The sequence below is a fragment of the Pelecanus crispus genome, chromosome 20 (assembly GCF_030463565.1).
Source record: "Pelecanus crispus isolate bPelCri1 chromosome 20, bPelCri1.pri, whole genome shotgun sequence".
Classification (NCBI taxonomy): domain Eukaryota; kingdom Metazoa; phylum Chordata; class Aves; order Pelecaniformes; family Pelecanidae; genus Pelecanus; species Pelecanus crispus.
In genome coordinates this window covers 3,337,264-3,458,819 of record NC_134662.1, presented here as the reverse complement: position 1 = coordinate 3,458,819, position 121,556 = coordinate 3,337,264, and the positions used below count along the sequence as shown (strand labels likewise).

General features: G+C 48.0%; 5 protein-coding genes across 21 annotated transcripts; 3 read left to right on the top strand and 2 right to left on the bottom strand.

Annotated features, from left to right (window-relative positions):
- The first annotated feature begins 4,141 nt into the window (after positions 1 to 4,141).
- Positions 4,142 to 44,970, top strand: CELF5 (CUGBP Elav-like family member 5). 10 transcript variants are annotated; one of them, XM_075723712.1, is made up of 14 exons: positions 4,280 to 4,424; positions 12,442 to 12,524; positions 27,280 to 27,334; positions 27,926 to 27,931; positions 34,202 to 34,219; positions 34,894 to 35,022; positions 35,636 to 35,715; positions 36,699 to 36,845; positions 42,090 to 42,234; positions 42,912 to 43,058; positions 43,279 to 43,356; positions 43,429 to 43,503; positions 44,586 to 44,669; positions 44,843 to 44,970. In XM_075723712.1, the coding sequence occupies exons 1-14, from the start codon at positions 4,280 to 4,282 to the stop codon at positions 44,968 to 44,970; spliced, it is 1,320 nt and encodes a 439-aa protein (XP_075579827.1). The 10 variants fall into 10 exon arrangements, with proteins under 10 accessions (XP_075579821.1, XP_075579827.1, XP_075579831.1 ...); XM_075723716.1 differs by lacking the exon at positions 44,586 to 44,669; XM_075723706.1 differs by lacking the exons at positions 27,926 to 27,931; positions 34,202 to 34,219 and having other exon boundaries at positions 4,142 to 4,424; positions 27,280 to 27,331; positions 43,279 to 43,341; positions 44,586 to 44,729.
- A 5,524-nt stretch (positions 44,971 to 50,494) lies between these two features.
- Positions 50,495 to 62,560, bottom strand: HSD11B1L (hydroxysteroid 11-beta dehydrogenase 1 like). The gene is made up of 7 exons (XM_009486328.1): positions 62,476 to 62,560; positions 56,743 to 56,873; positions 55,187 to 55,298; positions 53,832 to 53,923; positions 52,656 to 52,749; positions 51,617 to 51,782; positions 50,495 to 50,681 (listed from the first exon to the last, which is right to left on the bottom strand). Exons 1-7 carry the CDS (start codon positions 62,558 to 62,560, stop codon positions 50,495 to 50,497), a joined length of 867 nt encoding a protein of 288 aa, XP_009484603.1.
- A 3,413-nt stretch (positions 62,561 to 65,973) lies between these two features.
- Positions 65,974 to 69,464, top strand: MICOS13 (mitochondrial contact site and cristae organizing system subunit 13). The gene is made up of 4 exons (XM_075723733.1): positions 65,974 to 66,016; positions 67,215 to 67,371; positions 68,152 to 68,203; positions 69,246 to 69,464. Exons 1-4 carry the CDS (start codon positions 65,988 to 65,990, stop codon positions 69,341 to 69,343), a joined length of 336 nt encoding a protein of 111 aa, XP_075579848.1. The 5' UTR covers positions 65,974 to 65,987; the 3' UTR covers positions 69,344 to 69,464.
- A 9,020-nt stretch (positions 69,465 to 78,484) lies between these two features.
- Positions 78,485 to 98,599, bottom strand: LOC104025133 (scaffold attachment factor B1). Its single transcript, XM_075723665.1, has 21 exons — positions 98,375 to 98,599; positions 96,783 to 96,870; positions 95,531 to 95,595; positions 95,239 to 95,445; positions 93,836 to 93,898; positions 93,196 to 93,223; positions 91,803 to 92,301; positions 91,321 to 91,370; positions 88,155 to 88,255; positions 86,243 to 86,392; positions 86,071 to 86,147; positions 85,004 to 85,143; positions 84,554 to 84,645; positions 84,044 to 84,150; positions 82,597 to 82,890; positions 82,169 to 82,306; positions 81,626 to 81,668; positions 80,125 to 80,246; positions 79,281 to 79,393; positions 79,104 to 79,155; positions 78,485 to 78,833 (listed from the first exon to the last, which is right to left on the bottom strand). The coding sequence occupies exons 1-21, from the start codon at positions 98,561 to 98,563 to the stop codon at positions 78,704 to 78,706; spliced, it is 2,748 nt and encodes a 915-aa protein (XP_075579780.1). The 5' UTR covers positions 98,564 to 98,599; the 3' UTR covers positions 78,485 to 78,703.
- A 339-nt stretch (positions 98,600 to 98,938) lies between these two features.
- On the top strand, positions 98,939 to 116,164 carry LOC104038754 (scaffold attachment factor B2-like). 8 transcript variants are annotated; one of them, XM_075723664.1, is made up of 21 exons: positions 98,939 to 99,274; positions 100,173 to 100,260; positions 101,996 to 102,060; positions 102,149 to 102,427; positions 103,630 to 103,689; positions 104,500 to 104,527; positions 105,503 to 106,001; positions 106,431 to 106,480; positions 107,227 to 107,327; positions 107,936 to 108,085; positions 108,187 to 108,287; positions 109,253 to 109,398; positions 110,169 to 110,257; positions 110,654 to 110,790; positions 111,426 to 111,719; positions 112,257 to 112,394; positions 113,133 to 113,172; positions 114,018 to 114,130; positions 114,907 to 115,019; positions 115,250 to 115,316; positions 115,539 to 116,164. In XM_075723664.1, exons 1-21 carry the CDS (start codon positions 99,083 to 99,085, stop codon positions 115,663 to 115,665), a joined length of 2,877 nt encoding a protein of 958 aa, XP_075579779.1. In that variant the 5' UTR covers positions 98,939 to 99,082; the 3' UTR covers positions 115,666 to 116,164. The 8 variants fall into 8 exon arrangements, 7 of the variants coding, with proteins under 7 accessions (XP_075579779.1, XP_075579774.1, XP_075579773.1 ...); XM_075723659.1 differs by having other exon boundaries at positions 99,051 to 99,274; positions 102,149 to 102,355; positions 111,432 to 111,719; XM_075723658.1 differs by having other exon boundaries at positions 99,051 to 99,274; positions 102,149 to 102,355.
- Positions 116,165 to 121,556: the final 5,392 nt, after the last annotated feature.

Genomic DNA, 121,556 nt, shown 5'->3' with positions numbered 1-121,556 from the left:
TTCTAGCTCTCCCTTGCAGCCTCTCCAGTGACAGATGCAACATGGTTCTTCTTCACCTGCAAAGGTGACCTGTCACTTCCCTTTTTCACTCTCTCTTGGTGCTATGACTATCTTTTATCTACCACTTAATCCTGTTACTGTGATATATAATTCTGTGTCTGGCTCTGCAAACTCTTTCCAGGTGCTGATTGACAGCTGTTCTATTTTTCCATTTACCAGCAGTATTTTCATGTCTGTTTTTCTCTACTGCAGTTGGGGTGATATGTCTATTCATGGACTCCAAAAGATACTGGATATATCTTTCCTTCTAAACAGACATTTTCTACCTGAGGCACTGGGTCCCTCGAGCTGTAACATAAGCCTAGAGCAGCTTGTGCTGCAGCAGCTGACAAGAAAAAGCAGGCTAGGCAAGGAAAGGCGAATGAAAACATTACTTGCTTAGCCATGATTCATCCAAGGTGAGGTTTGCTGCTGTTGTCATAAAGGTCTCTTGTTTTTAAGATTGCCTTATCTGTTTGCAGCTGTTAAAAATGAGAACAGCTTGACTTGTTACAGGCTTCCCAGCTGATGCATCTGTAGCTTCCAAATAGATGGCAGAACCCTGGCAGTCTCTGCAAGAGATGGAAATGGAAAGTTTGACCGGTGTGGGGAGTTCTGGTTTTTTAGGGTGAATTTTAGGAGTGGTACCACCCTCAAACACAAGGCAGCTCTACAGCAAGAGTCTTGAGACACCTTGCAATGGCCCCTGGGTTCAGGCCAGGTTGCAAAAAGCTGAGGGCTTTTGTGAGTTGGTTTCAGTGAAGAGCCCAGATGCAAATTCCAGGCTCTTGCACCTGCTGGCCCTGGAAAAGTGGTCTGGCAGCTCCACACACAGGTGGGGACAATAGGCAGGGCTGGAGAATGAAGGGTACAGAACTGTAGCTTGGAGAAGGGTTGAGATTCTCTGCTGAGCACAGGAGAGAGGAGGAATGAATCCACAGTGCTTTCTTACTGAGGGCCAGCATGTGCCTCTGGTTCTGCAGGGGCATCGGTCATTCTTGCCATGACTTTAGTCTGGGAGCCGGGCGGGTGCTCATACATGAACAGTGAACAGTACTCCCAGTTCCTCCCTCTGCTCCCTAGGATTGGGGCCCATTTTCTTCCCCTAATAATCCACCCCCCTTTTCCTAACCTTTCCTGCACAGATATCAGCATTGAAAGCTGCTGCAAGTATCTCCTGTTGTAGGGGCCTGGAGTCGGCGCTCTCCATCTCTGGGTAAAAATCGAGCATAACTGATGTGGGTAGCGTTTGAGCCAGCATGCTGGGAGGTGAGCTGTGTGAGCTGGGATGTGGGGAGAGGGCAGGGTGGCGGATGGGACTTGGGGAGCAGGCAAGACAGCAGTCTGCTGAACTGGGCTGCCGTGTGGGAGCACGGAGCTGTTGTTGCACTGGGTATGCGCGCTGGATAGCGGGGTCCCCTCCTCCGCTTGCTGCCTCCATCAATCTGCAGGATCCAGGACAAGAGTTGTGGGAGATGGCAGAAAGCTCCTAGCAGAGAGACTAAGCAAGGGGAAGAGAGGCCGGGTTGTGCCTGCACCGCAGTCCTTTGTAAAGCCTCAGGCCTGGCATGCTCAGCAGAGCTGAGCACCTGGCTCTGCCAAAGCGATCTCTGCAAACCATCCAGCAAACACACCCCCTCCCTCCTCCCAGCACGAGGGCGCAGAAGTCCATTCATCTTCACGGACGGTGGGGCAAGATGACAGGCTAAAATGTATGGTATGACGACAAGAGCTGTGCATGCTGCAGAGAAAACGCCGCGTGGGATACGCAGGCGGTGTGTGGCCGTGGGCGGCAGAGCTGGGTTGGGCTGCGTCCCTGCAGCTGCGCTGCTGAGGGCAGCCGCTCCTTGCCGAGCGCAAGCTTTGGGCGTGCTGTGCCTCAGCATCGCCCCGGCGCTAACAGAGGTGGAGCGGAGAGATGAGACAGCCCAGGCCACCTGGACTGTGCTGCTCAGAGCACCAACATCCCCTGCTGCCTCATGTCGCCTGTCGGGACTGGAGAAGCTGGTGGGAGAGCAATCCCCGATCCTCGCGCGAGGAGTCGGATCTGACCCCGGGTAGCGATAACAGCTGCTTCAACGCGGATGCACGGCCAGCTTCTGACCAGCTGGCGCAGTCTGAATGGGACCTTGCTGGAAACGCCTCTGCTGAGCCACAGTTAGGAGGGAGCTGAGCTCCCCCAAAGAAAGGGGCTTTGCCCGCAAGGGCCTGGGGCAGAGGCACGTGGCCGGGGCTGCAGGCGAGGGGCCGTGCATCGCTTCCCATTGCAGCTAAGGCCCCTCCAGGACCGGGGCTTATGGCTGTGCTCGCTGCCCTGTTGCAGTTTCTTCACTTTCAGGGAAGGCTGTGTTAGAAAATTTTCTGCTTTAAATAATTTCTTTTCCTCCAGACCCTGGTGCTGAGACAAAGGGGCCGAACACTGATTTCTGATAGTGATATGGAAGGGCACTCTGCCTTGTCTTTTGTTAGCAGTACAAGAGCAAGCTTTTATTTTGGAAGAAGCTCTAATGCCTAATTTCCTGACAGCTGATGACAATTTGTCCTTCTGAGATAAGTACCAGGCCCTACAACTAACACCTCCCACCCCTGCTGACCACGCAGGGCCTGTTCATGGGTGCTTGGAGCTCTCCCTTGCTCCTAGGGCCTCAGCGTTTCCAGAACTTGGGCCCTGAAAAGATGCCTCTCCTCTTGCCCGAGGGACAGCCCTTGCGTCTCCTCCTCAGCCCTCAGGATGTGGGCAAAGCTGCCCTGCCTCCTCGCCCATGGTGCCAAGCGCTTTCGTGGCTCTCCTTGCCAAGGCGGCCCTCTCTTGGGCGCCCCCCCCCCCCCCCCCCCCCAGTCCCTGTGCCCCTCTCATGGGGGGCTGCCCCCCAGTCCCTGTGCCCTCTCTTGGGGACCCCCATCCCTGTGCCCCTGTCTTGGGGCACCTACCATGTTCCTCTGGGGCCCCCCCCATCCCTGCACCCCTCTCTTGGGGGGGCCCCCCCCGGTCCCTGTGCCCTCTCTTGGGGACCCCCATCCCTGTGCCCCTGTCTTGGGGCACCCACCATGTTCCTCTGGGGCCCCCCCCATCCCTGCACCCCTCTCTTGGGGGGGCCCCCCCCGGTCCCTGTGCCCTCTCTTGGGGACCCCCATCCCTGTGCCCCTGTCTTGGGGCACCCACCGTGCTCCTCTTGGCCCCCCCCCCCCCCGTCCCTGCACCCCTCTTGGGGGGCACCCCCCTGGTCCCTGTGCCCTCTCTTGGGGCCCATCCCTGCATCCCTCTCTTAGCGTGCCCCCCCCCATCCCTGTGCCCCTTTCTTGGGGCACCCACCGTGCCCCTCTCTGGGCCCCTCCCTGCCCCTGCACCCCTCTCTTGGGGCTCCCCTGTTCTGCCACTCCTCTCTTGGGGGCACCCCCCTGGTCCCTGTGCCCCTCTCTTATGGCCCTCCCTGTGCCTCTCTTTTGCCCCCCCCCGCACCCTTCTCTTGCCCCCCGTCCCTGTGCCCTTCTTTTGGGCCCATCCCCGCACCCCTCTCTTGCCTCCCCCCCCAGTTCCTCCCCCCCGTCCCTGTGCCCCTCTTTTGACCCCCTCCTTGTCCTCACACCCCCCCTCTTGTGTCCCCCCCATCCCTGCACCCCTCTCTTGTGTCCCCCCCATCCCTGCACCCCTCTCTTGTGTCCCCCTCAGTCCCCGCACCCCTCTCTTGCCCCCCCCCACCCCAGGTCCCCCCCTCCCTCCCCACACCCCTCTCTTGGCCTCCTGTCCCTGTGCCCCTCTTTTGGGCCCGTCCCCGCACCCCCCTCTTGTGTCCCCCCCCCGTCCCCGCACCCCCCTCTTGCCCCCCCCCCAGTTCCTCCTCCCGTCCCCGCACCCCTCTCCCGGCCCCCCCCCCCGTCCCCGCACCCCTCTCCCGGCCCCCCCCGTCCCCGCACCCCCCTCTTGTGCCCCCCCCGCCCCGCCCTGGGCCCCGCGCCCCGCCTTGCCCCGCGCCGGCAGCGGCGGGCCGGCAGGGGGCGCTGCGCAGCGGCTCTTTGTGGCGCCGCGGCGGCGGCGCTGGCGGCGGGGCCGTTCCAGCCGCGCTGCCGCCCCCGCCCGCCCGCACCGCGCCGGGCGCGGGGCATGGCCAGACTCACCGAGGGCGAGGCGAGGAGGCAGCCGCCGCCGCTCCCGCCAGCGCCGCAGCCGCCGCGCCCGCCGCGCCGAGCCTCCCCCATGAGCAGCAGCGGCGGCGCGGAGCCCCCCGCGCAGCCCGACAGCATGAAGGACCTGGATGCCATCAAGCTCTTCGTGGGGCAGATCCCGCGCAACCTGGAGGAGAAGGACCTCAAGCCGCTCTTCGAGCAGTTCGGCAAGATCTACGAGCTCACCGTGCTCAAGGACCGCTACACCGGCATGCACAAGGGTGAGCCGGCCCCGCGCGGCCCGGGGCGCGCACAAAGGGCGGCGGGTCCCGCCGCCCCCCGCCCGCTCCGTGCGCGGCTCCGGCGCGCCGTGCCGGGGGTCGCGCTGCCCCTCCGGCCGCCCCCGCTCCGCTGCCCGGGGCAGGGGCTGCAATCCCGGCGCCGCGGGCGGGGGGTCGGCGTCCCCGCAGCCCCCCCCCCCCCCCGCCCCGCTCCGGCGCCCCGCGGCTGGCCCGGGCCTGGCCCCGGTGCGCGGGGCTGTGACAAAGGCGCCGGTGCGCAGCGGGGCGGCCGGTGGCTGCGGCGGCGGGGGGCGAGACCGGAGCCCGCGGCGAGCGAGCGGGCAGCCGGCCTCCGGGCGCTCTCCCACCTCCTCCCCGGCAGGAATGCAGCGCTACGGTTTTAAAACCCGCGGAACAAAGAATATCGGCCGCGGATCTGGCGCTGCCAGCGGCGTTTGGGATGGGCGAGGGGCCTTCCCCATGTAGGCTGGGCTAGGTGAGGGGGCTTTCTTCGCTGAGAGACCTTCGGCGGGTGCTAAAAAGTTTGAGGAGGCTTCTTCGGCTGCGCTTACGGGCGCCTTTGAAAGCTGGATGTGGAAAAGCCGTGGCGTCCAGGACGGCAGCTGCCTTCTGTGCCGCGGCTCCAGCCCACCCCGGGCAGGTGAGCGGGATCTTGCGAGCATCACGGCTCCCGCCGTCAGCGGGAGGTCACGGAGCCCGCTTGCCGTGGGATCCGAGAGCGATCGCGGCACCGCTCCCTGGCGCACGTAGAGCGAGCCCGTAGGGAGCCCGCAGCGAGTACCGTGCGGGCTGGCCGTGCTTGGCCTGGGCCTCTGCGCCCTAAAACGATTCGCGACGGGGTCGCGCGTTGGTGCGCGCCGGAGGGAGCGTGGGCTGCCTTCGGTCCTGATGCCTCCGGTTTCAGATTTAGGAGGAAAGGTAAGAAAAACTGCGAGTGCCACGGCGGCTCGAGCCGTTCTAGACGGAACAGAGAGGGAAAGGAACAGCAGAAAAATAAGTTTATTTTCAAACAAAAGGCCCAATCTCACCCCAGCGCAAAACGAAAATACTTCCTCGTTGAAGCCTGTGGGAGCTGGGCTGGCTCGAATTTGGCTTTAGTGTGTCTGGTGGGGACTCCAGGCCCAAAACGCCATGTGCTTGTGTGTCTGCGTGTGCAAGGGGCTGAGCCCAAACCCGCTGCCATCTGACAAGCGAGCTGCCAGGTTTCAAACCCGGTGAGGAGGAGAATGGGCCCGAGGCAAGAGGCAACCTCACGTTTCATTTCAGTTGACTTATTAAATATAGACCGTGTGGTCTGAGGTCAGGTTCCCGGCAGGAGACAGATTCTAGGGATCTGCCACTTAGGTATGGAAATTAGAGGGGGCAGCACTGGTATTAGCCGGATCTGCGTGACATTAACTTGCTGCTAAATGCAGGATTCCTGCAGCAGAATAAATACAGCCCTTTGGTTTTGACATTTTGAGCGGATGCAGGTGTCGGTCAGGGGTTGTTGGCGCTCTGTTCTGTCCAGAAAAGGGCGCCGAGATGTGTAGGTTCTTCTGGTGGCTGTTGTACAGTCATTTCCACGCACCTCCAGTTTCCTCTGCCCCCCCGCCCTGCTCTGTACAAAGCGAAAGGTTGGGGTTCCTTTCCTGGGGGCGTGGGCTTACGTGTAGACCCTCAGCCTGGTTTGGGAATAGGCAACGTACCTCTCCAAAGGAGTCATTCCTCCGCAAGGATGCGTGGGGCGCGGGTTTAGCACGCAGCGAAGGAACGAGGCCCGCAGTCCAGCCGACCCTGACCCCAGCCTTCCCCTCCCATCTTACCAGGCCTGGCCGCGTTGGCTTACGCTCCGCGCGAGAAGGCCGAGCTGGCAAGGAGCCGCCGCTCCCGAGAGCGTCGGCAGGCCCGGAGGGTGCCAGGCCTGACCCGGGAGCCGCAGCGGCCTGAAGCGCGGTCACGGGAACCGGCCAGGGCCTCACAGCCCCGGAGCAGGGGAAGGCTTTGGCAAATCGGGATAGCTGTGCGCTCGCTCCTGCGCCGTACAGAAGCCATCATCTGTCTGGGGCAGTTGTAACAGCAGATTCAGTTTTGTCTCCCCGTGCTCCCTGATCTGCAGCGAGATCCAATTGACCGCTCGCATGCGGCTTCCATCTGCTTTTTCCCTTTCTTCCCCTAAACGGGGAGAAGCGGTTGTGTGAGAAGCCAGTGCTGCTGGTAAAGCCCAGCAGCTCCTCTTGCAATCCCTTGCAGCCTGACATGGAGCTGAGCAGCTGCCTCTGCTCCCAGGGAGCGAGGAAGGTAGAAAAGGCCTGCCAGGGGCAGGAGGGTGTGAATTGGGCTGCAGAGCCCAGGAGCTGGCTCGGACTGTCCCGCGCAGGTGCTGAGAACCGATGAATTCGCGGGAGGCACAGGAGGATCTTACAGGCCTGCTAGGAACACGAGCACCGTTACAAAATGGTTTTGTTAGTGCCTGACTATTCATGTCTCAGCAACCTGACTGCTGGTAGTTGATACTGTTCCAGCCTCCTAATATTATTCATGAGGCAGTTTTTCTATTTATGTTAATCACGGATACATTTGCATGTTAATGGCAGTGTTTGTCTTAAAGCTAATATTTTCATGGGAAGAGCAGGGAGGCATTTGAACAGGCTTTTGGAATGGGTCAGAGGAGACCGAGCAGGTAGAATCAAGTGGAAATTTTTGGCCTTGTGTTCCAGGATTGGGCACAGGGCAGTTCCTCCACGAGTGTCAGCCATGCTCTCCTGGATGGGTTTCCTAGCAGCGCCCGTGGTAGGGAAAGCGGAGGGATTCTGGGGAGTGAGATGCCAAACTGAACGGCGGGGGAATGGCGGGGACAGGAGCAGCCCTCTCGCAGGGTGCGTGGAGAAGCGTGCAGTGTGTCGACAGATGGGTGGCTTTTCTAAAGGGCAAGGAGGCAATAACAACCTCAGCCTAACTCGCCTCACTGGCAGCCGAGTTTTGACTCTGCTTCTGCAGGCTTGTAGATAAGCTGCCCGCTGACTCCATGCTTCCCCTGCTGAAGTATTTGATGTGATTCCTAATGCTAAGCTGAATCTAGAGACCCCTCTCTTCTGCAAACTGACAGCCTTTTCTTGCTCAAGGCTTTAGACTGCTGGTGTCTGGAGTAATGTTTAGGATCTGAAGGGACTGTAAATCCTAGAGTCAATGTGTGGTTTGTAGGGAGGATCAGGCACAGAATTTTTTTTTTTTTTTTTTTTTTTGACTGAGTCTCTTGCAAGTGGAACTAGGCTGGGTTCTGCTTACAGGGAGCTGGAAACCCTCCTGGAGACAGTGGGAGGAGGGTGGTGGCACCCAACGCTGAGGGGACATGCAGGTTCTTTTAGGGATCCTTGGCAGAATGATGACGGCACCAAGTCATAGTTACACTTAAAGCTTTATTTTCTTAACAGAATTTTATGATTAATATAGCACAGAATTGATGATTAGAATGGCACAGGATTTCTACCAGCAGAATCACTATAGTGCAATCCATAAGTAGCGTAATACAGAATTTATAATACAACTTATGATTTCTAATCACCTGGACCCCCTGCAGATGGGTCAGGTTTTAATACACGGTTTGCTGTATCAATATAACAGCCTGAATTTAGACTGGAAAATCACGTGAAAGGAGACGAGTCGCTCGGTCCTTGGGGGAAGCGGACGACGGCGGAGGCGTCCCTGGCCACCCGGGGTCACGGCTCTCGCTGTCCAGTAGCAGCTCCCGTCCACGTTCCCCCTTTTAGGACTTGTCACAGCTTGATTTTATAGACAGTGCTCTGGGTGCTGTTACGCTTCCCTGTTCTGTGGCTGGGTCATCAACACCACCTGGCTGGCCGGGTGCCTGGGACCTTCAAGGCCGGCACTTTTTAACACCCTGAGCACTTCTTAAGAACATGTCTCATGTCTGACTGACATAACTGACTTGGTGTTAGACATGCCCAAAGGGGCATAAGCCTGTTGACCTCAGTTTGCTGTTAACTAAAGCAGGAAATGTGGAAGTGAGAAAACGTAGCGAGAGTGACGGGCCCCTTTGCACCTTTGCGGACATCTCCTCGCTGTTGAGTGGATCCCTGGGTGACTCTGTCAGGCTCAAAGTTCTAGGAGCCTCTAGAACCCATGAAGGACATGGTAAGCAGGGTCCTGTAACAGCACAGAAAGCCTTCTTAGCTGGGAAAACATGGCTTTCCTTGAGCCTCTGGTAAAGCTTCAGGCACCTGGGGGAAGCAGGGGACAGGGGAGGCTGAGGAAAATGCCTGGTGCTTCATTTAGCTCCTGCATCCTAAGGAGTAGCTGAAGAGTTAGCTTGCAAGAGTTAATGTCTCTTCAGAAAGGAAGATTCTTTTTCCCAAATATTTGTTTATACAGTTAGGCTTAGAGTGTAATGTTTCTGCAAAACCTCTTTCTGTATTTCTGACCAGGACTTTGCAAAGAGAGTAGAATTGACTCCTGCATCCTACCTCCAAAACATCTGGCTGTGGAGGACAGTAATCCTGTTTTCCAAAGGACGTAGATGAACTCTTTAGCTCCCTCCTTTCCACAGCCAGTACAGCCACCCAGATTCCTGCCAGTTGGGAAGCAGGAATGAGATGAAATGAATGAGCTGAATGTCCCGAAAGCTTAGAGACATGGAGAGTTCGGGGACGGAGCAGTGGACAGGGCTGTCCTGTGCCCATAGGCTTGCTTGTCCCGGTCCAGCCCAGGCACAGCCTGTTGTTGGGGGCTGCCCAAGTGCAGTTTCATGCTTGAGTGAAGGGAGGGAGTACAACTGGCTCCTGTTGAGCAAATATCCACATCCTTGGAAAGCAGAGCAGCAGCAAGGATTGTCCTGGGAGTGAAGCAGGAGGCTTGAGTGAGGCATCTTCAGGCTCCATAGCTGCAGGATGCTTCTGTCTCCAGAGGCTGCTACCTCTTGGTACAGATATCCGAGCACCTAAAAGATGAACGGTATTTTGGGCTGCCTTTGCTGTAGGGAAGAGAAGGACTGGAGGGCTCTAGGGAGGGAATTCATGGCACTTTTTTGGATTGGTGCTGGTGGATGTAGGTGTTGCTGGGCTTTACAAATCCCTGATCTGGCATGATGACAGTACCTTGCAAAATAACACTCTGTCCCTGTGTGAGGAGTGTCTCTCCTTTATCCCCACTAAATGGTGCACCCTTGTCCAATCCTCATTTTATCCTTGTCCTCCCATGGGCTGAGGTTTTTGAGCCTGTGTCGTAGCTTAACCCCAGCCAGCACCTAAGCGCCACACAGCTGCTCACTCACTCCCTCCCGATGGGATGGTGGAGAGGATCGGAAGAGTAAATGTGAGAAAACTCGTGGGTTGAGATAAAGGCAGTTTAATAAGTAAAGCAAAAACTGCGCACGCAAGCAAAGCAAAACAAGGAATTCATTCACTACTTCCCATGGGCAGGCGGGTGTTCAGCCATCTCCAGGAAAGCAGGGCTCCATCACACGTAACGGTGACTTGGGAAGACAAACTCCATCACTCCGAACGTCCCCCCTTCCTCCTCCTTCCCCCAGCTCTATGTGCTGAGCATGAGGCCATATGGTGTGGGACATCCCTGGGGTCAGTGGGGTCAGCTGTCCCGGCCGTGTCCCCTCCCAGCTCCTTGTGCCCCCAGCCTGCTCGCTGCTGGGGTGGGTGAGAGGCAGAAAGGGCCTTGACTCGGTGTCAGCACTGCTCAGCAGTGACAAAAACATCCCTGTGTTATCAACACTTTTCAGCACAAATCCAAAACACAGCCCCATCCTAGCTACTGTGAAGACAATTAACTCTATCCCAGCGAAAACCAGCACAGCCTGCCAGTGTGCATTACCTCAGTTTTGATGTTCCTGAGCACTGGAATTGGGACTCGGGGACTGGGTCTGAGTGCTTAACTCAGCAGGTAGCTTTGTATAGACTTGTTCTCTCCTATCCTTATTGTTCTTAGGTTTGATGGCTAATTCTCCTGAGGCAAGGATGGCATCTTCATTGCATGTGGACGTGGTACCAATGCATTGAAGCTCTCAGTGGAATAAATTGCTTACTCCCAACTCGTGACTTGAGAGTTTTGTCTGCTAAACCTGACCCTGATTATCTTAGAATGGGTCTCGTGTGACTTGCAGAGTAGCAGACTGGAGCAGCAGGTGGAGTCAGGCAAGCATCTGCGTTTGGGATCACTTTGGTGACCAGGCCTCCAAATCTGTTAGAAACAGGTTTTGGGCTCTCTCGTTATACAGGTGCTTTCGAGGCTCTTCCTGATGCTTGACATCACAGCAGTCTGTGAGGGGAGAGCAAAAAGCAAAGGGGTGCTTCCCCCCCATGACAGAGCCAGCTGCCTTTGCCATGAGAAGTGAAGGTTGCCTGCGTGCTTCCTGGCCTCGCTGCATTTGTTAAATTATCCGGTGATCCCACGTCTGGCCTTGGTGCAGCATTCTCCGTTCAAAACCTGGGCAATAAGGAGCTTTAATTACCTGTTAGAGATATCTAATAAGTGTGTGGTGTTTGTGGAGTTGGTTTTTTTTTCCCCTAGCAAGAGCTGGGAGGATAGATGTGATTTTCTTAGCTGCAGCAACTTATTGGAGTTGGGATGGAAGAATAACATAATCTTGTTGCCATGGGTTGGGATTGTCCGGAGCAGCTGGCTTCCGCATGGCCTAAAAGTGTTGTGTACCACGGAGTCGCTCTGGGGCGGAGGGGAGAGATCCAGATGGTCCCTGTCCCGCCTCCACCTTTGGATCCATGGAGAGCTGAAGCAGCTTTGGAGTACCCCAAGCCAGGCACGAGAAGGCGGGGGCAGAAGAAAGGGCCTCTCTATTTGGGCCATCACAAGGCATCTGCAGCCCCAGCACAACAATACAGATAGGGACATTTAGCAACAAGCTGAAGGGACATGTCCTGCCTTTGCTTAGCATGTGACGTGCCACTGCGAATAGGCGGGGGGTGAGTGAGGGGGTCAGATGCATTCTAGCGTTTGAGTCTATTCTCCAGTGCTTTGCCCAGCCTCATCTGAAACAACTCAAGTGATGGAGCTCCACAGTCTAATAAATCTCTCTCTGCTAGGAAATGTTTCTTGATAACCAGCCAGATTTTTCCTTTGCTTAGTTTCATTTGATTATTCTTAGCATCAGTGCACCCAAAGATGATCCCTCTTCTTCCTGGAGGGGCTACAATTCCTCCCCTCCTCCCTTGGCTCCAGTGTGAGGCTAAGATGTTGAGTCAAATCTTGACTGAGAATGTCAGGATCTGGCCATCTCTGTGTGCTTTTCGTCTTGCTTCTTCAGTTGGCCCTTGCAGTACGCATTATGCTTTGCTGTTCTCTCCGTTTCCCTTGTCACGCATATGTATATTTGTGTGTGTTTATGCTCTCGTCATATGGGTGTATGTATGGCACAGAAAGCCAGGCCTCTCCTTCTGTAGCTTTCCATGATTCTGTGACTCTGGATCATGGAGCTTTCACCTGAGCCTAAAATCCCAGGTGCTTTTCCTCTTTCCTTGCCTTTTTTTTTTTTTTTTTTTTAATCAATACTCATACTGGTCCTTGCATCTCCTCTGATCCTTGTTTTTTTGGGCTGTTTCTCCCACAGGCAATATTAGCTTGCATTTTGCTCTCCTGTTGTTTCCCACCTTCTTCAACACCTGTTTCAAACCTAGCTGATTCACTGGGACCCCTTTTCCATGACTTAACAGACCTTGGATGGGGCCTGCAAGTCCTTTAATGTTGTTTCTTTGTCTTTTTCCCTAGAGTCTTCAACACATCCAAAGTACGTAACATTTGCACCTTTAATTACCAAGGTAATTACCTCCGGGTAAAAAAGGCAGGGCTCGCACAAGGGCTGTTCTGGGCGCTTCCTCTGTACCTGAGCAGAAGCGTTGGGACAGATCTGGTGGAACAGGGACACGTCTGTAGTTCTTGTACTTCCATCACCTGCTGTTACCAAAGAGGAATGTTGTGTCGATGTGCATCTGCAATTGCAAGTCTAACTTGACACTTGCTGTATCCGCTGCAGGTTGTGCGTTCCTCACATACTGTGCCAGAGACTCTGCCATCAAAGCCCAGACAGCGCTGCATGAGCAGAAGACTTTGCCAGGGGTAAGTCCCAGTGAATTGTGCCTGGAGCTCGTGCCGTGGGCAGGCGAATGGGGGATTGTCGGGAGGGAGTGAGGGTGAGAAGTGGCTTAGATTAATTTTCCTGCTTGTGAAAGAGAAGTGTGGTTTGGGAGTTAGAACAGGGATGTGGGAGCCAAAGCACAGCACTGCTCTTCACAGAGCTGCTGCTCTTTTCTCCACCTTGCCAAGGCTGCCCCATGTAACTCCAGCCAAGCCTGTTTCTGTGCTGCTCTTTGGTCTCTGTGGTGTGATGCGACATCTTCAGCTGCCTGTCCCCGTCACTAGGGAGCTGTGGGCTTTGGGGTGAACTGCACAGTGGGCATGCTGGAAAGCTGACAGGAGACAAGAGAAGGTACCAGACCCTTTTCCTCCAGGTGTGCAGAACTTCCTGGTGCATCTGCTCCTCGTCTGCCATTGCCCTGCAGGGAGCCTGGACAGTTTGTTGGGTGGCTCTGTGCAGGACCCAAAATGACTTCTAGTGCAGTGGCTGAGTTGGATCAGCTTCTTGGAAGAAAAAAAATACACTTGCCACATCCCATTGCTTGGAAGAGAAATGGATTATATAGGTGAGACCAAGACTGCTGAACTGGCTGCGGTCTGTTCCTGGGTCCTGCTCGCTCCACAGCTGGTGTTGGGAGCAAAGTGTGGTAGGGATCACAGGAGACCAAGCACTGTGGAACAGGTCCCTTGCAGGGGAAGTCCTCTGCCTCTCTGGGACCTGCTGGTGAGCTGAAAGGAGTTCTGAATTGTTGCCATTCCCATTTTGGTATGATTTGAAAGCTTTGACTGGGCAGTTCCCTTGCTGCGCTGAGGGGGTTGATCAAGCACGTTGGAAGGATTCATTTGGAGGTGAGTAGGCGGAGGAGTTGGGTACTTACAGACAGAAGCTCATAGGAGGCCCTGAGTGCTCAAGGCAACAGAATAATTAATGTAAACGAGGGGTCTCTGGAGAGGGGTTAGGAATTCTTAACTGCAACATTTCCTCTTTAACCCATACAGGTCCAAATAGCTTTCCTCAGCTCCCCTCAAGACCTCCACATGCACACATCCTTTTCTGTATTTACCTGTGCTCCCTTTTTGCATGGGCCTGTGTTGGCATTCGAGAGCTGGAAAATGCACGTAACTTAATTACCGCTTAATGGGATCTTTGCTGTTTCAGGTTATCTCAGGGCAGCAAGGGGGAAGAGTGCAGATAACCAGGTGCTCAAATACTGTTTGTGTTAATTTTCTGTGAGGGGAAGAGGTCGGCCTTGCAGGCTAAAGCAATGGAATCTTCTGCGTGTGTTGGTCCAGGGCAGAACTGACAGCGTAAGAACAAGTCAAAGGATGGAGGAGCAGTCGTGATGAGTCATGGTACAGTGCTGTAACACAGTGGTGAAGACAGACATGTCTCTACCTAGTACCTGTAGAGGGACTCTGAAGGGTTATTCGTGTGACGCTCGGTGGATTCAAGGCAATCTCAGTTTTGCTGCAGTTCTACATCAGGAATTTGTTGCATGTTTCGCTATGTTCTCTACCGTTCGTGCTCTCAACGGTTATAGAGTGCTGCACGGAGTAGTATTTAAAGCAGCAAAATTTATCTGTGATGTGGTGATCTAAAGGCTTTTTATGTTAAGGGAGGTGTAAGAAACTGCTTGGGAACAGTAAGAAGTCTGTGCTAGCTGAGTACTTTCAAACATGTTTGTCTGGAGACGGTTAATGAGCAATGTGGTGTAATTAAGCTTCAGGATTAAGATGAAGATGAGCTGTGCTGCATTTGGAGCTGTCTATTTTCAGGCTGGCAATACACCACTTCATCACATTTAGTTTCTCTTTTGGAAAGTCCCTCAGTGACTAAGAAGGCAGGATTCTCTCTCTTTGGTCATTTTAGTGGTCATTTAGAGATGGTTACTTCCAGAATGTAACAGACCTCCATCCTGATGTGCATAGAGTTGGTCTTGGCATGGACATGGGCTGGGTGACCTGAGGAAGCTTTCAGCCCTGTGTCATGGCTTAACCCCAGCCAGCAATTAAGCACCACAGAGCCGCTCGCTCACTCCCCCCCGATGGGATGGGGGAGAGGATCGGAAGGGTAAATGTGAGAAAACTCGTGGGTTGACATAAAGACAGTTTAATAAGTAAAGCAAAAGCCATGCACGCAACCAAAGCAAAACAAGGAATTCATTCACCGCTTCCCATGGGCAGGTGGGTGTTCAGCCATCTCCAGGAAAGCAGGGCTCCATCACACGTAACGGTGACTTGGGAAGACAAACTCCATCACTCCGAACGTCCCCCCTTCCTCCTCCTTCCCCCAGCTCTATGTGCTGAGCATGGCGCCGTATGGTGTGGGATCCCAGCAGAAAAGGCCTTGACTCTGTGTAAGCACTGTTCAGCAATAACAGAAACATCTCTGTGTTACCAACACCGTTTTCAGCACAAATCCAAAACACAGCCCCATCCTAGCTACTATGAAGAAAATTAACTCTATCCCAGCTAAAACCAGCACACGCTGTTTTCTTAGCCTGGTTTGCTTGTGTCTGTATAGTATGACCCATCCCTGTGACCCAGCTGATCCCAGAGAATAGTCTGGAAATGAGTCACAGTCAGAAGTGCTAGGAACCGATTGTCTCCCTGTTTTGGGAACAAGGCCATGAAATTTCATCTCTGTATATTCACGTCTAGATCATCTTCTGATGAACTCTGTGGCAAAGCCTCTCACCAGAAATATAGTGAGGACCCTAGCATAGGACAGAGAACAGAATGTACTGGACCACACTACTGGGATTTCAGTAAATGGGCCGTAGTCTGGTAAACAAGTGATTTCTTGTTCATTTTACCCATTTACCATCTCTTTATTGCACATAGCAGTAGCAGGAAGAAAGTTCAGAGTGTAGGGTGACACAGACTGTCATCTGAATGCGTGCCTAAGCATCAGCATGTTTAGAGACACCAAGGGATTAACTGGTGTAGAAAGGATCTTGTTGGTAATCCTACACTTGCCATTGTATTGCAAAGCAACCCTAGATGCCACAAGCACCCAAGTACTTTCTTTTGTTGGTCTCAATGCGGAGACCAGGGGTTGATCTCAATGGTTCGTGAAGGTGAATAGAGACAAATGGCTTTCTTAGTCTAGACTGGGAATTTGGTAAGGACAGGCTTAGGGAGATGCTTTGATGTGGTTTCTGATAGGTCCTTAGGCTGCGATGGGGCAGCTGGAGCAGGACTTTTGGGTTCTCTTCCACGTCTGTCACTGGGTAGGCCTCTGCCCACAGAGGTGTTGCTTAGGCCCTCCAGGTCTGATGCAAGCGATGTCAGCCCATCCAGGAATGCCGCCACATTGTTCCTGCAGGGCCATACCTGCAGTGCAGCTTTTCTGAAGTTTTATGTTTATATTGTGGGTTTTCCACATAAGTCAATAGGAATCACCATGGTCTCTATTTGCTTTTGTGGCATTTCTGGCAAGTTCTCCTTTTGGGAGATGAAAATTCTTGTTTATTTTTAAGTTGAGGGCTGTTGGATATATGGTAGCTAAATATAATTTAAACTCAAAAAAGCTTATTTTTTGACAGTAAGGCTTAGCATCTTTTTCCGAAGGTAGACAGATTTTTGGCTTTCACCCCCTTTTGTAAGGGCTAGTGTGCTCAGGGTGTAAAGCAAGAAGACACTCAGCTGTGTGTTGTATTATCTAAAACACCCATTTTGCCTTCAGAGCTGGTGAATTGCTGTCAGTGCAGTCTGGAAGTAACAAATGCATGAATCTTCCTTTGGAGAAGGAAGGATGGAGCTTCCTAGAACAGAGAGGTAAAACGCATCCTCGGTGACTTAGCGGAAGTGTCTGATCACCCGGGCTTGCTAAGGATGCCGAGTATCTATGCCCTTGCTGGGGTAAGCAGGAGGGACGCCCTGCCCTGTGGCTGTGTAGGCAGGGAGCCTGTTTCCACACGCTGTGGTGTGGGCCCTCAGACGTGGACAGCAACCTGTGAACCTCGGCACAGCCAAAGGGCTGGCACGCAGCAAGACGGGTTTGCCCATCAACCTGGTCGGCGCACGTGACAAGCGGGAAGCACATCGCACCGTGCTGACGACGACTGGTGCTGTGCAGCAGATGGACGGCGGCAGCATCGTGGCCGGTCCTCTGCCCAGCACCACCTCCTAGGCAGCCCTTCCCAGGACTTTCTGCGTCCTGCATGTGCAGAGATCCTGTTTCATGTTCCCCGGTTTTGTTCCCTTAGGACAGGCTGGGGGACTGCACAATTAAGTCTGATTCAGTCCCAATAAAGCAGTTTGATGGGCTCCAAAGGCTCAACAGAGATGGAGACAGATCTGCCTGAGGAACAAAATAGAAACCAGCTCCCTCTGTGGCCTGAGTCCACAGGGCTTGGGGAAATACACACAACCCATGGAGGCTGAACAGAGGCAAAATCTTTGGATCTGAAAAGGAGAGAGGGAATCAAGCCCTTACACTTCTTCCTAAATCTAGTGTCCTCTTCAGCTGCCAGCTAGCCTAGCAGCGCAGTGTTTCACCTTCTCCCCACTCCCTGGCACGCTCCTCCCTGGCTCGGTGAAACGATATTATATCTCAATAACCCATGCCTTTGATTCGTGATTGTGCCTTCACTTTGCTGAGTTCTGAAAGGAATTGGAGAGGTTATTAATGACATGCAGTGATCACACAACAAGTTAAAGCCTCTTGCTAAGTGAAATTTGAGGGAAAAGCAGCCAGCTTTTCAATATTTCGCAGAAACGCTTTGTGTCTCTTTTCATTTGCAGCCAGACAGTTGCAAATTACATAAAATTGCTCCTGAAGAAGAAGGGGAAGAAGAATAGAGGGAGGAAGCGGGGGGGGGGGGAGGTTTAAAAAAGTAATTCTTCTGGCAAGGTACAGTTACAGTTTTATTTCTATGCAGAACAAAGAAGGGCTTGCTGAAAGGTAGGCAAGTAAGTGGCAGAAATTGGTATTGATCCAAGCTGGGAATATGGGCCGTTTAAGAGCAGTGATGGGGGTACTGAAATGTGGCTACATCACGGGGAGAACTCATGGATGCAGTGGTGGCTTGGGAACGCAGGGACACAGGAATGGAAAATTACAGAGAGCAGCAGCATTAGAGCAGCGAGAGGATCTGGGAATGCACCAGGGGTTGAGATGCTGCAGCACTAACTCAGATGGCTGGGCACAAGGATTAATGCAGAGACCCAGCGGAGCTTGAGCAGAGGGCATCCCTGTGGGCAGGCCGTCTCCCGTGCTGCCAGGAGCAAGGGCTCACCGTGGGCCATCTGTCAGGATCCACAGCCCACAGTGATAATAAGGGAACACGAGTGACTGGAGAGGTTTTGGTAGAGAGGTCAAAGCGCCTCATTCTCCCCTCCCCTCTCTTTTGTACGAGTGCTGGGGTGAAGCCAGTCTGGCCTAGTATTTCTGAAAGTTTCTTCATGTGAACGCTACAGGATATTGCAGCTGGCAAAGCTGGGAGACATGCTGAGGAGTGGAGTGGGCGGCCTGAATGGTGGGTTGGGGGCTGAAGCCGGTCTCCAGTTGTTAATCTTTGAGGTGGCTTCTGCAGTTTGAACCTTTGGGCAGGGCAGGGTGGAGAAGTTTTTCCCGTGTCCATCCTGCAGGTTTGATAGACAGTATCAGCAAATTCATGAGAGCCATGCAACATTATCAGTAGAAGGTAGCGATATAGAGAGCATGTCAAGGCTGTCTCATTGAAATGGCAGCACCGGGATATGAAGGTACTGGGCTAAAGCAGCCCGTGGGCAAGGAGCAACAGAAGTGCCTGTTCACTGCAGAGAGAATTGCAAATGCTTGTGCTGGTGCGGGTTTGGCTTAAGGGGCTGAGAACTAGCAATGAGGCAAGGCAGCAGCCCTGTGAAGTACATACCCTGAAGAGGCAGGGGGAGAGCAAGATGCCAAGGCAAACATTGGCTCCTGCTGCCTACAGAACTGGAAGGATAATGAAATTAAAGATCAGCACCCCTTCCCACGTGCTGACCAAATGCATACATGCAGGCTCTGTCCTGTGCACAAGGGGCCTCCCTTTCTCCCTAGAAACTGCTGCCCTTTGCACAACCGGGCACTCGCATCTCCTTGTAGCACAGAGCTTACACTTTTGTCTCCCAGAGCTGGCGTGTTCCCTGGGGAGCTCACCGGTGCTCGTGAACGCACACGCGTGCACCTGCGCGCCGACCCGCGCAGCCCTTCGTCTTTGCAAAGGCACCCACGCTCCTGGGCACGACTCCGCATTCCCATCTCCCCAGGGTCGTTTGGTATGTGTGCATGCACACAAGCGTTTGTGAATATGGATATAGAATCGCAGAATAATTTATGTCGGAAGAGACCTCTGGGGTCTCTGGTCAAACCCCACTCAAAGCAGAGCTAACTACATCAGATCACTGGGGATCTTCTCCAACTGAGTTTTGAATATCTCCAAGGATCCCGCAATTGCTCTGGGCGTCTCCCTCAGTCTGTGAGCACCCCCAAAGTGAAATAGTTTATCTAGTATCAGCCATAACTTTTTTTGTTCAGCCCAGAGAAGGGGCTGATGGCTCGCGGGGGGTTCTTACAGTGGCACTGGGACTCGGGCCCATTTTTGGTGGATTTTCCCATGGGCGAGTCGTTATTGCAGGAGGTTGTGCACCGCTGGGACCCGTTAACGGTTGCCATGGGAACTGGTGCACTCAGCCTGCATGCAGCAGCCGGGGCGGAGGGTCCCTGCTGCCGTCGGCTTGGCCCCGTCCGCAGCCGCCAGAGCGTGTTAAATGAGCAGATACCTCTTTCCCCAGCTGCTGGAATGAACCTGCCGTGGGGGGAGAAGAGGTGGGGGCATGGCTGCGCCGAGGAGCTGCCAGTGCCCCCGGCTGTCCGGCCCACGCGGACCGCAGCACGCTGACCTTCCCGCGCATCCGCGAGAGGCCTGTGCGAGCTCTCCGCAGACCTGGCTGTGTCTGTCAGCTCAGGCGTCCAGTGCCCCTCGCTCTGCCCTTTGCCAGCTTGCCGAGGACCTTAGAGGCTCCCGTTCGTACATGGAGAGGCACCTGAGCATCCTCACTGGACCAGGTGTCCAGTGAAGCAGGGTCCGTGGTGCACCAGGGAGCACAGGGAAAGATGGGTGTTGGATGTCTTCTCCAAGCAGCCTGACAGAAAGATCAAAGCCAGGGCAGTGTGGCAGTGCTCCCAGCTTTCTCCTCTCCAGCTTTCTTGCACTTGCTCAGAGTAACTTGGTGATCCATCTCATAGCATCTTATTCCTGCTTTTTGTAGGCCTGCTAAGCACGTTCCACCTTTCTTTGAGCTGGGAGTGGCTCCTGTGATTAGGGCCTCCTTGGGCAAGCTGAGGACGGCAAGATGCTGTCTCTGCTGAAGCAAGATCCTGCAGCTGATGTAGGACTGTGGGTCTGAGCACCAAGTTCATAGAATCATAGAATGCTTTGGGCTGGAAGGGACCTTTAGAGCCCACCCAGCCCAGCCCCTGCAGTGGCAGGGACAGCTTTAACCAGCGCAGGGTGCTCAGAGCCCCGTCCAACCTGGCCTGGGATGTTCCCAGGGATGGGGCCTCCACCGCCTCTCTGGGCAACCTGTGCCAGTGCCTCACCACCCTCAGTGTAAAAAATTTCTTCCTTATATCCAGTCTGAATCTGTTCTTCTTTAGTTTAAATCCATTACTCCTTGTCCTGTCACAACAGGCCTTGCTAAAAAGCTTGCCCCCATCCTTCCTGTAGCCCCTTTCAGCGCTGCCAGGCCGCACTCAGGCCTCCCCGCAGCCCCCTCCTCTCCAGGCTGAACACCCCCAGCTCCCCCAGCCTGGCCCCGCAGCAGAGCGGCTCCAGCCCTTGGGTCATTTTTGTGGCCTCCTCTGGACCCACTCCAACAGGTCCATGTCCTTCTTGTGCCGAGGGCCCCAGAGCTGGACGCAGGGCTCTAGGTGAGGTCTCACCAGAGCAGAATCACCTCCCTCGCCCCGCTGCCCACGCTGCTTTTGATGCAGCCCAGGACACGCTTGGCTTTCTAGGCTGCAGGCGCACGTTGTTGGCTCCTGTGTGCTGGGTCCTCAGGTCCGTGGCTTTCTGGTGGCCAGAATGATCTCTTGTGGTCTTGGTGAACTTGCTAGGGGAGTTTTTGGTGTTTTCAGTTCCTTTGGCCCTGTCTTGAAAGAGTGGGGAGGAGCAGGAGGAAGTTTGGGGCCAAATACTACTACTCTTTGCACTGCTGAAAAGCCCCCTTGAAACCAGGAAGGTAGTCACCTGAATCTGGCCAGGGTTTTTCTTCCTGTTGACTCTGGGGGAACCTTGTTGACCTAGCACCTGTAGAAAAGGATTTGAGAAAGTTGGCACTTTCCCCTTCTCACCTAAAAGCTCCTTTGACCTTCAGTGGCACTAATCACAAGTGACAAGAAGAGATCAGGGCAACAGAGAAGATCATCTAATGTCCTCCTTGATGCAGTGCCCTGCGGTGCACTGAAACATCAAGGAAGGAGCCCCGTGAGGACAGAGTGACCATGGAGTCCTGAGAGACCACACTTAAATGCGTCTGCCAAACAGTCACGTACATGATAGGGGCTGTAATTGCTATGCTGGGCTGGCCTCCCTGCGGTTTGTCTGATGTTAATGCACAGTAATGGTCTGTCGCTTCCATAGCGATACCAGGGAGATCCAAAGGCTTTCTGAGTCATGGCGATAAGTTGCTTGCCTTCTTCCCAGAGCAGCACTAGCTACAGCGGGAACAAGGATGTCTGACTGTGTTAAGGGAGAAGGAACACAGCGCAGCAGAGAATCCAAGAGGCAAAGCAGCCGGTCCGTGTGTATTGTGGCCCGCACGCTGCTTGGATGTCTGCTTGCTGACTCCTGCCTGCACTCAGCTTCCATGGGGAACGGGGGATAACTCCCCTGCTCTGCCTGATTTGCCCTTTGTGCTGGGGGTAGGGAAAATGCCTCCCAAAGAAACTTGTGAGAGGAGTTGGATTTTATGGGTCCTCTTCTTGGTGACAGAAAGCAGTTGGGTGAAGTCCTCCAGCAATCTTCCTTGCTCATGCAAAAGAGACAGCCTTAGCCATGCAGGCAGGAGCTCTGTGGTTTGGACTCTGCACTTCACATCCTGCTTCTGCCACAGACTTCATGCATGACCTTCATCATCACGTGCCTTGATTCCTCCACCTGGAGCACAGTACTCATAATTATCCTTGTCTCTTTCATAATGGGATTGGACGGGGTGAATTCGTAAGCAGCCTTTAGAGCTGTACTGGAATGGTGCTTGGTGCTAATGTTGCTCATGTTTCTGTGTGAGACAACTCCCCTTTCTCAGGGAAGGGTGGTTCTTCTGGGTAGGATGGAGGTACACTGAGATGTCAGTGGAAAGATGCAAGCAGGAGACTTGAGCACTGAGACTGGCACCAATCCATCACTGCTTGCGTTCTCAACCAGAAACAGAATCCAAATGAGCAAATTGGCATTTAGATTTATGTGCTCTGCGCAGCTAGGAGTGGTTGTGATCATTCAGGCAGGGCATTTTTAACTGGCCAGAAGAGGACCAGCCCACAATTTGCAAAGCCTAAGAGCCTGGGACCTAATTCTGCCAATGGCCTTGGATGCCTTTTGGTTCCTGATCTCCCAGAGGAGCCAGCCTGCATTGTGTGTTTCATGCTCTCTGCCTCTGACCCATTTAACGCTATGAGGTTCCCCTGCATTGCACCTGAGGGGCTATTTTACATCACTTACTCCTAATTAATAGAGAGGCTTGCCCTGCCATCCCAGGGGGCTTTCTCCCTCTACCCAGCTTTTGCAGTTTGAAAGCTGAGAAAGCAAGAGCTGGGGGTCACTGCTCCTTCTTGGAGAACGTGGCTACCAGACTGCTGAGATGACAGCTCATGCTGGGTTTCGGTGTAAATGTGGGGAGCTAGTTCATCTCCAGAAGGGTTTTTTTGGGGTGTGGTGAGAGAAATGGTGCATTTTGGCCTAGGGAAACCAATAGCAAAGCTTCCTCTGGCTTTAGCAGGGCCAGGAATTTTCCTTAGAACCTTGTTCCCCAGAGTCCTACAAGGGTGGGGGAACATTTCCTTCAAAGCAGGGAGGAAGCCCAAAGAGAGCATGGTTCCCCATTTCTCTGTGCTGACCAGATGCTGGGGATGGGGTGGGATGCAATTCACACACTCGCCAGCAAGGCCTGTCACCCCTGCCTCTTTCCTAGAAACCTCTGGGCTCCCATTTTGGGTTTGCAGTGACTCTCACCTCCGGCTCTCTCCTCACTGCTCCCTGAAGGCTGCACAGGAAAAGCGGCTGCTGCGCTTTGTAGCGTGTACGCTCCAGCGGTCAGCGTAGCTTCGTGCCCCCATCAGACTGGCCAGTTGCTTCCCACCAGTAAGACCAAAGAAAGCAAGCTAAGAAAGGCTGCGTGCTCGTGAGGAGGAGAGCGATGGAGGCAGAAGCGTTGTCTGTGAGAGCTGGGGCGGGTGAGCATGGCTGTGTTTGGAAAGGGAAGGGGTGCATCCAGCCGGGAGGGCAAACGCGAGGGAGAAGCTGAAGGGGGGCAGTGGGAGCTTTGCCCCCTCCCATGTGCTGCCCATCTGGTGCCCGCGGCTGCACGTGGCTCCAGGTTTCTTGAGTCCAGTGGATCATGCAGCTGGCAGCTCTCAGTCTGTCACTGGCAGCAGGTAGGAGGTGTGGGGGTGAGGGACATTTGGGCCATGGTGGCCTGACAGCATGTGCTAAATGTTAATGTGGTATTCTTCAGAAATGAAGAATAAGAACGCTCAGCTGAATAATAAGGAAAATAAACCTCAGCTAGTGAGGTGGGCACAGGCTCATAAATCGTTTGCTCAAGTTCTCCATGCCACATGTGTGCTTACATTTGTTTGCGTTCTTGTGTGGTAAAGGCATGCATGTCTGTGCATGTGTATCTGCTTGGCACTTGGAATTTAAGGTAGGCACATTCTGACTCTGTTGGATTCTGGGCCCAGGTGGGCATCTACAAATATGGCTTTCTTGGAGTCGGGTGTGTTCTCTGATTACCGTGCAGCTTGAGATGATGACTGGAGGCCAGAAGAATTCTTACTTCCAGAGCTTGCTGTGCAAGCCAGAAGCACGTCCTCCGTGCTGCCCTGTTACTTGCTTTCTCCCTCAGATGGAAGGGGTAAAGCTTGACCATCCTTTCTGTGCATTGAGTTCCTGTAGGGGACAGAGCTCTTTGTCCAAGACCTGTATAGAAAGTTTAGGACCCCACAGGGACGCTTCTCGAGGCCTTGTGACCTGTGTTGTTGAGTTAAAGCAACTGTGGGCTCTCTTTGCATTTGTAGGCTCACACCTCTGCTTGAGAGGCCTTTGATATTGTGCTCATCTTTAATGGCAACATGGGACTTAGGAGGAGTAAAGCGGTGGTGTCCTGTTTGTGGAAGGCTCTGGGTGTCCTGTTTGTGGAAGGCTCATAGTGTCCTGTTTGTGGAAGGCTCTGGGTGTCCAGTTCTCTGCAAGGAGGACCATGCCTGCCTCGGCTGGGAGATCTCCCATTTCAGGAAGCAGCATGCGGAGAATCCTGCTGCTCTTCTCCAAGCCTCAGCATCCGGACAAATTTCTTGTTTCCTGTTTTCTCCTCTTTGCTCACGTCTTTCAGAGCAGATGAAGACCAGCCCAGAGACCAGACCTCAGTTCGGTGGGTGTCTCTCAGAGTCACTGGAGCTGGCAAGGTCTCTGGAAATGGGCAGCCCTTGGCAGAGGGGCTCGGTCTGACACGGGCAGAGGGGGAGTCTTCCTGTGCCCCGCCACGGTGCTGCGTCAAGGAGGCAAGAGAGAAGCTGTGGCCACAGCTGTGGGATGCAGAGCAGCCCACATGCTTGTTCTCAGCCTGGGCAGCCCCGCTTCTCTCGTCACCGCAGCCAGACGCTGCTTGCACCAGCGCTAACCCACGTCACTGTGCTGGCATCGCCGCTGGCACCGCTGCCGCTGGTGCCGGTGCCGTCTGGCAGGCATGGTGCCCTGGCCCCGCCGTGGGCACGTTGCCCCGCCGTGGGTGTGCGGCCCTGCGGAGCGCGCTCCGCCGTGGCGGGCAGGCTCGGGCAGGTCGGGTGGGCCCGTGGCTCGCTGTCCCAGGGGCGGGCCCCGCGGTGCGCCCTCGGCTGCGGGATGGAGGGGGGGAAGGAAAGGGGTGGACAGATGGGTGGAAGGAGCCCCCTCCCCGGAGATCATATCAAAATGTCTCTTTTGTGCAAAGCAGAGGGAATGCCCCCAAGAGCTGGTTTCCATGGCAACCACAAATGTCAGGTTCCATGTGGTGAATAACCGTTTCCATGGCAACACCTCCTTTACCCTAGGTGCTGGGAGCCGGAGTGACAGCCCTGTTGGGGGAGGGGACAGGGAGATGTCCTCAGGTGCTTAACCCCCTCCCTCGCTCCCCCATCCTCCCCGGCTCCTCGCCCCGCGCCCTCGGCCCCAGCACCCCTGCGTGGGTCCGTGCTCACGCGGGGCTGTGACGCTCTTGGCTTCCACGGCATCCCTTCCTCCCTCCCTTCCCCCAAATGGATTTGCTCCTCATAGAAGCTGAGATCCGAGTCTGTCCCTCCATCTCCCTCCCCATCTGTTTAGCTTAATCCTGGTTTTGCATCCTGGGTGGAAATAAAGCTATTTCTCAGTGCTGTGGGAGCAGTGGGGAGCGAGGTGGCCAGCTGCCCCTCTTGGCTCCGCGGAGCCCCCTCTTCTGAGCGCACATCTGGGCTGCCTGCCCTCTCCCACCCAGCCTGCTGCCGAAACACCCCCGGCCTCCGCTCGCACAGGCGTATTGCCGGAGGCTGCGAGCAGCGATAGGAGCCGCTGCCTCTCGGCGAGGAAATCCGAGGCTTTCTGGAGCAATGTCTGACCGCATCCTTCTGAACCCCTGCCCCACGTCGTGCCCAGCTCATGGGCTGAAAGAGATTCCGGGTCCTTGGCAGCTCCTGGGGGGAGCAGCAGCCCAGAGGCTGGCGAGTGCCAGCCCTGCACGTGCTGGGGCCACGTGGCAGCACAGCGGGATGTTAGGAGCTCTGCAAATCCATGCAGCTGATTGAGAGTGGGAAAGGGACCCTCGGCCTTTCCTTCTTCCCCAAATGACACAGCCAGTCCCGGGAGCTGGAGCTGGCACTGCTGCCTACCGAGGTGCAGCATGGCAGCAGCTTGGCCTTCCTTTGAGGAGCTGCCAGCCGGTCTCTGGCTCTGCCAAGCAGTCCCGTATCAATGCTTGAGGCAGGGATGGTATCGCCTGGGGCTGCTCCCAACTTCTGCTCATCCTGCCTGAGATCCACCAGTCAGCGCGAGCCAGCTCACAGCTGCCGCAAGCGCTCTCCCGTGCCCAGTGGTCAGGCTTCAGCAGCGGCGTGCCATGCCACAGCAGCCCAGCACCTTCTGGTTGGCATCTCCGTCCCGTGAGCTGCAAAGTTCCTTCATGGGTTTCCTCCAGCTGTTGGGAACGCGAGCTCTACCTCTGGTTTCTGGCCAGTCTGGCTCAGCCACCACTTGCAGACTGACAGCAGTCCGCATTTTGCATGCTGGCTTCTAAACACATTTCAGTTGGTGACTTTTATGGCTTGATTTCATTTTTTCTGTTTTGTTGTTGTCGCTGTTTTTCCTGAGGGCGTTTCCTGCGAGGGGGCAGACTGTGCCTGGACCTGCAACTTGTGTGCAGGTCTTACCTGCGATACTCTGATTGGTTTTTATTATGAATGTCACCGATTCAAGTCACTGTCAGCCTCTGTGAATGATGCTGAGAGCCATGGAGCGAGACGTGCTGTGAATGTGGAAATCTGCCTTGTACACCATTCCTCGGAGGAGATTCCGGCTCGGTTGAACCCTGCTAGGCTGGGAAGGAGGCTACAGCCTGTCAGTTGTCTGTCTGGGCAGCACAGGACACGCATACCTTCCAGCGGACAAGAGTTTTGCCCTGCTTTGCAAATCAGGCAGTTAAAGCTGTGGGTCACTTAATGCAGCTGCTCCTGGGTAGAAGCGTTCTTCTCTCTTACCTGGAGAGTCCCCGTATCGCGTGAGCTGAGCTACCCCTCCGGCTTGTTGCTTGTGGTTGGATTATTGCTGATGACACTAATGGGTGCGAGAGAGGTAAACAGCTCTGCTCCACAATCGAGCGAGGGTTTTGTCACGTTCAGCCTGAGCATTCCCCACGTGGACAGGAGATGTTGCTGGAGAGCAGCACCGCCCTTCGCCTTTCTTCAGAGCCGCTTGGGTGCACAGAGCTCTGCCTGCCTGAGGGCTGGGGAAGGGCGAACGCAACATGCCTGCTTGCTGTACTGCTCCTAGCCCAATCCAGAGGCAGTCTTTCTTCCCTCCAGCAAAGAAAGTAAGCGGCTCAATTAGGTGAGGTGACCATGCCTGTGCTGAGTCAGGGTGGGCATAGGGAGAGCTTCCAGGCATGGTCTCACCTTAGGCCACCCTGACCACTGTTCAGGCTCCAGTCTCACGGTGATGAGCTGCTTCCTCGGAGTCCTTTCTTTGCCACTTGCTGTGTTGGAGGAGGTGGAGGTTTATGCATGGTGGGCATTTCCAGGAGAGCTGTTCCCTGCAGGCAAGCAGCTGAGCGGGGAGAAGCGCCAGGTTTCCTTTTGAGAAGTCTGAGATCCACGTGGTCCCTTCTCCAAGGGTTCTGGTTGCCATCGCGATGTCTTGGTTCCCTTCTGCCGCTCTCCTACTCTGCACAGCAGGCGGAAAGGGGCACCCTGGTGCCACTGCCATCAGCACCGTGTGCCAGGCAGATGGGCCCAGCTCTAACCCTCTGCATTTCTCTTTCATTGCAGATGGCGCGCCCGATTCAAGTGAAACCCGCAGACAGCGAGAGCCGTGGAGGTAGTTGTCATCTCTCCTTGTTTCTCCTTTGGCGGCTTTGTGCTTGTGAGGGGGAGACCAAGCAAAGAGACAGGGTCCTGACCTGGCCTTGCTCTCCCCGCAGTCTGTATGCAGGGGCGCTTGTGTGTGGCAGGCACTTGGGGGGGCAGGAGGAGAGTCTAGGGATAGGCTTTGATGGGGAGCCTTCAGCTTGGCACAGCAGGCAGCTGAGAGCACCCCGAGTCCTGAGGGGAATAATGTGGCTGCCCACGCCGTTTCCCAGCCCTTCGAGGGGCCTGTTAGCCAGACAGTGTCTGCCCCGGGAGGTTGCTGAAGCAGGCATGCACTTTGGTGAATGGCACCGGGGGTCCTGGAGGGTGTGAGTGGCTGGGAAGAGGTTTTTTCATTCTTACACCTGATCAGCCCAATACAAGCCAGATCCCTGCAGCAGCACTGGCTTTTTGACCTGTTAGCTCACTGCTCCGCAGCCGATTCTCCTGTCTGCGGCTCACTCCTCTGCCTCCCCCATCGCTGCTGGGCTGTCTCAGCCTCTCCGCTCTCAGTCCTGCGGCAGCTCCCATCACACTGGCAGGGCCCAAGTGCCGTTGCAGAAAATAGCGTGTGGTGGGGAGATAGTGTCTGAAGGGAAAGGATCCTGAGTTTAGGCCAGAGGTGGAGGTGCTGGCAGCCTGCAGGGGCCCACCTTGGTTAGAGCAGCATACTTAGTCCAGAGCTGGAAAACTGGGAACAGGAGAATCTCTGTTAATTTAACGGGGAGCTCAAAGCAGCTCAGATGCCTCCTCCAGGTGGAGAAGGTTTGCAACTCCATCCCTTTCCAAATTTATGAACTCGTTTTGCTACTTTTTCTTGTCTTACCGATGCATTTCTCTTCCTCTTCATTCCTGCATCTGTCTCTCCATGCCTGGTGCTGTTGGTGCTGCCTCTGAAAGCACTTTGGTAGTGGGGAGGGGAGAATTTGTGTGAGACTGTTTGTCCTGCAGGGCAGCAGAGCCTGCATGCTGTGTTTAGATTTGGAAGGCTTTTGTTTTAAATTTGAAGGGGTCACTTCCAAGCAGTTTGTAGTGACTTTCAATTATTGCACTGGCAGGAACATGAGATATATTTTATAATATTTTATGTGAATGTGTGTATTTATGGTTGTGTGATCCTCCTTTAAAAAAAAAAGTGTATCTGTTGAAGTCAGATCATTTTCCCAAATAGAAGCTGTGACTTTTCATTATTTACTTGAAGTCTAAGACACCTGACTTTTACTGAAGTCTGGGCATTTTTATTCCCCTGGACTATGCTGAGAATCCCAGACGTGCCACCTATAGCCATGCTCCTTTTGAAAAGAACCGTGGCTTAAGCCTCCAAAGAAACTAGTATGCCTAAAGCACATAGGACTGGATTCATCTCACCTTACTTCAGCCCCTGGGTTCAGGGTTGAGTTTAAGGTCCTTGGCCATGCTATAGACAGTAAAAAGAGACCAGTGCCTTCGGGTGATTCACTCCCTCCCTCCCGACACCGGTACTAGGAGTGGATGAGCTATTCTTTAGAGTTGCCTGCAGTGCGGATAGAGGAAGCTGACTGCTCACTGCCACCTCATATTGCCTCTAGATACAACCATTAGGTGGTCAATCCTTCCCCCACCACACTGATTTTAAAAAAAATTGCACCCCAGATTTCTAAATAATTCAGAAATTGTGTCATTGTATCTGAGGTTATTCCTAATGAGTCTTTAAAAAAAAAAAAAAGCATAGGAGACTAGGAAAGCCTTTGCCAGTCGTAGCAATACCTCAACATCCCAAAGCCATTACCTGTACACACTGGCAGATCCCGAGCACTCTCAGGCAGGAGCCGTGGCTGCACAGCAACCCGCACGGCAGCGCAGAGGCACGGGCAGATGTGCCTACAGACGGGTGCCCAGCTGACGCCCCTGCATTAAGCTCTCACACAACAGCAGTAAGAAGAGACCGAACAGACAATTCAGGCTGCGAACGCTGCAACTTTGTTTTCTGAACAGTTTGTGTCTTTTTGATGAGTGTGACTCGGGAATCTCTGGTGTCTGATACTAGGCTGAGGTCATTTCTGCAGTCTTTCTTTTGCTGTTGGGGCACTACCAGGGACTCTTTTCCATACGCAGCCGCCTAGTATCACGAAATGTGTTGGGACTTAACACCTCTGATTCAGCTCCTCTGTCAGATTGAGCTGAAATAGGCCAACAGGTTCAAAACCAGGATGTTGATTTGGAGGCAAGCTTTTGGTCAAGGCACTGGACTCTGAAATCTCTACGCTTACGAAAAGTACCACAATCTCTAATGACTGCAAATGTCAGGGCATCAGCTCTGCTTCCCGTGGAGCAGGTCATAGAGGAAAGCAGCCTTTGGATTCTGAACGCCTCCCTCCAGCCCGTATGCCTAGCTTCCTTCCAGCTTCATTGCAGAGCTCGGGATCGAGGGGCTCCCGCAGGATCCATGACAAACTGGAATTTCTCCTGAGGCAGAAGCAGCGTCAAGACAGCACCCTATATTTGGCTGAATCAGGTTGCTCTTTCCAAAAGTTTCTGTCGTGATGCTCCACTTGTCAGAGAAGTGGATGAGCAAGTTTGCAGATATGGGAAGAGCCATTCCCTACAGCAATAGCCCCACACAGGCAGGAGGTAAAAGAAAGCTTTGGGGCAGGGCAGAACTGCTTGACGTAGGAATTTATCAAGGGAACAGCTGCATGCATCAGTGAGGCTCTGCTCTGCATTATCCTTGAAGGGAATCTCTTTTATCCTCTCCGGGGACTGACGTGTCTCAAATTAAGCACCCTGAATTAAGTACAGGAAGTTAGAGCACCAGAATTTGTCTCCTGGTCTAAGAGATGCTAATTATTGTGCCAAAGGGACAGTTTTGGCCAAGCCCTGCGTGGGCTGTGTGGGGATATCTGGATGCTCAGTGTCGCTGCAGCCCGCAGAAGGAATTCACTGGTAAAAAGATGCTGCCTGCATTAGTTCAGAGGGGGACCTATGATTCTGGCGCAGGCTCTGTCAGCTCTTTCCTCCTTTTTCCCCTCGTGCCTTTTGATGTGAGCCTGGGAGTGCCAGGAGGAGATGGAGCGAGGGGGCAGAGGAGCTTGGCTGTGCTTCTTGCACGACCTGGAGCGCTCGGCTGCACTGATGTGGTACGACAGCTAGCCCAAGCCCATTAGCACTGCCTTAGAGGCAAGGGAGCTCTCTGCATGCCCAAGGAGATTTGCTGCGTCCCGTCCACAGCCAACTGCTTCAGCGGGCTTCCTCCCTCTCCCTGATCCTTGCTGCTGACAGCTGCTGGCCAGATGACCTAAATCCACCGGGTTTAAAGAGGAGCGGCGTCCAGTGCTTGTGTGCTCTCCTCTCTCTCCCTCATGGCCGAAGCATTCAGCCTTAACCCCTCGCTTGTTCCTGTGGTATCTTCATCAGCAACCTGCTCTGCGCTGGCCCTCCTCCTGCTGCCTGGGTGACTGCCTGTGCCCAGAGCATGTTTCCATGGGAACTCAACAGTCAGAGATCAGAGGCAATTTTCCTGGTTGCTGGACAGCATGGGAAATTGCCAATCAGAGGGTGAAAAACAAGAGCTGGAGAGAAAGTGAAGGAAAAATGGCCAGAGGAGGGTGTGCTGTTACGGGTCGGGGAGAGAAGATCTTCCAGCGCTGCAGGAGTCCCTGCTGGGGAGCCGAAGGAGCCAGCGACCCGCAGCAGTGGCTTGAGGATGCAGCTGATTTGGGATCAACCGCTTTAAGAGGAGTGACAGCAGACACTGGGTTGAAAGGGCTTGCCCCTGCAACGGGTTTGGCCCCGTTGTGGAGAGATGAGGCAGCTTGGTTACTGGTAGGGGAATGGCCCTGTTTGGAAGCCGCCCAAAGTGAGAGGGGTCATGGGTTGGGCTCCAGCACATGGAGAGGGAGAGAGGTCCGCAGCAGCGGAGCCCTTTCACAGGTCCCCAGTTGCTGCAAAGAGGCGTCCTAGGGGAACAAGCCTGCATCCTTTTCCTACGTGCAATCTTGGAAACTGGGCTGTAGGAAATGAAAATAACCGTGAAAAAAATCTTTCTCTTATGTTGTCGGTGACTTCACCCCCTTCTAATATTGCCATGCTGAGCATTCAGGAAAGATTCGAAACCAATAGGTGTGTTTCTTTATATTTGCCTTTACAGCTTGAGTCACTAAGGTATCACAGTTTTAACCTGTTCTGCATAGCCAGGAAGGCTGGCATTTTTTTTCTTCCAAATTAAAAAAAGAAAAGCTGAAATTCCCACATAAACACAGGACTTCCAAAGTGTTCTGCTAGTGAGCCCTGTCAGACAACAGATGACCTGCAGTAAAACTGCCATGGAGACTGGCATCCGCTGTTTCAATGGACCCTTCCCAAAGTGCAGGGTAAAGAAAAATGCTTTTGATCCAACGGAACAAGGATGAAACCACAAGAATTATCCAGGAAATTTCAAGGCCTTCTGAAGGAGAAAGCAGCTAGTTTAATGTTGATTTGATTGCAAGTTGACAAGGTTCCTTTTCGTTCAGTGCCTCTGTTGCAAAGTTACGGCCTCTTGCATCCGTTAGCCTGTTGCTTGGCAGAGCCTTAAGCTTTGGGTGGCTGTGGTAGCCATCAGGTCTTTGCACTGAGTTAGTCATCAGCCAAAACTGGAACCACTTACCTGACTCTCCACAGGTTACCCACTATTCTTCCACAAAAACCTCCCTTTACACAAAATGGGATTCAGAAGCGAAAGGCCAGTATTACAAAAGTCACATTACGTCCGTGTAGCTGTATGCTCCCTCCACCTAGAGTTCCAGCTTTTTTTAATTTCTAATAGAAGTGACTTTCCCAGTTGTCTTGACACCCCCCTGCCACCCTGACCCGAACGGCCAGCCAGCCTGCTGAGGTCCCTGAAGAGCAAGGCAAGGCCATCGACTGCATTTCTGGCTGTTAAGTCTTAGTCCGCAATTATTTGCTTGTTAGTTCAAAGAACAGAGAATTATTTTACAGCATCTACAGTCAGTACAAATGTTTCCCAGTGTGTTTCTCCCCTTTGTTGATGTGGTTTTTTGAGGAATTCCTGCCGTGTTTGCAATCCGAAGGCCGCGGCATGGTGCACATATCTGAAATAAGGCCTGGCTGCAGCTGCAATAGATTCAGGGTAGAGGAGGGGGGAACCTGCAGAGCTCGTGTCCCCTCCCACAGCCAAACTGGGGTCACGTATGGCACTAGGTGATGTTCATGGGAGCACAGAGCTGCTGCTCCTTTAGTTTCCATTCTCCTCTCCACCTCCCAGTAAATTTGTTCCTGACCAGTCTCATTTTTTTCCACTCGCCTTCCAGTCAGATTTTTCACCCTCTCTATGTGCTATTTTTCGGCTGGTTTGCCCACCAGCATTTCTGAGCTGGCCCTTGGGTGGGGGCAGATGCTGTCTTGCTGCTAAGAAGGCAGCTGTATGGCACCTGGTTTGTTAGCTCTTGTGCCTTGGCTGGGGATTAGTGGGCATTGCCAGAGCACTAAATTTTGGATGGACTCGATCCGCTGAAATAGTGTCTCCAAAAATGCAAGCATTGTCATGCAGGTGCAGGGAGGAATGTAGAAAGAATTGCAAGAAAAATGGAAGGGGATGAAATTTCCACAGGTTTAGTTATCCAGGGAATCATGAAAACGGTGAAGCTGGGAAATTTGGCCTTTAAAAAATACACAAGGCCATATATTTCAGCCACTTCTAGTGCTATAAATCAGGAATATCTCTTTGGGCCTGGGTAAGAGCCTTCGATGCGGCGCTTTTAACCCTTTATCTGTGGTGGACCAAAGTGGCAGCTGCGTTGCACATACGTGCAGTGCCCGGTGGAGAGCTGTGCCTGCATGAGCTTGTGCTTGGGCTCCGTGGGTGCTGCGGCCGTACAAGGCGGGTCCCTGTGGTGTCTGCTTGGTGGAAGAGTGCTTCTGTCTGCACGTCCCTCTCGCTCCCTGAGGACGTTTGGTTCTGAAGGCACGTGCTGGGGCCGGGTCGATGTGCAAGCATGTTCCTCTGCATGCGTGAGCCTACGTGCTTGCCCGTTAACGTTGTGCGTGTGCATCTGCTTTTCTGCAAGGGACCGATGGCATGCGTAGATACTTCCTGCACGTGTTCCCAAGTGCATTTGTATGTGGCAGAGCAGTGGCGGGGAGGCACCTTGCTTGCTTACCTGGGTGGGAACCATCCTCGGAGCCAAGGGGAGCGAGGCAGGGGCGGGAGGGAGCTTTGCCGGCGGTGCGAACGTGCAACGTGTCCTCCACTCCTGCCATACGTACACACCACCACCCCTGCTGCCTGCTCTGCTGCTGTAGCTCCAAGACCTGTTGTTTTTTCAGGTCACTGCACTCGCAAACAGATAGCAGCTTTCTCGCTGTTTTCCCTGACGTGTGTCACATTACATTGGTTTTGTTTGAAGCCGGCCCCTGCGATCCTGTCGCTAACAATAAGGACTCCTCTCTCACTGCTCCTCCCAAGCCGTGTCCTGACACATTGGCTCCTATGGGTCATGTCTCCCCATGCATGTTTGGGGCACTGGGGGAGGGTTAACTGTAGTCGGCACAACTATCTCCTTGCAAAGATGGAGATCGGGCTGGCATTTAGGCTGGGATTTTAATGTTGTGCTATTTTCGTAGCTGTTCACAGCAATCTGTGGAGGATGTTGCCCCAACCACTGCTGTGTCTGTGTTTGACTGGATGGCATCAGGCTGTGTGCTGGGCCCCGTGTGTGCTGATGGGGGCAGAGAGGAGGAGAAAGCGCTGTGCTCCTTTCTTCCCACCTCCGCACCTGGCCATCCCAACAAAACCCATAATCCTCACTTCTCCGTTCTGATGGAGGAACCCAGGAGGACCCTGAGCTCAAAGTCCTGTGTTAGCCAGCCTTCCAGCCCCCGGCCAGTGTGACACGGGTACAAAATGACTTTGGAGAGGGGGAGTGGGCACCACGGAGCTCTTTGTTGTCCCTCACCCAACTGTCTTGCATTTGGCTGATTCTATGGCGAGGCAAATTGGGACCCAGGATGCCAGGGTTTATTCCAGGCCTTAGAGGACAGCTCGGTAGGCATACTGGTTAGACTGGGGAGGGAAGGGCACATTGAAGCTAAGATGCTTGGTTACATAGCAGCTGTGGAAACAGTGATCTTGGAGAGAAAGAAAAGGAAACAGAAGCCAAGGGTCTGGAATTTATTCACCCTGGGTTGGTCTGCTGTGTTCCCTAAGGTACCTCTTGGACTTCACATGTTGTTCAATAAGGGTATAATTGCCCAGGCAGTTTTTCTTTTTACCATTTGTGTTGGATCATTCAAAGGAAAGGGCTAATGAATAGAAGGAAATTATTAATCTTTTGTTTTCCTTTGAGGAAGGTAGGACAGGGGAAGCCACAGAGACCTTTGCAGGTGTGGGGGGCTTGGGAGGGCCTGCATACTCACCCCAGCAGTATTTCAGCCAACAGCAAATCATTTCCATGCCAGGCATGTTTTCAACACTAGGCTGTTTTGCGCTTAAGTGTCCCTATCCTCCTGCTTTGGACTGTAAGCCTCATAGAAGGTTGATGTTTCTGTGTTTGCCCCTAGGGGACAGGAAGCTCTTTGTGGGCATGTTAAATAAGCAGCAGTCTGAGGATGACGTGCTCCGGCTCTTTGAACCATTTGGGGTCATTGATGAATGTACGGTGCTCCGTGGACCTGATGGTAACAGCAAAGGTGAACCCCTCTGTGTGTCGGGCCCTTTCTCCCTGCTCGTCAGGTAGTGCTCACCTGCCTCACCGCCTGTGCCTCCAGCCCACTGGGGCACTTCTTCCCCCACCCATCTTTATGGGAACCCGTATCCCAGCCAGGCATAGGGAGCAGGGCAGGAAGAGTCGTCTGCTGTAAGGAAAGATTGGGGAAGATGGGCAGAGACTGAGGTGAAAGGAGGGGAAGCAGAGCACGATGAGGAGCTGAGTTATCAGGGACACTGGTGAGCCTCTTGGCTCGGTCTGGGTCTACAATGATTCTATGACTCTATGATTTGAAATGTTTGTACCCACAATTAGGAGTGCAGAGAGAATTTGGGGAAGAGGTAACCAGGGGCAAGGGTGGACATGGTGACATCATCTATAGAGTATATCACTGAAGTAACAATTTGAGACCCTTCCTGTTTTTTCCAGGATAGAGGACTTGGGATGAGCCATCCTTTTCGTTCCCTGCTTTCTTGGGGTGGCTTTCCTTCGCCCTGCCTGAGATGCAGATACTGTCTCTTGCGTGGTGATGCAAGGGGAACTTTCGCAGCAGTCCTGTCACTGCAATCTCCTGTGCTCTTTCTGTCCCTTTCCAGGCTGTGCTTTTGTAAAGTTCTCATCTCACACAGAGGCTCAGGCAGCAATCCACGCACTCCATGGCAGCCAGACAATGCCCGTGAGTATAAGGCCAGGGTACCTACCCTCTTCCCAATCCTCTTCCCATCACCCTGTTGCAGGGACCTCCCCTCACTGTCCAAAACCGTGACAGGTTCAACTGCAGTTTCCAGCTCATGTGGTTGGGGGGGGTGCGGGGGGTGCGTGGGCACATCCGTGCTCTTGTCTTTGGGAACCAGCCTGTCTCCTGGGCTGTTGTGTGTATGTGTGTCTGTCCAGACCGGTAGTGACAGCACTTACAGCTATAAAGGCTAAACAAAAGAGAGCCAAGAACCATGAATTTGGCTTGGAGGCAGCTACCTGGAATAGTTCAAAACGGAGCAGGGTGCAAGCTAACGATGCAGCGACGTGAGCAGTCAGGACTCCAGTGTCCGAGCCCGCTGCCCACCTTCTCTTATTTAGGCAGCAGAGGAGGCCGCTGGGGCAGGCCGGGTGCGGATGGGAACTCTTTGGGCATTGCGTGGGTTTGCGTAGCTGCAGCTGTGCCTTCGTGTGCAAGTGGAGCTGCAGCTGTGAATCTCGTCTCTCACAATCTCTAACCTGGATTGGGGCGCACTGTGGGCAGGATGGCGCAGTGCTGCAGCGGGGCTATTTCCAGCTGCCAGGAACGGCTTCTACCTATCCAGCCAAGCTAATGGCGGTGGAAAGATGGTGCTTGTGGCTGACGATGTCCTGGGTGTTCCTGGCTGCACCATCACCTGGTGAACGCAGCCAGGGATGAGTGCACCCACTTGTGCAGCTGTGCAAGGCCCAGGGTGCGGGCGGGAGAGGGAAGGGTTGGATGGACGGATGGATGGGAAAGGGCACAGCCCAGGTTCCAGGCAGCTCCCGAGCACTTTCACGCCAATATTTGCTCTTCTGCTCCTCTTCCCACTCCTCTCTGCTGCCTGTTCTGCCCCATCCCACCTTGCCTGACTGCTGACTCTCTGGCTGTCCCGGCTTTTCCCCCTGCCTCCTCTCTCTGTCTCCTCTCTCTGTGCCTAGGGCGCCTCCTCCAGTCTAGTGGTGAAGTTTGCTGACACAGATAAGGAGAGGACCCTCCGCCGTATGCAGCAAATGGTGGGGCAGCTGGGGATATTCACTCCATCTCTCACCTTGCCGTTCAGCCCATACAGCGCCTATGCGCAGGCTGTGAGTATCGCGCGTGTGTGTGTGGGGAAAGGCTGCCCGCCTGGCTACGGGGCATCACCATCCCTGGGCTGGGAGACCACCAAGGCTCTCGCTAACAAATGCGTGAAAGCTTCCCGGCACTCTGGGAGTTGTTCCTGGCTTCAGTTTCTCCAGTCATCAGCCTAGTCTGTGCACGTTTCTCTCCTGGAAGGGGTGACAGGAGGGAGCTGGGACCCTCTCAAAGCAAGGCTGGATTTCTCTGATGTGGTGTAGACTGGCGGAGGTGTCTGGGAACAGGTCAAGCATGACCCGGTGTCTTTCTGTCTTGTTTTGAGGACAGCTCAGAGCCACGATTCCTGGGTGATGTCTGCCAGACATGGCAGTCTGCCAACCTGTGAACTCTTCCTCTGGGTCTATGGCGTAAATGTGTGTCTCTGTTTCTGGAGCACCGTGAGAGCCCTGGGCCCAGCCTCATGTGTTTATTTCTCTGCTCAAATTCTCAGGAGGGCCCTAATCCCCCCCCATGCTGTCCTTAGCTCCCAGGGTTTTCTCTCTTGGCCAGTGTGACTGTGGGGTTTGCAGGATGCTGGAGAGGGAGCAGCGGGTAGCAGAGGGTCAGAGGTGTTTCGGCAGTCTGGCCTCCTCTGGCAAGACTGGCTGTGCTTTGGGTCTTAGTGAGAGAACCTCATTGCCTTGGAGCAATGGTGGTGATTGCCATTGATGTTTGAGGTAGGTCCCAAACTCAGGAAGTTCCTGATCAGCTGTGGTGGAGCATCTTTTGGGTCTTCTTGGTGACTGTCACTTTCAGATCTCTGCTACTAAGTATAAAGCCCATGGAAGAAGGCTCAGAAATTGCTCAAGGCATGAGAGATGCTTGTGTCAAAGAAAGAACTCAAAACTAGATACTGTTACTGAAAGAAATTTTCCTGGGGGGAGCACAAATAAACCTGTTCTTCTCATGTATGTGGACACCTCTTTCACCTCTGGCTTCTGTGGCTACTTGGTGTGTCTCCCTCCCATCTACATGACAGAGAAGGAACTGTTTCTCAGTTGTTGGCTGTTTCCTCTCAACGAATCCCCAGAAACTGCCAAATGTCATTTAAATCTGGGGCAAAAGCATGGAGTAGCAAAAGAAAAGAGGCAATACATATGATGCTCTATACTGTTGGGGAATTTTGGGAACCAAACATAGAATTTGTCCCAACACAGATGATTTGATTCTTCTTGTGTAATGAGGCTGAGAACAGCTGTACCATTCCAAGCACCAAGGCTTCCGGGGTTTAGAGGAGAGAGCCCTTTCTGACCAGACACCAGTATCTCTTGCCCGGACCAATCTTTTCTGTCCAGCCCTGTAATCCACAAGCCAGCTATACCTGAGGTCTGAGGCTGTAGCTTAGCTCAACCAAGGGTCAGCTGTCAGATGATCATTCTGGTGTATCTTCTGCTGTCATGGAGATGGTGCTAACTTGGGCACGGTATGATGGTGAAGGAGGCGGGCATGGACCACGCAGTGAGGTTATGATGGCAGAAAGTACTTTATTAGCTTATGGGCCAGGATGCGTAAGGAAGGAGAGCAGTGAGACCTTCTAGACTCTGTCTTTAAGTGCCCTCCAATCTTTAGAAACTCCTGCTGATGACAAGAAGCCAGTCAGGCCTAGGCTGTGCTCCTTGCTCATCTGCATCTTCTTTCTCCTCAGTTGCGTCTGTAAATTTGTTGCTTTGTCTCTGATTCTTCACTGGCCTTCCTGCCATTTCCCCTTGACTCAAGACTCAGCCTGTCTCCCACTCTTTCAGGTTTTTTCCTCCTTTTCCTTTCCAGTGGTTTTGGTTCTCTCTCCTCCTCCTTTCTGAGGCACTGACCTCACACCTGATGGTTTCTTCTCTTGTGTCATCCCAGTCTTTGGTCTCCCTTCTCCTGGAGGAGAGATCCTAGCCAGTTCTCATATGCATACAGTGTCCCCATCAGAGGGAGAGGGTATCAACCCTTTGAAATGCCATTTAATATCTCTGGAAGTGGAGACAGAGGGGAGGGATTTCCTTGCTGAAGCTCCTTACAGCAGCGCCAAATGCCCTGCCATGGGCAGCTCTTGGGAGCTGGGACCTCTGGTAAGCCAGGGCTCAAGAGAACTCCAGCGTAGCTCATGCTTGCATGGTGCAGGGCTTGGAGTAGTAGGTGCTGCACCCAAGGTTACTCACAGGCCCGGGAGGTGCACCTAACAATTACGTATGTGGTTGAATCGGCTGAGAGGAGCGAGCGCTGCTGGGGCGAACCAGTGCATCGTAGGCATCGGTTCTTACATTCGCAGTTTAATACGCCAGCAGCTTTCCCTCCCTGTCCCCACAGGGTTTGCTGCTTCGCCAAGCCAAAGCAGTCCCCAGAGTCCCCAGCCTAGGAAGAAGAAGTTTGGAGCCTGGGTTATTTGGGGTTTGGTTTTTTTTTTCCTCAGTTGGATGTTTTAAATTTATATTAATTGCATTTTCCTTTAAAAACTATCTCTAATTAAACATTAAATAATCACAAACTATGATAGGTCTAAAGTTATTCTGATATATTAAAATATACAAAATAAGGTATTAAAAATAGTCAAACTGCACACATTAGCTGATACAGTTTGTAAGAAAAATTCTCATACTTCTCTGGGAAATACGACTGGCTAAGCATCTGGAAGCAGTTTATTTCAGTGCTTAAACCAGGTTTTGGTCCCAGGTGCCTCTTCTGCAAATGAAAAGTGAGTATTTCCTTCATTTCAGTTTATTCAACAAGTTGAATTCAGTGATTAGTTCAGATGGAACCAGGGAACTGATTGGGAGCTGAAAAAATAATAGTTTATCAATACAGAAGAGGCTCAAAGTCTTCAAAAAAGCAGCCAGTGCAATTTGCTAACTGCTTATAACGCTTGAATATTTCTTGTATTTCATAAATCAGTTAGTTCTAAACACAAAACATAGTTTGTTCACACACACCCCTTTTCTTTCTGCTCTTACGGTTCATTATGGTAATTTTATTTAAGTAACGAAAACAATTTCAGAATGCTAGTTTGGTGCATGTGCAGTCGGACGCAGGTCTTGTTCCAGCCAGAGCCTGGCACAGAACAGGCATTAATGAGAAAAAAGAAAAATCAATATTCGTCTAGTAAGAAAGAAATGCGTTGGTTCCTGCATCCTTAAATGGGGACGGTGTGAAGACAGGCCTAGGAATACGTGCAGGCTGCTTGCCACAGGGACGCGTTCCTTAGCAGAGTTTTGTGCTCTCCGGGAGGCCGCGTGTTGCTGTAATCCTGGCTCAGCGATTCCCGGGGATGCGCGTGACTCCCGCTTCAGGGAATCACTCCAGAGACCGCACGGCGGCGAAGAGATGAGATGATTTCAGGGCGCTTGCTTTCTGGGGGCGAGCGGTAGCGAACCCCTGCGCCGTCGGCCGGCCCTGCCCGCTGCAGAGCCCCCGCTCTGGGGTGTGCCTGGCGGGGTCCCACCTCTGCCCCAAAAGGGCCCTCCCCACCCCGGCGCTGCCCCGCGGAGCCGCTTCCGCCCCAGCTGCTCTGCTTCTGCCAGCTTACAGAGACAGCAGCGCCACGAAATTAGGCGATTCCTCTTCTTCTGACGCCACAGCGGTAATCGGCTTCTGTGTGGAGGGAACCCAGAGAAGGTTTAGCTAGCCCTCAACTTTCCAGCGTTCCCAGATTCTCCAGCTGAGACCTGGGCCAAACTGCCTGACTGATTCAGCCATCTGTGGAGGTACTCGAGTGGTGCGTACGTATGCTGCCAAGCAGATAGTGGGATACGGGTGTAGTTAATGTAAAGAGGATTTGTGTTTTTCTTGGGTTTTGCCACGTGCCACCTGCCAGCTCCTCCTGTGGAACTGCAGTCTCCAGAGAGCCATGCCTGTGCCTCCCCTGCTCTTCTTGCTTATAAAGGGCCGAGATAATTTTGCATCCAGAACTAAGTCTTCGCTGCCACTGCACTCGGAGCGCAGTCTGATTTAATCTTCTGCTCCAGAGCACCAACTGATGGCCAGATAGGACCAGAAGGATTTTTTTTTTCTTCCTCCCAACCCTCCTCCCAACCTCTTGTCCCACCCCTACTTTTTGCACTCTGTATCTCTGCCCGGTCAGGTGTGTTACGGGCCCACGAGGAGCTGCCATCTCCCAACCCCAGGGTGCAGGCCACTGCCCAAGGAATGGCTGAGCTCCATGGATCATGGGGCAGACCTCACGGCACAGCACGCTGCAAGAGCCGGGCCCGGACGGACGCCCGGTCGTACAGCAGGGTGCATGTACCAGAAGGAGCTCTGCGTGTCTCCCTGCAGCATGGTCTCCTTGTTGAAGCTGGGCAAAAGGGAGAGGGATCGGGACCCCGTTCCTCAAGGGAAAGCTGTGTTATTTAATACCTGGCACCGTCCCAGGAGGAGCGGCAGCGCTCAGAGAAGGCGCTGTGGCTGGGAGGAGATGTTGCTGTGGCTGGGAGATGTTGCTGTGGCTGACAGCGCGGTAGGGCCCGTGGTGAGAGGCTGCTGCTGGGTGCCAGGAGCATGGCCCTTTCCCTGCCCCCTTCCTCGCTGCAGGAGCTCTCCGAGCAGGTCGGGCCCATCCCGACGTTCCCGGCGCGTAGCAGAGTGAGCGAAGACCCCTCAAGGCTGCTGGCATGCAGAGAGGGCGAGGGTGGATGGAGGGCTGCCCTGCTATGGCCCTGGCTTTGCAGAGGATGCCCGCCCAGCTGTGTCCCCTGGCTGCAGGGCGGGCAGCTGTGCCCAGCTCTCGGGGGCTTCCATGCGTGGCCCGGCCCAGGCCGCCGATGTGGCGACCCGGCAGGGGCAGCCCCTGCGCAAGTACGTGGCCGCAGGGAGCTCCAGGCCCACCCCGGGGTCCCCAGGCATGGGGACCATCAGCCGTGCGGGGCTTCAGAGGACGGTGCTGCCGCCACCGCCCACCCCGTCAGGCCCTGCTAGATCACGGGAAGCTTCGGGGCAGGCGGCGGATGCTCGACGACCGCCAGTAGCGGCTGGGGGAGATGGCGAGGCCGCAGCTCTGCCCCGTCCCCGGCCACTGGTAGCGGCACGGGAAGGCAGAAGCCAAGCTGGCCCGGGCAGCCGCCCCGAGCTCCGCTGGCGGCTGCGGTGGGGCCCCGATGGCGGGAGGCCCCCAGCAGCGCGAGCCGCCGAGCTGGACGTGGCCCTGAGTGGAGCAAGGACCCCGGGCAGCGCGAGGCCCCAAGCGGCGCAAAGCCCTGGGCAGCGTGGGACCCTGACTGCATGGTCCTGCCTTGCAGCTGATGCAGCAGCAGACGACGGTTCTCTCCACCTCCCACGGCAGCTACCTGAGCCCAGGCGTCGCCTTTTCCCCTTGCCACATCCAACAGATCGGTGCCGTCAGTCTCAACGGGCTGCCAGCCGCTCCTATTGCACCAACATCAGGTGAGGACCTGGTGTGGGCCAGGACGCAGCAAGTCCTTCACTACCAGTGAACCTCCTGCCCCAGCACGGCGTTCGTACAGGTAAAACAGTTCCCACATCCCTCCGGGCTCAGCGTCTGGATTAGGCCGCTCTTTTCTAACAATGCAGCCTCTGAGGACAGCAGTCCCTAGTTCTGCGCAAATTTCTCCAACCTCCCCGACACCCTCACATGTTCAGCGCCCATTCTCTTGCCCTGCTGCAGTTTCTCTCTGCTGCAGTTTTTCCCTTTGATATAGTAAAGAAGGTCCAGGTTCCCAGGATGGCACCCGACTGAGTACAGCAGTGCTATTGCTCATTATCATCATCCCCCAGTAATAATACCAGTGATAACGCATACTGGCTTTGGACACCTGTCAAGAACAGGGCTGTGTCATGCTAGATGCTGTACAAACCTGGATTAACAACTTTCCATCCCAAAGCTCTGACAGCAGCCGGGCCTAGCAATGCTGCGCGCGCTCTTCTCGCTAGCGCTGCCTCTAATTTTGTGACGGCTCCGGCACTAGTCCATCACCTCCACGTGCCAACTAGAAGAGACAACAGCTTTGTACACGGCAGTCTTGCCAGGCAGATGGAGGGAGGGAGTGTAGGCTTTGCGGGACCTCGACTCTCATGGGGTATCCTCTCTTCTTGCTCTACAGGGCTACATTCACCGCCTCTCCTGGGAACAGCAGCCATGCCGGGACTGGTAGCACCCATTTCAAATGGGTTCACTGGAGTGGTACCGTTCCCAAATGGGCATCCAACCTTGGAAACAGTTTATACCAATGGCCTTGTGCCATACTCAGGTACGGAGAGCAGGAAAAAAAAAAAACAAACCACCCATCCAGAAACCTCAGGAACTGCAGTTAGCTCCTCTCTTCTGGATTCCCCACACAGAACACTTCTGGCTCCCTACGGGCCAGGCACTGAGGCTCACTTGGCAGGAGGGTTGGGGGTGGAGAGGAGAGAGACAGAATGCATGCGTGATTCCCTTTGCTGTGCTTCTGATTATGGTCTTCTCTGCAGCTCAGAGCCCTTCAGTAGCAGAGACTTTGCACCCAGCCTTCACAGGAGTTCAGCAGTATGCAGGTACCAGCTTCCCTTGTCTCCCTCAGGCCCTTGCGTGGCTGACCAGATCCTCAGGTAAACAGTTTGTTCTGTCTCCTTGGAATACAGCTGTGTATCCAACCACCACCATTGCTCCGAGCATCCCTCAGCCACCGCCCATCCTGCAGCAGCAGCAGCGAGAAGGTGAGGATCAGGGTGGGAATGTGTCCAGCGCGGCGGGAGGGTGGGTGGGATTTGTGTAGCTCATCTTCTGCGCCACAGAACCGGCGGAGAGGAGACAGCACTAATCTTTGTCCACTCTAATCTTTAATATTGGAGCTGGGTTACGGAACCAACCATGTCTCTGCAGTGAGTGGACTGAAAGGGCTCAGAGGATGCTTGTCATGCAAGCTTTCCGAGCTCAGCCCTGGCCAGGTGCTGCCGAGTACAATGGGGACAGCAAGCACGAGAACACCGAGCTTTGACACCAAAGAGTCAGCGCCTTCCCTGTGTAGGCAGGGGAAAAGAGCACTTCCTCCCTATCTTTACTGATGCCAGAACCACCCTGGGACCAGTCAAACCAGGCTCTCCAACGTACTGTCCTCTCTTTTCAGCCTTCCTAGCCTCATGAGTTTGTTTTTCAGCTTATTTCAAAACTGGCTGGACAGAATTTAGAGGCAAAGGCATTCTCTGTCTGCTCCTGCTTTGTACAGCATGTATCAGTGAGGGACTGGCTCCTTGTGCTCATCAGGCTCCCAGGGAGCAAGCAAAGGAGTGGGCAGGACCAGGTCAGCCCACAAATTGGATGTGTGGCAATCCAGGAGATGTCCAGTTGGGGCTGTGGCTTATGGGCTGAAGGCAACTGCTGCGTAGCTGTGGGCAGGGAACACTAGAGCAGCAGCTTTCACGTAGCAGTGTCTGCTGCTCTCCTAGGACTGGGAGAGCTCTGAACAAGGAGCTGTCACCTTGGCTAATTGCCCTCCAGCAAGACAGCGCTCAGACACTCACAGAGTTGTGTCCAGCACCCCATGTGGGAACTGGGCAAGCTGTGAAAGTGAATCTGCTCTCCAGAAACTCTAGCTCTGCATATTGCCTCTCAGCTGCTCTTAGAGAGCCCTCAGAATCCTTCGAGGACCAGTGACTGAGAGAGACGAGCAAGGTGAGGTCGAGAGAAGGAGGCAGTGCTGGGGTTCTCCAGTGCTGTGCTCTGAGTTGAGCCCGTTTCTCTTTCCCTTCCCTTTGGGGGCCCTCTGTTTTGTCCCTCCCCATTGCCCCCATGCCTGCAGGTCCTGAAGGCTGCAATCTCTTCATCTACCATCTCCCTCAAGAGTTTGGAGACAACGAGTTGATGCAGATGTTCCTGCCCTTTGGCAATATCATTTCCTCCAAGGTATTCATGGATCGTGCCACCAACCAGAGCAAGTGTTTTGGTGAGTGCTGAACTCAGCGGGCAAGGGAAGCGTGATGGGTAACGAGGACCCTCATGCATTGGGCATGGCAGCAACAGTGCCGTTACTATCCGTGCCTGTGTCCTGTCCTTCAGGTTTCGTAAGCTTTGACAACCCATCCAGCGCACAGACTGCTATCCAGGCCATGAATGGCTTCCAGATTGGCATGAAACGTTTGAAGGTCCAGTTAAAACGACCCAAGGACGCTAACCATCCCTACTGACAGCAGTGAGCAAGCAGGAGTCACTTCTGCAGCACAGGTAAAGCTGGCACCATCACGGCACGGTTCCTGCACAGCGCTGGCCAGCGTCAGGGGGCAGCAAGGTCTGGCTGATCCCTCCGGGGTGGGAAGCCCGGAGCCGAGCGCAGTAACACAGCGAGCAGGGCAGCGGCCTCACCTGCCAGGGCCCAGCCCTAGCACCTGGGCGAGGCAACCAGGGCAGGCCTGGAGATGATGGCTAGGTTCAACCAAGAGTCTAGATCAGCAGGCAAGTTTGTGGCAGTGAGGCAGGTCCAAGGCTGAGCCAGAGGGTCAATCTGCGGGTCAAGATCAGGATCAGGTCTGGTGAGGGTAAATGGGGTCAGACGTAGGCCAGCGATTGCCAGGCACGTCTATAATGAGAATAATAAACAGATCCGACATGAAGGTGGGAAGACAGTCCAAGGGTTGGAGTCCAGATAGTAAGGTCCATGGACAGGACAGGTCCACGGACAGGCAGAGACTGGCAGTTCCGCGACGTGGCTCGGACAAGGACTGAAGGCACAGGCCTGAGCTGTAGTGAGACTCCGGGGCCCATGGGCAGAGTGCGGACAGAAGCCGCAGGTGAGGCTGGTCAAGGCCATTAAGGCCCGTTAGTGCACTCCGGGCCCTGACAGGCAGATGTGGTCTAAGCAAGGTTTCAGTCTGTTTTCTGACCACTCCCAAAAAGCATTTGTCTTCCTAAAAAAGGTTTTAAAGCCCAATAGTTTTGTTTTCAGTTGTTATGTGTGCCTTGAAATTAGTCTGCAGAGAAATTAGTCTGCTTTCCAGGGTAAGAAGGGACAATCCCATGATTCACGAGGATCGCAGAAAAGCAGAGAAAAGGTGAGACCCTGAAGGGCCCCAGAAGAGCTGCCCGACATGAGAGCTGGCGGTCAGAGCTAGCTCCTACCAGCCAACAGAGTGGGAGCAAGGGAGGGCGGATCTTGGTCCCTTCTAATTGGGGTCATCTTCCTCCCCGTTTAAGCAACAGCAACTCAAAGCCTGAGTATTGCATAGATGTCCTCCTAATCTCCCACTTCCCTCCCTCCTCCTTTCTATTCAGGTGAAGGGAAAGTCCAGAGGAAGAATTTCTGCTTCAGGTTGATTTACAGAGAGGCCAGTAAATTTATCAACTCTTTTGGCACCACCCCTTTCCTTCCTCTGCTCCCTACCTACCTTCCCCATCCTCCTCCCCAAAACACGCAATTGAAGAGAAGGCTCAATATTGGCCCAGCAGGAAGATTCTTGCCACGACGGACATTATTTGCTGCTAATGTGTTGCATAGCAAAGGGACCAGAAAACCAGCAGCCCCTGGGGACCCGAAGCTCTTCCTCTCGGGGTATGCCTGGAGTACACGGACCAAGAAAACCCACTGGTGTGTCTCCAGGTTACTGCAGTGATGTATGGAAACTTAGCTCCGTCCCTCCCTCCCTCCTGCCCCGTCTCCTGGCCCTTTCATAGTTAAATATAAATATATATATACACAGTCTCTATTTTTTTTTAAAGTGACTCACAGGACCAAACTTTTCCATTCAGAGACTGACTCCTTGCAAGAGGGATTGGAAGTTAAGGGTTTACCTTTGCAACAGTGTCTTCTCAGCAAGCACTGCAGATAGGCCTGAACGTTTTGAGAGGATGCTTGGATGGACAGAGAGCAAGAGAGAGAGAGAGAGCGCGCGCGCATCTCTCTGCTCAACGTTAACAAGAAGCAAGGAGAAAGAGAACTACATACCTCCAGGATTAGGGTACAGCCAACTGCTCAGCTCGAGTCGCTCATCCACCGACTTTAGCACCAGCCTGGTTAAGAATCTCAAGAGCTCTCAGTCTTATCTTTCCAAGGGCTGCTGCAGACAGAGCTGCTGGAATTTGGTGCCAAAGCCTATCCTGAGCACTCCTCGATTAGGCTGAAAGCACAGGAAACCAGTCCCTTCACCTACAGGAACTGTACTGCCTCCCCACACACGGCACAGATTTGTGTTTCATAGCTTCCCATGGTAACAGAGCACTTCCTTGAGCAAGGCAAGAGAAGATGAGAGAGTGTGAGCAGATGCAGTCTCTGAAACGGTGACAGAAGCCTCCCGGGGGCTATGCACTGCCTCCCCATGTCAGGAGTAACCTAACGCTGGTTAGCGGGCAGTTCCGATTCCCGGACGAACTGGGACATTTTCTCCATCTGAATTCAGCAAGAGGACTCACCTCTTACACCCTCTGCAAAGCTTTCCCAAGCAGCCACAAGGATAGTATGATGAAAGAGGGTTGCCATTCTGGTTTCTCCCCGCCTCCCCTGCTCCACCCCCTCCAAGGGACATATTATACATTATGCAGCATCTATAGATACAGCTGTATACACATACACTTAAGCACAGACCAGTCCAGAACTTGGTTTAACGAAGATCCCCTGGGGTTGGGGTGTCATACTGACGAGGCATATCCCTTTAACAACTTGAAACAGTCTATGTTTCAACCAAAATAAGGAAAGAAGAACAAAACAAACCAACCCCACAAACCTTCTGAATTAGTTTCAGTATTCCGGAGTTTGATAAGATACCAAGAACGTGTGTGTGTGCGTGTGTGTGTGTGCGTGCGTTCCAACACGAACAGAGGGTTGGTGGAGAAAGGTTGATGCGATTGATACTGAAGCGAGATACGGGGACTTCAGAGAACCGCAGCCAATTCTCATCCTCCTCCAGTTTCCCTTTGTTCAGCTGTTTGTGGCACAGTTCTTTTAAGTACCTTCACATCTCCTCAACCACCCCTCTGTATCTGATGCTGAGAGTTTATGAGAGATGGATGAAGCTGTGCGAGTCTGTGTGTTTCTATAGTCCATGTTTACTTATTGTAAATACCATTTTTATACTTAACATCTATTATGTACGTGATTTGTATAATGTACTTTATTTCTGCTACAAGTAATTTCATGAAGTTTAAACTTAATCTAATTTTGAACAAAACAAAAAAAAAAAAAAAGACCAACAAATGCAAAAATGAGAAAAAAAAACCCCCAAAAAAAGGACTTTGGAAATTCTAGATCAAGCTGGTTTAAAACAAGCATTTACAGTTTCTTCCATCACAGTTACTGATGTGACTGTACGATGTTACAGGTGCGATACAAGCTTTGTCAATGTCAAATTCCGCGCTCTGGTCAAAAAAAATCTTAAAATTTATTTAATAAAAGTTTTACTTGCTAAGTAACTGGGGTTTTACTTCATGTGTTAGTTGCACCTGCGTTTAGATAATGCTTACGCTTGAAGCCCATCACCAAAGGCCTGGGGCGAGGAAAGGCTGTTTCCGTTCAGCAAAGCATGGACACAGTCAGTTAAAAAGCTTTTCAGAGGGCGATGGATGACAGAGTCCTGCAGCGTACACCCCTGCCTTACTCTGAACACCACCCAGTGTCCCTGTGGCTCTAAGAAGGCTGGCTGTGGATTTTTTATTCCACGCTTCAGCATCTGAGCCCCAAAATGCAAGTTTGTTATATTAGCCCAGTTGCAACAAATGAGTTCAGCGAGCAAGCTCCAGCAGAGCTAAACACAAACCAGTCACAGCTCCCTGTGCAGGTACCAGACTTCTTTAATTCCCAGTTAAGGAATTTTAAGTACCAGAACTCCTGTGTGCTCTGCTCACACCTCAGAGAACAAAACCGGTTCTCTCAACAGTACCTTGATGGAAATCATTCAGTCGAGAGCCAGAGCCCAGCCCATCTGGTGCCACGCACAGAACCAGGAAAAGGGAAAGCAAATGCGCCCACTCCTCATCTCTGCCCTGAAGGTGAGGAACACGCCTGGGGTTGATCAAGAACATTTGACATGCCCATGGTTCAGCGCCCCCCTTCTCTAAAAGCACCGGTTTCCCTGGGACCTTCTTCTGTTCTGAAAACCCTACTGAATGGTGCTGCTGGAGAAAAGCAGAGTAAGAGCAGAGAATGACATCTAGGACTACCTCAAATTTTGATGCGTCCTTGCCCCTGCACCAACACAACCCTGCGGTGACTGAGCCAAGGTGTATACTGCAAACTCGTGAGAAGCAAGCAGGTGTGTGTTTTAGAAGGGGCGAGTTCAAACTCCAGAGTTTGTGAATTGCGGTGAATTCTTATTTCCACACAGCTCTGTGGAAAGCTTTGTCATGTCAAAATCCCATCAATGGCAAGGAGAGAGGAAGGAAAACACTCAGCTGGCGCCTGTTCCTATGATGTGAACAAAATGTACTCGCGACTAAAAGTGCCACACGCCATTCCCGGTAACAAGAATAAGAAGTCAAGCTGCAGTGACATCTCTTGCAGGCACACAAGTTTTTATATTTAGCTCGGAACAAGCGTGCACTTAGTCTAGCACCTAGCTGTCAACAGAGCAAAGGGGGGGGGACACACGCAGTGACCCTTCCCGGGAAGCCACCTCTCGCCAGCTAGAATGTACCCCTCAACCTGCAGTTTTTTCTCTCCTTGGAGAAGACTAGCTTTGATTGAAGAAAGATTGCCATTGGCAAGGCTCTGCACGCTCCATTTTAGTTCTATATCCCCTAGACAAGCCCGGTTTTAAAGCAATGCCTGGCTGTTCCCATAAATGCCAAACCTGTTAACCAGTTCTACAAAATGTTCAGCTTTCAAAGGTACTTAAAATTCCTTCAGGATTCATGCATTGCGGATGGGAACAACACACAAAAGAACCATCCTCTCAGCCACCACGGGGCCCACATGGGATCTTTTATCCCTCCAGCCCAGGAGGATTCAAGCAGAGGCTGCTAGAACCTACAAGCCATGACGCATAGCCATAGGAATAGCGTGGTAGGGAAGAATTCCCTCTACATTCTTTCTCCTGTTCAGTGCAGGAATCATCAACCCAACTCAGCATTTACGGCAAGGAGGAGCTGATTTAACAGGTCCTGTGCAGTCAGCAAACAGCTACCAGCAGGCCAGGTCACCAGCCTTCCTTCACAGAGGAAGAAGCATCAACATGTAACACCAACACATTAAAAAAAAATAGTTTAATTAAATTAGAGATTAAAATTCTATTTATAGGAAGCATCAACATGTAACACCAACACATTAAAAAAATAGTTTAAATAAAGTAGAGATTAAATTCTATTTATAGGAAGCAAGAAGGTTCACAAAATCCACAAACCAATGAAGCAGTGGAGCAGGATGTCCCAGGCATGCACAGACATTCCAGGACATCCTGTACAGACAGAGGCTAAAGCTGGAGCTGAGAGAAGACTGGAGGCAGTAAAAGCAGACAGGTGAGGCTGAAGGAGGGGAGATGGGTGGAGGGCTAAGGCAGAGTGAACAGCGGGAAAGATCTCTGACTGATGGGTAGAAATAGCAGAACTGTGGCTGAAGCAGGACGAGAGGGAGACCAAGAAAAGGCTTATGCAAAGAGTTGAGGTTATTTTGCCACTAGTGCTGCCCTGCTCCTGCTTGACACCAATGGTTGACTGGGATGCTTAGTGGGACATGGGGAATGCGCTTAGAAGGGGTGTAGGATGGGAAAGGAGACCGAGACTGGGGATCCCTTAAGGACTGCTGTAGTTATAGTAACTCTGTAAAACCTGGTCCCGGTCATTGCGGAACAAAACCCAGAGGCAGCACATGTGCTGCACCCACCACGGGTAGAAAACCTCCTGCACCCGTGTGGCACCCCCCCGGATGATGGCGAGTGCAGCTTCAGGAGCAGGAGAAGCAGTGAGGTGCACTTTGCCCCTGGAAGGAAACAGGCAGAGGATCACTCGGAGCCCATCAATCCTTGGTGTGGTTTTAACTGTGCAGACTGACTACCGCAGGGTTCTGCATGCCCATGTTCCATCCTGAGGCGGACATCACAACCCCCATGATGTACCCAAGCATAGAATCACAGAATCGTTTAGGTTGGAAAAGACCTTTTTAAGATCATCCAGTCCAACCATTAACCTAACACTACCAAGTCCACCACTAAAACAATTAAGGGGAGAGTAATAATTAATTTCATATTTCCTGGCTTGGTGGCTGGATTATTTTTTCATGAAAGTAAAACTAGGAATCATTAAAGTTGGAAAGGATCTCTAAGATCATCAGTCCAACCATCAACCCAACACCCCCATGCCCACTAAAACGTGTCCCAAAGTGCCACCTCTGCCTGTTTTTTGAACGCTTCCAGGGACGGGGACTCCACCAGCTCTCTGGGCAGCCTGGTCTAATGCTTGACCACTCTTTCCGTGAAGAAATTTTTCCTAATATCCAATCTAAACCTCCCCTGGTGCAGCTTGAGCCCATTTCCTCTCGTCCTATCACTTGTTACTTGGGAGGAGAGACCAACACCCACCTCCCTACACCCTCCTTTCAGGCAGTTGTAGAGAGCGATCAGGTCTCCCCTCAGCCTCCTCTTCTCCAGGCTAAACAACCCCAGTTCCCTCAGCCGCTCCCCACCAGCCCTGTGCTCCAGACCCTTCACCAGCTTCATTGCCCTTCTCTGGACACGCTCCAGCACCTCAGTGTCTTGAGCAGATGCACTCTTCCCATTAGTTTTCTTGCACATCCAAACAGATGCGCACACCATCTTAAACACAGTTGTTGTGCATTTTTTGCATGCTTTCAAGAAGAGACATGTTCCTGCAGACACATTCCCACCCAGACTCCTACATCCTCCTCCAAATACACACCTGGTATTCTCTAATGCCGTATCAGTATCAATCAGGCCCAGGATGCACAGCGTGATAGAGACGTTTCTCTTCTGCATGATGAGTTCATGGCGCAGCGAGCTGAAGAATCCATCTAGTGCAAACTTGGTGGCAGAGTAAGAAGTGGTGAAGGGAGTGGGTATTTTCCCTGGCAAGGAAAAGGGAAGAACGGAAAACACCAGGGAAGTGGCTGTAAGGAGGATGGTGCCATGGAGAGGGAATCTGGGCAAAGACACACGCTTTGCCATCCTGCATCAACCCATGTTCTGTTCAGGTGAGTTTCCCTCTAATTTCTAGTCACACGCAGGGACTTAGAAAATTATACCACTTTGTATGAGCACATCCCAGCACAAGAGCCACCACGTATGTGGATAAGGGGAGGAAATTTCTTTTAACTTACACAGTAACCAGGTCACATGCTGGGCTAAAAAGCCGAGCGTGATGGTCTATCTGTAGCCTTCCTCTCCCCCACCCATCACATGCAAACACATGGGCTGGGTCACACGCTGGTGTGTCTGGCCATGAAATTTCCCTGACACCAAGGCACGTTATGTCACAAGGCAGGGATGAGCCGTAGTCTGAACTTGTGTATGGTGATACAGCTCCCTTGAACACACACTGAAGACTTTCTCCTGCCTTTTCATCCTGTACAGTAGATGCAGCTACTCAGCAGCCTGCTACTCAGGCTGGCCAAAGCCAGAAGGCCTTAGAGTGGCAGGACTGTCTTAATGCTGTGTCAGAAATGCAGGAGAGATGGGTCTGGTTGTGAGGGACAGGAGCCAGACAAACAGATCTGGGCACATGGTGAGTGAAGAGCAAAGTTCCAAGGGAATGCAAAATAGTGCAACACAGAGAAGGTCTTCCAGAAAACAAGGCAGCCAGCCAGCCAGCATCCTGCTTGCTACTATAAAACGGACAGCTTGAAAATGTGTTGAGAGGTTGAAGGACAGAGAGAAACATGATGTGCTGGGAACCATTGTTTCCACAAGGCCAGCACTTATGCCAGTTAAAAGACACTAACCTGTGAGGGAAGAAACAACCACCAGAGAGCCTTTATTCTTCTCCAGGGTGGGAAAAGCTGCTGTTGCAAGTGCCACATAACTGAAGAAATTCACCTGGAATGATAGAAGTAGACATGGAAGAAACAAGAGGGTTCAGAGGGAAGGTCAGCATGAGACAGAAAGCCAATACAGTGGTCAGAAATGGAAAGGAGCATGGCGTGGATTTGCTTTTTCAAACATCAAGTGAAAAGAATCATCTCTGTGAAGATGGGGACAAACATTGCATCCATGAGTTTTTCAGATTCCAGAAAAAGCAATGAAGAGTCAGAGCAAAGGTTATTCCTGGGCTTTAACACACAGATTTCTTGACAAGGGACAACTAGCTGTCCCTGATTTCTCTATATGCCATTCTTTACTCTGCAACCCCTATCCAGCAACAAGGACACCAGCAGTGTCTCAATTTGCTCCCCTTTTAAGTTTCTCTTGACTGAGCTCAGACTACAACAAAGCATAACATTCAGCATCTCTTCTGAGCTTGACTGCTCTCTAACTTGTAAGAGCTTTCGTACCTCTGATCCCAAGTTCCCTACTCTCCAGCAAACAGGCTCCTTCCAACAAGAACCTAAATGATTCTATGAAATAGAACTAACATGACCCACCTGACCTAAGAAGACTGAATCAAGGAAACAGCTCATCATCTCCATGGTCCCAAAACCTGGTACCAAGGTAATTCTATAGGAAAACTCTGAATCTGTGAGCAGAGACTCAAATGGCAAACACCATTTCAAACAACCTTATTGTGTTCTGCAATGACATGTGCACTTGCTATCGATTAGTAGGAATTGCTTGCTCCTCGCCTATTGGCCTTCCTGAACTAGACATACATTGCACAACTGCCCATAGATACCCATCAACCCCTAACAGTCCTGGGCTAATGGGAGATAAGAAGGACAGAAGGAAGGAGAGAAGTGAAGTTCTTCCCAGACATTCCTCTGCACACATATACAACAACTGAGCAAAACATCTGTCTAGTAATAAAGCCTCCAAACCATTTAACTTGAAACACAGATGAAATAAAAAGTTTGTTCTCAACCATTGCCACAGACTTGAATTTGCCTTCGAGCTTCCCAAAGCTATCCCAGGAGAAGCCAGACTCAACCAATTCCAGGTGAGCTTTTCCTGCTGGGAAACCTCACCTGCATGAGCCAGCGGGTGTATTCCACATCTCCAGCCCACATCTGGAAACGGGTCACGCCAATGTGGTTCAACACCAGGTAATCCAGTCCCCCTGTGGATGGGAGAAAAAGCAGTCAAACAAAGGGGCCATCCCCTAACCAGCAACCAAGGAACTCCGAAATGCCAGCCGGAGAGTTGAACCAACCAGCTGCTCCCTCAGAAGGCTAGAAAGTGCTTTACCATGAAGATACATGAAATACATCAATCTGTGAGCAGCTTTGCCTGCTCCTCAAGGGTAGAATTGGAAGGAAAGCTGTTCTTTCTTGACAGCAGCTCTCCGAAATGATGTTTCAGGGTAATGCAGACTCGGAACTTAGTTCCGGTGGTGCACCCTATTTTCAAAGTTATACGTATACAAATTTGTAAAAGAAAAATTATGATTGGTGTTGAAATGTATCGGCAGAAACAGCAGAAGGTTTAAAAGAAAGGTATGAATTGATGGCTGCTGGACTGGCAGGTCATCCAGATCACAGCACACTTACAGTTTCTTAAGACACCCACATCAGGAAAACCAAGACCATAATGAAGTAATTAAGACACTCAAGCAACGGACAAAAGGATAGTGAGTATAATAGAAAATGCTGCCTAATGACAGCCTGACCCAAATGAGACAAGATGGAGAGGCGAAAGATCATAATCACTCAACTCCCACAGGGCACAAAAGACAATCAAAAAGCAGCACATGGTCACCAACCAAAAACCCAGAAGGCACAACGAGGACTCAACAGTGGGCATCCCTTGTCCTTTGTATCACCACAAGTAAGCTTGGCCAAGGTACTTGTGCTTGTGAGTACTGAAGAACGAGTGAATGCGAATGCATGAGAGTGGGAGTAGTGTGAATCAGTTCTGGTTCAAGTAAGACCACCTTCCCCTTCTATACAGTCTTGGACTGAGCTTTGCTACAGGGGCAGGTCACTGCTTTCAGATGTCCCAGTTTCTGTCTCTCTCAACACAAGGCACTTTGTTCAGGGTTGGGTGTGTGCAGCTGGCACCTGCTCACATATGGCAAATGCATGTACGTGTGGTACCCTGTGACAGGTGAGGTACCGCAGCTCTTGCTGTGGGGTGTGGTTTTAGTGAAGTACCACGAGCAAGTCCTTTCTGCATACTTTTCTCCTCTAGCAAAAGACATGCCCTCCCCATGAAAGGCAGCTAAAAAGGTGGCCACATCCAGATTGGTATTTACAAACCCCACACCCTCCCGTCCTAAACATCCCCCTCAGTGAGGAACATGGGGAAACTGAAGCAGGAAGCTGCTGCTGGAATGAGAACTGTCTATATACCCGAAAGCCAAAGAGATGCCCAAGATGCTTACCCAGCTTTTGAACAGCAAACTGAACCACCTTTTCAGGCTCTGAAGGGGAAGACATATCTGCAGGGATATAAAATATTTTCTTTGCTCCAAGTGTCAGGCATTTCTCCACCACCTTGAAAAAGAACACACACACACAAAGATTAAACAATATGGAGTGCAGGGAAAAGAATAAAAAAAAGGGCACTCTGAGGCACTGTTTTTTCCCCATACTACAGTCACTGAGAGTCAATTCTGGAGAGAGACACACTTTAATTTTAAATCTACTGCTGTTCAGCCCACAGAGAGCTCATTTTGCATCCAGACTTTGTTTAACCAGACAGTTAAATAGAGGTAACTCTTAACAGGCTGCAGATTCAATCTACCTTGGAAAAGGAGCAAGATTCACCTGAAAAAGACAGTTGTCTTCAGGAGAACTCTTCTGGAATAAGGGTTATGCTTTACAATAAGTTCTTCTTTTTGTTCCAAAATACCTGGTAAGGCTCTAGCAGTATTCATTTTTCATAGTTCCTTTGCTATGCTGACTATGTGAAGGTGCCCAGCAATGCTACGCAGTTTAGCTATTTGCTGAAATAATGCCTTCCAGGCATTAGGAACTATTCTTATGCTCACTGTCCCCAACTCTCCATTTGCGCCATTTCATAGTGAAAAACTTTCCTTGCAAGTCACCTATCCCCACAGTTTAAGAGGCACCTTCTCTAAATATTGTCCCATTTTATAAACTACAGATAAAGGAGTCTCATCTATTTGAGCTGACCAAAAACTATTTAACCTACAAAAAGGTTTGAGTCTTTAATAAAACAGCTACAAAGAGAACTGTTTGAACTCTGAAAAGCTGTACAATGTCGCACAGGAATTGTAGTTGATAGAATCACAGAATATCTCAAGTTGGAAGGGACCCATAAGGATCATCGAGTCCAACTCCCTGCTCCTTGCAGGACTACCTAAAACTAAACGATATGACTAAGAGCGTCGTCCAGATGCTCCTTGAACTCTGACAGGCTTGGTGCTGTGACCGCTTCTCCCTGGGCAGCCTGTTCCAGTGACTGACCACCCTCTCAGTGAAGAACACTTTCCCAACGTCCAATCTGAACTTCCCCTGATGCAGCTTCACACCATTTCCTCGTGTAAATGTTCGGGCTGTAAAAAGTTCAGGCAGTGTATATAGAATCATAGAATCATAGATATGCATCTTCCTGTAAAGGTCAAGCTCCCTTCTGGGTTACACCTCCCCAATATGTAGTGTTACTGCCTTCTGGTAAGAAAAAAACGGGCATATTGCAGCAGGCACTGGTGTATGGCAACACAAAGTGGCCCATCCAGGACATCAGCTACAGAGAAGAATGGCACAGAGCACTGCCAGCAAATCAGGCTCAGAACACGTCACTGGCATGTTCCATCTTTCTATAGATGTGCAAAGAATTCTGAAAGCAACTTAGCTGGTTTTGCTCAACAGCAGTTCTGAAGGAAAATTTATCATGCTGACAACTAATTTGTTGTTGGTTTTTTGGTAAAAGTCCAAATCTCTTATGTCTTCCCTCATACAAGGATGTTCTTACCTTCTGCAGCACAGCTTCCCTCCTAGCAGTCAAAACAATTTCAGCACCAAATCTGGCATAATGATATGCCATCTGCTCTCCAATCCCAGCACTGGCTCCGGTCAGGAGAACGCGGGCACAAGACAAGCTCTCTTATTTATGGGAAAAAGAATAAAAGACATAGAATTAAGTGAAGGAAGCAGCAGAGGAGCTGCCCTTAACTATTGGCAGAGCTCTAAAGTAGAAAGGTGCGTGTAAGGGCTTAAAAGTCTTGATGCATCTCCAAAACTAGAAGAGGCAGGACTGACCTGTCATGGTTTAACCCCAGCCAGCAACTAAGCACCACGCTCGGTCACCCTCCCCCACCAGTAGGATGGGGGAGAGAATCGGAAGGCTAAAAGTAAGGAAACTCATGGGTTGAGATAAGAACAGTTTAACAGTTTCCAAAGAAGGGCAACAAAGCTGGTGAAGGGTCTGGAGCACAGGTCTTGTGAGGAGCAGCTGAGGGAACTGGGGTTGTTTAGCCTAGAGAAGAGGAGGCTGAGGGGAGACCTTATTGCTCTCTACAGCTACCTGACAGGAGGGTGTAGGGAGGTGGGTGTTGGTCTCTTCTCCCACGTAGTTAGTGATAGGACAAGAGGAAATGGCCTCAAGTTGCATCAGAGGAGATTTAGATTGGATATTAGGAGAAATTTCTTCACAGAAAGAGTGGTCAAGCACTGGAACAGACTGCCCAGAGAGGTGGGGGAGTCCCCATCCCTGGAGGGGTTCAAAAAACGGGCAGAGGTGGCACTTTGGGACATGGTTTAGTGGGCATGGGGGTGTTGGGTTGATGGTTGGGCTGATGATCTTAGAGATCCTTTCCAACCTTAATGATTCCTAGTTTTTACTTTCATTAAAAAATAATCCAGCCACCAAGCCAGGAAACATGAAATTAATTATTACTCTACCCTTAATTGGTTTAGTGGTGGATTTGGTAGGTTAATGGTTGGACTGGATGATCTTAAAGGTCATTTCCAACTTAAACAATTCTATGATTCTATGATAATTGAAATATTATAATAATAATAATAATAAATGGTCTCCAGTCAACAAATCAGGGAGTCTCGGTGCGATATTGCCGCCGGTGCACTGTTGTGGTGGCAATCGGCACCTGTTGTTCTTCAACCCTCAGCAACCCCACAACAGAAGGGTTCTCCAAGAGACCGGGCAAGGTAGACAACTGTTTAATTTCCTCTGTCTCCAAGGCACCTATACCAAAAGCCCACTGGTACCCTTTTGGGTCCTTGAAATACTCTCTCCTGAGGCAGTCTGTACCAAGGATGCACGGAGCCTCTGGGCCAGTCACGATGGGGTGCTTCTGCCACTCATTCCCAGTTCGGCTCACTTCGGCCTCCAGTACAGTGAGCTGTTGGGATCCCCCCGTCACTCCAGAAATACAGATGGGTTCTGCCCCTGTACAGCTTGATGGCATTAGGGTACACTGTGCACCGGTGTCCACTAGAGCCTTGTACTCCTGCGGGTCCGATGTGCCAGGCCATCGAACCCACACAGTCCAGTAAAGCCGACTGTCCCTTTCCTCCACCTGGCTGGAGGCAGGGCCCCTCTAGTCCTGGTCATAGTATTCGTTACTCACTTCTTGTAAATATGAATCAGAAGTTTCTTCATTAAGATCAGGAGTAAGATCAGCCCTTCTACTCTGTCTGGGGAACTGCCCACTGGAGACCGGAGCAGCAATGTTCCTGGAAGAACCCCCTTTTGTGATTGTTCTTCCTTGCAACTCACGCACTCATGCCTCTAGGGTCAAGGTAGGTTTTCCATCCCACTTCCTCATGTCCTCTCCGTGGTCACGCAGCTAAAACCACAGGGTACCCTATGGTGTGTACCTCTATATCCTCTCTCTTGAGCAGAGGAACGCCTAGTCCTAATAGATGAGATACTGGTCCGTACAGGTGGGGAGTAGTATCTATCCTTGTTGAGTTGCTGGACCTTTCGGGACAGCTTCTCCACAGCCGAGACGAGGGAGGAAGAGAGACTTTCTTCATATTGCTGGAGTTGGCCAGCCAATTCATCCACCGTTTGTCCCTCTCCGTCATTCCAGGTCATTACCGCCAATGAGTTGGCATACGATGATGGTGCTCTCTGTAGAAACTTCTGCCACATGTGTCGTGTGCACCTGACATCTGGATCTTTGGATAACTGCTCATTGTTCAGATCACTAGAAATCACCTCGAGCACAGCTAAATCCCTCAGGTGCTGGATACCTCTCCATGGTCGTCCACTTGCCTGAGTGATATATAACATCTTCCTTGAAGGGGCACCTTTCCTTCACGCCTGACAGGAGTCACCTCCAGAGGCTGAGGACTTGTGCCCCTTTTCCAATCGCTTTGTCAATGCCCCCTTCCCTGGAAAGGGATCCCAGCTGCTTGGCTTCCCTACCCTCTAGTTCCACACTACTGGCCCCACTACTCCAGCATCAGAGCAGACAGGTGATAACGTGTTTGCCTGGACGATGGCTGAAATCCTTTTGCATATCTCGCAGCTCACTCAGGGATAGAGATCGGGTGGTTACTGTCTGATTTATGAGTTCTTTGTCTTCCCCCTCCTGTTCTCGTGGTGGCCCTGCTCCAGAGTAATCTGCCTCCTCGCCATCAAGACAGCATGCTGCTTCCTCCTGCTCCCTCTTAGGAGCAGCTTCCTCTTTCCTTTCTAGACGAGCTGATTTCCACTTCCAAGCTTTCTTCTTGTGTATGGGGGTGACCGATACTGGCACGGGTTGGTTCCCCGGTTTAGCCGCACGCAGTGCCTGTCGCCAGGGTTGGAGTAGCCACAGTGCCTGTTGCCGGGGCTGGAGTAGCTGCAGTGCCTGTGGGTTTGTTTTCCCTCTGTTCTCCCGGAACATAATACCGAGCAGTGTTTGGTACATATTAGCCAGTGCCCAGCGCAGTGCGATGAGTTGTGCCTCTTTGGAATAACCACAAGATTTTCTTTTCAAGCATCCTATCACTCCATCAGGATCCTGTAGTTGTTCAGGAGTGAAGTTCCAGATCATTGGAAGGGAGAAGTTTTCTAAGTACCTGCCCATATTCTCCCACATGCCAAGCCACCCATGACTGTCCAGCCTCAGGGCAGATCTCTAGGTAATTTTTTTAAATAGTTGTTTAAACCTAAATACAACCTGAAACACATTTAGGAGACATAACACTAGGAGCGTGCTGGTTTGAACATCCCAAGGATATTCAAAATTCTCGACAGCTGGTGTAACTAGCCTGAAGGAGAAAGGGAAGGTGAAGGAATGGGGGAAAGCATCCCCCCATCTTCCCCACGGATTGGTTCTTGGAGAAAAAGTGAAGAGTGTCATTGTTAATCATTTTCGAGAGATGGCGCCCGAGGTACAGAGAGGACAGCAATACCAAATACAAATACCATACGAGTTTTTTTGACGAGTGATATTATCGTATCATAAATCGATGTTCACAGTATAGTAGGATGATAATCCCAATCCATCTCCCAGAGGTGATAAACAGCACCGTGGGGAATGCATACTGTAAGTGAAGAATTACGTAATACAACCATGCGAACAAATAAACCAGCATTGTGACCAGCGAATATTAAACTAATATAACGAACGCTTATAAAAAATTGACTTTAACACGCTCTGGACAGATCTGTCGTTATCTCAACCCTTCAAGCCCCATGTTGGGTGCCAAAAAGGAATGTCATGGTTTAACCCCAGCCAGCAGCTAAGCCCCACGCAGCCGCTTGCTCACCCTCCCGCCCCCGGTGGGATGGGGGAGAGAATTGGAAGGGTAAAAGGAAGAAAACTCGTGGGTTAAGATAAGAACAGTTTAATAATTGGACTATAATAATAATAACAACAACAACAAAATTATAAAAGGTGAAAAGGAAAACAACAAGAGGAGGAACAAAACCCAGGGGAAAAAATAACCAAGTGATGCAACTGCTCACCACCCTCTGACCAATGCCCAGCCTGTCCCCGAGCAGCAATCGCTGCCCCCCAGCCAACCCCCCCTCCCAGTTTCTATACTGCCCATGACGCCGTATGGTATGGAATAGCCCTTGGGCCAGTTTGGGTCAACTCTCCTGGCTGTGCCCCCTCCCAGCTTCTTGTGCACCTGGCACAGCACAGGAAGCTGAAAAAGTTCTTGATTGGTGTCAGCACTACTTAGCAACAACTGAAACATCAGCACGTTATCGATATTATTCTCCAAAACACAGGACTATATCAGCTACTAGGAAAAAAATTAACTCTATCCCAGCCGAAGCCAGGACAGACCTGAAGAAGCCATGAGATTAACGATACCTTCCAATTCTTGCTAGACTGAAAATAATAAAAAAATCACCTTATCTTTGAAGAATGAGCTATTTTCCCCTTCTGACAGGTGCCTACCACAAAAAGGTTAGTCACCAGCCACCTCATGTCAAGTAGCCAGCCATATTGATCTGTTTTGGCCTGGGTCACAGGAAAGCCTGGCTAGCTCAACAAGCTCCAGCACGCGGCAGTCAGCTCGGCCTAGCTCCACTAACGTGCGACAGCCAATTCCCAGTTGCCATGAACAACCCCCAGGCCCAACTGCCCAAGAGGTGCATTGTTTTATTGCTGCATGTTTGTTGTGGACGTTATGCCTAGGCTATCACTGCCAGGGAATAATCACAGAATCATCGAATCGTTTAGGTTGGAAAAGACCTTTAAGATCATCCAGTCCAACCATTAGCCTAACACGACAAAGTCCACCACTAAAACAATTAAGGGGAGAGTAATAATTTCAAGTTTCCTGGCTTGCTGGCTGGATTATTTTTTAATGAAAGTAAAAACTAGGAATTATTAAGGTTGGAAAGGATCTCTAAGATCATCAGCCCAACCGTCAACCCAACACCCCCATTGCCCACTAAGCCATGTCCCAAAGTGCCACCTCTGCCTGTTTTTTGAACACTTCCAGGGACAGTGACTCCACCAGCTCTCTGGGCAGTCTGTTCCAATGCTTGACCACTCTTTCCGTGAAGAAATTTTTCCTAATATCCAATCTAAACCTCCCCTGATGCAGCTTGAGCCCATTTCCTCTTGTCCTATCACTAACTACGTGGGAGAAGAGACCAACACCCACCTCCCTACACCCTCCTTTCAGGTAGCTGTAGAGAGCGATAAGGTCTCCCCTCAGCCTCCTCTTCTCCAGGCTAAACAACCCCAGTTCCCTCAGCTGCTCCTTGTAAGACTTAATGATATGATTATGCAAGTTAGCTGTGTCACATGCCCTTTGCCCTGGCTCCTAGGCCAATATCTTTCAAGGATGAAGCTGGTTTTCACATTATAAAAAGCTGTGCAACATAAACCAGGCTCTGGGCCTCCTGCCTTTTGCATATCATTTATTCTTTGCCACCAGTTTGGCAACATGTCAGCCGTCTTGTGCTGGGCACTGCACATCTATAGAGATGGTTCTTGACCCCAAGGAGTTTGCAATCAAAACAAAAAAAAAAGAGACAGGCAATGGCAAAGTACATGTCATTTTTTCCCCACACAGACAGCAAGATCCCTTGTACATGCTGTTAGACCATTTTGTCTTCCTCTTTGTTTCAAGATTCTCTTTATTTCTGGGAATGAATCATTGCTTTGGGACCACCAACTCTGGTATGACTATGGGCAGGAGTGAGACCACCAGTCAGAGTTTGGAAATGCAACCTCTTTTCTTATGTGACTTATACTCCAGTTTGGAATGACCCCCCTGGTGAGCCTACCTGGGTCAAAAGGGTCTTTCCAGAAGAAAGCTAGGAGTCCAGCTATGATCCCTGTAGCACAAAGCACTTTTCCAACCGGCTTCATATCCCTCCAAGTTGTGAAGAACAAAGTGAAGTCTTGAAGCTGAGCACTCCAGCCAAAATACTGTAATCTCTTTCCTCTGATGCTGGAAGCCAACCTGCAAGAGGCATGTAAAGTCCTTTTCTGTCCTGCGTATGAGAGATGCACCGTGTAGAACTGAGACTCCACCTGAGAAGTCCCTGCACTGGGAGCCAAAGAAGTCACCTTTGTTTAGAATGAAAGATAGGGAGGACAATTGACACTTTGATAAGAAGCTGCAAAGAAGTTGCTGTTTCCCTGTTGAAGAGAGGGAACACCACAGTTCTGCAAATGGTTTGCATTTGCCCAAGAAAGTTTAGGGCTTGGCTGTGCCAAGTAGTGCAACTCCCTGTTCAGAGGAAGCAACCTTGGCAGGATGAAAAATGTAAAGCTGCAGGCCTGAAGACAACGAAACCTGCTCTCGTATGAGAGGAAGGGATCCAAAAAAGGTGGAAAACAGGTCTGGAGAAGGCTCAAGAAATCATCTCATCTATCTTCCTGCCTTGCTCAACTCCTCTTTTCTCAGCCTTTCATCCGCTCCAGGATACCTGGTCTGGCATTCAGCCTGTCTTAAATGAACTAGACTGGGGGAATTATTTTTAAAATGTCTGTCCCTAATGGAACACTCCACAGAAACTTGTGGAGTCAGCACCAATTCCTCATTTAAACCTGTGGCAGGTGCACCCACCCTGATACAGACCAAGGTTTCCTGACCACTGAAACGTAATGGCCGCTGATTCTTTTCGCGCCCTTACTTTTTGCACCTACTGTTGTCACATACACAGTTGCCGGTAGGTAGAGCCCTCGGCCAAGAAGAGCTGATATGGCCATCTATGACCGCAGGTCAGCTTCGACTCGGGTATAAATGGGGTCCCGCCGGGGGGCAAATGGAGTCAGTCCTCCTCAGAGCAGCAGGACTGTAGCTGGGGGCTCTCCCCTAGGGTCGAGACGACGCCCAAGGTAACCCCTCGAGGCTGAGAGCCCTTGCCTTATGAGGCGAGCGACTGCACATCTTGAGTCATCGTTCTAAAGCTTAGGAATTCTTAAGTCGGCTGTGTAGAATTAAGTCCTTTTGGCATCCTTAACCTGTGGTTCACTAATGTTTGTCGGAGTACCAAAACACATTTGATTAGAATAAATCTTATTTTGGGTTACATCACCTGCCTGATTTGACTTTGTGCACCTCCGTGACAAAACCATGACTTGAAAGTCTAATTTTACACTAAAAGCCTTCTGCCTTTTGCTTCGGCTGCATTCTATTTCAAATGCTCACAGATATACTTGATGTTAAAATACATCAAATCTGAAAAGCAAAACTAATTAAATTATTATCTCTTTTCCAAAATAATATATTATCTGCAGCTGTTGACAAAAATTTAAAACAGGTATGAAATTGCATTGACAAATTATGTTTACATGTGCTTTTCCATACTTTGGGAATTATACATGCCTGCCATATACAAAATGTTGTACAAGGCAGGGAAAAAGGTGAGGGATTTATTTCTGTACTTCTCCTTCATTAGAACTTGTCCTGCAAAAGGAAAATCAAAACTTAAGTCAGTATCAAAACTTACTGATACTAATAGCATTCACTTACCAAGCTCAGCATCATTAGCCAGTACTTTTTGTCTGCATTTTCTGAGTTTTTGTGTCTTCACAAATTCTTTAGTAGCCAGAAGCAAGCAGATACAGTGAATATACAGGGAATTAAAAAAGAAATTTTGCAGTAGTTCCAGAAGTTGTCTTCTGCAAAACTCACTTCATCAACTTCCACAGTTCTGCAAACATGTTTAAAGCTAGCTTTTGGCGGGGGGGGTGGACAGCATAGCAGGATATGGCCAGTACTTACTGAGATAATGAAATTAACAGTCTTACCCAGGGTACAGAGACGATCATGGACAGAAGTCTTTCAGGATTGGGGTCTGGAGAACATAAAAAGGAAAAATGGGACCAAGTGTGAACTTCAGTAGCTGGAAGGTTCTGAGATAATATAGTAGATACTCTTGAAGTGGAGAAGTCAGCAGGTAGACTTGGAACTCAAGGGGTTTAAGTTAAAAGCATAATGTGATTTAACAACAGAACAAATATTTTCCTATTTCTATTCATTGTATCTATTTCTACTCCACTATTATGAACAGGGGATCTAGGTCAGCTGAGTATCAGCAGTTCAGACCATCTAATATTTGCTTAAAGGTGGACAAAACAACAAATACATTCTGTTTTGAACCTGTCTGGATTTTCTGAGGATTAAGAAAAAAGTGAGAAACAGCTGCCCGCGCTGAGAATTGCGATGGCTTCCGAACACGACAGGCACCCACAGCAAGAGCTGGCCTTGTTTTGGCCAAATTTTATGTAAGCGTGTACAAAGGCTAAAAGGTTAGGAGCTGTATTAATTAAAAAAAAAAAAAAAAAAGAGAGAGAGAAATAAAAGAGACAAAGAGAATACATCTGATTCTAAGAAAAAGACCTTTCACTGGCAATTCCCACAGCTCTCTGAACTTGTTAGAATCCTCGTCTCACAAAATAACTCCCGAAACACAGGAAGCCTGTTTGGAGAGGAGACGTTGCTTTATTCCGCGCAGGGTGAACGGTGGGATGGTGCCACAAACCGAGCACCCAGCGGCGCCTCAGACGGGCAGGCGCAGTACTTACACAATTTGATTATACATACTCATCTTCGAAACTCTTCTTGGTAAGCAGCTTCTCGTCAGTCTATATGCAGTGTTCAACGAGCGAGTGTTCTCCTGCCATCCAACCTCAGGCTCCGCTGGTGCAGCGCGAGGCCCCTTCCTCGGCCCATCGCTTGCCGCCGGCGACAGGACGGGAACGGGACAAAAGGCAGCAAGCAGCAGAGCGAGACAAGACTCGGGCCATGTCATTAAAATGAGCTGGCGCCATAAGGCCCGAGAGAATTTTTTAAATTATTTTTGAGAGGAAACAAGGGAAACTTTTAAGCGTGCTAGGGGAACGCACTAGCAGATGGCGGTATTTGTTACGGACACGCTCACTTCTCCCTGGTCTACAGGAGGAAAAAAAACTCACGCCTGATCCTACGGAACTTTTAATTCATTAAAGAATTACTGAGCTCGCAGCTGGCACAGTAACCACCGACGGCCGTACCTCAGGATGGGCGGCACCTGCCCTGCACAGCGCGGGCCCCGGCGGCTGACAGGAGCTTCCCAGGGGATGCGAAGAGCAGCGAGGCGCGAGGCACCGGGCACCGGCCACCGGCTCGGCGCGGCCGGCGGGCTCTGGAGCCGCTCTGCCCGCGGAAGGATCACGGCGCAGGGATCCCCGCGGAGGGATCCGGCCCCGCCCCGCTGCCATGGCAACGCTGGAGGCGGCGGCGCCAAGCGCGCGGCGGGAGGGGAGGGGGCGGTGCCCGGCCACGTGACCGGCTCCCGCCGCAGCCATGGCCGCCAGGCTCCTCCCCGCCATCAAGTGAGTCCCCGCCGCCGCGCTGCCCTCCCGGGGAGCCCGCCCGAGCCCCGCCCGCCACCGCGCCCCCGCCGCGCTCCCCCCCGCGCCCCCGGGACCCCCCCCGGGCCTGTCCGCAGGGCCCCGGCCCGCCCCGCCGGCCTGCGGCCTCCAGCGCCGCGCCCTTGACCTCGGCCGCCTCCGCCAGGCCCAGGCCCGGCCCCGGCCCCGGCCCCCTCCCCTGTCGCCGTACGCCCGCGGCTTCTCCCGGCGAGCGTGAACGCGTAAAACAACCGCGGGGAGCGGCGGCCAGGGGTGCTCGTGCGGAGCGGGCGCTTTCCCGAGGGAGAAGGCGCGGAAGGCGCTGCTGGGAGCGAGAGAACCCCCCTCCCCCAAATACCTGTGAATGCGAGCGTTTAAATATTGGTTCTCTCCCGCCTCCCTCGGCGGCCGGCTCTATCCTATGTCCCACCGCAGCACTGCTGCCTGGCGACTTGTTGGTTGCTTGGGTTTTTCCTTTTTCCCCCCCTAGGTGTTGCAATAGCTTCGTGGTTTTTTTAAAGAGGAAACAACTCTGAATCTGAAAAAGTCAGTGTCCCCAGATCTCTTGCCTATAATGAAAAAGTAAATAAAGGCCAAATATTCTCTTCCTGCCTTCCCTTTTGCAGGTTGCCGCTACAGCTGTAAACCTAGCGTTGGCACACACAGGGGAACTTTCAGAGCCCAGGCAGTGCAGGAACAGGCATGGCCGGGTGTTACCTGGACTGTAATGAGCTTAACGAGATACTGGTGTCTGTCAAATTAATCAGATTACTTATTAACAAGACAGCAAGAGCCACATTAACATGGACATCTTACCCACTGCAAAATCCTTTAGTTCCTTTTATCAAAGGTATATGCCCGTGCTTCTAGGACTCTAACAAGTGGCACATACTCGGAGATGTTTGACACTTTCTCATTTTTTCTTGAAAGCTGTCACTGATAAAGCGTGAATGGGTATGGTATCAAGGGGCTGACAGGGAATAGCTGGCCTAGGAAGAAAAGGAACGTAGCTAGATTATTTTTCTGCTGCTTTTTGTCTGCAAGACAACATTACAGTAAAGCATTTGCGACCCTCAGATTTCTTTATCAATACCTTCTCTTTGACGGTCACAACCTACCGGGAGAGATGCACTGATAGTCATAACATGAACTGCTCTGTTGCTGCTTTTGATTCTTTCAGGTTTGTCATCAAAGGAAGCCTGGCTGGAGCTGCTGTATACGTGGCATATGATCAGGGGCTGCTGGGCAGTGGCACACAAGGTGCCGAAGCTCTCAAAAAAGCTCAAGCAGCACTGCCTCCAGCTATCCAAGAGTGGACAAGTTACATAGGCTGGGAGGTAAGGACTGTGCAGATGAACACAGCAAAACAAACACATCCTCTGAGTGAGGAGGAGAAAACATTGGGGTGATATTCTGGTTCCGGTGATGCTGGCAGGAGTTTTGCTGTTAAAACTGGATTTCACATTGAGAATATTTTGAAAAGGATTGAAATGGAAGGAGGATAAAATGTTAAATTTAGGGGAGAGACATTGCTCACAGATGTTCTTTCAAAGGAGAAGGGGTAGCTAGCCTATGCAGGGTCAAAGAGGGGATAGCAAGCATGCTCTGGGAGATATCTCACTACGTAGTGGTATTCCTAAGCTCTTTTTGAAGGATCCTACATGCTTTTAAAAAATGAACGAAAAGATTGTCCTCCCAATTTCTCAAGCTGCTAACAGTTCATCAAGGTGAATTTAAATTGCCTGAAGAGGCCCGTCTCTTTGAGTAATTGCTAGTTTTTAAAATCCTCAGGAGAAGCCTTTGCTGAAAGTTTGAAAAGCATTTTTCATTTTAGAGACTGTTCTAAACTAATAGATAACTGAAAGGAGACAGCCATGGAGATGATTTTTCAGAAGCACCCAAATGATAAGTACTGCCTTCTGCCCCTACGTTATACTGGGGGAAAGAACAAAGTCCAGACTTTAAGCCTCATGTCTGATCCCTTTTGAGACTTACAGAGAGTAGGCACCCAAGTATTTTTGAGATCTGAGGTCAAGAGGCTTCTCCAAGGTGATGTGAGTCCTGTTATAAGTGAAACCCCTCAAGTGCTGATATTTTGCCTCTCTTTCTCTTTCTAGCTCCCATCCACTCCAAAATTTGACTTTTCCCCCTCTGATTCCTGGAATAAAGGTAAGAATAACTTCTCACCAAACTGTGAAAGGAGCAAGGGGCCAAGAGTGATGTAGCTCATACCAGTCTCATTTCAGTACTGTCCTCCTAAAGGGAATGATGGAGAAGGAGGTGACCGATGTAACAGGCTGGTGGAAGGAGCATTAGGACTGGGACTGAGGAAGCGTGTTCTGCCCCAGGTTTTACCACTAGCACACCAAGTGACTTTAGACTTAATTTCTCTTTCCAACTGTGAAATAAGGAGGAGGATGTGTGCCCATAAACCTGCCTGCCTTTTCTAACCAGAGGAGCTGAGGTTTCTTTTACCTACAAAGCTTGCTGCCCACCTGTGCCCCAAGACAGGCATGCCTACACTATCCTAGAATCTAAGATTGAATGTTTCAGTGAAGTGTTTGGGGAGGCATGTGGCCCTCACAATAAATAGATGGGGTTCATGCACCAGTGAGTTCCATCAGCACTGGTAGTGGTCAGGGAAACTAGAGCATAAAAATAAATGATGACTTATTTGTAAGAAAAGGTGAGCCTTTGGTTAGAGATGGAAGAGTTTATAAACTCTTCAGATGCTCGTATGTCTGAACTCAGCCTCTCGCTTTTTTTTTAGAATTTTAGAGACCTTGTTTGAAGGCCAAAGCTTGTTATAAATACTTAGTTAATTTATAGTTTTTATGGTGCAGCAAAAAGTCTTCATGTAATTGTTGGGAAACATGGTCCACAAATACTGTGACATGTCCAACTTAACCATGGAGCCTGTGGCAAGGCCAGAAATAAAATGGAACTTAGCCGAGTTCTTTGTTTCAGTCTTGTAATTGTCTATGCTTTATACTGGTCCTGAAGTTGGAATTTTTCTGTGTCACAAATGCTACTGAGACAATAAAGCTGTACTTGAAACAAGGATCATTCAGGTCTCAATGTGTTTGAAAGCTTCTGAGATAGAGCCAGATTTTTCTCTCTGTCTTTGAAGAGATCTACAACACTAGAATAACATTAGGAAATTTGGCTTGAATGATGCTCTTGGGATAATTCTTCTCTACTTTCCTTGCAGGAGTGCGGACAGTCGTGTCTGCCTTGTCTGTAGCTCCCACCAGGGCCTGTGAATACACTGTGGAAGGCTGGAAGTATGTGAAGGATCTTGTCAAATGAACACGTTCTCCAGGGCTCGTGATTCTCTCCATCCTACGTTGTCTTTGGAATGATGCATAGTCCGTCCCTCTAAAGGGCAGCTCGGCCATGCAAGGACTACAATAAAAGACTTTGGAACTTCTGTTTGTATTTGGGTTGGTTTTGGCATACAGACTGCAATAATTACTTTTTGTCTTACCAGTGAACAGAGGCTTCAGCAGAGATCATGGATCAGTTGTAATGAAGTGATGGCCATATGCTGAGGTATAGCCTCTGTTCTAAAGCTGCCAAGCTTGCTAACTAGACAGATTATACTGAAGCTGAATTAATCTTGAGGGTAAATGCCATCTAATTCAAAACAAGCCAACAAGAGTTAAAAAAAAAATACTAAAAAAAAAAATCCCAGGTAACAGTAAAAGATGTTGTTCAAAGACAAAGCGCTTGTCTTCAAGCTAGCTGGGGAAGGAGTGCCTCTGCCAGACAAAGAGCACATTATTGATGTGGAAGCTGCGACTTGTCACACAACTGGGATGAGCCAGTACTAGTTGCAACAGTTGTTGTTGATGACAGTGTGCAATAGAAGGGAATTTGTGATGCAAAACTCTAGCGAGTCATAGGAAACTTCTAACACCCCCCCAGTCTGTTTGGCCTCTGGACAATGCCAGTGTTCCTAGTACCTCAGCTCGACCAGCCAAATCACAGTACCGTTTAACCATAACTTTTCCAGCAACTGATCCAAGTTTGCCCTTGGATGCATGGTCAATGACCAGTAGCACTGTCAAATTTACACCTGTATCTGAATTCTGAGCTCCACAGCATAGGTTGTTTGGAGGCAAGGGTTTCGATTTTTAAATTTTACCAGCTGTTGGCTAAAACTAAGTGGATTCAGTTTGTCTCTTGACTTGAAAAAGTATTCTGTCTGCTGGCTTCTTTACATGCCTGTAAAATAGGGCTGGAAGTACCTTTAAGATACTGGCACCTCTGTGTGTAAAGCTTTTTGGCAACTGAACACAAGAGAAAATGGGAACGGGAAGGATCTCCAATCATAGCCAAATCCCCATGGAAGGGAGAATGAGGGTGAGGGATTTCCTACTTCATCTAAACCTAGTGCCCCCGTGAAGAATTAGGCAGAAGTGCCTCAGGAGCAGAGCCCGTTGACTGCAACTATGTCTGTGTATTGTAAGTTCTTTGCAAAGGAGCAATGCTATTCTGCAGCTGAGCTATGAAAAAATACATGAATGTGAGCTAAACTCAGACCTGGCCACTAAATCATTCTGCAATCTGCGCGGACATTTTTTCATTTCCATATTTTTTGAATGCCTACAGACTTGAAGCTGTGTTGTCCTACCACACTTTGTACCAGCTTTCTCCTAGTTTTTGCATGAATAAAAACAGAAATGTGATTTTTTTTTTTTTTTTAAACACAAAAACCTTGTTTGCTGATAAGAAGCAATACAAAATGGGAGATGGGAAGGGAGGTTCCTGGAAAGCAAGAATATTTTCTTGCTATCCATCTCATCTTCCAAAGGAGGTGGATAGCTCCTCTGAAGAGGAGGAGGAGCAAAGATTACAGTGCACTTCTCAGTTCCCTGCCAAAATATAAGTAGGTCCAGAAGATGCTGAAAGTAACAACTAGCTGTCAAATCAACACAAGAAATAGGGTAAATTTCACTTAAGCAGGAACCATCATGACCATGTAACTGTGTATTGGGGACATATGGAAAAGAACCAGAGTTAGCAGCAAGAAAATTGTTTGCTGGTGGTAGATGTCTGTAGAAGAGGCAGTCAACACTTTTTTGGTAGAACAGAAGTATGCAACGTACAGTTAAATTAAGGCCTGGGCAGAAACTAGATTCCTGACAACTCATTCCTGCCATCGTTTTTCTGACGATGTGGTTTTTTTCACGTGAGCAAAATGAATGTCCATATCACGATGGGTTAGGTACTAACATTTTGTTCTCATGGTGGAAAAACTAGCGGGCATATGCAGGCAGGGATGAGGGTTGCTGTAAAAGCTAAAGCAACGTTTTACCACAGTGGTGTTTCTAGGGATGAAGAACAAGGATGTAGCATGGCAGGTTGAGAAGTCAAAGTAGCTCATTAGCAGGACATCCACAGTAACTCATTCCAAAATACTTCTGATGTATGTGTTCAGTCCTGCCACATGTCCCCCTCGCCCTCAAAGCATTAACGAAGTAGCTAGGAAGCAATTTCCGCAGCTCCTACGACACTGCGGCGGTCCCTGCATTGTGAGCTGTTTGGTTTGGTTTCCCTGGAACAGGCCATAATCCACATCTACTGTCAGCGCACGTTACTGGTTAACCTCTCCAGCTATGTCCAGGCCACGAAGAGGCAGGAAACAGAAGCAGCTAATCGGTCATCTGCAGTTGTCTCACTTTTGCTGCTATGAAGGGTTCTTGCGAAAAGGAAGACAGTACCAGTTGCTGCCAAAGCGAGGATTGTCAGAAACGCAATGCACCAGCATGTCCAGAGGACAAAAAAAAAAAGGCCAATTCTCTGCCGTCTGGACTCCAGAGGGAGTCTGGGAGTTGCATAGCTTGGACCTATCAGGCCTTGAAGGAACGTGTCTGCAAGGGATTTGTCATAGACCTTTGCAGCTGCCCTTCCGTACATGGCCACTGATGATGGAACACATCTGGGTGATAGATATCTAAGAAGTTTTTTCCTGAATCTAGGTTAAAGTTTAAGCAAGAGGAATTACACCAAGAGACGGGTGGTTTGCCAGGCTCGTACAGTTGAGTGGCAGCACTGTGTACGAGTTGTGAATCTCAGCACCTTCGCCGCGCTTTAGTCCCTCCTTCCTACTGGCACTTTTGAAGCTGGTCCGAGCTGGAGAAGCAAAATCCTTCACTGATGCTCACCTGCAAAGTGGCAGCGTCTCCCAACTCAATACGATCTAAAATGGAGTTGCTCACTCTTGCTCTGCGTCCGTCTTCATCCACATGCTGGCAGGTGTGGAACTTTTCGCAGCAGGCCACCTTAGCTCTGCAGGGGGAAGCTGGCGTCCACAGGAACCGCGGGGCGTTGTAGTACCACGCCAGCGGAGAAATGGATGGCTTAGGACAATTATACAAGCACGGGGGGGAGTAATTGAGCAAAGCGTATCTGCGTGAAACATTTTGCTAGCTTGCAGCATGCTCCAGTTTGTGGACTGTGCATGTTTTAATTTTAATGTTGATGAAAACTTACCCAAGGTCAGTTTTCAGTCACAGCCAAGGCATATACGAGGAGCACCGATGGCCTAGAGGGCATCAGTATTGGGAGACGGAGTGACAGATTTATTCTGTATTTTTAACACTTTGCGATGGGATTGTGGCATGAGGTTGCAGAAGTCATTATGACGCGGCATAGCATCAGTATGAATCTGTTCCCTCTTCACAGGAAGCATCTTTGCATGCATCGCATGGGTGGTTGTAAATACACAGCGTGTAACCTCTCTGTCCTCAGGTCTCGTTTTGTCTCTGTTGTGCCGCTCATGCTTCCAAAACTAGGGACAGAGATTGTCCTGGCTGCTGGCAGCAGAGGTGGCATTTCTCCCGCACTGATGTGCTATCACAGTCACATTGTCCTGCTCCGTGCTAGTGACAGAACGAGCCGAGACACGGCTACGGGACAGGAACTAGGGCAGGGGAGGCAGGGGGAGCAGGATGAGTGCTTACTCGGATTAGGAAGCCGATTTAAAACACAAGAAGGAAGAAGGATTTGCGGGGGTTTTGTTTCCTTTTTTAAACAAATAGTTATATGATGAAACTTGCTGCCAAGAGATTTCAGAGGATTTGGCTAAGGTATAAATAGCTTTAAAAAGCATTTAAGTTAATTCCTGGAAGATGGGTCCATCAGATGGAAGCTACAGCTCAGTAAACCTTGGAGTGCCAGACACTGGGAGTTTATCACCTGCTGAAGGGTTGCTCTACGTGCACCCCGTTCCAGCACCTGCCTCTAAAAGAGAAAGAGTACTGAGTGGGAAAGACTTTTTCATCTGACCCAGTACATCTAGTCTCCTCTTACTACATCTTGATGACAATGTGTATGGTCAATAAGGGACTGATCCTTTCATACGATTGCTGGATTTAAGTCGAATTTTTTGCAAGTCTAGTTTGTGACCTATAGAAATAATTGTAGGCGTGACAGGGTGCTAATCAGATTCCTTTGCTGAGCAGACAGAAAGTGGCGGTGTAGAAATTGCCTTGTTAAAATAGTAGCCGTGCTGCAACTCACAGAATCGTTGAGCTTGGAAGGGACCTCTCAATAAAATCTAGTTCAGCCTCCACAGAGTAAGGGTCAGTCTGCATGGGAAGCTCAGTCTACCATTGACTACGCCTTCACTGCTTTTTGGTAAAACAGAGGACTTAATTTTCCAGAGCAGTGTTTAATTTTTACCTTGCAAATCACCAGAAGTAATAAAAGAGATCTCCTGTCTCCAGAAGTAATAAAAGAGTCATCTCCTGTCTCCAGAAGTAATAAAAGAGTCATCTCCTGTCTCTAGGATGGCCTCCATGCTTATCTTCAAGTCTTTTCTGTAAACACCCTCAGCTCGAGCGTCCCAGAAGATAAGGGGAGAGGCAGAGCGAGGTTCAGGGTTCCGGTGAATGGTTCTGTGTCTACTCTCCCATCCCACCAGGCCAAACCTCCCACTAAGAAAATTCTGACACTGTCATTGGGAGAGTCTTCATCTCTCTAGCTTTTGCTACAAACAAAGTATAATCACTTCGAACAAAGCAGGGTCTTGGTTTATGTACGCACACTGTGTACAAATAGGTAGAATACTGTGCCTCCGGTGTGCTTGGAACTTCAGTCCTCAATGCTTTTCATGGTCTTCTGTACCACTTTTTTTGCCCTTTGATGGTTGCTTTCTAAAGCTTCTTCATTGTAGTATGCTTTCTCAGTGGTATTTTATGAATGATCTTAAGTAATTCAAGTTATTTACTAAAAAGAAGATGAAGGTGTGTACAGGCGAATACAGATCTCTTGTATGTCAGCACTTAGTAAGCATCCTAGCTTGGCTTGCACAAATGCTTCAGTTGCCTTCTCAAGGCAGGAGAGTTGGCACCAGGGAGACTTTCTCATCCTCACACTTCCTGCAGCGTTGTCATTCCAGCACAGTTCCCAGGACGCACGGATAACACCCTGCACCACCAGCATGTTTAGTATGTTTACGAAGTAAACATGAATTATGGAGGATTTATGCCATTTAACTATGGCATCAGATTACTTACACAGACTTCCAAAGTTGGTGAAAGCCTCCAAAACAGTTAGGAACTGTTTCCCTCCGCTGATGATAAAGAGAGGCTAGGCTTCTAGTGTGGACACGCTAGGCTGGCCTTTTAAGAGCTGGATGCTGTGAAGGTTCCTCTGTGCTAACAGCACGGACCACTCATTCCGAGTTACACACAACCAGGTCAAACTTGAACCTCACACAACTTTTGGAGATGTTTTTCCCTGTTTGGACAGAGCTGTTAGGTGCTTGTCCTGGCTTCGGCTGGGATAGAGTTAATTTTCTTCCTAGTAGCTGGCATAGCGCTGTGTTTTGGAGAATAATGCTGATAACACACTGATGGTTTAGTTGTTGCTAGGTACTGCTCATGCCAGTCAAGGACTTTTCAGCTTCCCATGCTCTGCCAGGGGCACAAGAAGCTGGGAGGGGGCACAGCCAGGACAGTTGATCCAAACTGGCCATAGGGCTGTTCCATACCATACAGCCTTGTGCCCAGTACAGAAACTGGGGGGGGGGTTGGCTGGGAGGCAGCGACTGCTGCTCAGCGACGGGCTGGGCATGGGTCAGCGGGTGGTGAGCAGTTGCATCACTTGTTTTTTCCTGGGTTTTGTTGCTCTCTCTCATTGTTCTCCTTTTCATTACCATTTTTATTACTATTATGATGATTTTATTTCAATTATTAAACTGTTCTTATCTCAACCCACAAGTTTTCTGACTTTTGCCCTTCCGATTCTCTCCCCGGTCCCACCGGGCGAGCGAGCGGCCGCGTGGCGCTTGGTTGCTGACGGGGGCGAACCCACGACAGCGATGCAGTGAGCCAGCCCCGGTGGAGCCCATCTTCTTTTGCAAAGCAAGCAGCAGCTGACACACTAAGAGCTACACTTCACGTTGCTATAGCTTTCAGAGATCAAACATAAGCAAAAACTTTCTTACCTGAACTACCAACTTGAGAGGGCATGACAGCAACACTGAACCAAAATCCTGAAGGACAAACATGGCAGGACAAACAGCCCGCTCTGCTGCACTGTGGTAACTAGATCTTTCCTTGGAGGGCACCATTAAATTGGAAACAGGCACACGCTCAGGATCTTGCTTGCATGCTCGTTAGCATCAAACATTCTCCATCTGCAGGCCAGGTATAGGTTTCATGTGTGAGCCTGACATTGTTGGGAGATTACCATTAGCCGTAGTGCCTTGAATGCTAGAACACACCTGGCTTTTTCTTCTCAGTTAGCAGGATTATTCCACCTCCTTTGAATGCAATTACTTCGCTTTTCTCATCACAGAGCCTGCATGCTTCTCCTGGTTTCATTTTAAGGACCAGAAAGGTTGGGGATGGTCTGGAAGTTGTCCTTCCATTGCTGAGACTCCCAACAGGTTTGCAGTCAGTAAGGTTAATGAGTAAGGCATAAGCAGTATTAAAATCACTTGGTTGGTTGGTTTTGCTTCATTTAACAAGACTTTTTTTTTTAAAAAACCCACCTGAGTGTAACATTAATTCATTCATTCGAACTACCTTAAGGACTCTAGCCTGCAAGATTTCAATGAATGAGGAGTTCTTAAAATCAGGGAACTCACATTTGCTGTTTGAAAAAAAAATGCCCTATGCAAACCCAATTTCTGTCCTGTGCAAACCTGAGGTAATCACTTTGTTTTCCTGCGTGCTTGACATGTTACAGCAGTTGATTACAGCAGTCATTAACCACAGAGATGCAACCTGCTTACACCAGTCGTGGACATTCCGAGGTTCTGCTAAAGTTGGGTCACATTGCCTCTATCCTGAGTTTATTTGGAATTGGGGAACAGAGAGCAGCTGTTTAGCTTTGTCTCCACCTCTGCTGTGTGCATTTTTTTTTTTTTTTGATAGCCCATAGAAATCTTTGCAGCAGGCAAAACCCAACCAACCCACAACCCCAAAACCAGAATCGGTCCCAATGATTTCCATGCATGGGATTTCATAAAGACTGGACAGGGATCACAGCCACTGGCTTGGGTGTTAAGGTTTGAGGGATCGGCTGCTAGCGGGTCAGAAACACGCGTGTGGGCAGCATGGCCACCTAGCAGAATTAGAGGGAAATGCAGCTCAGTTAAAAGCCTGGTGGGGAAAAAGCCTTCGTCCCAAGCCAAATATGATTTTCAGTGCAGTAAACATCATGAGATAAGAAGAGGCTCCAGTTTGATTGGTTTGTTGTTTTTTTCCCCCATGGTGGTCAAAAAGGTTCTTTAATTAGAGTAATTGTCTCCCCAGATGACAAAATACTCCCCCTTTGGCGTCAAGCTCTACGTAGGTTGTTGATGCAATGGTATGCGTCATAGGCATGATGGTTTTGACTTCTCCAAACTCCTTCAACAGTAGACCAGGAGATGGCAACATCCCTTGTGCTTATAAATGACCGTGCGGCACTGTAACCAGAGCTGTCCCTGGCTGGAGGGGCATTCTTGTAACGCCTTTTGGGATGCCTCATACCTGCTGCGGACAAGCCACGGCGCTCTCTTTAAAGCTACAAAGGGACAGGGCAGTTGTGCTGGAGCTTCACGTTTCCGTGCAATTCCTGCGGAGAAGGCCCAGATACGGTAACAGGGACAGCCACAGGTTATAGCTCCTGGGAGTTTCACATCCTCATGCTTAATGGTCAATGACATGAATTGGGAAAGACAAAGCAGAGCAGGTCTGGGGGCAGCACCGCTCTTTTATTTTCTTTCTCTGTATCAGAGGTGAACTTCTAAAGGATTAAAAGCAAGGAGGCACTGCATTCTAGCCAGACCCACAGAATTATTAGTTATTGCTACTGAGCATAGCAGTCTGAAAATCTACTCTGTTTGCATTCCTAGTTTGTGTTCTTGAACAAATGACTCGAGTCCTTCTGGGCCTTAGCTTCACCATTAAACCAAAACCTAACTCTTGTGCTGGGGTTGATGTCAGTGCGATCCACACAGCCTCAGGCAACTCCCCGCTGCAATCAAAGTGGCTTTTTAGGATTTAGATGGTTTGTCCACAGGGATCCTCCTCCAGTGTGGGCAGCCTCAACCCTGATGAAAAAGACCTGAAGAGTTTCACCTTCCATAACAATGCAGGCTGTAGGAAATTAATTAAAACCAAGAATCTTCAGGCAATGGAGGAAAAAAAAATACTCTTGAGGATGGAAAAGAACAGTGACCCTACTAATGAAAGTAATGGGATTTTTCCCTCTTGGCATCACAAAAGCCATCTTTGGTGGGTAACGCTAAGGCCATTGCTCCCGAGATGACTGCACAAAGACAAATTCTAATTTGGATATGACACAGTGACAGATCATTTGCACCTGTCTTGATCATGTTAGCTCTCAACACATTCTTAAAATGATGCCAAAGCACAGCCCATGGCTGTTTCTAATCTACCTCTTCAAGGAAATGATGGATTGCGAGGTAAAATTACTGGCCTGAAATGGGTGGAGCTTTGGACGGCCCTGATCTAGCAGAAGCTAAACAAAAATTATTCTGACTCGCCCCTGAAAGTCATTACTTTCACAAGTACGCGTGCATTTTCTCTTACAGAAGCCGTGCTGGTAACCCAGGACGTAGCCTTTGGCAGAGAGTGAAGAGTATTATGGCGCACAGTGCCTGCCAACATGAGGCAAGATGAAAAAAATTCTTCTCCACTTGTCCTACAGGATCGTAAGTCAATTTTGCAGGGTTCAAACTCCGACAACTGCAATCTACCAACGTTCTCTCATGCTGGCAAATAAGCTACTTCATTTTGACACGTCTGCAGTAACACAGTATTTCAGTGCGTTTCTGCGAACTGTGCGCTACTGAAAGCGCAAAGGGACACCTGTAAGGCACATTGATATTTCATCTTTGAAAGAAAGTTACGTGGTTTAACATATAGCCGAATAAATTAGTTTTCCAGGGACTGCTGAAACAAAGCAATTACCTGTAAACTGGCTTTTATTTATGGAAAATGGAATGCTTCATTAACAAACATTTTAAATGGGATATGAACAACACATTACAAAACAAATGAGTTCACATTGGATTGAGTGACATAATATGGCAGCAGCTTAAAAAAAAATTACACTTACAGTAGCCCATAAGTTACAATTAATGGTAACCCTGGGTAACAGATTCGTTTCAGTTGCCACCTTGCATTAAAAATTAAAACACATTCAGTAGCGACGGTTGAAACGAGGATCATTAGGTCTGTTTGCTCTCTCCTGGCCAGCAAATCCTTCTCCTTGCATTCCCCCTCCATGCATCATCTGACTTTGGTTGCCACCTTGCATGAAACCTCCACGCCTAGAAAGAGATTCAGACATTTTAATTTTCTCCCGTGACTCTGGTAGTCAGGTTGATATAATGGGTGTTCTTTTAAAACTTTTTGTGCAATTTTTCACTCTTCAATAAGATGTACTACATAAAAAACATGGGAATATTTTATTATTCCTTGGCATTTAAATTACAAATCAGGTAACTGATGCTCCCAGAAAGTGTTTCTTTGGCCAATTTAAATGGAAGAGATGCCCCTTAAAAGGGAAACAAACACTTTGCTCTTTTTAAAGTCCTTACCCTGACATGCCTCCACGATGCATCACATGGCCAGGTCTGCCTCTGCCTCCACCTAAAAAAGTCCAAATGCTTCCTTTATATCCACAGTAATCGTTTTACTTCATCTCCAAGGCTAATGATGCCCGTGTTTTCTGCTTTACGTAGCACAACTAATGAGCTGCTGTGCAGGAAGCATACCTTGCCATCTCTCATGATCCCGTCCTATCATTCCTCCGTCCACACTGCTCTGCCACGAACGATCTTGGTGCCCTTCAAACTTTCGACCGTGATCTCCCCAGTCACGTCCATCCCTGCAAAAGCACGAAATTCATACCTTCTCACGTTAGCCAGCACACAAAACAGACTAAACAACTAAGTCGCAAACTTACTCAGATGCTTTACCAAGCAACGTGCAAATCTTATATTTATATTGCTATCTGTTAAGTCAAATCTCAGTAATAAGCCTTCTGTTCAATCCAACTAACATGACAAATACGAAAATAAGATTTTCTTAATTTGGTTTACGGTACATTCATGTCCTAGTTTACTCCAAACATCCCAGCTTGTTATTTTGACCAGTCAATTTATTTTTGGTGTTTTCTGTAGGCTGGCTTGCTCACAGGACTTATTAAAAACCAAAACCACGACACAAAACCTCAAAACACACCCCACCCCCAGTCTGTAAGCATTTTATTAACTTGTTTTCCTTTCCAAGGGCTGACAGGATGGTGCTTCCAACAACCACAAACTGGGGAAGAACCACTACCCTAAAAATATCACGCTTTGATAGTAATGTTAGGTAAAATTAATTGAAAACATGAAGACTTTCAGATGTGAAGTTGTTAAAAAAAAAACCCCACCATGCCAAGATACATGTTTTGATGCACAAGGCAAGCTATTTGTAGTCTAGCCAACAGAGAACAGACTCAGGGGTGAAAACTGGAAAAAAAGAACTGTACATCCAAAAACTGCGTCCCACTTTCACATACGGAAATACACCTTAGATGCACAAGAAAATGTATTTTCAGTTAAGCGTACTAACCGTGACTGTGGGGGTATCCCTCTACTTTCACTCATTCTTCTGTCAGATCCATAGCTACCCCAGCTTTCCCGAGAGTCTCGTGAATGACGGTCTGGTCCTCCATGGCGCTCATCTGGATAATGCTAAAAGGCAAAGAACACTTACGGGACTGCCCCAGACAGGCTCACTGATTGTTTCAAGTCGCTCAGCTGTAATTACTCAATCTCAGAATCATTTAGGATGGAAGGGACCTCCTGAGATCACCTAGTCCAGCCCCGCTGCTCAAGCAGGGTCAGCCAGGGCAGGCTGTCCGGAACAGTCTCCCATCTGGTTATGAGCATCTTCACGGGTGGAGACTTCACAGCTTCCCCATGCAACCTGTTCCAGAGTTTGACCACCTTCACAGTTTAACAACCAACCAACCAATCCCCCCTAAGTGATTTGTTTTGTCTTCAGATGGAATTTCATGGTTTTCAGTTTGTGCTCATTGACTCTTGTCCCGTCAGTGGGCACTACTGAGTGGAGCCTGGCCCCATCTTCTCTGCAGCCTCCCTCCCGTGAGGTATCGACACACATTGGTAAGATAACCCCTGAGCCTCCTCTTCTCCAGGCTGAACTGTCCCAGCTCTCTCAGCCTCTCCTCATACAAAAAATGCTTCAGGCCCTTAATCTTCTTTGTGGTCCTGGGCTGCACTCACTCCAGTAAGCTCTTGCCTGTCTTGTACTGGGGAGCCCAGCACCGGGCACAGGATGCCGATGGATGCCAAGTAAAGAGGAGGGATCACCCCCCTTGACCTTCTGGCAACACTCTTCCTAATGCAGCCCAGGATGCTACTGCCCTTCTTTGGCAGGAGGGTGCAACGCTGACTCACGGTCAGCTTGTTGTCCACCGTGACTCCAAGGTCCTTCCCTGCAAAACTGCTCTTCAGCTGGTTGGTCCCAAGCACGTACTGCCGCACAGGGTTACTCCTCCCCAGGAGCAGAACTTTGCATTTCCTGTTGTTGAACTTAATGATATTCCCCTCCGCCCAATTCTCCAGCCTATCCAGCTCTGAGTCTCATAGTTTAGCCATTAGTAAAGGGCACTTGAGGATTCTGTGACTCCACAAAATTAATCTCTCACTGCTTGAATGTGCCCTGAAGGTCTTTCCCCCAGCCCTCAAAAACATGCAAACATCTCTGCTAGCTTTGCTGTTACTTCCATGCAACCTCATAGAGCGAATTTTACGCATACTTTGTACCTTTGCCTTTTCTACACAATCTTTTGGAATACTCTACCTTTTTGACACAATTCACTTGTTTTGTTTGATTTGTACCAGAATAACTATGTCTAACTTTTATAATAAACAAGTCTTTCAACAAAATTTCATCTTATTAAAGAAAACCAGACAATCTGGTTATCGATACATATACTGGGAGATATAATTTAATTCTTAACCACTGAAATTTAATCTGACACACACTACAGAAAACCAGGTTATAAGAAGTCAAGATGTTTCTGTAGCTTTATAAAGCAACTCACTTGTCCATCCCGATCTCCCATCATCGTCCTTGATCCATCTCTCCTACAAACAGACAATTAAAAATCAGACTGTGGTAGTAAAACATACAGCAGTCTACAAAAATCCACCTACGTAACAACACAGATGAAAAATCCTGCTTCCATGTAATGCCAACATTATCTACAAAAGGCACAAACAGCTGGAACATATGGAAACCATGACACATTTTGGATTCCTGGAAAACCCAGTTAGTCCTAAGATATAAACCAGGCCATTCTCATTAAGATACTAGGTGCCTACCACATTATTTAGAAATTTTTCAGAATCCTACAAATGCGTGAAACAGCACTGCAAGCAGAATACTCTGAAGAAGCCTGCCAGAAGGTTTAACTCATGGCGCAGTACAGATCTCTTCATGGTTATGTAAGAGAAAGTCCACAGCCACTAAGCCACACTTAAAAAATAAAATGCAAACCAAACACACAGTAAAGGCAGCAAAATGTGACATTAAATGCATTTGCGCCTTTTGATTTCAGGCAACACAGTGGAGGTAAGACACCAACCTATCTATTGAATGGTCTTGATAACGGCCACGATCCCTGTGATCGAAGTCATGGAAGCGATCCTGGCGACTGAAATCTGAATGGTACCTATCATTCATTGCCATTCGTTTTGCCTCTGGCCAGTACGGATCATCTCTCCTGAAAGAAAGAACATGCTCATTTTAGTCAAGATAATGACGTTTGATATTGTTCCCTCCTTCCAAACCGTGCAAACCAAAAGAAGGGTAATTAAGTTCAAAAGGGAGTTGAAAAACCTCAGAGAGAACAGTTTGACTGGGGCTATTAAACACGATCATCTCAATGCAATCAACAACTGCTGATTAATGGAAGCTGAGAGCATATGGATAGAGCTTTTTATAGGACAGGCGGGTGAGACAGAACTGGCAGCGACGTTTTCCACTTGCATCATTGGTATTTGCTGGCTTTACCTGCCATCTATGTCATATGGTCTTCTCATTGCAGACCGACGTTCTTGTTCATAGCGCAGCTGCTCATGCTGGCGTCGCAGCTCTTCTCTTTCTCGCTGAATGCGATCTTGTTCTCTTCTCCTTTCATGCTCTATGTGCATTCGTTCTCTTTCCAGTCTTTCTCTTTCCATCCGTTCTCGTTCAAGACGCTGCCTTTCAATTTCCAGTCTCTCACGAGCAATCTCAAGCCTCTCCCTTTCTTCTCGTTCCCGGATAGTCTGCAGGTGCTGCTGTCTCTCCCGACGCTCACGTGTGCTATTTTAACAGAAACAAAAGGTTACAGATCTAATAATTTAAAAAATAAAGGAAGTTAAAAAGGGGGGGAAGAAAAAAAAAAAGAAAAAAAAGAAAAAGCAGCATTACAAATTAAAACCACAGTGACTGCAAACTTGCGTCAGCTCCTTGAAATTATACCTGGGGGGGTGGGAGGGAAGACACATGAATTACTTGTATTTAGAGACTGATCATACTACTCCCACAAAACCCACCTGTGGGGGCAAATAATCCTATATGGTCAGGAGAATTTGAATCCAAATGCCTTAAAGGTCACTCCTTCTACTGAAATAAAATATCCAATTCTGAAGAAGCCAGACCAGTATGCTGGATAGTATGACTCCACTAAAGCTCAGAAATCTACATATGAGAGAGAAACTTCTTCCTCTCCAGTAAGAATGATGAAAGCATTTCCCCCCTGTCCAATTCAATTTACTTTAGGTAAGTAATAAACTCTTGTAATGTGTGGAAAATGTTTTAATGGAATTCAGGTTATAGTTCTAGCAAGGAATTTGAAGGATGGCCATTACCACCTTTATCCTCTATTAAACATAATGAAAACAGAAATAAAACCCCACCAAAAATAATTAAATACCTGAATTAGGTTCTCAACTAAAAAGATACAACGTGGAAACTTTGAAGGGTTGCTGGAAAATCCCCCAATTTCTCTACAGACACATGTATTTAAATACAAAAAAATATTCATCTTGTTTTATTTCAAACATTATGGAGACTTTGAATGCTATGACAAGACAGACAAGGTCTTATTCTCAGAAAGACACTTTCCTCCTGGTCTTTCCCTGTATATTTGAGTGTGGCAAGTTTAGAATTACCGTTTCGCCTCTACTATAATTCATGCTCAGCTGAAGAAAGCAGCATACTTAAATCAATCTAAACCACAAAATCCACAAAATGGGAGAAGAACAAAAAACCAAACTACAATATCTCTCCCCAAACACAATTTCAAGCTTAGTAATAGAGTCAATAAGTGGAGCTTTCCCAATTCAACAGATATATAACAAATTATAAGCAAACAACAAATCAAACCCCTTCTTGTCTCTTAGTCATAAAGAAAATCATATTAATTCTAGAAAAAAAAAAAAAAAATTTCAAACAATTTCACTGTTGCTCTTACCGGCGCTGCTCTGCCTCCCTCATTTTTCGCTGTGCTTTAATTTTGTCAAATGGCACAATGCCTTGTCTCTCTCTGCTCTCTGATTTGCGATCCTGGCTCTTAATGCTCTGTATTTAACATTGAAGTAGAGAAATTTAATGGAGTACACTTATAAAAGGACAACTATCACAAACAATACTCTAAGCTCCGTTTCCATTCATACATATCACGTCTCAAAGCTTGGTCCCCGCATTTTTCAAAAAAGCTGTTCTTTTTTAACGTTACAGACGCACCATATATTAACACAGTAATACCTACCTTCCCACATTTGTTGCAGGATTTCGTTGCTGAATATGGTATCAGCCGTATGAAAGTTATTTAACTAATTAAGATCTAAATCCACATTCTAGAAACTTTAATTGGACAAATTGGTAAGACAAGCATGGGTTATATGTAGCTTGGTAGGATTCAGTATTTGTTTCTAAGAAAAAACCTGACACATAATGTTTCCCATGCAGAAACATTACTTACTCTGTCTTTTGATGCAGCTGATGTTTTCACACTAATAACAGGTTCTCCTTTGGATTTATCCATTACTACTGTTCTCTCCGTTCCTTTACTTCCTAAATAAATCAGAGATTGAGGGCAAAGAGATGGAAAAAACAATCAAATGACATAACCTACACCACTCATTGCTATGCCAGAAGTTATGTTCTCTAAAATGTGAAAACGGGCATTTAACCTTCTCTTCAAAAATCATTTTTTCACTACATCTATTCCAAGTGCTTCTGTTAAGGATGACACAATGTCAACCTCCTCCTCCCCCACCCCCCTGCCGCCTCTTTATACCTTCTGAATCTCCAACTAAGAACCAAAAATAATTCTAGAATATTGGCAGTTCTTTGGAAAGAACTCCCTACAATTAATTCTTCATACTTCACCATGTCTTTTACTCTATGAAAAAAAGAATAGCCAAATTACCCGACTTAATAGTTTTAGGTTGATCTGATGAACCAGACTTCGGTTCATCTTTATCTTTTTTCTCCTTTTCATCTTTGTCTTCTGTCTTTTTAGGATCATCTTTTTGGTCAGGTTTCTCATCCCTTTTAACACTGCCAGGTCTATAGATAGATATTGATACATATATTAGACTAACACAGAGTAAGAGAAAAGAAAATTAAAAGGAGAATGCTAGCAACACAGTAACAAAGTAGAATTCTGATGCAGTAAGACAGTCATAATTAGATTTCCAAAGATTTCCTACAACTTCCTACACCATAAAATAAGACAATCAGACCATGCTGTGCAGTTGTCATAAAAACTCGGCTGTGATTCAGATATCTCACCTGGAGGCAAAAGGAAAAATTCACACCACCCTGTGCTTAGTGCCCCCCAAGTTTCTTACACAACATGACAATTACGCAGTGCCAATGTGAACCATTTTTGTCAGGCAACTAGGTGAAACAAAGGCAAGCACTTCTCAGCAAATAGCATTTAATAGGAGTTATGCCTCAAGAAGATAATTAAAGCAAAGGACTTAGTATCTTATTCACTCTCTTAGTGTCTTTTTCAGGTACTTTCAGTAATGCTACAGAAAAAAAGCATAGTGCTGAAGAGGAACATGTTCTGGAAACAGGATCTTGGACAACTGATCTTTAACTGTGACCACAACCACCTGAGAAAGCCCTATTCCCAAGAGAACAATTTAACGAAGAAATAGTGACATACTGATCAAAATTCTCAGATGGCCTTTCCTATAGATTTACGACATGAAAGCACCACAAGCTACTAAAAACCAAACATTGCTGAATTAAAAGGCATACCTGAAAATGCAACTTTCCAATGCCTACCTTAAAGCACACAGCAGAAATGTGTGAAATTAGGCACTGAACATCAACAGAAGTTTATCTTGTAGTAAAAGGTGGAAAAATGCAACTATCACTCTTTTTGAATGTTTGCCACAGACATTCTTACTGTAACTTTGTTTTTCCTGACAAATCAACACAGACTGACGAACACCTTTGGACAGAGAACTTTTAGAACAGTACCTCTCACCGACTGTTTCCTTCTTTGCTTCGTTCTCTTTTTTTTCACTTGGCTTCTTCCCAGCAGGTTCATTTTTTGCCTGAAATTTATTTTGCACATCGTCAGCTGAGAATGTGGTCTCAATCATTTGTACAATCTGATGGTAAGGGGCTATCTTTGAGGATCAGTACTCACTTTTTCTACAGAAATTATTTTCCCATGTAACTCTGTTTTGTGGAGGTGAGTAATACACTTTGTTGCTTCCTCAGCTGTAGACATCGTAACAAAGCCGTAACAGCGAGCACCAGGACTGCGCGCGTTGGTGACCACTTTTGCACCTACCACCTTTCCAAAATAAAGAGGTATTACGCTGTAACAAGTGCCCGCCATTTAAGAGCAAGAAGTACAAGCTCCATTTCTATTCTGTTTTATTCCTGTCATTCATAATTCAGGAAAGTTCTATTTTTAAGAGATTAACAAATACGAAAGGAGCATTGCTTGGAGGCAATCATGCTTCTGTTGCCAATGCAACGCTGCAAAAGCTGAATCAATAGATGGGAGCCAAAGACTGAATCCTGTTCTGAAGAAAGCCAGAAAAAAACCCAAACAAAAGCCAAGAGAGGCTAGCTTTACAGCAACAGCATCATTTTGCTTAAGTATAAAGGAGTAAAAACCTAATAAAAATTTCTAAGCCAACTTACTAACATGCATTAGCATGCAATAACTTACATGCTAATGCTAGCTCAACTGCTAAGTCCCATCTCCCCTCGAAAAAATGTTTTCACGTCACTGCTAAGAGGCAGACCCACAATGTTATCTACAATCTTGTTTAGGAAACAGTAAGTTTCCCCAAAAAGTATGAAAACACCTGTTTTCATAAATGGTGCTTACTTATGCTCATATAGTCAATACAGCTCACTTTGTATTACAGAAATCAATCATTTCACAGAGGTGTCATGTTTTAAAGGACAGCTGAATAAAGAACATTCTTTGGGCATTTGATTTATTGCAGATGTACATCTACTTCTAGGAAGCTTTGCCTCTGCTAATACCCCTAAGAAAATAACAGTAATTTTATTTAAACAACTAAATGTTACCATGGCATCTAAACAGAGGCAAATACTAGATTGGCTGTTGCATAGTTTTTAATTACATTTAAAATTCTGTGGTACATCTCTATGATCAATGTTCCAGATTACCAGATGGAATTCTGAACAAATAAATAGAAGGAGAGTATTGCATTTTTATTCTTACAAGGAACGTTAAAAAGGTTTTCCTAGTCTCATGACTTTCAGACAAACTCAAAGCTGTGCTACACTTAATCCCTTTTTGTACCTATTGTAAAGTCACATTTAAGTTCTAGAGTATTTTCATCAGTTAAACATTCAATAGCAGACTGTTAGCACATACCGGATTTTTTAACCACAATCTGCTGACAGTAATTTACAAATAGGCTTCAAAGGTTTGACAAAAGTCCTTACTGATGTCTCTGACATCAGTCTTCTATTAAACTAGCTCTTTCAATTGCCCAGCTGACAGGGAGATTTAACTTGCCATTTTCTCTATCATTAGTAACAACCGCAGGGCCCCCCCAGCCCCAAACCAAACCAAACACCTGGCCCCCACCAAAACTACCCAAACAAGTGTTTTTTAAAAGCAATTGCCAACTCTAGACAAAAATAAAACTTCAGGTATCAAGACAATTCTTAAGCTATTCCCCAATTATGTTTCAACATTTACTGCATGTTTTACTCAGTCCTAAGGAAGTCTTTAATAAACAACCTTAAATTCACTGTTGAATTCGAATTTGCAACAGGTGAAGATACTATACCACAGCACAGGAGACAGAAGTATATGTAAACAGTCATTGACTGTTTCAAATAAAGTACCATAAATGGAAATTAACAAATTAAATTTGTTTGGAAGTGAGAGACAGAATAAAAAAGCAGTCATTCAGCATGTACTTTGGCAATTTTTAGCTTGATATCCCACAATATGTTTGATTATTTGATTCCTTTCACTGGTATTTTCAGTGACAGGCGCTTAAGAAGTCTTATTAAGACAGTTTCAAGTGAAAAAACCCAAACCAAACCAAAAAACCCCTTACCTTCCCATATTTGCTAAACAGATTCTTCAAATCTGTAGCTCTGGTAGTGGAAGCCAGTCCACTCACCCAAAAGTTTCTACCAGAACCGCTAGCAGTGCGACCTATTTAGGAAAACAAACAAACAAAACCAAAACATACCCCAAATCCTAATTATTTCAATAACTACTTCTGAATTAAAAAGGAGCAGTTCCACGAATCTTTTATTTTTTTAAATCACAGAGCAAATGAAATGCAATGCATAACGTTCTCCCCCCATGATTCACATTCCTGAAGGCAAGTAGTAGTACAAGTCCAAAAGCTTTAAGATGGAACTGCGAGCTTGATACATGCAACGGAAGTACGTCATGTCATTCTTCAAGAAAGAAACCGGACTAGGGCATCTCTGAATAACTGTGGCTCATCAGAATGTGCCTGGATAGATCCCAGTAACTCTGCACGTACAGGAGAAGACAGAAGACCTGCTAGAGCTGCAGGAACTGTGTTAGTACCCATGTACGCTCATGTCTTGCCCTCCTTATCTCCTCAGCTCCAAAGGAATGATGGCAGGATGCAGATTAATCCTACCTCTCAAGGAAAGGCATCCACCATAAAGAAAGGAAGAAAATTTCTCTCCTATTTCTGCCCACACAGATTCCACAGTTGGGGTATGAAGCCTGTGACTTCAGTCACAGGAGCAAAAAAAGACCTAGCTTTCTTTAACTAGGCAAGAACTATGGAACACCTACCCAATTTGGCATCTAAACCAGAAAGATAATTTTATAAATGCTTATGTACTTGTAAAGTCTGAAAACCCAACATCTAGTGATTAAAAAGTGTTTGAGCTGAACTCCCAAGTTTTAGCGTTTGCATTTCAGCATGAAGCACTTATGCAGGGATAGCGTTTCCAGTCTCCTTTGAAATGTCTTTACATGTCTTTAAATGTCTTTACAATGTCTTTTATCAGTCTTGGTAGTGTTCAGCTCCAAGGCTTCAGTGCACGGAGTGAAGCAGGTTTCAGCCCAGCTACCTGCTTCCAAACCATATGCCTTTTTTTTTTTTTTTGGTGATATATGGAATTTCTCAGAATTGCTTTCATTGAGGGGAGACATTCCTTCCGGAACCTTTCTAAAACGCTACTTTACTCGGATGTCTGTCCATCTCTTACTTTCTGATAATTTTTGTCATTGTCTCAAACACGAGCTTAGTACTGAGAACGTTGTTGCTAATATTTATACAAGTTCCTTAGGGAAGCATGTAATCATTTGTGCCAATCTCTTTAAAAAAAAAAAAAAAAGAGGTCTTTTGTATAAAGGAGTCTAAGTCTACACCTGTCATCTAGTCTCAAGAACTGCATGGACAAAGGTGTGTGATGTGTGCAAACACACAGGAGATACACTGTCCTGGTGTTCCAAAAGGTGAACTGTAGCTTTGACGCTTTTACTCCACATGCTTCCTCTAGAATTTTAAAACTGGCATCCTGGAGAAAAACGAGCACTTCCTTCTTTCTTCTATTTTACCAATGATTTTTTAGATTATTTAAACTATGTTAATGTCCTTTTTGAATAAGCTTTGATCAGTCTTAACATCTCCGCTTTTTGCCCTCCCGTAAGACTTAAAGAGGTGCTCCTGCAATGGTACTGCACTTCTAAGACTGGGACTGTAAAATCTTCTCTAACTTAGAAACTAGAATGATACAGGTATTGGGAACCAACCCTCAACGCTGGAGACATCTTTCAGACATGCGTAAATCAACTGCCAAGTCCAACACACTTCTGAGCTCCTAAGTTTATTTTTCTACACTCTTTATTAATACAGCTCTCGTAGTGAATGCACGGAGCATGGAAAACTGCTTGTCCTAAATAAAATCCTTTCATACAAGTGTGGAAATAGCAACGTATGAGTCAGAAAATAGCAACGTACGAGTCAGAACTGACTTGTATATAGTTCTGTACCTTTCTTCTGGCTCAACTGCTTTGCTCTGCACACTGAGTTACCTAATCCAGTAGCTACCTCTCCCCAGTGCTGTTTACTAAGCCAGAAAATGATTTAAACAAATGTTATGGAACACAGCACATCCTTTGGAGGAAGGGGCAAGGTTGTTATCAGACACTCAAGTTCCTGAAAGCTGTTTTGAATGCAAACTTCAAGAAGAGTTTTCCCAGTCCACAAAAAAAATACACTCAAGTCCTTGGGTAAATGACAGCATGCACAAAATACTCCTTTAAATATTCTGAAATAAGAGAACACAAGATTACAGACTGTAAGCAAGAGGTAAACAGACCCTAATGGAGCTGACAGTGAGGTCCAGTAGCTTGCACAGATAGGTATAACCCTGGATCTTGGAACAAGCAGCCGACGATGAATTCAGTCTGTGTTGTAAAACCCAATTAAAACCAAACAAATTCTTCCTGTCCAGTCAGCAGACAGATCTCATAATGGGTTTCTTGCCTATTATAGGAATTGCTGGAACTTCCATACTTACAGTGCTGAACTACCTGCCTGCAGTACGTAAGAACAACATTAACAATCAGCTCTAAATTTTCTGGTCAGGTAGGAGAGAATAGAGAGGTGGCGTGAGCTGCAAAGACTCAGCAGCCTGACATATTAAAAGGAAGAAGTATGATGAAAAGAAGGAGCAGGCACCTGACACTGTTGATCAAGAAATTTTCATCTTGGTTACGATGCATATTTGCACCATAAATAGAATCCGCGTGGACAAAGATTTAATAACGTTGACCTAATTTGAAGACAACATTAAGCTGGAAGTTTCTGTGGCATTTAAATACGTGAATACTAGATTCCAAATTAGTTCAGCAAAACAGAAGATGGTATGAAGACTCACGAGCATATTGTAAAGGAAACACAATTGCGAAAGGCTCTTGACTCACTAACAGCTGTTGGTAAGCATCTTCAGTGCCATGAAGGACATATTTGCCACGTATTAAGGTCTACCTTTGAAGATCAAGATACAAACAAAAGGGTGCGACACAGATATCCATAAAAATGCATAAAAGGAAAATAGGGGGTTTTGGCATAAATAGATTTTAAAAGTCCAGAAAGAGATGAATAATTTATGGTATTTAACAACTGCACAGATTCTAATGCTTTTCCACTGAAACACCCCATCCAATACAAAAACAGTTTCTCCAAGCAGTCATTAAAGTTCTATTTTCGAAAAGAAACATACCTTTCTCATCCTTTGAGATTATCTTTGCATCTCTGTCCTCCTCAACAGGGCTAAAGACAAAACACCACATTATTCAAGTCAGAAAGAAAAGTGACTAACGATAAATTATGAAAAATGCTAAAATGAAATACCTACCAGAAAATATGTTGCAAACGAAAACACACCTTTGTATACTTGATTTAAGAAATCTGACAAGAAATAACGAAGTCAGATTCTTAAACAGACTTATATTAGGAAGATGTTTACAAATAAGAGTAATTTAAGAAACCAACCTTTGAAGGTTGAGGAAGGAAAGAAATCAAACCCCTCTGTGTTTAAAAAAAATGAAAGTATCTGCACATGGAGAAATAAAACAGACTCTTTAGGAATAGGCTACAATTTCATCAGTCTCGGTGGCCAATTGAAGGAAACAGCTTATTCGCATCACTTAACGACCAATGAAAAAAAGATAGCATCTGGTCTATAACGGAGAAAAAACAAACCTCTTTTTCTGATCACCGCCCTCACTGGTTGAGGACTCTTTAGTAGCAGGGGATTCCTCAGAATTAGCTTTGTCTTCTGTTTTCCTGGCATCTTCTTTGCTATCTTTGGCTTCGGGACCCGCGCCTTTTTCCGCTGGTTCCCCACTAGAGGCTTCCAGGCCTTGGGAGCGTTTGCTACTCTGATCGCTTAGGGTCTCTACTACTAAACATTCAGAGTCCGGTTTCTCGTCCTCTATTGTCTGTTCACTTGTCTCCCCTTTTGCTACAACTAAACGCTTTGCTTCCTTCCTTGCCATAGCTTGTGCCGATTTGCTGTCCAAATCTAAAGCATCTTCCTCCAACTGAGCGGCAGCAAGAGCGTCCTCTTCCTCCGCTAGCCTCTTGCCTGGCACCACGTTACTTGCTTCCTGTGCATGTGGCTGCTCCGCTTCGGAAGTTTCTTCGTTAAGTAGTTCAGATTTACAAGTTTCCCCCAAAATGTCGAGTATTTTCTCATTTTCTACGGATTTAACAGGAATAGAATGGCACAAGATTTAATCACCAGGGAAATACAGCAATCACAAATGTGGAACTGGCATGGCTGCCAAACTTACACCAAGAGAACTTCTAAGCTACACAGAGATTGGAAAACCCTAGTGTACACAGTGTTAAAAGCACTACGCTAACTGCTGTCTGACAAACTACCAAATCAGCCCTAACACGTTAACAGGGAAGAAAAATGCCCCCACAGATTTAACAACAACCTTCTGGCTGATCCTTGATATTCTTCATGAAATCATTCAGCTCTGTTTCTTCTCTAGTTAGCTTCCAGAGTCCGAGATGCTTAACTGAACGTATCAACGCACTGAGGGTTCAATTTTTAAATTTCTGTGAAATTCTTTTAGCAGACAGTCCAACATGAGAACTGGGCATCTTCTGATGGTGCATGAGTGTGTTTGCAGTCCAGAAAGTGAAAAGTATCTGTATGAAATTTCCATGAAGAAACTCTCTTCTTTCTTCTGTATCCAGTAACTAATCTTTACATTTTAATGCCCTACAATATCTTTTTACTGCTTTCACTGCTCTCTATTTAGTAACAGAGTTAAGGTGTGTGCGATATCACAAGATCTGTTTACAAGTAGAATCTTTAGCTTTTAAACTGTGATTAACTTCTCTAAATCCATTTATGTAGTTTAACAGGTTTTTAAACCATTTCATTTCACTGGAAATATTTCAAGCATCACTTCACAGATCTGGGGATATGATTGGGTTTCCAATCTCTATGACCCTGCACGATCTGGATTGTCCATCATAAAAATAATGCAAATTATGATTGTTTGCTTGGTTTTTTAATAGTTAATGGTTTAAAAAGTATTAGTTGAAAAGAGAGGAATATGTTTTTCTTTAACAGTACCTGGCTCCAAGTGTAGCTTCTCCATTTTCTGTTTGGGAAAATAAACACAGAATGAGGACTTTATAAAACATATTTTTAACACAGAGTAATAGCCACCCCCCGCCCAATCCCAAGATTGAAAACTACAAAATTTCACCTACTACATTTAACACTTTTTTTCACCATCCATTGGAACGGAGTATTTTATATATGCAATTTTTCTGGCACATTAAAGCCAAATAAAAATGTCAGCCACAGTTGTGTTCTCATATCTAATTTGGAATGTTAAAGAGAACAATAAAGTATCTTTGACTGCAGAGTGAACCCACCCCCCCCCCCCAGCTACTACTTGATATAATCAGCAGAAGAAAGAAGAAATCAACAGTACAAGACCATTTTTATTTGCCACAAAAGTGGAGGAAGTCTTGATAGCTGACGGAAAAGTAGGGCAAAAAACACAGGACATTTTCACTTGACAGACTGTATTCTGGGCAAGATCACGTATGTCTTGGATTCTGTTACAATTTCATATTACGGTCATGTTTTCTTTTTTGTAGTATGAGCACAGAATGAATACACACTACTGATAATAACTAATAACATAACTGATAACACAGTACTGATAATAACCATCTGAAATACAGCTACATTTTCAATTTACCTTCATTTCAATTAAATCAGAAGAAGAGGCATCTAAATTGTTTTCAATTTCATCATAATCTTCCTAAAAGAATAAAAAAGGAATTATAACATTTCTTACAAAAGTAACATTAACTTGCAGAGAAATACTACTGCATTCAATTTTCCCTCATGAGAAGTATTTTCCAGTATTTGACAGATCTCAAATGCTACTTCAGATTATGACCCAAGAACAAGGGGCAACATATAAATATCCTTAATGATCAAATATTTTCCTCCAGTTACCTTTCATTTTAATTTCAACATGACATTGTCTACTTTGAAGTTACTCCTATTTAGAGAGGAAATTCATTTCACATTTCTGTGGTTACTGTACCTAACATGTTTTTCCATATTCCCACTTTTTTACTTCTTTAGTTTCTAACTGAAAAAAAGAAGTTAGAAATGAAGCTGTCCTGGGTTTCTACTTTTTCAAAAACAAAACACGTCCCCAAAATCTTCCTTCCTTAAGAGCTGATGGTAAGACTCTACCAAAGCTATTGGTTACATGACTCTCAACAGCTCTAATTTACAGAACACCAGAAAATTGCCTTTCTGGTTCACTGGATGTTGTTGCAATGACTCTGTTTTCAGAATGATAAATGATAAAAAGTTGAGACAGACACCACAGGCCTAAAATTAAAAAAAAAAACCAAAACCAAACCCAACCCACAAAAAACTACATAAGGAGGCAAGAAAGGGTAATACGTTCAGCTTTGGGAGTGATCAGCCTAAAATAAAAAAACCCACAAGGATCCAAGGAAGGATGCTATTTGGGGAGTGAGCGTAACATATAGATTACCCTGTTTGTTCAGTAGCAGGAGACTGTGCTGTCTGTAAAAGACCTTGCAAGTTGCTCTCAAAACTAAGTCAAAAGCCTGGCAATGTCAGAACAGGGAAATACCCAATGCATGAAGATTTTGTTTTATTAATCTATATGAGAAAACTGTACGACACAAATTCTTTAAACAAGAGCATTATTTCTGCAGAAAAGATTTCCAAATTATCTGTGAGTTGAAAATGTATTCCTCTCTCTCCATATATAAAAATACCTAGATGGCTCGGTATATGCGTATATACGCTTAAACATACATAAATGGGAAGAGGGAACACCGAAACTAATACATTACTTTCAATTCCAGGCTTCTTTCATGGCAATCAAAGGTGTTACTACAAGGTAAAGAAGGCTGTGACCCATCTACTGTGAACATTTCAAGCCTCTGATAGATCCAAGAATATTTACCACTTAAAGAGTACGACACGAGAGCTGTTAACGTGAATCTATATCACATTCACGTCCTATATTCTATTACACTGAAATAACTTGTTCATGTGCCCATATACTTATTAAATACCTTCTGAAAATTTACAAAGACCTCTACTCACCTCATTTTCTGTTAGCTGATCTGGAAGTTCTTTCATTTCTGCTTCAACATTGTCTTTATTATCAGACAGAGAATCGAGAATATTATCAGGACTATAGTCTTCTCCACAGTCTACAGCGCTGCCGTTATCTATTTCAGCTTCATCTAACACACTAATATCCATCATGTCAATGTCTTGCAAGGTATCCAGACTTGCTTCGATATCCTCCTACAGAAAGAAAAAGGGTAGATGTGTATTTATTGTGGGTTAAATGATGCATATTCTTAGTAACGTCAATCATGATTTCACTTACCTGCCCATCTCTGGAGTTTTCTTCCAGTCCATTGTCTTCCACGCCTTCCTCTTCTGGTTTTCTTCCTAAAAATAGTTATCACTGAAGTGAGATACAGCACTAAATTTCATAACACATCTACTCTTTGCTGAATTATCTATTCAACACTGAGTTTGTTTCAACAAATAATCATTAAGACCCTGATTCAGAAGTCCAGGTCTGCCTAGATATAATGGAGAACGACTTGCCACTCGATACAAACAAAGAGCACGAACATGAACTAGAAGTAGCACAGCTACATTTTTCAACAGCTACACTCCTCCCATTGCACAACACTTCAATACCTAAAAAGACAACACTGGCCAGGAAGGTGTTCCATTTAAAAGAAACACTCTATCACTGTTACAAAACTCCTTCCTCTTACCATTTAAATATTAATTATTACCGATTTAGAATTAGTCTTCATTTCTAAGATCTTAGACACACAGATCACACTTAGGCACATGTGTCACCAGCAAACTTGTATCGCTATTCAAAACCAACTGCTCTTTCTCTATTTTTACCCTATTATCTTAAAAGAAGCAGCTTAAAAGTAAGTTTCAGAAAGCATCTTTCAAGAACTTGCTATGAGCAATTCAAATAAACCCCATGTAACGTGGCCCACACAGTATTTAATGTTTTTAAAGCAAAATATACTGAAATCACTAATGAGCTATTTCAGAACAGTATATTTTCAAAACAAGACAGTTATAAAATGAAACATGACACTAACAAAAGTTATACACGTTTGTTATTTGCGCAACAATGGTTCTAATTATTCCCACTGTCATTTCTCGCATCTAAAAATGTATCCCAATGATGAGGGAGGTTCAAGGGCTTGTACGAAAAAAGGAAAATGTATATAGTTACGGCAAGGAAATTAATATCTGGGGTGCTGTGGAGCCACCTTAACGTACATTGGCAGAGCTTTCCACGGGAGCCGACGCTACAGCTGCTTGCTCCATACCTGACACAATTCTGCACTCACGGTCACAAGTACAGAAACACCTGCAACTTACGGTCTCATCTACAGCTTTGAAGACTTGCTAACAGAAGTACTGTTCTGTGTCATATTACTGTTTAAACTCGTTATCGAGTTTACCATTTTCCATAAGGGAAAAAGAAAAAGCACTTTTTTTTTTTTTAATTAAACTAACAAAACAGAAGAAATCAACATCGAATGCTGTTCTAGCTACACAAAAACAAAGGAACTGTATTTGTCTAGACTCCGTACCTTTGCTAGTTCTTTTTGGTGTTCTCTTGTTGGTCAGTTCTGAGGCCACAGGAATTTCATCAGGATCTCCTCCTTCATCCTCAATGGCCTATTGGAGACAGCAGCATGACATCTCTTGTATTATTTGCTGATGTGCATTTGTACTGGTTTTGGATGGGATAGAGTTGAATTTCTTCACAGTAGCTTGCATGGGGCTATGTTTTGGATTTGTACTGAGAACAGCGTCGCTAACACAGGGATGTGTTAGTTGTTGCTGAGCAGGGCTTACATGGAGTCAAGGCCTTTTCTGCTCCCCACACTGCCCCGCCCAGTGAGCACGCTGGGGGTGTACAACAAGTTGGGAGGGGACACAGCTGGGACAGCGGACTCCAGCTGACCCGAGGGCAATTCCATACCGTATGGCATCATGCTTAGCAATAAAACCGGCAGGGGTGGAAGTTGGTGGGGCTGCCATTACTTGGGGACAGGCTTGGCATCAGTCGGTTGACAGTGAGCAATTGTTTTCTTTCACATCACTTCCTTTTCTTGGGTGTATTTTTTTCTTTTTCCTCCTCTCTGTTTGCCCTTCCATTTTTAAAAATTATTAAACTGTCTTTATCTCAATCCATGAGTTTTCTCTCACTTTTACCCCTCCAATTCTCCCCCCCATCCTGCTGGGGGGAGGGGGGCAAGTGAGCGGCCATGTGGTGCTCAGCTGCCCACTACAGTTAAACCACAACAGCATTTTTAAGGATTTGTCAGATGGAAACGTGAGCGTGTCTCACCCTGGCTCAGGTCATACGGCCAGGCAGCCATATCAGCCGTCAGAAACACTGAATAGTAAGGTGTTGTAACACAACCCCACAGCCAAATCAAGCTATGATTGAGGAGCAAAGTTCCCCTCATCTGTAAACAAGGCTCCCTGCTCAGCAGATAAGTGCTTTAACTGCATAAAGCAGAGCGACCACTACAGCAACTCAAGCGCATCCAACAGTATTTTTTTCCTCAATGTGCAGGCCTATTAGAACCCATAAAAGGGTCAGGCCCAGCTACGGTGTTCTGGCCTCATGGAGTTGCGTGTGAAAATACATTCCGGAGAGGTGGGAGAGATGGAGCGAGGTTAAGTGTGTCCAGAGGAAGCAAGAGGAGAGGTACGGGAAAGGGGAGCGCCTGTACATGCTGGGAGAGCAAATGGGGAACGACACGCATACGCCAGGGACAGGGACCGAGGGACAGACGGGGCCATCGTGGAGTGGAATGGGAGCGGCCTCCCAGGCACGGCTGAGCTGCGGGCGGCGACGCGGGTGCCCGCGGGCGGCGGGGCTCGGGGCGGCGGCGAGAAGCAGCGCAGCGGCGGGGCTGCTGGCGGTCCCCGCAGGGGCAGCGGCCCGGGGAGAGGGGCACGCCGGTGCTGAACCGGGACAGCCCGCGGCCACCCGGGCCCAGGGCGGGGAAGCGGCGCTGGGCCACGGGGCTCCGAGGGACCCCCCCGGCACGGCGGGCCCGGGCCTGGCCCCAGCGCGCATGCGCCCCGCGCCCCGCGGCCGGGGACAAAGGACCCGGATGACACCTCCCCCTCCCCCGCCCCCTCTCCCGCCGGGTTTGCGCCTCACCTTCCTCAGCCGCTCCATCAGGACGCTCTTGTTGCCGCCGCTGTCTAAGTTACGGCGTTTGAGCTCGGCCCGCAGGTCGATGACTCGCAGCTCGCTCAGCCGCCGGGTTTCGGGTTCTGAGCCGAGAGCCGCGGCCCCACCAAGGGATGTGAAGTCCCCCAGCCCGGCCGCTGATTGACTCTCCGCCATCAAGGCCCCTTCGATATTCCGCCGCGAGCCCGAACGCACGGGTGAACACGGCACAACCAAGCAGCTAACCTTGCGATCACGGCACAAAATGGTGGGGAGGCCGAGAGGCGCCGAGGGCAGGGGGGAGCAAGCCCGCGACGCGCAGGCGCGGAGAGCGGGGCGACGGCGCGCAGGGGCGGGGGGAGGCGGGGCCTGCGCGAGCACGTGACTGCGGGCTCCCGCGCAGGCGCAGAGCGCTGAACCAGGCTGCGGTTGCGCAGCGCTGCCGTGCGGCGCGCCAAGGCGCTGGGGCGCATGCGCGCCCGCCACCGCCGGCTCCGGAGCCGCCATCTTCCTCTGCGCATGCGCGCAGGTCGCCCGGGCCTTCTGGTCAACGCGCGTGCGGGTTGCGGTTTCTCCCCTCCCCCTTTCTCTTCAGTGCGTCTTGGGTTTTGCCACCATTTTGTGCTGCAACTGCGGCTTTTCGCCCTTGTTTTTATCCCGCCTCGCTCCCTGCCTCCAAGTCGAAACAACGGCCCCATGGCGGAGAGTCAGTCAGCGGCCGGGCAGGGTGAATCTGCCTCCCTGGCTGGGTCTGGAGCCTCCAGTTCGGAGTCTGAAAACCGGCGGCGGCTGAGCGAGCTGCGCGTTATAGACCTGCGGGCTGAACTCAAGCGCCGCAATTTGGACAGCGGCGGCAACAAGAGCGTCCTCACGGAGCGGCTGAGGAGGGTGAGCGGGCAGAGGCGCCGCGGCCGCCGGGGGGGTGGGGGGAGGCGCAGCCGGCGCCTGCGCGACCCCCGCCCGCCGGGCGCTGCTGAGGAAAATGGCGCCAAGCGGCCGGGGAGCGGGGGGAGCGGGGCTGCGGGGAGCAGCGGCGTGCGCCGGGCTCTGGGGCTGGTTCCGTGGAGCCCGCCAGGCCCGGTGCCGGCGTGGGGCCGTCCTTGGCCGGCCCAGGCTCGCCCCTGAGACCGCCGGGTTCGTGTCGCAGCGGTGGGGTGCGTGCGTGCGAGTCTGGCGCTTCCATCTGCGCGGCGAGCCCCTCGCCGATTTCCTAGACCCGCACAGCACGGCGTGTCTGCCGTGGCGCTCGGCCCGAGCGTTTCTAGCCCCGTGCATCACTTGGCTTTCCGCCATGCGCCCAGCTCCCGGATTTACGGTTCTATACACTGTCTGCTAGGCTTTTTGCTGCGTACTGATTTTTTTTTCCGGCTTTCTAGCTACTAGCCTGTATCCTCGTCACAGTGTTTGGTATGTTAATAGCATGCGGACTGCCTTCGTTGAACTGATGCTTGCTGTCTCCTAGAGCCGAGGTTCTTACTCTGTCACAACGCCCCGGGCATCTGTGTGCACTGTTGCAAACGCTGCAGGATTAACTTCTTTTGTCTATAGGTTATGGTGCTGACTGCTTTCCGGAAACTCCACGCCAACATGCTATTGTTTGCTGTGTGCTTGTTGCTTTGAGCTGGTGGTGTTTGGTTTGCGTGTCCAAGTTGCCGCTGTCTAATTCAAAGCGCGAGGTTCTTGTTTTGGTATTTTGCTGCCTCTGGCGTCCAGCTCTTAAACTCAACAGAAATGTACAAATGGAATTTTTATGTTTGTCTTTATCTTTATCTTTTCCCTTTAATAGGCTATTGAGGAGGAAGGGGGGAATCCTGATGAAATTCCGGTGGTTTCAGAAAATATCATGAAGAAAACTCCAAAAAGAAGCAGCAAAGGTACAGGGCAGCTAGAGAGGATCTCCACCCTGTCCCCCTTGAGTTTTCTAGCAATTTTTACTGGTGAAGTGGAACCTTGCTAATCTTTTTTCTGAAGTCTGCTTTTCCTTTTGGAAAAATGCTTGGTTTAATTTTGGCACTGTTTTGCAGTCCCAAAGCTATAGCTAATGTTACTTGCCTGAGCCAGATTTGGGTAAGACTGGTTCTCTGGAAGAAATCAAGCACAGCTGAATGTTCTGACCTTTAATGCCATATGTTACTGGTACTTTTCCCCGCATTTATTGCTCAGGTTTCTAGGGATGGGTGATATGGCATTAAACTTACCGGTCATTTATTCACAGAACTTCATGTAATTTAATAAGGCAGGAATTGGTCCACTCGGAGGATTTGTTGGTTTGTTCTCAGACTTGCCTGACATTTGTAGCAGGAATTACTAAATAATGCTGAAGCAGTGTCAGTGTTTTTAAAATAGATAATTGGGTTTTTTATGTGACTGTACCTTTACTTTTGAGAAATATAAGGGGTTTTTTTGAGGTAGAAATGCAGAATTTGCAAATTTGCAGAATTTGTAGAAATGCAGATTCAAAATAACCTCTGTAGTGTGTTATGCTTATGCTTCATAGCTAATAGCAGTCTCATTTTTCTGTCCAAAAGACTAGTTTTTAATCAATACCTGGAATTGGATGTGTTTTTAAGGCTTTCTCTATGCATGATTTTTCTAATGGGGAGACATAGTCTTACATAATCCTTATTTTTAAAAAATAATCTGCCATTTTTCTAAAATTATTTAGCACAGTTTGATCTTATTTGTAATCAAATAATGTTGAAACTTACTTTTGTATTAGAGCTGAGCAGGCTAACTAGTTTAGATGAAGGATTTTATTTAAATTATTAATTTTGATTTACACAAAATGTAAATTTGTGAGATGAAGCTCAAATGTTTTGCCAACTAATTTGTTTGACCCAGATTTTTGTCTTTACATCCAGTTTGGAGTGATGTTACATTTGCTTCAAACTAAAATGTGAAATCTTAACTGGAAAGAGAACAAATGTCACAACTGTGGGTAAAAGCAGAGAGATCTTTGGTAATCACATTCATTTTCAAGTCTCAGAAAAATACCTAACGTATGTTATAGCACTTCTAGTGTTGGGTTCGAAATAGATGAGATGTTCCTCTTAGCTCTAAAACCCCTTTCCCTTTTTTATTGTAATGTGCTTGTCGTTTTGGGGGAAAATAACATTTGTGAAAGATGAAACAACTGCTTAGCTCTGAGTTTGAGGAGTTACTGTTTGGCGCTGAAACTAGTGTACTGTTTTCAGTAACGCCAGTTCCGATATTGTGTGTCCAGCTGGTGAATGGAGCACTGCAGTAATGCTTACGCGCAGAGTGGTTGTTTTCATTGTTTTGTGTTGGGGTTTTTTGTTTGGTTGCTTTTTTTCCTTTTTTTCCTTCTAGTAAATGTAAAGAAATGAAAGGTTGAGATAATAAATTACTGCAGTCTCAGCTGAACCAAATACTCTGGGGAGCGCACAGTGGTGCTTCTTGAACTTGTGACAGACCTCGGACTGTAGTGCGTTCGTCAGTTAGTGAACTGGGATACTGTATGAACACTCAGTTGTGGAAAATAAGGGAAAAGCAGATAACTGAATGGAATACCAACTCTGATGAAAAAATAAAACTTGAAGGATACATACTGTTGCCTTCTTTTCATTCTAACGATCATAATGTTGTTAGGACGTAGACCAGATGAAGAGGGAGTAGAAGATAATGGCCTAGAAGAGGATTCGGGAGATGGACAGGTACGTGAGGCTGTGTTTGAAGCGAAGTAATGATAGCATTGCTTTCAAGTTACAATGACTATTATATATACTTTTTTTCTTTTTACAGGAGGATATTGAAGCAAGTTTGGATAACTTGCAGGATATTGACATGATGGATATTAGTGTGTTAGATGAAGCTGAAATAGATAATGGCAATGCGGTAGATTGCGGAGAGGATTACAGTGCTGATAATATTCTTGACTCACTGTCTGATAGTAAAGAAAATGCTGATGCAGAAGTGAAAGAACTTCCAGATCAGCCTACAGAATATGCTGTAGGTAACTTGGAGGCATCCCCACAATTTTCAGAAATTAAAGAAGAATCAAGAGAAATACCAGTAGCGATGGTATGCATCTCTTATGTGTGTGGAATCAGATTTTTTTTCCTTTTTTTTTAATTTTTTTTTTTTAAATTAAGTGGCAAAACAGTAGCTAAAGAGTGTTTGAAAATTTGGGGCTCTACCAATTCTCATGGTCATTCCTTTTTCTTTTACATATTTGTGGAAATAGCATTCTTGATTTTAAAATGCTTAGATGTTGTTTGTACACATGTGACTACACAAATTAATAGTAATCCAGAAAGTGTTCACTTTAATCGTGCTTTGAACTCCCTGCTTCACCTTATGTTTGCATTCCCATTTTCATGTCTTTATTTATGAGGACATGTGAGGCATAGAAATGCTGTAGCCTTATTTACTTCACTTCAGCTGGACAGCAGCATTCTGGGAACTATATTCTAGATTATTTTTCTGTTAAGATAGGGTTTCGCAGTTACTCGGTTGTTGAAAGTATTTTTGTGTTCGCTTTCCGTGTTCGTTTGGCTGTTGCACTGTTTATATGACATTGTCCATCTGGGCTAGAAGATAATTTTTTTCCCCCAAAGTCAAGTGTTTATCTCCTGAAATGTACAACAAAGCATTTGAAGGAAGTTATTTCTGCCCCATCTGATAGGGAAGCATAGCTCTTTGTTGTGTGTGCACATTGTGTCATCAGTCTGGACTACAAGGTTCTAAAGTTGGGTGGTGTCTGCCCCCCCCAAAATCTGAAAGCTGTAGAAATAAAGAAATAAGCTTAACTCCCTATCCCCACACATATCCCTGCCCCACACAAGTCAAACAGAAATACCCAGAAAGTAGGGTTTTTCCAGTGACTAAGCTGCTGGAGTCCAGGTCAGCTCCTGCAGTCTTGTTTTATCAGTAAAGAAAACAGTTATCGAGTCCCATACACTTTCTGGCTCTATGTTGTTGCTGTAAATAAGAGAGAAAGGGTTAAGAGAAAGTTTGCTGTTGGAATCCCCATCCTTAAAAGGTTTTTGTGAGCTGACCAACATACTTGAGAGGTAATGAGAAAGCTTATTCAGTTGGTGGGGTTGGGAAGAGGTGTGGGGGTCATTGCTCAGTGTTTACCCTTATTGGTCATTTTGGATGCTAGATATATTTCCTTAATATCAGTTCTCAGTGAAAATAAAATCTTCAATTTCTCATTCAGGTTTCATTCACAATACCATTCTTTTATAGATAATAAAATGTCTTCCGTTTACTTTTTAAAGGTAGAGGTTGAAGATGTTGGAAACAGTTTAGATGCTTCATCTGATTTAGCTGTAATAAAGGTAAATGGTAACCAATTTTTCTTTACAAACAAAAAGGCATACTATGCCATATAAACTGTATGCTGAGACAGTGTATGTACAGGTAGTACACGATGGGTGCGTTCTTACTCTGCAAAGAATAGGAACTAATGCCTTTCTAACTTAATCGTACAGACAAAGATATCTATGTATCAGGTCACATATATATATATGATGTATATATCATACTGAGTTTGGGCGGTAGACTGCATTCTTTTTATCTGTTGTATAAATGACCTCAGTGCTTTACATTGTATTTAACTTCCATTAAAAGTGTACATATCCCATGTTGACAAAGCTGAAACTGATCTATTCCTAAAATACTGGCCTTGTTTCCAGATTACTCATGGTAGGTTAAGGACACTTGTAGCTCCAGGTGAAGCTGGTGTTTCTATCTATCCTCTTTGCAGAAAGCAGACTTCGTAAAGTAGACTCTAGAAGGGTAACACAAAGATAAGCTTTGTTGATTTGTTTTAAGCATTTGTTGATTTATTTACCTATGTGAATATGTACTGTGTGTTCAACAGGTGTCTGAATTTGAGAAATACTGAAGTTTTTACACATTTCGTAAAGCTTGAAGATGTTAAAAAGTAACATTAAACCTTCTTGTGAGAAATTTATTTAAAATTTAACATTTTCAAAGCTGAAATAGGTTAAATTATACTAACTGTTTCCCTAAATTCTCTCCTATCTTGGGGGGGGGGGGGGGGTGTGAGAGGTGTCATTCAGAGTAACATCTTTACTTCTTATGAAATAGTGATATTTCTCCCTTTTTTATCTTTTTCACCGCAGGAACTTGAAGAGTTACCTTTGGAGCCAGGTACTGTTTTTTTGTTTTTGTGTATTTCTTGGTTTTTTTGTTTGGGTTGGTGGTCTTTTTTTTTTTGTGTGTAAATGGAAAAAAAAGTCCTGGGCGTTGGAAGAGTTTCATTCTTCATTTAATTCTTTTTGTGTCCCTCGTTTTTGTTCTTTTTTTTTTTTTTAATGCATTACTGTAGTGTACGTTATTATGGTGGACAATCCAGGTCATGCAGGGTCATAGAGATTGGAAACCCAGTCATATCACCAGATCTGTGAATAACCACTTTTTTGAAAACATATATTCAATGTGATGAAATGGTTCTATAGAACTGTTACCTACAGTGGAGTTAAGGAATGAGCCTTAAAGATTTAAAGGTTCTGAAAACAGATCTTGTGATATCACGCTGTACTGTAGTTCTATGAATATCAATACAGGAGCGTAGGTAATACAAAGCTTTGGTACAGAACAGAAATTAAAGAGTGACTGGACTTCAGAAGAAGGAGTACGCTGTCATCACAGGAATTTTCTACAGATCCTATTCGCTTTCTGGACTGCAAACACACTCATGCACCATCAGAAGATGCCCAGTTCTCATGTTGGACTGTCTGCTAAAAGAATTTCACAGAAACTTGGAAATTGAACTCTCGATGCCTTGATACGTTCAGTTAAGCATCTCGGACTCTGGAAGCTAACTAGAGAAGAAACAGAGCTGAATGATTTCATGAAGAATATCAAGGATCAGCCAGAAGGTTGTTGTTAAATCTGTGGGGGCATTTTTCTTCCCTGTTAACGTGTTAGGGCTGATTTGGTAGTTTGTCAGACAGCAGTTAGCGTAGTACTTTTAACACTGTGTACACTAGGGTTTTCCAATCTCTGTGTAGCTTAGAAGTTCTCTTGGTGTTAGTGTGGCAGCCATGCCAGTTCCACATTTGTGATTGCTCTATTTCCCTGGTGATTAAACCTTGTGCCATTCTATTCCTGTTAAATCCGTAGAAAATGAGAAAATACTCGACATTTTGGGGGAAACTTGTAAATCTGAACTACTTAACGAAGAAACTTCCGAAGCGGAGCAGCCACATGCACAGGAAGCAAGTAACGTGGTGCCAGGCAAGAGGCTAGCGGAGGAAGAGGACGCTCTTGCTGCCGCTCAGTTGGAGGAAGATGCTTTAGATTTGGACAGCAAATCGGCACAAGCTATGGCAAGGAAGGAAGCAAAGCGTTTAGTTGTAGCAAAAGGGGAGACAAGTGAACAGACAATAGAGGACGAGAAACCGGACTCTGAATGTTTAGTAGTAGAGACCCTAAGCGATCAGAGTAGCAAACGCTCCCAAGGCCTGGAAGCCTCTAGTGGGGAACCAGCGGAAAAAGGCGCGGGTCCCGAAGCCAAAGATAGCAAAGAAGATGCCAGGAAAACAGAAGACAAAGCTAATTCTGAGGAATCCCCTGCTACTAAAGAGTCCTCAACCAGTGAGGGCGGTGATCAGAAAAAGAGGTTTGTTTTTTCTCCGTTATAGACCAGATGCTATCTTTTTTTCATTGGTCGTTAAGTGATGCGAATAAGCTGTTTCCTTCAATTGGCCACCGAGACTGATGAAATTGTAGCCTATTCCTAAAGAGTCTGTTTTATTTCTCCATGTGCAGATACTTTCATTTTTTTTAAACACAGAGGGGTTTGATTTCTTTCCTTCCTCAACCTTCAAAGGTTGGTTTCTTAAATTACTCTTATTTCTGTCATCTGCAAAACAGAATTGTCCATTTAAGGATATGAATCCCATATTTCTAGTCACTCTTCTATAAATTTGCAAAGATAGCGTTTATTTCAGAACTAATTTACTGGTAGGTATCCAATTTTAGTACACAATCTAGATTTAATGTTCTTTTTGCATATTATTGGTTGAATAATGTGGTGTTTTGTCTCTAGCCCTGTTGAGGAGGACAGAGATACAAAGATAATCTCAAAAGATGAGAAAGGTATGTTTTTAAAAAAAAATGTACAAATGTCTTGAGAAAAAATGTTAACAAGGTTAAATCTAACTGTTACTTGTTAGTCAATTGTAGTAAGTAAACGTTCAGAGAAGCAAATGGTAATAGTTCTGCTTGCTTTTTGACTTGCCTTTCTTGTGTTGCTTATTTTTTGTGTCTTGTTAATTCCCTAAGCATGCGTTTATCTTCACTATAATAGTTACATTGGAGTCCCACTAGCTTCATGAATGGTGATAGGTACCGGCAAGACCAGGATTTGTCTGAAAAATCTCAACAGATCCCTGAATCTGTAGGTTTATACACTGCGTGGCAATTCTTGTGAGGACTGTTAATCCACAGAACCCTCGATGCAGTTGTAACATAGGCCTTCAAAGCATGAATTATAAATTTCAGTTCATGTAACCTCTGTAACCTTATGAATAGACAGTTTTTTAAAAAAGGTTTCATGTGAATTAACATTTCGTACTCTCTAATTCTCATAAAAGTGTAGGAAGGCAATATGTAGATGAAAACTCATTAAGACTATTCAAATGCACATCAGGTATGGAGTTCAGAAGTTCATTTTTGCAGGCTGCAATGCGTCTCTGGATTTAAGATTGGAAGAGGTAGAAGTAAAATTGCATTTGAAGAGGTTTATGAAGAAAACAGAAAAGTGGGGTTTGTAGGGCGATTACTTCTTCACTGTTGCATTCTTGTTCTACACAGTCTTTTATGTTTGGCTTTTTGTACCTCAGGCCGTGCGGGTAGTGGTTCTGGCAGAAATTTGTGGGTTAGTGGACTTTCATCATCTACTAGAGCTACAGACTTAAAGAATCTTTTCAGCAAGTATGGAAAGGTACGTAGCGGATATGTAAATTAACAAGCCATTTTGTCAATTTAGGATGACCTTAAATTTAGCTCGTATTTTTCCTAACTGGGTAGGCTAAGCACTTGACTTTCTTGTGTTCTTTTGAAACTCTGTGTCTGAAAGTAGCATACTTCATAAAGAACGTGATCTGAAATGGGGGCGGGGGTGCAGAAATCCAGTTTTTGGAGAATCTCTGTACAGATACCTGTAAAAATGAGGCAGTTCTTGACGGGAGAGGCTGGTGGGTTGTCATCTAGTGTGCTGTAGTCTAATTATCTCTCTCATGTGTCTGGCGATACTTACTGCTGTTTTAAACTTCCATTTCAAGGGCCATTTCAAGGGGTATTCCTTTGAGAAGTCTAGTCTTTGAGGGCAGGCTTCCATTTGTTCTTCAGTGCCAGCTAGGATATGAGAGAAGTTGTGGAAGGGAACTCTTTTCATGACCATCTCCCCTTCCTCCCTGTTAAAAGTGGATAGGTGCTATACGGTGTGGTACTGGTAGGCAGAGCTGCTCAAATGTTGATTAAGTTAGAATTTATTTGGTGACAGATCTGCAAACACAGAACAATTTTTTTTTTTTTTTTTTTCCCCCAAAGGTAGTTGGTGCAAAAGTAGTCACAAATGCTCGCAGTCCTGGTGCTCGCTGTTATGGCTTTGTTACGATGTCAACATCTGAAGAAGCCACTAAGTGTATTAATCATCTCCACAGAACAGAGCTGCATGGAAAAATGATTTCTGTGGAAAAGGTAAGTGGTAGCTAGTCCATGACAGTATAATGAAAAAAAAAGTGTGCAAGTTTAATAATGTCTGTCTCTTATTATAAAAATATTTCTGGCTAAAATTCTAGGCAAAAAATGAACCAGCTGGGAAAAAGCCTTCAGACAAAAAGGAAGGTGAAACAAGGAAGGAAAAAGACAGGCACCATTCTGCAGAGTCCAAATCTGAGAAGTAAAGTGTTTTTTGGTATTTTTCTATGTTTAAAGGCCACTCATTTGAAATACAGCCATGTAACCAAAGTGAACAGTAACTGTAATAAACCTCAATTTGCTGCTTCCTACTGCATCTGAAATAGGAGTAATACTTGAAAAATTGAAATTGGTAAATTTCAATCTACAAAAATCTACAGCAGTAAATGCATCTTAATTGGCCCTCCGTTCAGAAATACGGAGCTCTTCAGGGTTTAGTATCAAAACTTGTCAGTTATATCAGGAGATACCAAATCAACTCATTACTAGGTAAACCGTTATTTTTATCAGAATTGTTTGTCCTCTGATCTGACTCTGGCTTGGTGTGCTCTTTTAACTGACAAATATTTCCGGGATTTAGACTGTCTTTTTGATAGACTGTTTGCATGGTTAGCAAGTGATACTTCAGTATTTGTTTTTCAAGTGGTATGTTGCTTTTGAAAGAGGCATTTTACTTTACTACTTTTTGTTCTCTCATAAAATTTTGAACGATTTGGCAGAGAAGATGCTTTGGCAGGCTGGCCTGCTTGCATTGGGTGTTTAAGGTTATTTATTTACAAAAGCTCTTGGGGTGGAGCTTGACCTCTGCCTGGGTGGATCTTCTTCCCCCTACACTAAGCATGAACTTTACTTATAGGTAGAACAGAAGACTTCTAGCACTTGAAGTCTCCAAATATTCAGAAGGATTATCTGTTCTTTCTCACTTTTGGTCAGCTTTAGCTTAGTATTGGTTGCTAACTCTTAATTGTGCGCACAAGTATGCATTGGCTTCAGCACTGCAGCATGGAAGGTATTGGCAGTGGGTTTTTTGAGAGTATATTTTTGAGGGGTTTTGTGTTGTTTTTTGGTTTGGTTTTGGGGTGTCCCCCCCCGACATGGTTGGCTTGATCAGAGTGGTTATATAGCACTTTTTGTTAGGTTCTCTATTAAAGCAAAGTTTACCTATAGGTCCGTTGGTATTAAGAAGGAAGAGAAGACTGACAAAAAAGATGATGCTAAGAAATCAGAAAAAGATGGAAAAGACGAAAAGGAAGGAAAAGAGAAAGATGAACAAAAGGCTGGATCCTCTGATAGATCTAGGGCAAGCAAATCAGGTAATTCTAGCTGCCTTTCAGAAATGTTTTCAAGGACACTTGTTTTAAAAATCAAATTTAAAAAAATTGCTACAATGAATATAAGTGACTGTGACAAAGCTTCTACTTTGCATCCAAAAAAATTCCCTTTATCAGCTAAGTAGGAAACGGAAGAACAAGTGTAAACAATTCAGAATCGTGGCTGATTAGAAGACTCAGCTTCCGCAAGCCTCAGTGTTTGTACTAGATGTGATTCATAATTCAGTAAAAGGACCGTGAAGCATACTTAGTAATACTGAGGCTTTCCTGGTGAACAAACACTACCACCAGAAAATACCATGAAAACGTTTTTTTCTGATTTAGAACGCTAGTAACTTAGCAATAAAGTTTTTGTAATTACTAGGCTTTAAATACTCAAAATGGTAAACTGTGAATTTTATGGAGCTGTCACTGGGTTTAGACCTGACACAGTGTGTGGTTCTGTGTGCCTTTTTTTTTTTCTTTTTTAAACTGTGGCAAAGGGATATATTTTGCAGACAGAAGAATGAAATTAAATTTGCTTTAACTGTCATCCCTGCCAGAAAACACTACTGTAATTTTGTGACAGCTTTACTGCCCCAATCCCCAACTTGGCCAAATCTTCGTAAGCTATTTAAATCATAAATTTATTCTTCCATAAGTTAGTTAAAACATCAATAAAATTTTTACTGCTTAGTATCTTGATGGTTTTAAATATCGCAAGAATTTTTTAATGTCTTGCATATTATTCTCCGATGTATTTTGTTTTCTAGCGAGTCGAGGAACCGAAAGGACAGTGGTAATGGATAAATCTAAAGGAGAACCAGTTATTAGTGTGAAAACTTCTACATCAAAAGAGAGGGTAAGTATAACTTTCAGAGAAACCTTTGTGTAAAAATAGGTGTCAAGTAGGTTTATATGCATATAGTTGAAGTGGTTTTTTGCCTTGCACATTGGGAACAGTTATCCTTTTACCACTTTCTCAAAAACATTAGGGTTTTAATGATGCTGCAAAGGTAAATGCTTATGCTTCACCTTATTTATAGTTTTTTTTTTTTTTAGTACTTATATATATTTAAACTCGTTAGACGTTCTAGCCAAATTCAGGGTACTTTTCCATGGAATTCCAACGTTATTTACCTCTGGGAAGGTATAACAGTCTGTTTTGTTCAGGTTGGCATAAGACAGGCCTTTTGCCTAGGAATTTCAGCTAAAAATGTGCTGTGTTCAGCTGATGTGCTGTTTTGATTTAACTCAGAGTACAAAAAGCCAGGATCGCAAATCTGAGAGCAAAGAAAAGCAAGATATTTTATCGTTTGATAAAATCAAAGAACAGCGAGAACGTGAACGTCAGAGACAGAGGGAGCGAGAAATCAGGGAAACGGAAAGACGCCGGTGAGTTTTCCCAGTTTCGCTCTAAACTTTGAATGGCATTTGTTTTTATTTCCCTTATCTGCAAAGTAGTGTTGTGCTGGTATAGTATCTCAGATCGATTTGATACTCATCTATTGATAGAACAGACACAATGCCAAATTCTGAAGGCTTTTTTCTACTGAAAGCCATCTTCTCTAAGCCTATGCTTTTCGGGAGACTCTTGTTGAATTATAACTTTTGTAGGTGCTTTCAGGTCTTGTGTTCCACTCAGTCAGGTTTTAATTTCCATACTTGATTTTTCCCTGAAAGCTCGTAAATGCTTTGTCAGACTTCTGTCTTGGGACATGCTGTGCTCTATGAAAGCTTTTTCAGAGCTGACTATAGTACATATTGTGTTACTTATGCAGAATGCTTACCCTTGCTTCTTTCATCTGTATGGGCTTTTTTTTTCTTCCCTTCTCCCCCCCTCCCCCCCCCCCCAACTAAGCAGCTGCGATTTAGTTGAGAAGAGATCATTGACATTTAAGCAGATAGCAGGAAGAACCTAGACACTTCAAAAAAAAAAAAAAGCAAAGAAACTCCACCCAAAACAAAGAAGCAATAAAGCTTAGACTTAAGATTCTCAATTGAAAACAAAATATATCTCTTTCAATTAGAGAGAGAGAGAGGCGAGAACGAGAACAACGTCTTCAAGCTATTCATGAGCGGGATGAAAGACAGAGGCTCCAGAGAGAGCGAGAACGACTTGAATTTCAAAGGCAGCGTCTTGACAGAGAGCGCTTGGAGAGGGAGAGATTAGAGAGAGAAAGAATGCACATAGAGCAGGAAAGAAGACGAGAACAGGAACGGATCCAGCGAGAGAGGGAAGAGCTGCGACGTCAGCAGGAACAGCTGCGCTACGAACAGGAACGGCGATCTGCCATGAGAAGGCCTTATGATCCTGACGGCAGGTAACGATAACCGCGAGGAGATCCAAACTCTTCGGCCACGTCCAGTTACAGTTAGAGCATTCTAAAGCCTGTGTAAATTGTGAGTGCTCCTGCTAAAGCCGTCATAGGGGCTCGCAACTGAAAGACTATTCACATGTTGTTTTTAACACTTTAATACTGATCTTGAGAAAGAGCAAATATCATGCTCATATACCTGTAAGCACAATTTTATTACAGCAGGTTTAAAATTTGTATTTCCCAAAGAGGAGTGACCAAGAATAGAAACTCTGCATATCGACGCTAAAGCAGGATTGCTAGCAGGAACAGATACTCATTCTCTTCCCACATCAGCACATGCTGAGATGAAGCTTCTTGTGTAGTGTCGATACACCTAGCTTCCTCTGAAACTGAAACACAATGCCTGCTTAACACACAAGGGATTTCAAATATAAATCAAAAATAATTGTTTGGATAATTGGATTGAATAAGGTTTGATATCAAGAGAGCAGGAAAGGAAGATTGTTTTGAAATTACTACTAATCGTGACCTTTTTTGCAGGCGAGATGACCCGTACTGGCCAGAGGCAAAGCGAATAGCAATGGATGATAGGTATCATTCTGAATTCAGTCGTCAAGACCGCTTCCATGACTTTGACCACAGGGATCGTGGCCGATACCAAGACCATTGTTTGGACAGGTCGGCAAGGCTGTGTCTTTTCTTCCTATACCTTTATGGAAATTAGGTGTCTTTTTGTGGCTTACTGATGGCTTGAAGGGTGCCAAAAGAGAAGAGTGAAACCCTTGTGTGTTCCTCATATCTAATTTTATATGTGCTTGCAATCCTGTGTTTCCATCGTCTACGGACATATCGGAAAGAGGCTGCATAAAGATTATAAGCCAAGTCCTAATGTAGTCTGCCGTGATACTGAGGGAGATCCTGCAGCTTCTCTTGAGATATAGGGAAATCTGGTTTATGAATCCCTGTTCGTTAGCCTAAGATTCAGCCATTTCCTTTTGTCCCTACTTTCATCTTTGCAGCCTGGCTAACACAGATTTTTAGTTCCACAGAGTGCAGAAATACTTTCTGTGTAGTGCTACTGAGACTTCTGTTTTGCTCTCAGAGGATCTTTGGCAGAAACCATAGTGCTTTGCTTTTAACTTGTTTCTGACCCTGGTAGGTTCACTCGGCGTTCTCCCTTGGTGCCACTGAGTACCTGATCATGCCTCAGTGATGCCTTGCTTACCCATATTTCTGTAACAGATGTTACCTTTGATCTCCTTCTACGCTATGAAACAAGAACACATTTGAATATCTTATGCCTAAAAAAACATTGGGGTTCAGATTAACAGCCTACTGAAGATAAATTTTCATGCACTATTTCATACAGACATCGGAATTAGGATTCCGACTGAAGCTTCTCTTTTTTTGTTCCAGAAGAGACGGTTCGAGAGGAATACCAGATCGAGATGGGCAGGTGGGTTATACCCAAATAACCGCTTCAGTTAAAAAGCCAAACAAACCAACCCCAAAGTGGAAAGAACACAGTGCGCGTGCTGCCTAGTTCTTAAATGCAACCACCACTGGGTTTAAACTGAGCAGATGTTCAAGCAGCAACTGATTTTGCGCGCTAACATGTGGAACGTAAGTTCTTAAGTTACCTGCTTGATAGGGTGGTAGCCACAGATCGGGGCGGGGGGAACCTCCGAGCAATGGGAGTGACGGTCTGGCATCTTTTCAGGCTGGTACGTGGCGATGAAAGTTTTCTGGTTAACCATTTTAGGTGTCTTTATTGCGTTCAGAGGTAGTTGCTGTAGTGTCTTACCCTTAGCTGGTGAGGGATCCCTTCTCTGACGTTTATCTAAATGGTTTGTAGAAAATAACTGGTGTCATAGTGGAACAAGGCAGATGACTGTAAAAGGACAGGTGTGAAAACCAGTGCCACAATGGTATACAAAACCTTTCGTTTCTGAAGAGAGGTAGGAAGTAGGCAGATAGTCTATGTAAAAATTGTAAAACATGTAAAAAAGTCTGGAGCCAGAATGTAAGCCTTAAAAAAAACCAAAAACAAACAAACAAAAAAACCACCCTACCCCCATCCTACCAAACAACAAGCCTTTTCCCACTGACGAGTGGAGCAGAATCTGTGCTGTGAAACTAAATGCCTAGAGGGAACCGCACACAGTAGCGAAAATGGAACCAGTAAAACTGTTTTGTTTTCTGACAGCTTATAGAACGGTGACCTCTGAGGAGCTGAACTTTTGCAATCCTAAAAGAAAGCCTGTATTGATTCTTAGCGTAACTGTACCGTTTGCCTTCCAGCATTACCCAGATGAACGCCACGGAGGGCCCGATCGTCACTCGCGGGATAGTTGGGGTGGCTACGGGTCTGACAGAAGAATGAGTGAAGGGAGAGGGCTACCTCCACAAACACGGTTAGTGCATATGAAATAAGGGAAGTGATTTGTTGGTTCTTTAAAATGTTAACGCTCGGTGAACCTTTGAAGGGTGACAGCAGAAGCAGTTTGACAAGCGTGAATCCTCTCTCCAGATAGTTTCTTTGAGCATCTGGAGAAGCAAGGAATTCACACATGTAGCTCCCCTGTGCATTGAGAGAATGGAGCATTGTAGTGAGTAAAGAAGTGCTGCGCAGTTAGCTCAGCTCGTAACTCTGGTTCTCTTGTAAATAACTTTTCTTTTCTACAGATGAGATTCAGTCCCGTACCAGATGCTCCAGTAACGCCTGCAAAAGTCTCATTTGTGGCTAGCAGTCAGGTTTTAAGGAAATAGAATCTCTGCAACAGTGGGGGTGGGGAACTGAGACTCATCTGGAATTGTAGCGGTTTCTCTTTAAACCAGCTAGTCGAGCTAGGCGTGTTCCAGATGCACAACGTTCAGTTCTACATAAATATACCAGACAGAGGAATGGCGGTCAGTGAATTGTTCCATGTTTAAGGATTTAGTACATTGCGATACTAATGATGTCTCTGTAGATCAGAAAAAGACGAGCTTTGTTGTGCGAAGGACGCTGTCCAGCAAGTTTCTCGTCGTTTCTCTTTTGACCAGTTTTTATTGCAATGACTGGGTGGCTATAGATACAGCTTGATTAACAACTTAAAACACTTTTGTATGGGGTACGGTGTTTGGCTTTACCCTATGCTGCTAAATGGATAAGGGACGCACCTAGAAGATGTTCTTTTATTTTTTTAAGAGATGGACGTGGCTGGGGAGATCATGGTCGAAAGTTAGAGGGGCATCAAGATCGTTCATGGCAGGGAAATGTGGATGGAGGAATGATGGGACGGGATCATGAGAGATGGCAAGGTACACTTGCTGCTTACCAGTGTGATCATGGTTTTTTCTATGAGTTACTGCTGCTGAACTTCTAGCAGTAGTTAAAATCCCTATGGAGCTTTAACAGCATTACTGAGAAAGCAAATAAAATTCTGGGAACGAGGTGGCTTTTTTATTAGGAAAACACAAAAGTCTGTCTTTTTTTTTCTTTTTTTTTTTTTCTTTTTTTTTTTTTTTTTTTTTTCTTTTTTTTAAATTAGGTGGTGATAGAAGCATGCCTGGTCAGTCAGGACCAGGCCATGTGATGAATCGAGGAGGGATGTCAGGGTAAGAAGCTTTGTCAGAGTACTTATAATGTTTTTATAATAGTTGACTGATCTGTATAAAAGAAGAAAGTCCTGTGTCAGTTGTGAAAAATAATACTTTCAGCTTCTTCTTAACTATGGATTGGCAAGTAGAAAAAAAAAAATTAAGAAAACATCTTTTCTCAGAGTCACAGCGGTATTAACTTCTCTGGGGTATTTTCAATTTGTCTGGTCTTGTTTTCAGGCGCGGAGGCTTCACGCAAGTTGGAAACCAGAGCCAGATGATGCAGAGTAGTGGAATACAAGGAGTGTTTGCAGGCCAGGAACGGACAAACAGACCGACTGAACCCCGTTTTACCCGCCGCTACTGAAAGCACTATTTTTTATTTTTTTTTTTTTTTTTTTTTTTAATGCCAGATGACAGTGGTGGTGAATTTTATTAACCAGGGTCACCTTGAATTTGTGATTACAAAATGCAAGACTGCTGCCTCATTGTAGCCAAATACTACGTCAACTTGTCCGGTTTGGTTTCTTTTTTGTAATAAACGTGTTCTTGGTCAAACATCACTTAAAGTTTCTGTTAGTGAAACATTCCATTTTTTCCAAAATAAAAAAAATCAGTTTACGGCTACTAATTTCTTGTTTGTAGAGTCTTTGGCAATGTGCCTCTCACGAGGGTCTTGAAAAGCAGTAAAGGAAAGAGACAACCCGCTTTCGCCACCGTGAGTTTCTAAGGGATGCGATGAATCTGCGAGGGTACGTCCTTACCTGCATTTGAGAGAGAGGAGGGATCAGCACGGCTTCTCATCTCTTTCTCCACCAGCTGTTACGCCATAACTGAGTATGAGCAGAAAGCGCTGCCGTCCGAAGCCGAAGAGATGCTGGATTCCCAAGCTGCCGGTATGACACCTCACGTGACAGTTTAGTTCCTGTTGTAGCTGTCCTGTGTTCACAGAAAAGTGAAGCAGTCTAGATGCCTTCCCCTCTTCTAGTCTTTCTCTCCCTCTCTGCTGCTCTGCATCACTTTCTGTCCCAGTCCCGATCCTTCTTCCTCTCCCCATCCCTCTGACCAGCGCCCCAGGTCTTCACCTCTTTCCCCTGCAAGGCCCAGGGCGGTGGGCAGCAGGAGCCCCCCGTGCCCCTGCAAAGCCTGGGAGAACCCTAATCCCTGCCCCGCCTTGGGACCCTGCTGCTCCCATGACGTTGCCTCCTGAAGCCGTTCCGCTGCCCCAGAGGTCTGGGGGTTTTGGGGTGGGGGGGGAGGTTGGGGGTTTTTTTTTTGTCCTCGACACCATCTCAGATGCCTCTGTTCAGTCCCCAGTCCCCCGAGGATGCCTGCACTCTGCTCTCATCCCCTTCCAAGTTCCTCACCACGTCCCCAAGCCCCCTTCTGTCACTCTGGCTCCCCCAGGATCCCTCTGCTCCCTGTCTTGATGTACCCTGAGGCCATCTGGGTTCTCCTGGGGCACTTTGTTCTCTAGCACACCTTGGACACATCTTGTTCCATCAGAACCTCTCCTGTGGCCATCTTTGTATCTGAAGAACAGTCTTTTGTTTTCCTCTATGCCATCTAGGATACCTCTGTTCAGGCCCTCACCCTCTGAGGACAGCTGTAGTCTGTTCAGATCCCCTCCTGAGGCTCTCATGGCATCCCTGAGCCTTGTCTCGTGCTCTCTGGACCCCTCTTAGAATCATGGAATCGTTTAGGTTGCAAAAGACCTTTAAGATCATCCAGTCCAACCATTAACCTACACTACCAAGTCCACCACTAAACCAATTAAGGGCAGAGTAGCAATTTCATGTTTCCTGGCTTGGTGGCTGGATTATTTTTAATGAAAGTAAAAACTAGGAATCATTAAGGTTGGACAGGCCCTCTAAGATCATCAGTCCAACCATCAACCCAACACCCCCATGCCCACTAAACCATGTCCCCAAGTGCCACCTCTGCCCATTTTTTGAACCCCTCCAGGGATGGGGACTCCCCCACCTCTCTGGGCAGCCTGTTCCAATGCTTGACCACTCTTCCCATGAAGAAATTTCTCCTAATATCCAATCTAAACCTCCCCTGACGCAGCTTGAGCCCATTTGCTCTCATCCTATCACTTGTAACTTGGGAGAAGAGACCAACACCCACCTCGCTACCCCCTCCTGTCAGGCAGTTTTTCTCCCATTGCGATGCCTCCTTGGAGCTTTGTGCCCTGCAGCCCGCTGCTAACTCTGTAACACCATTACACCCCTCTTTTTCCCTGAGAAGCCACCCTGAGGCCGTCTTTGTGCCACAGAGCACTGTTTTTGTCTTCCAGGCCATGCAGGATGCCTCTGTTCAGGCCCTGGGTCCCTGATGACACCTGCAAAAGGGGCTGGCTGCTGCTGCCCTGGCGAGGGAACAGCAGCGGGTGGGGGAAATGCCCCTGATATAAAAGCGCTTTCAGAAGCTGCCCCTTCCCCCTTTTCCTTCTCCCCCTCTTCTCGTCAATTGGGGCCCATTCCCCCAAATGGGGACTTCTGCACGCAGAGCAGGAGCTGCTGCCACGGCACAAAAATACCCCAAACCCCCTGATTCTGGTTCTGCAATGGGGGGAAAAAAACCCCAAACCCAACAATTTGGGGCTCACGGGAAAGCCAAATCTGCCTGGATTTGTGCAGCCAGAAAGCAAAAAATGCACAAAGCCAAAAGCAAAAATCACTAATTTTTATGTTGTGGAAAAGCACAAAAAAAACCCCAGAACTGAGTATTTTGGAAAAGAAAAAAAAAAAAACAAACTCAAATTTTATGTTATGGAAAAGAAAAAAAAAGCGCCAAACAAACCCCCCCCCACCAATTTGGGGAAAATTTGTGGTGAAACACTTGTGGTTTCAGGGGCATCACTGGGGGTTATCCGGAGTGGATTATCTGTTGCCGGTTGCCCCAGGTGAGTTATCTGCTGTGGATTATCCCGGGTGGACCCCTTGATGTAGGCCATCCCCACGTGTCCCCCCCCATGCACCTTTTTACCCACACATCCCCCCCATCCCCCTCTGCGTGTCTCTGCCCTCCCAAACGCTTTCCACCGAAACGTGTCTCTGCGTGAGGTCTTCCCCTACGTGAGTTTTCTTCCCCGGGATGTGACCCCGCATCCCCTGCCCTCCCACCCTGTGCCCCCACTCCCCCTGTCCCTCCTCTCCCCCCTCCAACCCTGCTCCACCCCCATATTCACCACTGCCCCCTCCCAAATCCCTCCGCTTCTGGACCCCCAGGCTGCTGCCTGCACCCTCCAACCTGCCCATTGCCCCCACCCAAATTCCGACAGCAGGATGCTTTTTGGTAGGGAGGCAATGAGTATTAGCAATAATACTGTGCTTTCGGCGGGTGCTCGGCGCGCAAAGCGCGGAACTGCACTGCCGGCACCGCCCCGGTGCGCTGGGCGTGATTCGCGGTGGTGGGTGAGGGCCAGGAGCACTGGCGAGGCGAGCGAGCCCCTTCGCCGGGCGCAGGGCTGCCTCCTGCCCGCTGGACACCCGGGGCTGGCGGAGGGGAAGCCTCGAGCTGCCGGAGCTGGAGGCGAGCGGGGTCAGGGCAGCCCCGGGGAGTTGCCTGAGAGCTGACAGAAGGGAAGAGGGGAAGGAGGAGGACATCGCCCAGGCGCAGACGCCGGGCGCGTCCCCCACTCTCCGGAGCTCCCCCTGAGCCTCCCCTGGCCCCGCTCGCCCCGTGCAGCTGCCCCTGGCCCCAGCCCCTCCCCTGAAGCCCGTCCCAGAGCCCAGATCACCCCAAGCCCTGTCGTGAAGGCTGCAAGGCGGCCCTCGAACGCGCTGGATTCTCCCTTAACGCAGCGCCGATAGCAGCAGTGCGGGCAAAGAGCGGTGTTTCCAGAAGCACCTGCGGAAGGAGAGGCTTCAGCCAGGGGCGATCCACGCTAATAATGGTCGCTGCTGCTTCCTTCCCTCTCCCAGGGGCTGCGCTGAGGACATGGTTCTCCGTTCCTCCCCGGCGGATGCCGTTGCCTGCACTCGCCTCAGGCTTACATGGGCTGTCTCTGCCTGGCCTCGCGCTCCTCGCGGTGCGGACACAAAAAGGGACGGGCAGAACGCTGGCTGGCTGCGGACAGAAGCTGCTGCTGCTGAAGCTGGAGAGGCCAGAGACAGGTAAAGAAGAAGAAATCAAATGCCAGCCAGCTGGCAGCTGCCTCCCGCTGCAGGCAAGAGAGCGCCTGCCTCTCCGGGCGAGGAAGCATTGATCGCTCTTCGTGGTCCGCAGCCGGCCAGACCGCCTGCGTGCGCCGCAGGGTCTGCTGCCCACCCACCCATCTGTATGGCTCCCCAAAACTTGTTATTCTTCTGCCAGCTCTGCCCAGTACCTCACTGCCTTTTAAATTTTTTCTGTGTCTCTCTCTAACCAGCTCCCTCTCCCTTTTTTTTTTTAGTTTCTCTGCACTGCCTTGTACCCCAATACTTCTATAATTTCATTTTTATATCTCCCCCTAGCTGGTTCCCTGAGCCTAATCTTTAATACTTCCCTCTGCTCTGCACCCCATTGCTTTTCAAACTTTTTTCCTATGCCTCCCTCTATTTGGCTCCCTTTTCCTATTCTTTGTTTCTTCTCACTCTTTCCCTTACCCGTCAGTTTTAAAATTTTCTTTATCCCTATATATCTCTCACACCAGCTCCCTGGCCTTACTTTTTAATTCTGGCCTGTGTGAATTGTACCCCATTGCTTTCTGATTTTTTTTTTTCTATTTCTCCCTCTATCTTCCACCCTGTCCCTATTTTAAAAGTCTTTCCTGTGTTTCCTGTACCACACCGCTTTCTAGTTTCTATGTATCCCCCACCTGTCTCCCCGTCATTATTTCTAAATGCTTTATCTGTCCTGTATCCCATCACTTTTTAAGTTCTATTTCTACATTTCCCTCTATCCAGCTCACTGTCCCTATTTTTTAATTCCTCCCTTTAGGTGGGGAAGGGTCTGTCCAGGCACGCCTGCCTGTGGGAGCTGAGGAAGCGGAACTGGCTGAGGAGGCAACCCAAGGGGGGCCCGCAGGCAGCTGCCTGCAGCAAGGCAGGATCCCCCCAAGCTGTCCCCGAGCGAGCCCGATGCCAGTGCCAGGTGCTGGGAGCTCGGTGCCTCCCGCGGCCGCGTGTGTGAGCCGCCGGGAAGCCTTGCGGCGCAGGAGCGCCGAGGCACGTGCCACCGAGGCAGAGACAAAGGCGGTGAAGGCGGCGTGCCCGTGCCAGGAGCGATGGTGAGTGACGCGGTCTCTCGTGTGCGTCCCGGTCCATCTCTGCCGCCCTGCCCCGATAGCCGCACGCCTCCTGGCCTGTCCCTGCCTCTGTCTCCCTCTCTGCCGATACCGAGAGTGAGAGAGTGTGGGCGCGTACGCAGGCAAGGCAAAGCCAGAGCCCCGGTGTTGGTGGGGCTGTGGAAGTGCCGCCAAGGGAGGGTGAGGGCCAGCAACAGCTTTGGGTGCTGGCACCTTTGGTGTGGGAGAAATCCCCGGACGTTTGCAATTTTGGAGCTGGGCTCTGGCAAAAATGCGACTGAGAGCACTGGGAGCGTTAGGAGGTGAGGGGTTTGACCCTGGCTGGGTGCAAGTGCCCACCAAAGCCGCTCTATCGCTCCCCTTCTCACCCGGACGGGGGAGAGAAAATATTGATGCAGGATGCAACCACTCACCGCCCGCTGACTGATGCCCAGCCTGTCCCCCAGCAGCGATTGCAGCCCCCCCGGCCAACTCCCCCCAGTTTCTATACTGGGCACGTTGCCGTATGGTATGGACCAGCCCTTGGGCCAGTTTGGGTCAGCTGGCCTGGCTGGGCCCCCCCCCAGCTTCTTGTGCACCTGGCAGGGCACGGGAAGCTGGGAAAGTCTTTGAGTAGCGTGAGCACTACCTAGCAACAACTAAAACATGAGTTTTATCAGCATTAATGATTCCTAGTTCTACTTTAATGAAAAAATAATGCGGCCACTAAGCCAGGAAACATGAAATTAATTATTATTCTACCCTTAATTGATTTAGTGGTGGACTTGGTAGTGTTAGGCTAATGGTTGGACTGGATGATCTTAAAGGTCTTTTCCAGCCTAAATGGTTCAATGATTCTATGATTATTCTCATACTAAATCCAAAACACAGCACTATGCCAGCTACTAGGAAGAAAATTAACTCTATCCCAGCAAACACCAGGACCCGTGGCCCTCACCTTCCCTTGCTTGGGGAAACAGTGGGGATCTCAAGATGGGATCCGAGTGGAGTACAGCCGTCACCAGGGAGCAAGGGGCTGAATGGGC

Excerpts from the sequence above, each read along its gene's own strand:
- LOC104025133 (XM_075723665.1), bottom strand. The coding sequence starts at position 98,563 with ATGGCGGAGAGTCAATCAGCGGCCGGGCTGGGGGACTTCACATCCCTT. Across the intron at positions 86,393-88,154 it reads TGTTTAGCAAATATGGGAAG|GTGGTAGGTGCAAAAGTGGT; the intron begins GTAAGGGGTTTT and ends TATTTTGGAAAG. Across the intron at positions 84,646-85,003 it reads ACCTAAAACTATTAAGTCGG|GAAGTAAAGGAACGGAGAGA; the intron begins GTAATTTGGCTA and ends TGATTTATTTAG.
- MICOS13 (XM_075723733.1), top strand. The coding sequence starts at position 65,988 with ATGGCCGCCAGGCTCCTCCCCGCCATCAA. Across the intron at positions 66,017-67,214 it reads AGGCTCCTCCCCGCCATCAA|GTTTGTCATCAAAGGAAGCC; the intron begins GTGAGTCCCCGC and ends TGATTCTTTCAG. Across the intron at positions 68,204-69,245 it reads CTCTGATTCCTGGAATAAAG|GAGTGCGGACAGTCGTGTCT; the intron begins GTAAGAATAACT and ends CTTTCCTTGCAG.
- LOC104038754 (XM_075723664.1), top strand. The coding sequence starts at position 99,083 with ATGGCGGAGAGTCAGTCAGCGGCCGGGCAGGGTGAATCTGCCTCCCTG. Across the intron at positions 104,528-105,502 it reads AGAGTTACCTTTGGAGCCAG|AAAATGAGAAAATACTCGAC; the intron begins GTACTGTTTTTT and ends TTAAATCCGTAG. Across the intron at positions 110,791-111,425 it reads AGGGAAACGGAAAGACGCCG|AGAGAGAGAGAGGCGAGAAC; the intron begins GTGAGTTTTCCC and ends TCTTTCAATTAG.
- CELF5 (XM_075723706.1), top strand. The coding sequence starts at position 4,142 with ATGGCCAGACTCACCGAGGGCGAGGCGAGGAGGCAGCCGCCGCCGCTC. Across the intron at positions 36,846-42,089 it reads ACAGCGCCTATGCGCAGGCT|CTGATGCAGCAGCAGACGAC; the intron begins GTGAGTATCGCG and ends CCTGCCTTGCAG. Across the intron at positions 43,342-43,428 it reads AGGAGTTCAGCAGTATGCAG|CTGTGTATCCAACCACCACC; the intron begins GTACCAGCTTCC and ends CTTGGAATACAG.
- HSD11B1L (XM_009486328.1), bottom strand. The coding sequence starts at position 62,560 with ATGAAGCCGGTTGGAAAAGTGCTTTGTGCTACAGGGATCATAGCTGGA. Across the intron at positions 56,874-62,475 it reads GAAAGACCCTTTTGACCCAG|AGAGCTTGTCTTGTGCCCGC; the intron begins GTAGGCTCACCA and ends CCCATAAATAAG. Across the intron at positions 53,924-55,186 it reads GTTTGCTGTTCAAAAGCTGG|GGGGACTGGATTACCTGGTG; the intron begins GTAAGCATCTTG and ends TCCCATCCACAG.